Genomic DNA, 141,097 nt, shown 5'->3' with positions numbered 1-141,097 from the left:
AAGGTCAGACGTTGGAACATGTTGGATTGTTTCTACCCAAGCCTGTATTTACACATGGACAACTATACGTTGCATTCTCTAGAATGACAAGCAAAAAAGGATTTAAGATTTTGATTACATATGAAGAAGGGAAATGTCAAAACAAAACCCTTAATGTGGTTTTCAAAGAAGTTTTTGAAAATATATGATTTTTTTTTAAGCATCTAATATCTACTATAACGTTTCATTTCACACATTTGTTATCTGAATCTCAGAGTTTTTTTGTCTTAATTATCTTATCTTTTTCATATTAATATCTAAGTCTTAAGTTTTAAAAAATGAAAACGTGAAAACATCTTCAATATGTTAGCACAAATTTTATGTTGGACATGCAAGGGTGACAAATCTTATATTAAAACTGTATTTTTTTTATATAATATTTAACAATTTAATAGTCAGACCAAATCTGAGACACTAAAACGATTAAGACGCAACGTTAAATTGTGACTCTTTGTATTCTTACAAATCTCAATTCCTTTTCTCTTTTTCGATAACAGAGAAGAAACAAGAAAAAAACTAATTTGAGAAAATCATGAGATTCGATTATATTTCTGATCTTCGTCTCGGAAGAACTAATTGGTGTATCCACGCCAAGGTCTTACATTCTTAGAGAATCAGCGAGTTCTTCACGAAACGAGTTCTGCTTCTTGTGGATGAAAAAGTTATTGATGTTCAATTTCAAAATTTTAACATTTCTTAATTATATATAAGGCTTCTTACACAATTGTATATAACTGTGAAGGATGACACAATCGAAGCTGCTTTTGTACCAAATACACTCGCTAAACTCCAAAAATATATCGACAATGGTGAGTGGTATAATATTCGAAGTTTCAAAGTAATCAATCCAACCCTGAAGTAGAGGAATACTCATCAAATAAAATTCACGGATGATACCACGATGAAGCTGCTCCAACCATTGAGTCCAAAGAATTATTATCGATTCGAGGATTTGGATGATATATATCGTGGAAGAATAAATCTTCCCATCTCTTTCAGCAAGTGTTTCTTGAATAAATTGTATATTGTTATGGTACAATCCGTGAATATAGTTAATTGTATCTTTGTGTTCGGAAATCTTTAATCTTTTTAGGTATTTTGTAACTTTGTGTATTGGTCCCTCCCATATGAAACACTTTGGAAAGTTAAATTCTGTCTTCTTCTCGAATTAGATGTTTGTGGGTGTATAATAGATGTGGAAGACAAAAGAAGACATGAGAGTGCCAATAATAGTAATGAAGTTTTCATCACGATGTTAAATGGCAGGTAAAGGACATTTACTCTATCTTTAAGACACTTACATTTTCAAGTGTTCTCTGTTAAGATTTTAAAAATTTGTTAAACGTGTAGGAATGAAACTTTAAAGTGTCGTGCAAAAGACAACTACGCTTCTCAATTCATGTATTCATGGGAATCAAATGGTTGCCATCTCATATATAAATCAGAACCTGTGTTTTGTGTAATGCGTTTATGAAGATCGAAGAATATGAAGGTATGTAACATAAAATAGTTCTGATATAATCATCAAAAGGTAACCAATATATTCACTTCAAATTGTAAATGTCTATAGGTGCATCATGTATTCAAAACACATTGGCCTCTTCGAAAATCTTTATAAAACCAGAGTTCGAAGGACTGGAGCATCACAAGGCTATGTAAGATGTTATTATGTACATAAAAATCAAGTTGTCTATGATGTTAAAGTAAAATTGTTTATTACACTTAATATATTTACAGGTCTGAATTCGTTGGACGTTATTACATAAATAATGTGATGGAGCATCAAGGTGAAAGTTAAGGAACTCAGATGTAAAGAATGGAGCCTTGAAGATTTTTTTTTTTTTGTATATTTGAATGTCTAAAAAATTCTGAATGTTTGTACTAACCGCTACTTGAAATCCAAATATGGATTACTCTCATTTTTATTTTGTAACTGAGATAACACATTATAATATTGATCTTTTGGAATTTGCTTACGCTTAAGAAAATTTTGAATTTTCTTATCGAATCTTAATATCTATTTACTACAGTTTAATTGTTTATTTATAAGACTTAATTAATATTTTACATTGAGAATATTATGGATCTTTTGAAAGTAAACCCTTCTGTATATGTGCAAATACAAAAGTTCTTGACAATCAAATAAAACATTATAAACTTTTTTCAAAAGATAAAACACTATATTTTAAGATGTCAATTATTACATATTAAATAAAAAAAATAGCATATCCTAAAATATTAAAACCATTTTTTTTTAAGATCTTATTACCGCGTTTACGCGCGGGTATCTCCCTAATGTAAGATATATATATATATATATATATATATAAACAATTTCTACAAGTTTCATTGGAAGAATACAGATCAATAATAGGAAATGTGAACGCAATTTATAAACTGGAGCTCACGTTATAGAATGTAATATTAAAATATAATAATTAGGATAAAGAGTTAAACAACCATCTTGTTTACTCATATCCTGTTTTTATATTTGGAAGCAAAATACACATCATGTAACACCTACAAATCAAATTTCCGGTTTGGATGTCGATAGACACGAAAAAAACGGTGTTGGACATGTTGGGAGGATTGTTGTGGTCTTGAATTCGTTATTGTTGGTCAGAAATTTTTTGTTGGAAAGGTGAGTGCATAACCAAGACTTATCTAAGCTTGTGATTCTCTGATTTTGTGTTATATGAATTGTTTGATTGATTCCCATGAATGTTTGTGTGCTTTTCGTGTCTTTTGTGGCTTGGTTTCATTCCTGGGAATGCATTGGATGCGTGTGAGGTGTTTGGAGGCAGAATGTAACGCCCCGACCGCCACCTCTTAGTGGGCCCGTCCAATTCATGTCCATGGGCCCACCTTCTTTAATGGGCCTCACGTTCTCTCACTAGACCCGTGAGCGTATCTATATCCGACGGCCGGTTTGCTACGTCCGGGAGGCTTTAAAGAATTGTTACCATCCCTACAAATTACCACATGATATTTTCCGGTGTTTTGTCATCACTCGCACAGTTCCGACAGTCACTTCCCGGAAGGTCACCCATCCTGAGATTGCTCAAGCTCAAGCACGCTTAACTCTGGAGTTCTCTCAGAACCCTTGACCGAAAAAATAAGTGCACTTTGGTGACATAGGTGGCCAAATCAATTCTTTTAAACCTCTCCGCATGTCCCTGATACCGGGGTGTCACGATGCACGCCCACTAACAGCTCATAACGTCCTTGTTGCGCACCAAGACCGTCACCCCCGACAGTGTGAGCCCACTCGACTCCACACTTGTCTGGGTTCGGCTCTGCTAGCACTTGTAAATCCCCGACCGCCACCTCTTAGGGGGCCCCATGTCTAATCCCAATCTATGCGCCTACCTTCCTTAATAGGCCTCACGTCCTCTCACTAGGTCCATGAGCCCATCTATATTCGACGGCCGGTTTGCTACATTCGGGAGGCTTTAAAGACTTGTTACCGTCCCTACAAATTACCACATGCTCTTTTCATGTGTTTTGTCCTTACTCGCACAGTTCCGACAGTTACTTCCCGAAAGGTCACCCATCCTGAGACTGCTCCAACACAAGCACACTTAACTCTGGAGTTCTCTTAGGACCCTTGACCAAAAAGATAAGTGCACTTTAGTGAAATAGGTGGCCAAATCAATTCTTTTAAACCCCTCTGCATGTCCCTGAAACCGGGGTGTCACACAGAAATCGGAGGTAGAGATCGAAAGAGATCAATGCGCGGCAACGGTTTTGGTTGACACAAATGCGAGGACGGCACAAGAACTCGAATAAGTGTCAGTCTACACCATGTGGAGGTGTTATTCGACACAAAATAGGGTTTTCCGGAGATGCCAAACAGTTGTCGGTCGACACCATCCTCAATAGGCGGCTTATGTTTTGTTTTCTTTGTGTATTGTCTGGTTGTTGATTGTGACATGTGGATATCTTAATTACTTATGTGTATAGCCCAGTAGATGAGATGATTTTCTCACTAAGTATTTGTGATAATAGTCATGCATATCAATTATTGTTTGTGGTGAAGGAAAAGGCAAAGTGTAATCGTAAAATCAAGGCAATGAAGAGGAGGATGTTCTAGTGGCTCATTTGGTTGATGTCTATCTTCTGTTAAGTTGCTTGAGTTGGATCATTAGAATGCTGGTGATTTGCTTTATGACATTGCCGGTTCATTGTTATTTAATACATTGGTTTATTGGTTATTTAATTTATTGGTTTTGGCTATTGAATAATTTCTGGTTTAATGTTGGTTGTTTCTGCTATTTGAATTGAGTGCTGTTAGGTTGTTAGTGAGTATGAAATTATTAATAAATAAATTATTACGTTAAAAAATGGGTTGGGTCATTTGACATAATCACTGAATATGTTTATAATACTTTTTTAAAATAGGCTGAACGAGTTATATAAAGTGTTTAATGCGCTTAACCTGTTTTGTCTGTTATGATAATTGTGTCTAGACCTCTATAATGACCACACACATTACATAGTTTGAAATCTGATTGGATTTTAGAATAATTACTTATCCGAACAACCAGTTAGTAGCCAGATTTTAAGACCAAACTTTGCTACTTAATAATTGTTTATAGATAGAAAAGAATCTTTTACATTTTAAGGGAATTTTTCTTTATTCGAAAAAGGTTCACACTCCTTACTTAGAACTTAAATAAAAATCTTAAAAAATCTCATTTTTCTTTAAAGATATATAAATATGTCTCTGTTCAAAGTTTTTATTTTATTTTATTTTATTTTAATTATTATGAAGCAAAAGAGAATTAAATTAAATTATTAAATACATACTTTAGAATAATTCATTTTGACAAATACTAATTCTAAATTTTGAGTATGGAAACAAATAAAAATTGAGCAATAGAAAATTTGACCGGATGCAATTCTGAATATAGGAAAAAATAAACTTTACATATTTTGAAGCTTTAAAAAATCTAGTAATCTTAGGAAGGAGGAAACACAAAATTATCTTCAAGTCTAAAAGCTGTTCTACTCTTGATTTTCCTCAACATAGAGGTATGTTTACCTTCATAACATAAGTTACTTTCCTTTGTGCTCATTTGCTCAACTACAATATGTTTTATCGATCTTTCTCTTGTCTAATATGAATATATCTGTTCGTTGGTGGTTTTGGTTTTTCCTGACTACTTTACCACTTTTCCTTTTTTTGGTATATATATTTACAACATTTTTTCAATAAATGAAAATTACACTATTGCAATTTTTGGTTGTTTCAGTGATCAATCTCACTGTTTTGCATGATCTAGTGACACTATTTGGACCCACAAGTGATGCAAATGAGATCAATAGCAGAATGCTTTAAAATAGAAGCTAGAAGAGCAAATATTGATTATTTCTGTTTGGCTCCACCATTTATACATCTTCTTATTCTGTTTTGAGTGGCATTAAATGTAATAATCTCAAACTCTATGTATTTTTTATTAAAAATGCTTTCCTTTTAAATTGATTACGGTTTCGAAAAAGAAACCGTATTATTCTATTTGCCGATATACGCCGATATTCTCTCCATCTAAACATTAAATACTCACGATATTATTCTATTTGACCAACATTTTTTTATCTTGAAAATCCCTTGAAAATAAGAAACACACAGATAGCATTTTCTAATTTTATATTGGATTAAAACAAATCAGAAAAAATTTAGGACTATATGGATTAAGAAAAAGAAAATAAAACAACCATCATAATTCAGAACAAAAAAAATATGAAGTAATCGGATTTGTATAGTATTAAATTTATGGGGAATATTGTGTTATCTATTTTAGGTTATGAGAATTAAATTGTTTGTTATAATTTCATAAAATTTCTGAAATAATAAAATTTAGAAAATATTAAATTGATTACAGTTTCTGAAAAGGAAAACATATATACGCCGATATTCTCTCCATTTAAACATTAAATGCTCACGATTTTATTCTATTTGATCAGGATCCTATATTTTTTTATACAATTTTGATGGCCAAGATGAAAGTGAAACAATGGTCCAGATTAAAGAAGAAGATCCGAAATATTATAAGCGGGTCATTTTAGATCCGCGTCTTTATCCATTTCTGAGAGGGATAAAATTTCGGTTTTATCATTTTTAAAATAGATTAAATTAGTCATAACTCCAATGGCATATCCTTGTAATTTTTTACAAAACAAATGTTATTTTGTTAAATGACTTTTCTTTTTTTTCGGATTCTTTTATGAAGCAAAAAGAGAAATAAATTAAACACATTCTATAAAATGATTAATTTTGAAAATTAAGATTTTTGAGTATGGAAACATATTAAAATGGAGCAGTGGAAACTTTGACTGGATGCATTTGTGAATAAAGCAAAAATAAATTGTATATGTTTTGAAGCTTTATAAAATCTAGTAATCAAAGTAAAGAGGAAAAACAAAGTCGCCTACAAGTCTAAAGTTGTTCTTCTCTTGATTCTTCTCATAGTAGAGGTATGTTCACCTTCATTACCCTATGCTACGCTGAAGCAGTCTTCTTTTTTTTCTCGTCTTTACATAATATGAATATATCTCTTTTTCTTTTCTGGTATCAGATTGATTGAAAATATATCTTTCATTGCTGGTTTTGGTGTGTGTATCTCTCAATTTAATTATGGAAAAACTAAGGTATCGTTCTTCTTAAAAAGTATAAAACTGTTACTTTGCTTTTGATTTTTCTTGTTTTATTCTCATCTACTTCGTTTTGATAAATGTGATTTGGTTTGTGTTTTTCGTGACTAAGTTTCTCTTCACCGGTTTGTAGACTGAGAAGGCATTATCTGGGCTCTGTTTGCAAATTGGTCACCACTGGGGACTTTTTCACGTCATTAGAAGTTATGAACAAGTATGAATTGGTAGAAGAGTGCAAGATTTTGATGAAGGAGGCGTGATGGTTGCAACGCTAGTTTAGGTAAGAGGATTTTAAACTGTATTTCGTTGGCATCCAACTTTTGAGGATATACCCCAAGGACGAAACTGTTAAGGTACTCGTATTAGGGAACTCCTCATTTACTTAGAGGTGAGGAAGGTATGAAGACTCCTAAAGGTTCCTTTGACGTAGTTGCTGGATCAAGCTCCAAGAAACCTTTACGAGCATTCATACCTTCTTCACCTGAAGTAAATGAAAGGACACCTAATGTGAGAATCCTAACAATTCTTTTTTCTGGGTATGTCATCCGAGTTGGATGCATACGGAATACAGGGTAGAATCCTGGGAGTTTAACTAGCAGTGTAAATATCACACTTCCTTCATCAAAATCTCGTAGAACTTCTACCATGTTGTCCTGGTTCATAACTTCAAGTGAAATTGGAAGGTTCCAAGTTGGTGACCTGTTTGCAAACATAGCCCAAATAATGCTTTCTTAGACTGCAAATTGGCAGTCAAGAACCAGAATCTTCTATGAAGCTATCAGTCAAGGACCAGAAGGACATAGACCGGGAGTAGACCACCAAGATCTTTTGTGAAGCATTTTTCTTATGTTGTTTCTTTGATGTTTATTTTCATTCAAGATATCTACTTTTCCTCCAAATTTTCTTAAAACCTGTAGAAGCTCGATAGAGAACTAAACGACTCAAATAAACACTCATTGACTCAATACAATATAAGGAGATTTACTCCGATGTCATACATTTTAGGTAATATTACGAGAACCATACAAATTTTTTTTTATTACTATCATATTTCAGGTATTTTTCTATACCTAGCGTGCCCTTGCTTTATGTTACAGGAAAAAACGTAATTAGAAAGAATGTCATTGCCACGTCAAACGCCACGTTAAAAATCACTAATGAATATTAAATAACTCAGCCGTAACGCATTAAAAGGGTAATAACGGCTGAGTTATGGTATGTTGCGGCTGATTTATGGAAAATGGCTGAGTTATGAAAAAATGGCTGACTTGCGAGCATAACTCAGCCAGTAGTTACGGCTGACTTAATAAAATGTGGCTGAGTTATAAGAAAATGTAATTACGGCTGAGTTTTTATCCGATGGTTGAGTTGTAAAAAAATTTAGCTGAGTTAATACTTCGACACAGCTGAATTAACTTTCTCCGGCTGGCTGAGTTATGAGCAACGACTGAATTATGAGATGTCGTTACAGCTACATTATCTTAATTATAACTCAGCCATCATAAGCTGACTTATCGGACAACTCAGTCATTTTACGGCTGACTTATTAGCAAAAGATTAATTACTAGAATATCATTCAGTTACGGCCGACTTATTAAACGATACGATTGATTTACAGATTTTCAGTTAAGTTATGACATTAAGTGGCTGAGTTTAGCAGCCTTTTTTTAGTTTTTAATTATTGTAATATTATTCATGTTGCGGCTAACTTATAATTTTGTTTGATGGCTGATTTACATGTTTGTTTGGTTTGCCACTTCGGACACATCACCCATGTCATCATCTTCTAAGGAAATACGAAACGTTTTTTTTTCGACTCTTGTTCTTCACCTGGTTCAAAAGTGAAGGATTTACATGTTTTTTAAATTGTTCCTCACCTTGTTCATCACTTCTTAATTTTCCTTATTCTTCTTCATTTTCTTTCATGGATCCAGTTCCGGTAATTGAGTAAAGAAACACAAATATGTATTTAACACCGACGATAGAGGGTGTAGAGTTGTGCAGATAGATGTGGAAACAACATGTTAAGCCATCAGCTAAAGTTGAGCTACAAGTTCTCAAACAAGGCAGTGAAACATATGTCGCATGATACACCATCAATTTACGTCTCCAATAATCGAGAGTTGCAATGTTTTTTTGGAATATGAAAAATCGATCAGCTATGTCTCCGTGTGGAGTTTTTGGCAAAAAGTTCTACCAAAATTAGTGCTAAGGATGGAACGAGAGAAAGGATGAAACATCTAATAAGTTAGCCACAAAAAATTATAACTCAGCCGTCAAACAAATCTACGAAACCTTTTGATTTTCCTTAAAAGTATTATAACTCATCCGTGAAATAATATAGATCAGACGTTCACTTTCAGTTTATTTCTTGTTAAAAGTCTGCTACCAAGCATTATAACTCAGCCGTCATATGAATCTACGAGACATTTCGTTTTCCCTTAAGTATTATAACTCAGTCGTGAAGTAATATAATCAGACGCTCATTGTCAATAATGACGTGGAATCATTTGTTGATGTGTACTTTTTTAAAAAGAGAGAGAACTCTTGGTTATTTGTTGTAAAGGAGAAAGAGAAGGAGATCAAGCTTTTTCCTTAGAGTAAAAATAGAAACAGAACTGTCAGGGATTGGGAGAAGAAGGATCCGACTTCTCAAATCGTTTTGAAAGTTTCGTGGGGCGTTTCTTCTGAGTCACGGATTTAGAACAGCGAGTGTTTTGTGATCGATTACGGATTCATCCGAGATCTGATCGTGCCGAAATTTTGTGGGAAGCTTCTGGACGTCTAGACTTTGCTTTTCACCAGAGGGATTAATGGTTCGTTTTGATTTAGTGGTTTCACTTGTGAGGTTGGTCTTTTCTGTTTTAGCATGGTAGTGTGTTTTCAATGTTTGTTTGTTGTTGTGATTGGTTTTAGGAGAGAGTTTGGTTGTTCTTGGATATTGGAGGGCCTCTGTTTTGGTTGTAGTTATTTTCGTGAATCACTTGAAGGTGAGTGCACGACCATAAGCTTATATGAGCAATTGAGTTGTATGACTTGTTTTGTGTGATTATTTGTAGGTGTGGTGAATGTATTATTGGGTGTTCTGTTTAATGAATGGTTTGTTATATTTTCTTTATGGTTGTACTCTTGATTTGCTTGTGTGTATAGCTCTTAGATGGACGGATCGCCTCATTGAGTATTTCTGGTAATACTCACGCATCTCATTGTGTTTGTGGTGTATGTAAAGACAAAATCTGAGAGTGGGATCATGACAATGAAGAGGAGGATGTTCTAGGGACTTAGTTGTTATGCTTTGGTTTCTGCTAGGTTGTTAGAATTAGAATGTTTAAGTTGCTAGCTTTTGGTCTATGATTCTGATTATTGTTGGTTTATTAGTATTGGTATTATCCGCTGATTATTTTGTGAGTTTCTGGTTATATAAATAAATATTTTGGGTTATTTGTTTATTATTTATTATTCAAAAAAAAAGGTTGGACCGTTTCAGTTTGGTATCAGAGCCCTTACGGTTCTAGGTACGGGTTCATTGCATTTCTGTTGTTGATGTTTAGGATTTGCATGCCTTTTATGTGAACTAGTCGATTGTGTGTGTGGCACGGTACCCAAAACATCCTGTTCAAGCATATAGTGTGATTCCACGGTGTGTTATGTTTCTTTGTGCGGATGTGGTCATGGTCGGGCAGGTTACCGAGGCCAGCGAGTGTGTGGCCTAGAGTTCTACAAGGAGGCACGTAAGAGCGTCGCAAGTGTATCAGGAGGGACGAGAGGGGTGAGCCGGTGAGCTTGGGCATGTTGGGAACCCAGGTGTGGGGTTAAAGTAGGGGGAGCTTGGAGTCGAGATGATCACTTGGCAGATCTGTTGATGTTATTTGTCTGACCTTTCTCTTATCTTTCTTACTGTAGCCCTTGATACTATGTTCGAGTGAGAGAGCAGTTACCGAGAGGGGTACCAATGCAGGCTCTAGTTGTGCTGCATGTTGCGGGTGCAGCCGAGGGCTATGGATATTGAGGAGTTTCCATCATATCTTAGGTGGATGGAACAATATATAGTAGATGATCAATAAGAGATTCTTCACAAGAGTTATCGAGCCTAGAGGGGCGTATTGGTGGTCAAATGCAGTTGGAGCATATATTTCTCTGTTTGGTGGGTGATCCAATTGGATATAGAACTTGATTGGGCATGTATGACATTGCAATGTTATAATCGGACCACGGGAGGTACTTTTAGTCGGGAGATGTTTATAGACGTTAAGGCTTGTTGCTCAAGAAGGGATGGTGAATTACCCTCGATACCGATAGCTGTGGGCCCTGAGAGTGGTAAAGGGGATGGTGTTCCCCCTTGAGATGATGAATAGTTCCTATGATACTGAGATCTCAAGGATCATGGTCCAAGAGTGAGACGGAATGACTCGAAGATGGTGGTCTAAGAGTGAGATCGGTATGGCTCAAAGGTTACGTGGCTTGAGTTGGCGGCTTGCAAACCATTTGACGCGATGAATCAGAGTATGTTAACGTATGGTACTTGTTTGTTTTAGTACGCTCATATGGATGATTTGTTGTGGAGAATTTCCAAGCAGAAAATCTATTTTGGAATAATCTATCTTGTGAAAGTTTCCCTAAGAGGCAAGTTACTAAAGGATCTTGGACGGACAAGAGGTGTTCATATTAAGGTGGCGGTGAGTTGATGTTGGCGTACTTGATTATCAGTCAAATAGAGCTGAAAAAGGAACCCGAAGATTTGATGAGCAATGGATTCATTTGTCTTATCACTTCACCGTTGGGAGCTATAGTGTAGTTGGTAAGAAGAAAGACGAGATTTTTTCTTGTATATTGATTATCGGGATCTGAACTAGGTCAATGTGAAGAACAAGTACCCTCTTCCAAGGATCGATGACTTGTTAGATCAGTTGAGGGTGCTACTTGGTTCTCCAAGATTGATCTGCGTCAGGTTACCATCAGATCCCGATAGATGAGGCAGATGTGAGAAAGATTTCTTTCAGGACGAGGTATGAACAATATGAGTTCGTGGTGATGCTTTTCGGGTTGACAAATGCGCCAACAACATTTATGAGATTAGTGAACAGCGTGTTCCAGGAGTTTCTTGATGTGTATGTCATCATTTTCATCGACGACATCCTGGTATATTCTAAGAGTCTCGAAGCATGCAGTGCATTTGAGAGAGTTTCCGGAGAAGCTGCGGGAGCAATAGTTGTTTGCCAAGTTGAGCAAGTGTAGTTTCTGGCAGCGAGAGATGGGTTTTCTGGATCACATTGTGTCTGCAGGTGGAGTTTCTATAGATCTGGAGAAGATTCAGGCCATCAATGATTGGTCTAGACCGCATAATGCCATGGAGATCAAGAGTTTTCTCGGGTTGGCAGGTTATTACAGGAGGTTTGTGCAGGGGTTTGCGAGCAGGGTATGACCGATGACTAATTTGACAAGGAAGGATGTCCCGTTTGTTTGGTTACATGAGTGCGAGGAGGGTTTCACAAGCCTGAAGGAGATGCTGACTACTACCCTAGTGTTAGCATTGACAGAGCAGGGGGATTCCTATGTGGTTTATACATATGCATCTAGAGTTGGTTTGGGGTGTGTGTTGATGCAGCATGGGAAGGTTATTGCATACACTTTGTGGCAGTTGCAGAAGCATGAGGACAATTATCCTACTCATGATTTGGAGATTTGGAGATCTTATCTTTATGGTGTGAAGGTACAGGTGTTTACATATCATAAGAGCTAGAAATATATATTTACTTAGCATGAGCTGAATTTGAGGCAAGGGCGATGGATAGAGCTGGTGGCAGATTATGATTTGGAGATAGCCTACCACCCAGGTAAGGTTAAATTGGTTGCAGATGCTCTGAGTCAGAAGTGGGCAGCTTCGGCTCAGGAGCAGGACATGGATTCTCTCGTAGGAGAGATCAGTGCATTGAGGTTGTGTGCTATATCTAGGGACCGTTGGGTTTGGAGGCGGCTGATGGAGCAGATCTTCTAACAGAGTGCGAATGGCTCAGGAGAAGGATGTGGTGCAGGTGAATGTCTCTCGAGTTGCTGATTCAGAGTATCTGGTTTCTGCCAATGCTACCATACTTTTGCATAGTCGGATCTGTGTGCCTAAGGATGAGGAACTGAGGCAGGAGATCCTGAGAGAGGCTAATGTGAGCATATTCTCTATTCATACAAGAGCGACCAAGATATATCGTGACCTCAAGCGGTATTATCACTGGGTCGGGATGAAGAAAGATGTAGCTAGTTGGGTCGCGAGGTGCGACGTCTGCCAGCTAGTGAAGGTTGAGCATTAGGTTTCGGGCGGCTTGCTGAAGAGTTTGCTCATCCCGGAGTGGAAGTGGAACATTATCATGATGCACTTTGTTGTAGGTTTGCTAATGTCTCAGACCTATGATTCGATTTGGGTCATTGTGGACAGGTTGACTAAGTCGGCACATTTTCTGGCCATAAAGAAGACCAATGGAGCAACGGTCTTGGCTAAGAAGTATGTGAAAGAGATAGTCATGTTGCAAGGGGTGCCAGCGAATATAGTGTCTGATAAAGATTTCAAGTTTACTTCAGTGTTCTGGAAGGCATTTCAGGCAGAGATAGACACTAAGGTGCATATAAGTACAACCTACCACCCCCACATAGATGGACAGTCATAGAGGACTATCCAGACGTTGGAGGATTTGTTGAAGATGTGTATGTTGGATTGGGGTGGCCATTGGGAAGATCGCCTGAGCTTGGTAAAGTTTGCATACAACAACAATTAACAAGCGATTATCAGGATGTCTGCTTATGAGGCATTGTATTGGAGGCCATGTTGTACACCATTATGCTGGACTCAGGTGGGGGATAGGAGCATGTACGGGACGAGTTTTGTTCAGGAGACCTCAGAGAAGATTCCGGTTCTGAAGCTGAACATGAAAAAAGCTCAGGATCGGTGGAGGAGTTATGCTGATAGGAGGAAGAGATATCTTCAGTTTCAGGTGGGAGATAGAGTGTACCTCAAGATGGCCATGTTGGGGGATCCGAAGAGGTCATTGACAAATACTAAGTTGAGTTCAAGGTACATGGTCCATTCAGAATGATTGAGCGGGTGGGACCGGTAGCATATAGCAGGAGTTGCCTGATGTTATGCGCACTTTCCACAAGGTCTTCCATTTGTCAATGTTATGAAAGCTGTCTCCGCGAGGATGATCAGTTGTTGGCTAAGATTCAAGAAAATATTCATCCCAACATGACTTTGGAGGCAAGACCAGTGAGGGTCCTCGAGAGGAGAGTCAATAAACTTCAGAAGAAGAAGATTCCTATGATTCCTTTGATGAGAGACCTATGGGACTGTGACGGTGTTGAGGAGCAGAGTTGGGAGCCAGAGGCAAGGATGAAGGCAATGTTCAAAAAGTGGTTCGAGAAGCAGGTCGCGACTTGAGCTTGTCTAAACTGGTCCCAGTCATAGTCCATGGCTGGAGCGGGAATTGAATATTTCAGCCCATCTCTCTTGTTACTTGGTCACTTAGGGGTAGTTGGTTGTGTGACTAAGTACCAATATATTTTGGTGTTCGGGATACGAGTTTCTGTGAGGCTAGGTTAAAATAGGAAAGTTTCCTGAAGTGGAAGTTTACAGAAATGGAAGGTACTTAAAATGGAAAGTTTTATTTAAGTTAGAAATTTTCCATTTTCAACGGTTATGAGCCTGGATGGGGCTTGTGTAGCCTTCGTGACAGACTTTTGAATCATTATGTAGCCCATGTGTGGCGGTCTTGTGAGATGTGTGTGGCTTTTGTGGTGGGTTGTTTAGCCAATTGTGTGGCCTTTGTGGCAGGCTGTTTAGCCAATGTTGCTTGTTTAGGCGGTCCTTCAGGATGTATGGTATTCGTGATGGTCTTTCGGGACGTGTGGCTTGTTTAGGCAATCCTTCGGGATGTGTGGTCTTTGTGATGGTCCTTTGGGACAAGTGGTCATTGTGACGGTCCTTCGAGACGAGTGGTCTTCGTGACGGTCCTTTGGGATGTGTGGCCTTGGTGGCGGTCTTTGTTAGGACAATTATTTGACCTTTGTGGCGGTCCTGTTTAGGACATTTGTTGGCCTTAGTGACGACCTTTGTGGCATGTTGATGATCCTTGTGTGGTCATGAGGTATTCCAGAAAGAAAATATGTGGTTGGTAGGATATTTTGATGTTTTACGCGAACCACGGGAGGGAAACCTGGTTAGGGATAAGACTCAGACGTGATCAGAATTGTTTGCTCTAAGGAAAGTTGGTCCTGAATGACTCTTGGGGGACTTTAGTTCTCCTAGTGCCTTCATATTCTAAGACTTTGTGGCTTGTGAGTTTGACCGGTATATCAACTTCGGATGAGGATCCGGGGGCGCACTATAGGATGGCAACCCGAGAGACGAATATTGGAACTCCTTATATAGTATGGCATGTGATCTTAGGTCCGATGAGGAGCCAATAAAACTCAAGGTCAAGACCTATGAGTAAAGAAAAGTCCAAAAGTCGAGAGCAAACGATGCTTGGAACGTGAGTCTATTGGCTATAAGTGACCTTCGTAATTCCGTCAACTACAATTACCTTCCGAATTTTCTTGTAGAACCCTCTTATTGATTGACCAAATGAAATGAATAGATACTTGAATCTACCATCACAATCAATATCATAATTTGTATGCGTACCAGGATTCGCCTCTTTTAGCATATGCAAGTATTTAAGTATCTTAGCAAAACTTTTCTCTGGGATTCCTCTTACTCCGTTAACTACATACTCACGAGATTCCCAAGCTTGGGTATAAGTTAGCTCACATCCATTCTCCATACGCATAATATTAATGATGTCATTGGGTTTAGGTCCCTCCTTGACACCTTCATAATTATGTTTGATGAGATTCCAGATTGTTCTTAATGAAGGTGTTCTACCAAATTTTGTTTTCCTTAAATGAGCACAAGTATGGCTACCCACATACTTGTTGATTTTCCAACACGTAGACCCTTCTAAGCACTCAGCACGAATACGCCAATTGCAAATATTATCAATACAGCGTATACACCATAATCTTGTACCAGATTTAGTAACTCTGTAATCGAAGTTATACTTCATCGTAAAAATTTCTAAACTTGCCTGTAAAGCTTCCTTGCTTTTGAAATATTGCCCCTTCTTTACCATAGAATCAACCATCATAGATCTAGCACCAGCACCAACTTCAGCGTCCTTAGAAGTTATGAAGTTACAATCATTCGGTTTTGCTTTGCTCACAACTTTTTGCTGCTTTTTATGCAGGAGACCGTCAGCGCCTTCCTCACTTGAATCGTTTGGTTCCTTATTCAAATCAATATTGCTTCTATCATTCACCGTAGCTTTAAACGTCACACACAACCGTATGTTATTCTTCATTCTCCAATAAGCAACAAAAATTTTCACTTGGAGATCATTCATCATAACAACTGGAAGAGAATCAACACTGAGATCAAAGGGTAAATAACTGAATTCCACATCAACCATATTTTGTTATATTTCATAGTCTTCCAAAACCATCATCTTTAGCTCTTCAAGAGTTGAATTGGCTTGAAAAGTAAGAAGTATCCCACATTTTTCTTCATCAACAATAAATCTCCATTCATTTTGGCCGATACATCTCCATATACCACATGTTACATAGATTTGCAACATATTGCAAAATGAACTCTTCAATGAAAGAACAAAAAATTTAGGTTGACAAGCGTAGGAAAGTGACAAAAAGAATGAAAATATCTCCCTTAAACCTAAGGTAATCGATTAATAATGTTTTCAGAACATGTTTTCTAAACGTGTTAGAACGTAATATTAAAAATATATATGATTTGCATAATTTCGGGATTACGTAAATATTTTGTTTCCTTTAATTTAGGATTGAGTTTCCTTGTTTAACATAAGTCTAGACTTTGTAGAATATACTTTCTAAATTAGAATATAATATCTTCATAATATATACAGTTAGTAGAAGATGTATTCTAAATGTTGCAGAACAATTTTTTGTCAATATTGAAACACCACATTTTCATCAAAAACATCTTTAGACAACCTCTTTCTCATTTAGTAATTTGTTTTTAGTGAATTTCCCTTTTAAAATTGCTTAAAAGTTAGTTTCATTTTTTTAAAGGATAGTTTAGGCATAATTGATAATTTACGGTATAAAGCATAATGGGACAAACTGAAGAAAAAACGTCCTTTACAAATTTGTTTCAAAACATCATTGTAGTTTGTTGTTTCTCAAACTTACTTTCTCCTATGCATGATTGTGATGGTTCTTCGATTTCCCTCTTAATGTAGTTTCGTTTCTCAAACTTAGGGTTTTTCTTTTCTTTTTGTGAAAGATGGTGAATATCATACGATAAAATCTGTGCAGCAAAACATAAAGATATTTCCAAATCAAGGATAATAAGAAAGTAAACTTCCTATTCTTCTTCATCTTTATTCGGTTTACTGTAAACCTAATTCTATCATTATCTTATACTACAGGTACATTACCAGCTGTTTCATACAAAATCCCCCTTCAAACGGCAGTAGGAAAATTGTAGATTATATAATTTTTATATAATGGTTTTTTAGCTTAATATTTTAGTACAATTGAATTATATAGATTTAAATTTTAATTTAAAAAGTGAATCACTCTATGGTGTCTTTGAAGAAAAACCCTTTCTGACTCTCTTTCTTCCTATTGGAGGTGCCACCTATGTCAAGATATTAACTAATTACGACTTACTTTAGTGACTATGTTTTATTAAAAAATCAAATTAATCTTCTTTCTTACAATTAATAAGTGTTTTATTATTCCATGTATTCAGATAAATAACTCCATCCCGATGATAGATCCTAGTATCCTACACTTCTGTTCTAAATTAAGTCTTGTTTAAGGTTTTGATACTCATACTAAAAAAATGCCTTTTTATTTTGTTTTGTTAATCGTGTGTATGATTGTAAATATTTTCTGGAATATTATCATTTGGACTAATGTAATAATACATAGAATAATGATATACATTTAGTCGCTACAAAATAACGCTTGCGGGTGAAATCCATTGAAAAATATGAATAACGAACATTTCCGTAATAAAACTTATGAACGAAATAGTCGCTACAAAAATCTCAAAATAAACATCTACAGATCCATATAGCTCATGATATTTTCCAATAGAAAAATAATAGAAACCACAAATTTCATACTCATCAACCAAGTATTAAAATGTTAGTATTGGTCAAAATGCATAAATTACTGTATTAAATAGTACTGGCATAGTTATTATAACAATAGAGTATGGATTGGCTAACCAATACTTTTTTTTATTAGAAAAATACATATATAACAAGAAAATAGTTCGTAGAGCTAATTTTTACCTTTCATTTTTATAGAGAAAATATATATATATATATATATATAGTTATATTTCTAATTTCTTTACATATTTCCTTATTCAATAATTAAAAAAAAAAATCCCCTTAATTGGTATACACTTTAAGTAAATATAAATCACTTTCTTTTTATTAGAAGATACATTTGAACAAAATCATAAATGGGTAATGATTACATATCAGTGACAAGTTTCGCTAATTCCCACCCCACCATATCTTGTATACACTTCAGTTTTCCTTTATATATGTGCACCAGCTCCCATCAAAATCTCAACCTTCAAACCAGAAAAACCTTTAAAACTGTGAATATGGAGAACAAAAGTAACCAGCCGCCCCAAGATAACCCGAAGCTAAAACGCTACTGGTTAAATAAGATGGAAGGTGACTTAGATTTCAAGAATCATGAGTTTCCCTTGGCTAAGATAAAGAGAATCGTTAAGTTTGATCCGGATGTGTCTATGCTCGCAGCTGAGGTTGCTGTCGTCTTCTCGAAGGCCAGTGAAATGTTCATCATGGATCTCACCATGCGTGCGTGGAACCATGCCCAGGAGAACAAACACACAACGATCCGCGGACCAGATATAGCCGCCGCAGTTGGTCGAACGTTCAAGATGGATTTTCTTCTTGATGTTGTCCATGAGGAGGAGGAGCCCAAGGCCAAGCCAGATCACGAAGATGGAGAACTGCCACCGGGAATGGTGATAGGAACTCCTGTTGTTGATGGTAGTGGGATATTCGGTGACGTACTGGAGTCGTGGCCGGGAACTTGGACCGTGGCGCCTGGTGAGGGTCCTGTGGGAGAGGATGTGCCTGGGGGAAGTGGAGGAAATGGTGGAAATTAATATTTCGATTTGAGTTTGTATCCGCATTTGGAAGGATTTTAACTTTTTTTTATGGTTGTCGTTGTGAAATGTTATGTTTTATTTATTTATTTTTTTTTTGTGGTTGAATGTTAAATGTTATGTGTAGTCTTTCATGTCAGTCTAATGGTTTATGCATATTTGCTTCATATAAATTTATGCATACAATGTCTTCAATTATTACTCATAGAAACATAACCTTCTAGTGATCCTTCTAATTAATTTATGCATACAAATATAAGCGTATTGGAGACTCTATATATCACTAATTGTCCCTGTTCAGAACTCTGTGTGTTTGCAGTCATTATAAAGGCAACAAGATACCGAGATCTAGCAATGACAAACCTAATTTTGAAACCTTAGATCTGTTTGAAAAAAGTTTCAGCTTGTTTTCATATGGTGAATCCTGCTTAGTTTTCTAACGGAATTTCGTGAGAAAAACGGTTTATTTTGATCTTAATCTTTCAACGAAATTTGGCAAGCTTTAAAGAACTTTAGTTTACAACTTATCTATTCAATTATATTATGATTTTATCACCATTTTACGATTTGGTACTTGGTTCTTATTCACAAGTACTTTTCATATATATGGATTTTAACCAATTTTGGCATTTTTGTGTTATGTTTTATGGCCTTTAATTTGTGTTAGATTAAGTTTTAGGATCTAACCAAAAATATTTTCCAAAACCTAAAGCCGGTTTAATTAGTTTTTCCAGCTTCTTAATTATCAACGGCATTAGTATGCAAATTTATTTGATTTTATTATGCAACTACATTTTGGGTGTCAACTCTATACTGATTCAAACCGTCAATTCGTTGTTACAGGTTTTTTAGATAAAACATAAATGAATTGTATATAGTTATATCTGTTAAACATATTTTTAAAATGAACCCCAAAATCTTAAACATCTATATTAATCACATAATAGAATCATAAAGAGGATTAAAGTAATACATTCACTCATTATAGAAATGATGTTTTCCTGAATGGTTTTTTTTAATGGCTTGAAGACTTGAAAAAAAAATCTTAGAAGATCTTTAGGTGGAAGATGAGGTTTCTCTTCCCTTTCCTCTAAACTTTTTTCTTTATATGTTGTTTTGTTCTTGTGATGATTTATGATGGAACAAACCATCTATTTATAGGAGAGAAGAAGACCTCACTCCTCGTAAGGGTTTTGTCTTCTAATTTAATATCAACCATCCATCATAGTAGAGATGAAGACATTGATGACAAGTGTGAGGACAAGTGTCTAGCATTGCTTCTCAATCTGTGTTCATTGAACATAAACACAACATGCAACTTAACACTTGTCCTCTTATAAGCTTTAGCATGGGGAAAACAGCTAAAATCAATCCCAACTATTTACTAAACGCTTTTTTATACCTAAACTTCAACACCCTGCAAATAACAACCTGAACTGTGTTAAAATTCAAATTTGCTACCTAAACTATATAAAATGTTGTCAATTTCAACCTCTGTTCGAACAATGTTAAATCAGAGTTTAATGATGTTGAGTCAGACGGTCTGTGACTTCAAAGTAGCACTGGGACTAACCAAAACTATGTCGTTTTGGTCATTTTTGGGTATTTTCTAGCAAGAAATGACCAAAAATGAAGTCTCACAACACACCCGAAAACGGACTCCAATACTCTATTTTTTGTCAAACGTTTTGTTTCTTGCCACAACACACCTAAAAATAACCAAAACAACTTAGTTTTGTTCCCAGTGTCATGTGGATGACACAGATCGTCTAACTCAACATCGTTAAACTCTAATTTAACATTGTTCGAACATAGGTTGAAATTGACAACATTTTATATAGTTTAGGTAGAAAATTTGAATTTTAATATAGTTCAGATTGTTATTTGCAGGGTATTGAAGTTTAGGTATAAAAAAGCGTTTGGCAAATAGTTGGGGTTGATTTTGGCCTTTTTTCCTTTTAGCATGACATGTAGCTTAGCACTTGTCTTTATAATCATAAACATGACATATAGCTTAACACTTGTCATTTTGGTTACCAAATGATTATTAAAAACAAAATATAACAAATCCAATTAAATAACCTACTAACTATACGACCACATTCATGGGTAAGAAATAATTATTTTTTTACATTCTCCCACTTTGTCGTTAGTATAATGGTTATATTCGGGAATCATAAGGTCGGCATAATATGTTATATTTTCTTTTGGTCGTTAGTATATGTTATATCTCCATGAAATGGCACCTCCACCAAGGAGATACACACAAGCCGAGAGTACATTGCCTAGAATCTTCATATCCACCAAAATCTGAGTCTGAAAATCCAACCATTTGTGGATGTGTTGATTAGTTTCTTGTTACCTTTAGGTATCTCAAAACTTTCTTCGCATAGCTTTCCAATGAGCAAGTCCTGGGTTACTCTGAAATCTACCCACCATTCTGAAGGGTAGTACAAAGGGTTATCCATCCAAATGGTTGTGATGTTAGTAGATAAGATATGATCAGAACAATGCAAGTCGAGCTAAGCAATGGTGTGGGTTTTTGACTATCAACCTAAGGAAAATAAAAAGCAAATAAAAACAAGAACCACACAACATAAGTACATGATGCAAGCATTCGAGTACCGGATCGAGTGGGTGGTCGGATAACTGAAGAATCAACAACACAAAGATGAACAACTCGAGGGTTTACAAGAGGTTGGTGATCGAGTACCAGTTCGGGTAAAGGATCGAGTTATAGACGAAAGGCTTAAACAATCAAATACGAAAGCTCTAAAGGATAGGGTAATTGACTCATAAGTGTTCCTGATCAATTTGGGATGTCTCACATGTCTCAAGAAAAATATTCCCTAGACAATGAATCTCTAAACCTTGCAAATCCACTCTCGTGGTAAAAACAATCAACCTTAATCATTCCCCTACCTAACTCTCGTTGGAGAAACATGACTAAGCAGGCTTTAAAATCTGATTCATTATTGTCAATAAACTCTTTACACATCTAATCTCTTAGGCTAAGTGAGTAAATCTCTAGTATTGGTTGGTTCAAGCATTTCAACAAACATCTCTCGATGGCAAAACACCCTAGATCTAATCTCAACCTCTCGGTCTGAAACTATCATTAAGCATACCAATCTAGAAAGGAATTTTCATAAAAACAATCAACCTAAGACATCCTAATCGATCAAGAACACATACTCGCCTATCCCATCCTTAGAAACCTTGATTCATTGCTCAGAAACAATATGAAAACAGCAAAGAATATGAATTACATTGAATAAAAAGGAAAACTGAAGTAATGAAAAATACAGAACGCAAATGAAAAAGTAGTTAAAAGAAGTAAAAATAAAATCCTAACAAAGCTTGAAAATAGTAAAATCTCTCTCTCTCTCTCTCTCTCTCTCTCTCTCTCTCTCTCTCTCTCTCTCTCTCTCTCTCTAGATTCGTGAGTGTTTGCGGCTCTCCTTTGGCGAGAAGAAAGAAGGGGGTTTAAATATGGAAACCCCTTTGACCTAATTGTCCAGCTCTGCCCGAAGGTCTGCACGAGGTTTTGATCGGGTAGTTCCTCGTGTAGGGCTTCGGATTGTTCTTCCTGTGCTCGGATCCTCTTTGATCGGGTTACGGTTCGGACTGTTCTTCTCGCACGATGGCTCCATCGGGTACATGTTTGGGTTTTACCTCATTTTTGCCCTTTTTGGGCTCCAAAGCACCTGTTTTCATCCAAAATGCACAAATGCAGCAATGCAGCACCCTAAGTAGCCTAAATGCAAATTCCTAAGGTTAAGAACCTAAAAATGCTAAGGTTAGGGTATAACTCTTAGTCTCATGTAGTAGACAAAGATCATTACTGGTTAATAAGATATCATCAACATACAATACAAAAAATATGAACTTACTCCCACTGATCTTGAGGTATATACATGGATCCACAACATTTTCTTTGAAACCGAATTTCGTGATGGTTTCATCAAACTTTAGATACCATTGTCTCGAAGCTTGTTTCAGTCCATATATTGATTTCTTCAATTTGCAAACCATATCTTCCTGGCCTTCGATTATGAATCCTTTAGGTTGGCACATATAGAATTCTTCTTGCAAGTCTCCATTAAGAAAGGCAGTTTTCACATGCATTTGATGGAACTCGAGATCATACTAAGCTACTAATGTCATGATAATTCTGAGAGAGTCTTTTCTAGACACAGGTGAAAAAGTCTCACTATAATTGATGTCTTCTTTTTGACTAACCCTTTGGCTACAAGTCTGGCTTTATATCGTTCTACATTGCCATTAGAGTCGAGTTTGGTCTTAAAGATCAACTTACACCCGACTGTTTTGTGTCCATCAGGCAACGTAACGATGTCCCAAACTTCATTCTTAACCATCGAGTCTATTTCATCTTTACAGGCATCAATCCATTTATTAGAATTAACATCTTTTATGGCTTTTGAATAAGAAATCAGATCTTTAATGTTTTCTTCTCTAGATTTTATTTGATAAATCACAAAGTCATCAGAAATAGCAGATCTCCTCGTATGAGTTAATCTTCTTAATAAGAAATATGTCCTACGCATTTATGCCACAAGAAATATGAGTCATCATTACATGTTTTATTTTTAAGTCTTTTTTCAGAATACAAGGAGAGATGTGTCTCATAAGGTTGATTAGCCAGTTTTAACATATAAAGACCATCAACTAATATTCCAGAACCAATTCGTTTAGAGTCAGAAATATATTAAAACAACCATCTCCTTGAGTAGATTTAAAACCAGCCAAATCAAGTTTGCTTACAGAAACTAAATTACGGGAATAGATGGAACATAAAGAGTGATATAAATCGAGACAAAATCCACCATCTAAAATGAGACGATAGGTGCCAACAGCTTCAACTGGTGCCTTGTCTTGAATTCCCATCAGTAAGTAGTTTTCACTTGAATTTATGGTTGGATCGTAAGTGATATGTATATATTTTACAATCTTTCATCATGCATTTGTTATTCATTTTGTTCTCTTAACTCATTGTTTTGCATTGTTTTTAGTCTCTTTTGCATAATATGCATATCTAGGTAGTCTTTGCATTGGCCTTGCATACATCTTGCATATTGGAGTTATTTCAGTTGTTTAGGAGATGTCCAGACTATTGGAACCAAATGGAGGTTGAGACATGCGGCTCGACCAAGCATGCCCGGAATAGACGTCATGCGACTCGAGCGACGCTCCCGAAGGAGAAGCAATGTGACTCGACCGACATGCGACTTGGACGCACTACCAGGAAGAAGCACCAGCACCCCACTCGATCCATCATGCCTGGAATGGATGTCATCCCGCTCGACCGACAACGCCAGTTATCCGACTTCATCCACCTCTTTGATCGAGTCGAGTGAAGATATTTCCTTGGGATTCAGCCTTCGATGTCTTCATCAAAGTTGTAGGTAATTGAGTCAGATTTCCAATGGAGTTTATTTCAAGCCAATCAGAGGTATGGTTCAAGAGTTATCATCGTTTTAGTGGATGCGTATACACCCGTCTCACACGCTTCAGGAGATTTCCAAACCGACTCTTTGCCTTGTCGTTTTAAGTTTTAGGAATTTACATGTTTTTACTATAAATAAATTTTGTTAAGTCTTGGCCTGAGACATCTTTTATCTAGTTTTGTTCTTTTCCTTAAGGTTTTACCTAGCCACCTAAAACGTTTGGAGACTTTGTAATCCGACATCTTTGAGTTTATTCAGTTTTTGCATTTGATTTCTTCTACAAATTTGTTCTTCCCATTTTTATCTATTAATGATGTTTGATTCAATTTTTTCTGATTTTGTATCGTTGATGATGATTTCTAGATCCGAGTAGTGTTAGAGTTCTTGAGGATGGGATAGATTAGGTGGAGGATCTTAGGATGTAGGGTGTTTAAGCTTTGATTTGTATGATTCCCTTCTGGACTAGAGTTAGAAATACTAGTTTATCTCTGATCAATTGGAACTAGGGCTTAGACATTTCCACACCCAAAAGGAAATTTCTGACCAACTAGTGCCCGAGACTTACATTCCTAGTCTAAGAGATTAGTTGTCTAGGATGTTCGTTAACGTGAAGGAACTTGTTTGGCATGCCTGCTTGATCATGTTTCTTTAGCGAGAGCTAGGTTTGGAAGTGGTTGAGTTTGAGTAGCTTCTGTCAAGAGATTGGATTAAGCTAAGTAGTGATGTTCATTGTTTAGAGATAGTTTGCTTGTTGCATTTTAAACACTCTATAGACTAGGATACTCCACCGACATCAATTACTCTCATCCTTATGACTTCTTTCTTTCTGATTTTTATTGCATTCCTGAGACTGTTTCGCTTCTTGCTGTTTAGTTCATGTTTAGACTCATTTCTATTTTCATTCATTTTCGCTTCTTGTCATGCATTCTCGTTTCTAGTTGTGTAACTCATTTCCGTTTTGCATTCTAATCATTCTAGGATAGTTAGAGATAAAACCACTCTTTTAATTGGCTTGACTTGTGATTGCTTGATTGCATCTTGATTGCTTGATTGCATCTTGATTGCTAGCAACATCCTATTTGGATTGACACCTTAAGTACTATAACACATAAGGTTAATTGAACCTACTAGAAGACACAAAAATCCTAGTATCAGTAAGGAATCCCTGTACGGAATTTGTTACATGTACATTAGCACCGCTATCAATCCACAAAGTTTTGGAAGAAACATGAGTAAGATTAGATTCAAAAAAGCTTATAGAACCCATAGGATTACCTTTCTTTTCAAACCATTCTCTTATTTTAGGGCAATCTTTCTGAAAATGTCCAACCTTTTTACAAAAGTTCCACCTGTAATCTTTCTTTGCATTTTTCTTTGGATTAACTTGATTGAAATCGTTCATTGTGGGTTGTGTTATTTGATGGCTCTTTTTATGTCTTTTCCCAACTTTAGGTCCAGATCCTTGAACATAATGAGAAACTTTAATGCCTTCCCGACCAAGTCTAGTCTCCTCTTGGATTAGTTTATAAGCAAATTCATTAGATGTCTACCTTTCATCAATTGCATTATAATTGATCTAAAATGATCCATACCGAGGAGGTAGTGAATTTAGGATAAATTGGACAAGAAATGAATCGTCCACACTCATTTCTAAATTCTTTAGTCTAGCCGCAAGGTTGGTCATCTCAATGCAATGTTCATGTATAGACCTTGTCCTATCATACTTAATGGTTGTAAGAACTGCCATAAGTTTCCCTACAAGGGATTTGTCTGCAGTCTTAAAACGCTCTTCTATAGCTGCTAGATAAGCTTTAGATTTATCTGCATCTGAAAGGGAAGTTTTAATATTGCTAGCTATAGTCATTTTTAAAAACATCATGCTTAGTCTGTTCGCTTTCTCCCAAGCTTTATGGAGAGCCTTTTCTTCTTCAGTACTAATTATATAGTTAAGAGATCCGGCTCTTCTTCACGAAATGCCAAATCCATATCTAATACTCCTAATGTGATCTCAACTTTCTCTTTCCATTTTGAGAAGTTGTTCCAGCTAAGATCGGAACAATAGAGACCATAGATGACAAACTAGCAAGAAATGATGTTGCGATTTATAGATATAACAAGCTTTAATTGAGGTTCAAAATTTAAACAACACATTAACAGAAATTATTGAATGCATATGACTTCAAATTATAATGCTCATATGGGTAGTCATTATAACATATGCTAATGTCATAGCTTTCAGAAATTTTTTTCGAATGATGTTTTAGATTAATTGAGCTATCTGTGGATATACTTAATTAACTCACATACAAACATTCTAATAAATTATTGATCATATGTCAATAGTCTACATGTGAATAGCTAATTAATACATTAACATATTAATTTTTAAATATTTTGGTTTTCTATTTGCAAATCATTATAAAGATAAACCCATTATGGTGATATCAATTTCTTAATTATGCACATTAAGAGAAACCAATCTTTTATCACTTAGAATTTTTTTTTAATTTAAACAAAGATTGTAACTTGAAGCTTAAATCAAACAAAAATTCAAGTGTACAAACATCATAACTTAAAGCTTTAATTTTCAGTTCTTTAAACCATAAATCTATTATTCTTAATGGATTAATTAGATGTTCATAACCATAAGCTCTGATACCACATATTTAACATATTTTCAACATAAACCCTAAGATCTTAAACATCTATATTAATCACATAATAGAATCATAAAAAGGATTAAAGTACTAACTCCACTCATTATAGAAATGATGCTTACTTGAATGATTTCTTCTTCTTTAATGGCTTGAAGACTTGAAAATAAACTCTTAGATGATCTTTAGGTGCAAGATAAGGTTTCTCTCCCTTTTTTTATAAACTCTTTTCTCTATGTGTTGTTTTGTTCTTGTGATGATTTGTGATGGAGCAAACTATCTATTTATTGGAGGGAAGAGGACCTCACTCCTCATAAGGGTTTTGTCGTCTAATTTAATCTCAGCCATTCATTATAGTAGAGACTTGAGATGAAGACATTGGTGACAAGTGTGAGGACAAATGTCTAGCATTGCTTCTCAAGCTTGGTTCATTGAACCTAAACAAAATATGCAACTTAAAACTTGTGCTTTTATAAGCTTTAGCATGACATGTAGCTTAACACTTGTCTTTATAAGGATAAGCATCACATATAACTTAACACTTGTTATTTTAGTTACCAAATGATTATTAAAAATAAAATATAACAAACCCAATTAAATAACATGGACAGGAAATAATTATTTTCTTACAATATCATCATATAAGGTTGAAATTGAGATTAAAAGAAATATATTATTTAGAGCTAGGGAAAATATATATGGATCTATAGATTTTAAGCTCACTATTTAACGAATATTACCGAGCAACCCACATTTGAATCACCCAGATTAGTCAAAGAAATAGGAAAACGAAAAACGTAAAGGGAAGTTACAAACTCAAAACCACTGGTTGCAAATGAAATAGTTGCTCAAGAACCATAAGGTAGATCCTAATCACAATATATTTAACTGTAAGAAAAAAACTAAAAGATAACCGTTAAACTGCAGTTATAGATATAATTAAAAACCAAGGATTGTAAACAAATGATGTATGCCTTGTAATTGTTACATAGTGATTGACTGCTACAAATATTATCAATTAGTGTGACAAGACAACAATAATATCTCGTACTTGGCATCAAACTAGACATGTACATTTAATTTAAAAGGATACCCCAGGAAGCAAAAATACAAAAAGAGAAACAAAACCCGGCACAATTAAAAAAAAAAAATGTAGAAAGTGAAATTCAATCCCAAGATCATCTGCCAAATTGAACACTACTAACTTCAAAACGAGGAAAACATCGGCCAACTAGTAGTGGCGGACCAGAAGAAAATTTTAGCGGGGGTCAATAATTGTTTTTAAACAGTTGTGATTGAAAAGAAAGAAAAAAAAGCAACTTGTTGGTGTGATATTGGAGGATCGATCTTAGGTTAGGAGAGTCATACTTAGAAGAAAACCAACATTGCTGCGGATACGTTTATAATTCACATGCAAAATGACTTATTTCAATAATTTACCCAGGTCAATTGACCCACCTATTTCAATTGACCCACCTATCTAAAGTTCCAAATATCATCAACTGTTTTGGTTTAGACTTAAGAGTAGAGATACTCTGGTTACCTTTTTAGATATTATTAAAAAAAACATTCTTTAGTCAAAAGTACATTTTCTTTAAATTAGAAAAGAAATTAAAAAAAAACTTAAATATTAATGATACTATTCTACAAAATGAGATTTTGTTTATGGAAACAATATAAAGTCGAGAAAGGAGTGTTTTGACTGAAGGGGAAAAATGACTAGGCATATCTGATTTGTCAAGGTAGAAAACATTGTAAAATTTACACCATAAATCTCATAATCTCTCATATGCATGCACTAACCCCCATTCATCATCCTATAAATTTGATCTCTCAAAACGTTAAAGAAGAAGAAGAATAGAACAAAATCACCCACAAGTCATATCCTATAAATTTGATCTCTCGAACGAGGTTTTTCTAACTTCAACGTCACAGAATAAGAAGAAGATACGAACAAAATCACCCACAAGTCAGAAGCTGTTCTTCCCATCTCACTCTCAACGCAGAGGTATAGTTTCTTGACCGTGCATATCGTCTTTTGTTCTCTTTAGCTCTTTAGATTAATATGTGCTTTAGATTAATATGTGCTTTGTATCTTGCTCGTTTGTAAATCTCTCTCTCTCTCTCTCTCTCACTCTCTCTCTCTCTCTCTCTCTCTCTCTCTCTCTCTCTCTCTCTCTCTCTCTCTCTCTCTCTCTCTCTCGGTCTAAATTTTTTGGGGATACCAGATTTTAGAAAATGTTGTTTTGGTCTGTCAATTTATTTGATCACTGGTTTATGTTTGTGGTAGAATAAATGAGATCAATCATGGTAAAGCCTTTTAGAACTCTTTGAGTTTGCAGATGTATGTTACATTTAAAAAAAAAAAAAAATCTGTTTTTTCAACGGATCTCACCCCCAAACTCTAACCCTACGTTATTATGGAACAAAATTTCGATCGATTATGTATCTAAGAATTCATAAATAATCTTAAGGGATCTATCTCAAGCTTTATTATATTTAACGAACTTTTGCTCCAAAACAAACTATTTCAACATCTCTTTCCATCACTTATAGTTGCATAGATTTGGTATTGTTAATTATCTATGTTGCCTTTACTGGGTAAAGTTGGTCTAATGGCTTGAAGATTTGATTTACGTTGAATAATGAAACTTGTACTTTGAGAAAAAGCTTTCCCACTTTCTGCTTTTAGCATTATTTAAGTATCGGCACTTACAATGTCTATCTCTTGTATAGGATCTATTTCTACGAAGAGATTCTACAAATGGACGAAGCAAGGATCCAAGAAGAAGCTAGAAGAGCGAAAGCGACAGCTGTGGAGATGTTTAATGCTGGTGCTTTAAATGCGGCCAAAGAGTTTGCGGTCAAGGCAATGACTCTTGATCCTAATCTTCTTGGTGTTGTCCGTCTAAATGCAGTTCTTGACGTGCATATGGCTTATGAGAAGAAGATCAATGGTGAAGTTGATTGGTATGGTATTTTATCAGCAGACCCATCCGAGGATATTGGAACAGTTATTGCACGTTTCATCACATTATCTTCAACCATTTTCTCTGACATTGACGACTCTATTGGTGGCACTGATGAAGCAACGAAAATACTTATGGATGCCTATAGACACATATCTGAAGAAAAGAACACGCAGGTTCGTGAGAGACCCGAAGCTCAACCTTCATCAAGAGTTCGGTTTGAAAATGCTGATTCTCCATCGGGAGTTACTAGTCCTGTAAACCAATCAGGGATGATAAATGGAGGAGAAAGAAAACGAAAGGAGCCTTTATCAACAAATGAGCTTCATGCTCCTCAGTGTAGAAGAATCAGCGAAGACGACGCAGGGATCAGAGGTGATACGCACGTGCTTACTCCAAGTTTGGTTCAAATTGCTTTGGATGCTACGGAGACGAGTCTTGACATGTATGTTCCCGCTTCTCATCAACACATGAATAATGGTGCATCGTCTTCCGGAACAAAAACACTTCAAGAGGAATGGGAAGAAGAGAAAAGAGTAAAGGGTATTAGTGAGGAGGACCTTGATATGGTAGATACGAGTCTCCTAGATACTGAATTTAACAATGTTCCAGCTCATGAATTCTACAATTTTGATGAAGACCTGATGGAAGATTCTCAATGCAACAGCATCGGTGCAGCTGCCGAAACATTTCAAGACTCCAACAATGGTGATGAAGGGGAAGGAGTAGAGATTGTTAAAGAGGAGGAGGACCCTAATGTGGTAGATACGAGTGTTCCAGATCATGACTTCTACAATTTTGATGAAGACCTGATGGAAGGTTCTCAACACAACAACAACGTTAGTGCAGCTGCCGAAACATTTCAAGACTCCAATAATGGTGATGGAGGGGAAAGAGTACAGATTGTTAATGAGGAGGAGGAACCTTATGTGGTAAAAACGAGTGTCTCAGATCCTGACTTGTACAATCTTGATGAAGACCTGATGGAAGATTCTCTATGCAACAACATTGGTGCAGCAGCTGCCGAAACATTTCAAGACTCCAACAATGGTGAAGAAGGGGAAGGTCTAGCGATTTTTAATGAGGAGTACTATGACCCTTATGAGGTAGATATGAGTGTCCCAGATCCAGACTTCTACGACTTCGACCAAGATCGAACCAAAGATTCCTTTCAAGAAAACGAGGTATGGGCTCTTTATGATGAATATGGAATGCCAAGGATTTATGCACTGGTGCATAAGGTTGTCTCTCGGGAACCGTTTAAGCTGCGCATGTCTTGGCTTAACAGCAGGAAAAATGACGAACTGGGTCCAATGAGATGGATCGAATCATGTTATTACAAGACGAGCGGAAACTTCTCAATTGGGAAACGCATCAAGTACGACACGCTGCACTCATTCTCACATAGAGTCGAGTGGCAAAAAGGTGATAAAGCATTGGTGCACATATATCCGAAAAAAGGAAATGTGTGGGCACTGTTTAAAAACTGGTCACCGGCATGGAACCTCTACACTTCACCGGAAGAAATGAACCATTACGATATGGTACAAGTGTTGGAAGATATTGATGACGAAGGAAGTGTGGAAGTTGCACCACTTGTTAAAGTCGCAGGACTCCGCACCGTATTCAAAAAGTATCCATCGTGGAAGATTTACCCTAGAGAAGAACTCTTTAGGTTTTCTCATCAAGTGTCTTTTAAATTAATTACTGGTGAAGAAGGTCCGGATGCACCAGAAGGTTGCTTGGAGCTTGATCCAGCAGCTATGTCACCGGATCTTCTCAAAGTTTTCACTGTGGAGGAGATGAGAGAAGTTGAAAATGCAATGGAAAGGAGAGCAAGCTGATGAGGTAGTGGAAAAATATTAACAATGTTATAGTTGATTATGAAACATATGGAAAGCTTGAAATGGAAAGTAACAACGAGGTTTGTTGTGTGCAGGTGTACAAGGGGATATATAAGAGGAGAATTCCATAGTGGAGATCCACTTTTTTATCTTTTATGTTTTTTTTTTTTGTTGATTTAAGAAACTTAATTGAAGCTGAGTCCAGTATTAGTATGGTACTGATTCAGTGGCTTTACCTTTAAATTTTTATTTTTGTTTCATGAAAGTTGTTGGAATAACTATTGTATCTTGATGCTGGGTTTTCTGATTCGAATGAAACTTTGATTTTATGTTTAATATTCAAAAGAAATTATTGAAGAACAGCAAAATTGTTTAGACCTTAATATTTGTTCCATGAGAATATTTGTTTGTGTCAAGTATAGCGATACTATTTTGACATGTGTGAAAAGAAAATTTATTTAATAATTATAGGAAAATTAAAAAAAATCTTTAAAATAAAAGGATTATAATTAATATTTTTGAACCTAAAATATAAAACCAAAAGTAATCTATTAGGAAAGTTATCTATTAAATTACTAATTTCGATAGGAAAACATGTGCAATTAATAAGGAAAATATTTGCAATTTAATTGCAATTATTATTTATTATAATCATATTGTAAAAATAAATTTATACAGAAAAGTGATTAAAGTATGAAAAGGTTTAATGTGTTAAAATTAGTGATTAACATAATGTAAGAAAAATAAGATAATCAAAATAAGAAATTAATGTAATTTTCTTAAGTTTTTCAATCGGTGAATGATTTGATAGCGTATTCAATATTATGTTATTATATAAACCTTGGTTTTCAAAGTTAGTAACTCATGTGATCGCGACACATGTCAATTTAACAATTAAAGATTTTGTCTTGTGTTATACAAAAACTTTGTTTTAACATATTTTTAAATTATAAGAAATTAAAAATTTTAACAATTTAATAAATATAAAAAGATAGTTCATATATGAGTAAAAAATAAGATAGTTTATATATGTATATAAAAAATAATACTAATTCTAATTTTAAGATGCTAATTCTTTAAGAAAAAAAATTAAGAAAATTATACAATTACTTACTATAATATCATAATTAAATAAATTATACTGTCAATTATTAAGGTCTAAATATTAAGGACTTTGAAAACTAAGGTTTGTTACTTAGTGGGGGTTATTGGTTTGAGATTTGAATAGAGTTTTAAAGATTTTAAAAGTTATGTAGAATATGTTGTTATTAGATTAAGATTTTGTTTAAGTCTGTTAAAGTTTAGTGTTATTAGTTTGTGATTTGTAAAAAGTCATTTAAAATCTTAGCAAATTTGGGTTATTGGATTCAAACTTTTATAAAGTCATTAAAAGTTTTGTGTATTCAATTAAAACAAAATAATCTATGATTGTTAATGAGTTCAATTATTATGTTATCGGTTCATGATTTTAGACACTTTTTTACAAAATAAAGTCATGGAAAGTATCACAAAAATACAAGGATTGTTTGGAAGACTTTACAAGATTTTAGAAAATTTAGAAAATTAATCAACAAAACTCTTTAGCAATCTTTAATAATCTTTCATTTATTCACTTTTAATGATTTTATTAAACTCTTCAAAACTCTTCATAAATTAGAATCCAATACCAGTGAGAATATTTGTTTTTGTCAGTCTCATACTCACATAGTAAGGACTGTGGTATCTCCATCCGTGCAAAACTTTTGAGAGTTCCCATTTTATTCATTTCGTAACTTGTAGAACTGTAGTGAGCTAGCCAAAGACTATGGTATCTCCATCCGTGCTAGAGACCTGCTTAGTAGTGACCTTCGTACCTCTTCTATATTGATTGTTGAGAAAACAATTCTTGCATGGATAGGAAGTGATGAGTTCTCTGAGCGAGCGTTCAGCAAATCCCGTCCTTGCTTTTCTACGACACAGCAATATAATTATAAACGTTCAGGAACAAGAGCATTACACATTCACATCACACCGTAAACATGTTCAAAGTTTTGACGCGTTGTTTGCCAATAAGTATTTTTATCGAGTTGTATTTACTATTATATAATTTAGGCATGTTATTAATTTTGCTAGTGATTTTAATACTGGGTTTTGAAGTATATAAAAAAACAAAAAAAAAGTATTGTTATTTTTTAGTTTTTGTGGGGTTTGAAATATAAGAAATAGAAAATACAATCGATTCTAAAACATATATGGAAATGGGACGCATTATTTATTTATAAAAATGCTTTATAACATCAAAATTAACTTTTGTAGAAATATAAATTGGATTGCTACTCATGTTGATGTTCAGGAAGCAGATGCTAAACATTGATCTCAAACAAACAGTTTGGAAACTACCTATAGCTCCGAAACTAAAACACTTCCTATGGAGATGTTTGTCGGCGGCTCTTGCTACAACAACACGATTGAGAACCAGAAAAAAATCGATTCGTTTAGAGACTATGGAAAACAAAAAAATAGAAGTTGAATTGTCGTATTATTGATCAAAGTCTCGAGCTCAAATACAAGAATTCAAGTAACAACAAATTAATCTATAAACCCTAGCCGCGTTCTAGATTTGAGTCGTGTGTCTTGTGTTCTAGGTTTCTTGCTTTGCTCTCGATCCCCCCTCTCGTGGAGGCCGCTCTCCTTTTTATATAAAGATATTTTTACCCTAATCCCTTAGGATATGTCTTGGGCTTGCCGACTCTATCTGTGAGAGGGTCGGTCATTAGACTCTTGGCTCACTGGTAAAGTCGGTCATTAGACTCTTGGTCCATTAACAGATTCAGTCATGTGACTTCCGGCCCATTGACGAAGCCAGTCGTGAGATTCTCGGCCTATTGACAAAGTCAGTCGCGAGATTCTCGGCCTATAGACAAAGTCAGTCGCGAGATTCTCGGCCTGTAGACAAAATCAGTCATGAGACTCTCGGCCTATTGATAAAGTCAGTCACAAGCTCTTGGCCTAGTGACAACGTCGATCACGTGACTCTCAATCTATTGACGAAGTCAGTCACGTGATTTTTCTCTTAGTAGATTGGCAGACTTGTGTTGACTTTGTCATGTAGAATATAAGTTGACTCTATCCAATATCTTCGCGAATATTCTCTATGCTTCTCCTGATTTACCAAATTTGTCGAACTAACCACGAAATTTATTTATTTAATAGAGAAGATAAAATTATACCCAACACAGCTAATCTGGTTTGTTAACTATGTTGTTATGGGGATGAGACAATTAATCATTTGCTTTTCACTTGTCAGTTTGCAGAAGCAGTATGGCGATGTTCCGCTGTTAACTTGGACAGGCAAATGTTTTTCACTGATGACTTTGAAGCAAATCTGTGTATGTTACTCCAATTCAACAACAGAAGATTGCCCCGCTTAATATACAAAAACTTCCCTTCTGGATGATGTGGCTTATTCGAAAATCTCACAATGATTTTATCTTTGGAAACAACCGTTCTCCACTCTCCGAAGCAAAAAAAAAAAGATACACAAAGCAAATGAATGGTATGAAGCTACGGGTACACCAACAGAGAATATTCCTACAACTAGTTACTCTTTTGACTTGCCAAATAGAAGAATAATGTAACATTGGAATTCCCCTCCCACGGTTGGCTAAAATGTAACTTTGATAGCGGCTTCATACAAGACAGATTTACCAACTCAGGTTGGATAATACGAGACAACAATGGACAGATGATTCTTTCGGGTTGTGTGAAACTACAACAGTCACATTTTTCTCTTCATGCTGAAGCTTTGGGTTTTCTCCATGTTCTTCAAGGGGCGTGGTTTCAAGGATTTCGTTATGTTAACTTTGAAGGCGACAATTTGGAACTTACCAATTTAATCAATACAAGGAAAGATCACCGTAAGATATGTACCCTACTCTATGATATACGGTTTTGGATGTCCAAATTACCATATTCTTCGTTGGGACATGTTCGTCATGAAGAAAATAAGGCTGAAGATAAACTCTCTCATTATGCTTCTTTGATGAACTCTATGTAACAAATCTTTGATGTAAACCCAAGCTGGTTGACTGACAGTTTGCATTACTCTTATTCCAATTAATAAAGATAGATGTTAAAAATATATATATATATATATATATATAAAGTGTGCTCAATACATTTTCGGTGTTTATTTAGATTATTCTTTATATTTCAAAATTATATATATACTCACACGAGTGGTTTATACGAAGATTTTTCCCTTCGTATAAACCACTAGAAAAATATGATCATATAGCTTAAAAATCTTTGTATAAACCACTTGTGTGAGTATATATATAATTTTGAAATATAAAGAATAATCTAAATAAACACCGAAAATGTATTGAGCACACTTTATATATATATATATATATATATATATATATATATATATATTTTAACATCTATCTTTATTAATTGTGTGTATTTGTGCCACAACAATTTGTGTCTCTAAATTTGTAGCAAATTTGCTTCAATTTTTTTCCGTTGCTATTTGTAATTTTTTAGTTACGTTTTGTAACTAATTAGCTACAAAATTTATTATTTAAATTTTCGTCACTAATTTGTAACTATTTGTAATTAATATTTTGCTATTATTTTGAATTAAATCATAGAATACTAAAAAAAATATAATGTAGATTTTGTTTGCCGAAAAATATGTTAAATTCTAAATTTGTATAACTATACAGATAGAAAATTAAATGTACACAAGTTTTGCCAAAAAAAGGTGAATTTTTTTTTACGTTTCACTATGAGAAAATCCTTTTTTTAGTAAAAAAAATTTACTTTTCAATCTTATAGGTTAAGAAACATATACCTTTTAGCTTCTTTTTTTTGTTGTGCAACACATATACCTTTTAGCTTTTCCTTATTATTTCCCTCTTTTTAGAGTATTTCATAGTTAAATTTTTTTGTTTAAAATTACATCTTAATTTGCTTAAGTAAAAAAACAAAATTTCACTTTACTCTTTTTGCCTTTTATAATACCAACCAGTCACACACATAAGACTATTATTAGTACTAAATACTCTAAAGAAAAAATTAAATGTGTCAAGATTTCATTTTGGACAAAATATTGTCTGCTTCGAAGCCCACTGTATCCATCTACGCGTTAGGTTTCCTTTAAATATATGCAAACCCTCTCATCAAAATCCTTCAGACTACAAACAAATCCCTAGAAATTGTAAAGAATGGAGAACAACAACCAGCCACCACCGTCGTACTCGCAGCCGCAGCCGCCGCAGACGGAATCATCCAACCCTCACATACGTGACTACTGGATTGAGCAGATGGAAAACGTCACAGATTTCAAAAACCGTCAACTTCCATTGGCACGAATAAAGAAGATTATGAAGGCCGACCCTGATGTGCACATGGTCTCAGCCGACGCTCCGGTCCTCTTCGCCAAGGCTTGCGAGATGTTCATTATGGATCTCACGAACCGCTCGTGGCGCCATGCCGAGGAGAACAAACGCCACACGCTTCAGAAATCGGATATATCCGCAGCAGTGGCGGGCACTTATACCTACGACTTCCTTCTCGATGTTGTCCCTAAGGACGCTGATCCCGGCTTTGCGCCTATGCCACATCCCGACGGTGTACCGCAGTATTATTATCCACCGGGAATTTATCCGTCGCCGCCGACGCAGGCGTGGCCCGAGGAGGCTGGTGAGGGAGAGGATGAGGCTGAGGGGAGTGGAAGAAACGGCGGTGGAAACTAGGGTTTGAAACCGCCTTTGTGGTGATTTGAAGTTTGGTTAAGTATTTTAGGTTTTTAAATTGGTGGGATATGTTTTTCATGTGAATATGGTTTCGGAATCGTAAACAATGTGGAAGGCAAATAATTTATTTTTAGTTTTTTTTGTTAGACTGGTGAGAATTTATCTTTTGAAGTGTTTTTAGTAATTTATGTGAATATGGATGAGGCCATCATAAACAATTTAGAAGGCCAAATAATCAACAACAAAAAAACCTTGACTTAAGTCTTCAATAATTCCATAACCAATCAACAATAATCTGGTTTGAGCATTATAACACGACTAGTGTCATGGCCCCAGCTATGCGCGGAAAAATAAATTAGAATAATTTTTTTTTGTAATATAATCAAAATAATGCTTTTAACAGATTCTCTAATTCAGACCTTTGTAACACATACTATAACAAATGAATTAGAATAAAATATTGTGTAATATTATCAAAATAATGCTCTTAACAAATTCTCTAATTCAAACCTTTGTAACACATTTACAACAAAAAAAATAGTTATCTATACGAAGAGAATAGCTTACATGTGAATAGGTAATGTAAACTTTGTAATCCATGTTCAGTGCACTAATAATTAATCATATTGGTGTAAGTGCATTAATTTTGTTGCAAAGAAATTAAAGACTCTGGTTAACTCAATAAAACACCAAAAAAAAAAAAAAAAAAAAATTGAAGACGTCCATTTAGCGCCGTAAACCAAGTCATCAAATCGTGCAATGAGAAAAGATCGAAGGGCAATCAATTGAAATTATTTGAAAAGTAAAATGATAAAATTATATGAATCTCTACTATAATTAAAGTTGGTATATTATTCGTGTTGATCCCACGTACGGTAAGAGAGGGATCTTTTGTTTCAAGATAAGTAGATAACCAAAGGAGCTTTGAGCAGGAAGAGTATAGGAGTGCAGATATATAATTGGTGTGTTTTGGTTAGTATAGTTCGTGGTTGTGGTCATGGTGTTGTATTCTTCTTGAGTTTGAAGCTCTGAAGCTAGCTGTATGTTTTGAGTCGTGTCTCTTGCGATCCTGAAACAAAATAGCAATGAAAATAAAAATGGATGAGTTATTATTATAAATCAGTTTTTTTCCAAGAGAACATCACTTGTAAGCAAAACAAAGGAAGAGATTTTCCTTTGCAAAATAAAGTAAAAACAAAGACAAAAGTTATGTTTTAAACAAAGTCTAAATGCAGACAAAAGTTACGTTCTTATTAACGTTTTTCAACCTTCATATTACTACTTGAAACACCACAATTAAAACTTTCCATTTATCTGAACACAACAAAAAAAAACGTCGAGAATAAATATTTATGTTGTTTGTTACTTTGCGAAGTTTCTTAAGTCTTAAAAGCTTTGCATCAGACTAATAGATGGAATGGTAACAGTAAATAGATCTTTATGGAGTTGAACCAACTAATGATTGGTTTGACAGTTAAAGGAAATAGAACTGGATGAAACTATATAGATCATAAATCAAAAAGACGATCTGCTATCTATAAGAACTGGTGTCTTTGGATCATAAATAAGCTTCACATTATTTGCTACTAATTGAGATTAGGTACCTGCAGATAAGAACATCTGTTTGGGGTCACAGATTTCGAATGAAGAGACGACGGCTAATTAGAAACTGGAATCTGAACCTGCAAATCTAAAAGAAAAAAATTTGAGAAATAAAGAATTTGATGATCATTTAAAAACGACTTGTGAATTGCAAAGAAGAAGGTAAGTACATGTGAATCTAAAAGTAGAACATGAAACGACAACTTCATTTTTTTTTACCTGATAGAAGGAAGAGAAGCAGAGGCTTCTTGTAGAAAATCATGTTGCTGTTCTATTGTTAAAGAAAGAAGCGGAGTGGAGCATTTGAGATCGTGGGAAAGAATCAGTTGAAGCACAAACCTATTTTTTACACGATTTTTTGTATTTTTTTTTTGTATTTTTTCTGTTAATTAAAAAAAATCTGATGTGCCTTAATTCTATTGGACAGGTGACTTGTGCTTTATAGTATAAAGGATTCATATTTATGATCCTCTAAGAGGGTAGAAAAAAATATAATACTCATTTCATAAGATAATAGAGTGTATTAGTATTTAGTATTATGATTAAGAGGGAGTTTCTTCATTTTGAAAAAAAAAACTCTATTATGATTTTGTTATATTTACGTTTAGCCCGCAAATTGTTAATTCATATATTGTTGGAGCTTTTCTACATTTGGCATGAGTTGTTTTGTTCATGTTGTAGTTACTGTATTTCTTTCAAGATATGAACATCTAATTAAGGGTTGAAGTTGATATTAACGAAAACATTTCTTTGGAATCTTTGAATCTTTTTATTTGAAGCATGATCGTGAAAACTATCTTACTCAAATATCTCTCTTTTCCACCACTTATGGTATCATAGATTTGGAATATTGTTATCTATATTGAGTTTTGTGGCTTGAAGTTTAGTATATCTTCGATTTTTACCTTTAAATTAAGACATCAGATCTATTATGATGAGTCTGATCACGTTCTATTGCGTCATATGATACGGCATGTTTGCAACTCGGGTATATGTGCATCTTCTTTTACATGATGGGTACCAAAGTGCCACTCTTTCTAAAATGCTTCCAAAAATTTTCCTTCGAGAATGATAGCATGAAAAAACAGGCCAAGCATTCCGGTTTCAAACACTGTATCCATCACATATTTTGCATTCCTCAAAACAAAAACAAAAAAAAAAAAAAAAAAAAAAAAAAAAAAAAAAATCACCTTATATATCTGGATACTGAACATACGTTCGATTGCCTACAGGAAACTTCTCAGCTTCGCTTCTTCCAACTAACCCACCTGTAAGAGATACACATATTAGTAAATATCATACAAAAAAAACTAAGATTAACAAAAGGTGAAGTTTTGATATTTGAGATTTACACATATTAGTAAATATCATACAGAAAAAAACTAAGATTAACAAAAGTGAATTTTTATATTTAAAAAAAATATTGGGCTGCTTTCGTAGCCCACTGAACTGATGAATTTCCCAACTATGCTTTACTCCTTTAAATACGAAACCCTAGTCTCCTAGACAGTGAGTGAACCCAAAAAAAACACTAAAAGTTAAAAGATAAGATGGAAAACAACGCGGACCATCACCAGCGGCCGTTGCTACCGCGGCCATCATTCTCAAACCCGCTGCTGTCGTCGTTTTACCCACGGCCGCTACCTTACCCATTACAGATACGCAATTTTTGTATTGAGCAGATTGGAAACGCCTCTAATACCCGAAACCATGAGCTTCCACCAGCGAGAATCAAGAAAATCATGAAGTCGGACCCCAACGTCAACATGGTCGCCGGGGAGGCTCCGATACTCTTGTCGAAGGCCTGTGAGATGCTAATTGTTGATCTCACGATGCGATCGTGGCTTAATACCGTGGAGGGGACAAAAAAAGATCAAGAGATCCGACATCTCCGTCGCAGTGACTCGTGGTTTGAGTTTTACCTTTCTTGTTGACATTGTTCCAAGAGACGAGTCCGTCAAGGTTGATGATCACCGTTTTGTGGACATTCTAATTCCCCGCAGTGAAGACCTGCCGCCGGGAATGGTGATCGGACATCCGGTGGTAGGTTGTAATGGTATGTATTTTATGCCGCCGCAGATGCAGGAGTTGCCGGCCGCGCCTGGTGATGGGGAGGAGGAGGAGGCGCCTGGTGACCTAGAGGAGGCGCCTGGTGACCTAGAGGAGGCGGCGGCTGGGGACCTAGAGGAGGCGACGCCTGATGACCTAGAGGAGGCGGCTGGGGAGGTTGGAGAAAGCAGCGGAAATTGAAAAGTTTTTGTTAGGGTTGTAATGCTTTTTGTGAGGATATATATGTCTCTCTGTCGAGTTATGTTTTTCTTTGTTGTTTATGTTTTGTATTTTTGATTGTTAATGTTATGTATTTTGCTGTTGTTAATGTTATCGTTGGTCTTTCATGTGAATATTGATGAAAACAATGTCGAAGACAAACGGATTTAGTTAAAAATCATACTCCTAAACGGATCTAGCAAAATATCATTTTGAAACCTAAATCTGATTTTCTTAAAGATTCACAGCATTTTTGGTTTTAAGAGATAATGCAGTTTTCTGAAGAAAATCAAAGGCCAAGTAGAACACATCTTATTCCCCTATTTTTTATTTCTCAAAATCAAAATGTCATCACTTAATAATCTGACTTTTAGAGTGTTTGATATATTATTTTGTCCGGTAAGCTAATTATGTTAAGTGATCATATAGTTTAACTTCACCCCTTGACTATAGTTGTTGATAAGATAAAGTATGAAACATGATTGGTTCTTAGAACAATTACGTATCCTAATAACCAATTAGGAGACAGATTTCAAAACCAAATGTGACCACTTAAAAAAAAATATAGATAGAAAAATATCTTAGAGTATTTACTTTTAAGAAGCAATAAATCTTTCTTCATATAAAAAGGGTCTACCAAATCTTACACTTGGTTTTATTTTATATTTCTCTTTAAATGACTACATTACATGGTATGTGAGTAACCGAAAAACATAAATAAAATTTCCTCAACATAATTACTCCAATTACTGTTTGGAGATTAAACAATTTTTTTTAAAAATTGTTCAAATTTCAAAGTATTTTTTTTATTAGTTTTTTTTTGTTAAACACTCAGTAGAAACGACGACTAAAACTAAGTGTGAAGTTTGTAACCACTTATGATTTTTGTTTTTCAAGTTATGGATTTTTGTAAATGTTATGATTTTTATTGTGAAAATAGAGAGAAAGATGTCAAGTTATTAGATATAGTTTAATCATGGTTCACGTCCAAAAATTATTTTCAAATTAAAGATTAAAATATTTAGACAAGACAATATATAGACCTATAAATTTATTATATTGTCAACAACATAATCCCCCGTTCCTATTAGTGGACTGATAGTAAGGATCATTGCTTGGATGACATGAACTGAATCTCACCATTTATATTATTAGTAATAATCAAGCAAAAAGAAGTTATTCTGAGTGGGTTCAATGGAAAATAGAAATGATATAGTTTTGAATGTTTAAAACATCTAGATTTTTAGAAATAAAAGAGCGTGCGAACTTTTTGTACGTCATATACCTACTTTTTAAAAAACATTTTTGGTTGTTTTGGTAGACAAAAAAAAGAGAATTGTCAAACTCAACGTCCCGTTTACAAGTGCAGAAATTGAAATCTTGATAAATATATAAATTATTTTATTGTTATTAGTTTATAAATTGTATATGTAGGTATTCAACATAATATTTTAAGAGATTTTTGAGTATTCTTAAAATCACATGTTATTCAATTGAGAATTTTTTTTAAAAAAAGAAAAATTGAAATGATTAAACTTTAAACTAATGTAAAATCATCTAAAACAGTTCACAATCTTTTGTTATTCCATTTATAATTTGTAAATCTGACATCAAATCCAGTGCTATTTAAAATATCAGAATTTTTCTATTAAAAAAACTATTGAAGCTGATTTTAGAAAATTTCCTTTACTTTTAAGTTGAAAATATGACTAACCAAATCACACTCCTAGATGGTATTTTGGAGGATTTCGAAAATATATATATATATATATCAAAGGAAAAAGTATCAGTCATCAACAGAGAGGTAGTGGTAATCTCAATCACAGAAAAAAAAATATATATATATATATATATATATGCCAAAATCCTTGGTTCTTTGATTTCTGATGAAATCTTTCATTAATTATGAATTATATAATCCTCGGCCCATACATTTTTTAACAAGAAAACTACATAATGGATCTGGATGTGCGAGCAATGGATCTGGGCCTATATATTGATTACGAGCCCATTACAATGCTGATGTGGTAAACTGATCCTACGTGTCATCAACGCTCGCTTTGTGATTGGCCGTTGTGACGAAAGTAACCCAAACAAAATTAAGAGAGAGAAATTGTGAAGAGATTTTCAATTTTGAGATCGATCGATCATTCGAAAGGAAAATACGAAATCGCCATGGACGCCATTGATTCCGTCGTTGATCCTCTCAGAGACTTCGCTAAAGATAGCATTCGTCTCGTTAAGCGTTGTCACAAGCCAGATCGCAAAGGTAATCTAATTTATATATCTCCTTCGATTAGGTGGATCTCTTGTTCCGATTTGGCAAGATAGATGTGTTGTGTGTTGATTTGGTTTGATTTTTCTTTCGTTTCTGTTTGTTAGAATTCACGAAAGTGGCTGTTCGTACTGCGATTGGGTTTGTAGTGATGGGATTCGTTGGCTTCTTTGTGAAACTCATCTTTATTCCAATCAACAACATCATCGTCGGTGCTACTTAGGTAAACTAATCTTCGATTTTTTGTTTGTGAGTGATAATGATGATGATGATTTGTGCATTGATCATACTTGGTGTAGATGTCATTGTTTATGTAAGATGATATAAATTCAAGATCTTGAGTCTGAAGCATTCCAAGTTGCGGACGTGTATATGATGATTCTAGAATCCGATCATGTTAGAGATTTGTGCGTACCATAAGATTTGCTTACTTCTACTACATGATGTGCTTAGTACTTTGGGGAACTACTCTTCTAAGCCTTTGTTTGGTGTGTGTTTGCAGAAAGCAAAGGACACGAGTCTGGTTCTATGTTTTGAGGGAAGAAGATTAGAGGTTTTTCTTGATCCGAGAGAAGAAGGCACATGTCAGTTCTGTGTTTTGTGTAATCGGATTCCTTTTGTTTTAGTGTTCATTTTTGTTCATTTTATTTTTCTTTTGGGTTCACAATTGAGAAAAACAAAAAAAAAATTAGACTTGTTTTGAATGTAGAGCAAACTATTTTAGTAAGCTATGGTTGAGGACCTCAAGAGTCCAATGGCTCTGCCACTTGGCCCCTCTCTCTTTTGCTACCAAAGCTCTGCCTTGGTCTCCCCAAAGTTGGGTTAAAAAAAACAATGTGATAGTGGATTTGGTTGTTTTGAAAGTTTAACTATGCACATGAACATTGAACACAATGCAGATATTTAGAGCACAAAGCTACAAACATTGGATTCCCTTGGTTAGTCTATATTATAGATCACGATAGAGGGCGACATAGAATCTTAGATGTCTAAGTTCCCAACTGCAAAGAAAGAGTAGAGACCACCATAAACAGCTAGAGAACATTTTCCAGTTGAGACCATTTAGAGTCTAGTGTAGCAATTTACTTAATCCGTAACACCCCTTTAGTCTTTAGTTCACTGTAGACTCAGGGCTAGCTAGCTTGTGGTAATTATGCTATCGCGTATTATTTTCCAAACTTTTCCTCAATCTTTTACTTCATCATTGTAGACTCAGGGCTAGCTAACTTGTGGTTGCAGAGAAGATGTTAGTAATTTCCGGATCTGGTAGATCCACGGTGCGACTCGAAGACTAATGTTTCTTCCTTGCTTGATCCTTCCCTTGTGTAGTTACCGTTCATGTTCATCTCATCGTCTTGAAGCCGTCAGTTTTGTTTGGCTGTGTTTGCGTTACCCGCCCAGCTTTTGCCTTTCCTCTCACCCTTGGTCTACTCTCCCAGCCTTTGTTTCCCAAATGGTTCGTTCCCTTTCTAAGCATGGGCTTCGTTTTGATGGAAGATTTGCTAGTCTTCTAAGTTTGCAGTTGGCTCTTCTCATGTTTTGTTGCTCATTGTGGATGATAGCTATCTCGACAATTCTTTGTTCTCTTTAGAGTTCAGTTTATTCGAGAGATTAGGCTTCGCTCCTTGTCTCTGCTTTGCAGATCTGGATAGATCTGATCGCGTTTTGAAGTCTTCTACCTAGACGTAAAAGGACGCAGTGGTTGTCGACGTCGCATCCGGAAGTGTGTTCGTGTCTTCGCTTGCCGGATTATGAAGATTTAGGTTCTGGTTTCGAGAGATTGGCTCTCATAATGATAGGAGGAGATTTTTGTTATCTTCGGGTTGGCCGTGGGCACCCTTCATAAATCTGTTTTGCTTGTGCTTCAGAGAAGAGGTTTTCTTGCACCTTAAGACTAGTATTTTGTAAGGTTTAAGCCTAGTAGCCTATGCTTTTAGTTTACGGGTTCGTCCTCTTTCGTTTTAGGTTTGAGTTTTTCGGCTTTGTTTTAAGTATTTTTTTTTCTTGGATAAGATTTAGATTCCGGGGAATTCTCGTTTTCCGTCGGCTTAGACTCCGGGTACATTTATATCGTCCGCCGGTTTAAGTTTCCCTCTTTTAGGATTTGTATTTCACTTTGGTACCAAAACTAGTTCATCAATAAAATTTGAGATGATAAAAAAAAAAAGAATTCAGCGAGTAGATTTAAAGTAAAAGGATGTTTGAGCTTGTGGAAACTATGCTATCGCATATAACTTTCTATTTTCCCCCTAACTCTATGTGTTATAGGAATGTTCATTGTTCTTCTGAATCTTGAGGCTCATAGCATTTAAACTAAAGCATGATTTTGTGATAAGAAGACAAACACATAATATATTAAATGTTTGTAAAGTAAAAAAAAACAAATTTCCTTCATGCCTCTCTGATTTTATTACAAGGCCCATGAGTACGTTCTACATGTTTTTTTGTGTCGTTTTCCTTTTCAAACATTTGTTATGCAAGTTCAAATTTGAACAACAACACAAGTACACAAAACAATAACAAGAACATAAATAATTAGACTATATGTTATGTAGTATGTATTGTTTTCTTTGCAAACTTTATAACTCATCATAGTTTTTTCTTCTTTAAAAATATATGTTATAGTTGATCATATATTCGAATTGTGTCAATCAATTATCACGTTTAATAATGTATATTATCTTTGTAGAGACTGAGAATATTTTGTGGTATTATAGCTTTAAATTGAGCTTTTGAATGGGATTTCGTCTTTCAAAAAACTCTCTTTTTTCTTAGGAACACAAAAAATTCTATCTTATATTCATAAATATCATTTTAAATATCATTTACAGGTCATTATAAAGGAGGGAAAAAAAAAATTATGCCTAGGGATTCCAAAACTGTGAGTCACGGCCGCAGTGAGCTATTCACATCAGGTATGATCTCATACTCATATATAGACTCTCAACATATACATTGCGTGTGTTTGGGGAGCCCAAACTAACATATATTTTGGTACAAAATAAAATCACACACAACGAAACACATGAACGGTTTGCCTAAAGGAGGCCAAGCATTTTCCCCTAACATGCTTCTTCTTTTTTCTATATTATTAAGTTGGTCTCTTTTTGAAAAATGGTCTTTATTGGTAAATCTTGAACATGCAGCAATTCTCCCTTCAATTAATTTTATTGACTCCTTTTGGTGAAACTCCCCAAATTCATGATGAAGCATGTGGCCACTTAGCTTTGGAATCTCATCATGTCATCCTATAATTTCTCAGTTGCTCCAACATCTTCTCTCTTTATTTTCTTTTGTCATGGAACTTTTTCGTTTGTTTTTTTTGAGACTTTTTTTTAGCCGGTCCATGATTTTAACTCGACGACATAGAAGCCTCTATCTAGTTTAGCATCTCATTAAGTTAAAGAAAAATATCTAAGATCCAATATTTAATTGCTACAAGAAAACTATATGACGAGAAATCATGTCTAGGGGGTTTAGACAAGCTGATAAGCTGGTTGGCTTAGAATTGATGATTAATTGGAAGGAGTCTTATATATCCTCCTCGCTATAAAATAACAATAAAAAGTAATATATACCAATAAATCATTGGCATATATAATAAAATCTATTTAAATAAAAGATCGTTATTTCGTGCGCCGTTGGACATTGTTCATATGTGACTCGTCTTGCATTTCTTAACGGTGTTTAATGGAAGTGATCAAAAGAAACTTCTCTGCCATTTTGACCTCCTCTTTATATTCTCTCCCTCTCTATCTATGAATTTATAAATATTATACGATTTGCATTATTGTATCTCGAAACCAATGATTTAGAATCTCGTCAAATTGGTAGTTTGGTCTCCAAGTTAGCAAAGAGAGACTACACGTATCAAGAACCCACTCCACGTCAAAGTTTATATTGGACTTCAACAAATATTTAAAGCATGAAGCAATTGATTCAGTATAGTTAGTTGTGGTTTTGAGTTGAAAAACTCAAAAAAAAAATCACTTGAAGAGATTACACTAAAACTATGAATATAGATTTGTTTATGCCATTTAGAGAATTCTTATCATTGTTTATTTGTATTTAAGTTGCATTTACGTTTCTGAGGTGCTCTAAACATATGAAAACAAAAAGAAACAAACACAATAATAATTATACAAACTTGCGGCCAAAATAATAACTCAAAATGCCATTTATTGAACCAAATCTTTTGTTTTTGCCATTTGTCTCAATGATTTTCAGTTTTGCCATTTTTAAATATGAAATATTTCAGAGTTCTTTTTTCATAAAACACATATTTCATAACAAAAACTATACCCTAAGAAAAAGTACTGAAACCTAATAAACCCAAACATTATATGTAAATTTATGTTCTTAGATATAAAAAAGTAGCATTTTTGCAAGTTTTTTGGACAAATGGCAAAACCTATAAACACCCCTCAAATAATCTATCTAGTAATTAACTCATATATATATATGTCTCATACTAATTCAAATATGTAAGTCCCGACATTTTGAGGTATGGTTCGACTCTAATTCAATTACATTATTGTGGGCGCTGATCTACCAAACTCCTGAAAGATTTTTCACTATTAAAAATAAATAAAGATATATGTGTCGTTTCAAGAACTTAAGTTTGCTTGTGTACATGGCGAATGTCTCCAAATAGCGTCATGATTATAAATAACAATATATAATACCTAAAATACCTATACTTTCAAAACTTGGGAGTTAAAATAACACATGTTGGTCTGTGACAGACGTACAAAATACAAAGCGATGCCATGACATTATTGTTATGTTATGATTTGAACTCCAAGAAAATAAAATGGAACTGTTATGTTATGATCGTCACGTTTTGGTTGAACTGCGTTGCATTTAAAACTATTACATTCCTTTCTACTTTAATTATTATTGTTTATATAAATAAAGTTAATATGTAATGTTCGTCTATCTACGTAATGCTTAGATATTTTATATCGACAGATCGATAGACACTCATATTGACGCTTGGTGGTGACCCGGAGACAGGAGAAAACTGTGTGCGGAATCATGTGTATACCTTAGGAGTGTATAATTGAAATTATGCAAACGTCAATCACAAATTATCCTAGTTAATTCAAGTTACGTATTTTTTTGTTTTTCCGTCAAGTTACGTATTGTTGTTTCTAATCAGAAAATTTTGAATTTTTGTTCCATGCACACGAGATTTAGAAATGAACAATTAATATTTTGTAACATCAAAATTTTTCAAAATTTTAAAGAGCTTTACACTTATAAAGATCGCTTTGCTAATTTTTTTATTAGTTTTGTATCCTAGGAAAGCAGTAATACTTCTGTTAGCTAGTACAAAACATTATCAGCCATATGTGATAAACATTATCACAGCTACAACATAACTATTCACATTTTCTTAGTTTGGTTTTCATCAAAAATTTTATGAATACTTCTTGTTCTCCTACAACAGCGGTGACTCATCCATACTATATATGTCTTCATTTACAAAGATAATATTGATATTAAAATTAAAACCATGTTTAAAGGACGTCGTATATTCTAGGTTTGGAAGTATTTAGAAGCATGACTAGCTAGTATTCTATGTGTCAAACGTATGTACGTGCTTGACATCATCTCGGAATGTTGTTTGCTTGGAGGAGCTGATTTTCCTACTAAACAAAATGTAACTATGGGTTTCGCACATAGAGACAAGTGATAATTTTACTAGGTGCACGGTGACGTATCATCATTGGTAGGCTATTCGCTATCTCTAAGGATGAGGGAAAAGACTCTTGCTAAGTTCGACATTCGATCTTTTGGTCCGCTTTATGATATTTGGACTAAGCCGCTTGTCTTTTAACACGTCAGTTTTGTCTTCCTACATTATATCATGCTATACTAACTTGCTTAGTGACTATCTTACATGTCATGATAAACAAAGAATCAAAATCACTAATTCCCTATATCTCATTCTTATACTGAACTTCAATAGATGGCCATGGCTGCTACATAAAGTGAACTCAAGTTGGCTAAATTAAGGCATAGCTTGAAATTAGCTTGGTTCAGATTGAGTTATAGTGTTTTTTCATTACGAAAATAAAATTTTATTTAGCTTGGCTCAGTAAAACAGACAAAAAATTTTACGCGCGAGGATGTTAAAGAAATGTATGCTGACCAGACAAAATAAGAAATAAATACAAGGATAAGTACGGTACGTAAATAGTTAAAAGTGATATAAAGAATTCTGAAAGAATATAAATAACTGTTTAGTCATTTTCTTAAAGAATTAAGCGTATGTTGATACGCGAACTAAACTGAAGTAGATCCCACATTGATTAAATTAATTATGTTCATTGCAATTCTTGCAAGCAAACCTTATTCTATGTATAATTTTAATTGATTCTGCTAAAAAATAAAGTTAAAGAGTTTGAACTAAAGATGATGATGGGCATGCAAATGGTACAGTTGTGGGAACAAAATGCGACACTCATTATCAACCAAACTCGTCGACCCCCCCCCCCCCCCCCAAATTAAATAAAGAGGAGTAATATTCATCGTTATTTATTTATCAAAAGTAAAATCATTTTAATTATTTATTTATTTTGTTTTGGTTATTGTATTTAAGTTTTTAGTTTTGGGTTTGTCTGGTTTCTGGTGGTGGTGAAAAGGATGAGTGTTCCACCAACTCCAATCTTCATCCTTCGAAATCTTATCCACATGCAATCCATAAACCTGCTCTTTCCTTCTATTTTCATATCAATCAATAAGATAAATATCTTCTTTTTTTTTTCTTTGTCAAATAGATATCTTCTTTATGATTCTTAATTATTATTATTATTCCTATTACTGAAGTTAGAACATGAATATATTGTAATCGTTTGTTGTGTTATCAATGGCCCTACAAAATTTTTAAAGTATCTTACTTAGATGATTGGTAACTTGTATTGCAAAACTCTTTTTCCCCCTTCTTGTCTCACAACTTGGACTATGCGTGTTCTTATTGGGGATGCATGCTTGGTGCATCTAGATAAGGATGATGTTCCAATAAATACACACCAAACAAATTATATCTAAATTTTGACATTTATCGATATTATTAGTAAATGTTTGTTCCGGACTTAGAAATAAACACAACCAAAAAAGTGTAATGGTTATTTTTCTTCTTCCTAAGTGTATTAAAATCGTGATATATTTGAGAGTCAAAATCAATTTATATAATTAAGGTTTAGCTAATATGCTATATTTAGCTTTTCTAAACTTGATGTCCTAATCCATCGAATTAAGTAAGCAACCGACTATTTGCACCTTTTAATTCTGACTAAAGATATGTTGATCAAGAAAAAACAAAACTTTGACTAATCTATTATTCACAGGTTTTAAGATATTTCTATTATATTTCCATATTCTTATCTGAAGAGATAACCTTATACAAGTGAAAGGTTATATTGTTTTTCTTAGTCTACACCCATATGTAATGATTAGGGTGCAAGTTCACTCCAAAAAAATATCAAAGGAAAACGTGTTTAGTAACTTTGCTTACAATTAAACGATGGCCAACTATATGTGTTCATATGTGACGGCCACATGATTTTGTGTGTGTCTTCCGTACTAATGTGTCCCTCTTCTTCACCTTTGCTTATTGATATGTCTTTCCAAAGCCATGTAAGATTTTGACCAAAGTCAATCACAATTCACATGTAACACTCTAACTTTTTTTTCTAGTAAACCGTTATTTGAGAAAATGGTCGCATCCACACTGATCATCGTTTAAGGTTCTTGATCGTGGTTGCATAACGGTTAATGATAGTTTCTTGATCGTGGCTTTGCGATTTGATAGTGTGATAAGATGAACTTAATCGTGGTTGTTTAATTGTTATATTAGCTTGTTATTAAATTCTATTTATATATCTATTCTTTGTAAATTCTTTAAAATGCATCTTTCAACGAACTAGCAATAGTGGTCTTTAACTTCTTCTTCTTCTTTTTTGTAATTTTCTTCAATTTTTATACTATGCTAACATAAAATTACATATTACACTTTCACAGGAATTATATATTAGTATCTTGTTCATCTCGTAGTTGCTGGTTCAATGATAAGTTAACGATTAGAGACTCAAGATTTTAAACGTACAATTATCAACCAGCGATCTTGCACTAGAGCTACAACTACAAGTCTACAACCCATAACTATGAAACAAATAAATTGATCGCTAAACCTATTTATTATCATTATTAAAAAAAATGAACTAGTTTTACTCTAAAAGTAAATAAAAAACTGAAAAATATATCAATAAACATTCAAAAGAAATAATAAAGAAAATATATATATAAAATAAATATTCAAATATAGAGTATTGTTTTATATGAAAAATGAAAAACGAGTTGCCTTCCAAATCAAAAGTTATTTTAAAAAATTCAAACCTGTAGTTTATGTTAATCTCTTTAATTAGAATCTGTTTTTAAATATTAATAGTTAATAATATTTAAAATGTTTAGTAAATATAAAGTTATCATTTTTAAAAAGAAAAAAGAAAAAGTTCAATTTTCTACAACATTTTGTAGGGATAAGATGTTATTAAAAGAATTTTATAGTTCAATATACTTTTACTAATATCCTTTTAGCAAACAAATTGTTAAATTATCATTTTTCACATTTTTTTATCGTATTTATTTATTGTAATACGTTTGTCATTATTCTATTAATTGTTAGTCAATGTATCAAAATTTATCTTAATCACCATGATTATTGGCTATAATATCTCTGCTTTAAAACTTAAACGATGGTGAAAATCTATTTGGTCATTTGATTGGCAATTTGTTGCAAATCTTAGTTTGCCAACGTTATGTTTTTTTTTTTTTTGGTCAAATGCCAACGTTATGTTTTAGTTTTCGAATTTTATATACAAAATATATATGGTAGTTTCGTAACGTGTGTTACCGGTTAAAAGAGCTAAATTTTTTAGCCTTGGAGCCTCTCTTGTCTTATTGTTTACCTGTTAAAGTAACTGACGCTAAAAAAATACATTTCCCACTTATTTTAGTTATTTATATACATATATGATATATCATTGCAAAAAAAAAAAAAGGTATATATATTGATTTTTGATATATAGACTTCTGCCGTTAAACTATACATTATGTTCAAAAATTGAAATCAAATAAAAGCGAATTCAACAAAATATATTGCAAGATCTATTAATGTTATTAGTCTTAAGGTAAAAATACATAGTTACTTTGTTACCCCTTTTGAGGCCATTGACCATAATAAATTTTCACTGATTTGTATTATAAAAAAAGGGAAGGAGAAAGAAAGAGCCACGAGAGCCTTTATATTTTATTAAAAAAAAAAAAAAGCCAAAGCCAAAGCGAAATCAGTTTCTTAATCACGACTTGTATACATGTAAACAAAATAACCTGTGTGCCTGCCTATAAATGTACACTACTTCCTTTTTGTGATTCCTCTCCTCCACTCTCCTCTCAAATCTTTTAACCACAACCCCAACAAATCAAAAACTCAAAATCTTTCTTCCATGACGACGCATCTCAACAAAAAACCAAGAAGGTTAGAGAACAACAACACACTAGTCAACCATTTCGACCACTTACCTGACGATCTCATCATCTCTATCCTCCGTAAACTCTCTTCCTCCGCTTCTTCTCCTTCCGATTTCCTCACCGTTCTCCCCACGTTAGTCTCTCTCTCTCTCTCTCCCACCCACGACTCCATCTCCATCTCCTCCTTCCATTTTTTTTTTTTTGACGCAGTCTCTTTTTTTTTTTTTTTTTTTTTTTTTTTGTCGTTACACAGATGCAAGAGATTGAATCGGTTAGCGCTGCATCCTCTGGTTTTATCTAAAGCCGGTACTCAAACCTTAGCCGTCACGGCGGAGAAATGGTCCGACTCTGCTCACGCTTTCCTCAAACTCTGCGCTAATGCCGGAAACGCCGACGCTTGCTACGCTCTCGGAATGGTTCGTTCTCGTGATCACTCCTTCGAAATCTCCGTTTTATGAAATCTAAATTTTGATTTTGTTTTCTCTTCAGATCCGATTTTACTGTCTTCAAAACCATGGGAGCGGCGCGTCGTTTATGGCTAAAGCGGCGATTCAATCTCACGCGCCGGCGCTTTATGCTTTAGCGGTGATTCAGTTCAACGGAAGCGGCGGTTCAAAAACCGATAAAAATCTACGCGCCGGGGTAGCTCTCTGCGCTCGTTCCGCTTACGTAGGCTACGTCGATGCGCTTCGTGAGCTCGGTCACTGTCTCCAAGACGGTTACGGCGTCCCTCGTAACGTCTCTGAAGGTCGCAGGTTTTTGATTCAAGCCAACGCGCGTGAGTTCGCGTGTTCTCTACGCTCTTACATCTCTCTCAAATCCGACGAGGAAGAAGACGAGGAGATGTTGTTGACCGATCTGAGCGCGGTTCCGGTTCATGAGATTCATCCGGTTAACCGGTTTTTGAAAGATTGGTTTGGTCCGGGTCGTGTTGGTTTAGCGGAAGGGTTGAGGATGTGTTCGCATGACGGTTGCGGGAGGCCCGAGACTCGTGCTCATGAGTTTAGGAGGTGCTCTGTTTGCGGGAAGGTTAATTATTGTTCGCGTGGATGTCAAGCGTTGGATTGGAGAGTTAAGCATAAGATGGAATGTACGCCGTTGGATCTTTGGGTTGCGGCGGCGGCGGCTGTGGCGATGGATGAGATTGGTGGCGACGGTGAAGCGGTGGTCATTGGTGATGATGCTGATGATAATCATGCGGAGCGGTAACAGTCTCTCTTTGACCGTTGAGTTTTTTTTTTTCTTTTTTTGGGAATCCTTTTAAGCTTTTTTTTTTTTTCTGTTTTTAGTTTTTTCTCTTTTATTAACTAAATTAGTTTGGACTAATGGCGTTTCTGAATTCCCTAATACTGACATGACATGTTACTTTTAACAATATGGTATATTTTAATTTGCATATTCCGATATAAACAACTAAACAAGAGAGCATAATGAGCATATAGGCGTAAAAAAATAACTAAAATCTTCAAATTCGACATAGATACCCCCAATGCCAAAATAATGCAATTTGATATTTTCATTTAACCCAGAAAGTAACAATAAGACAAGAGGCTCCAAGACTTTTAAACTACGGACTCTTTGTAAGAATAGCACGAGAAAGCAATGAAGAGCAAAAGTTTAACATGAGCGGGCATTTGAACCAAACCAAATTGGCGGAATCGTAAAAACCTAAACAAAGATTGGCCAATTCGATTTGGTTTCGGTTTTGAGCTTAACAAAGCCAATCTTTAAGAGGAAGCATAGAAATCTGGTAACCGGTTCAGTTCGGAACCACCAAACCGAACTTACTATAATATGGTGGAATAAAATAAAAAAAGAACCCACCACAAGACATCATTGTTCAATGAACTACTAGGGGCCTCACGAACAGAGTTGTCCTCAGGTTCGCATGGTCCTTCAGAGACGTTAAACCATTCGTCCTGCTCACAGAGGATGTCACAATGAGGGGGATATCTCACAATCTCCAAAACTGAAGAGTTTGATTATGTGATCATATGGTATGTTGCTGTATAGGACGACCTTTTCTTTTACAAGACTGAGTAAGAGGATGATGAAACTGTTTTTTCACAACCTGATTTTGGATTGCCTGCTCCTGAATATGAAGGAGACCATTGGATCGCTACTCAAATCCTTGATGTTGATTGGGGTGTGCCATGTGAAGCCCATCACTTAACTACTCCTACTCTGCAAGTAGTAAGTCTGGACAAATTTCTTCAAACCCTACTACTTTGTTTGTGAATCTGATCTCGATGGTTAATGTTTTGATAATTAATTTGTTGTGGGTCTGTTTCGTAGTATTGTGGCTCCATCAAGCGGCACACAACCGTGCCACCTCAAGCTGCTGCTCCTGCCTTTTTTTTTCTGGCTGTGACTAAAATTACTGACCATAACTCCCCTTGTAGCATGTTTTTGTTTCTGTTGAAACCCTACCTATATATCTCTTCTCTTGCGTCATTTGTGATCTTTCTACTAAATTTATATACATTCCAACATAATTACTCAGTTTCTACTAATCTTACACACACATTACTTGTTTTAGAAGATACCTCATGGTTGCTATGACTACCAAACTCTGCTTCCATTTCCAGTATTGCTATAATTTGTCTGCCAAGATTGTAAGTTTGTCTCACTTTTCAACTTTAAAGAGAGTTTGAGAAAAAGTAACAGCAACACCAGAGACTCTGGTCCAGAGTATCCACGCAATGAAACTATTAAAGATTGTATAATATATATCCTCAGACGCAACACAAAGTATCCGCAAACAAATTCTTCTTGGAACATAAGGAAAAAAACAAAAGTGAGAAATCAAATTACCAGTTAACAAACCCGCGAACAATTTTAGATACTTAAATGTATAAGGGAGAGATCGATCAAGTATCTTTTAGACTTCTCCGTTATTCTCAAACAATTTTGCAAATGAAAAGAGCTAGCTACATGTTTGTTTCCATGCTGTAATCTATAGTTTTCTGAAAGTTTGTATAAAAAAAAAACGTCCATCAAAGTTTTCATAAATTCTTTGTTTGATCGGTATGCAAATTCGCTATTCTTGCATTGATTAAGCTGGTATCTTCTTGAACAAGAGAAGGTAGGATACCCGTAATTGGCCACTCTATTGTTCCACGAAAGCTATTTGTTTGATAGATACTTTTGTTATAACTTCACTTATTTGGAATTAATCGTAGGATATCATTACTTTGTTGCAGTTATGTCAACTGAAATTATCAGAACGAATGAAAATGGGACGAAGCAAGAACAAAAACCTTGCATATATAGTTGAAGCCCTTCCCAGGCTAGATCTATTCTTACAAGTTGGCTTATAAAAATTCCCAACAAGTTCTTGAAGATTTCGCAGATAAAAAACTAATTAAAAGCAAGTAATTATTCTGTATGTACATGACGATCTTTTACAATTCTACAAAATCCAATAAACACTCCTTAGAGGTCTAAACAATGAGCCTGGACTCATTAAAACAGTGTCAAAGTAAGACATTTTTAGAAGAGTACTAGTATCAAACTCTACATTGAAGCATTCACAAACAAGTGCAGGCAATACTATTTCTACAACCAAAAAAGAAAAAAGAAAAAACCAAAAGATCTAAGTAAAACAAAAAACAACAATTTGAGAAGAATCTATGGTTCTCTTGATGTGATCTGATGTTTCCTACTTGGACCTCTCCTGGTACAGATATACACAATCTTGATGTAAAAAAATTACCTCAAAAACAATTTTGTGTAGAGATTGAAATATTTTGATTGCGTAGGTGTTTCACTTACTTGTTTTGTATTGGGCTGTATCGACTCCTTGGGATTTTTCGTAAGCTACCTCCAAGAGACTTCTCCTTCATCTCCTTGCTTATCTGCAAATCTCTCAAATCTCGGAGTCCCTCTGTGTGAAACTTGCTGCTAAAGAAAGCTAATAAAACCAGAAACAGAGCTACTGAGATCGATCTTGATGGATGTAATCTCTTCATTTGTGAATTATTATTCTTTGTTTCTTGAAAAAACTTTTGTGTAGAGAGATGTGTTGATGAGTTAAAAGAGAAAGGAGATAGAGAGAAAGACAAGTTGTAAAGCTTGTTTGCTTTGTATGATATGTATTGGTTCTACGACTTTTTGAGATCTGATCACGTGAACTTAGTTTTTTTTGTTTCGTTTTTCTTCCGAATCATTTATTTCAGATGGTGAGATATTTTTTTTAAATCTTAAATCAACTAATTTGTGGAACATTCACTGATATTGAGTGTCCTCACTTTCACACAAGCACATGTATACACGTTAATGTATGTGTTTACCGTAAGTCCAACTTCATGAGATCGCAAAAGTTTGTAGTTAAAACATGAACAGCTGTGTTTTGTCTCTATGCTAATGCTACGACATCAACATTACTTTATTTCATTTTTTGGTTCTATTACCAAAGCTTTGCAGAGAGAAAAAAGACAGTCAAATATATTGGAACTTAGTAATTTGCATGGGAAAATTGCAAAACAAAATATCATTTATATATAAGAGTTTGATCAAATGTAAAATCTAGTTTTTGATCTAACATTTTGACAATATAACTTTTGAAGCATTATCGCTATTAAATCCGAAAATTGATATAAAATAGTAGTACAACAATTCTTCTTACAATAGTTAGTCAGATGATTATATTTTAAAATATTAATAATAATGTTATAAATCTCTTGTTATTAATTATAGAATCGAATGGAGATTACATATATATAGGGATACTACAAAACTGACTAGACATAGGAATTAGGTAATGGGCCTCGGCCATGGGTCATCCACTCTAGTACATGTAACGGGCCGGTTATGGAAGATCCACTCCAAGTGTTTTACAACACTCCCCCTTGGATGACATAACCGTGTTGATGCTAAGGGATCAGTGCAATACGCTTGGGGGTGCTGCCTCATTAAAACCTTACCAGGAAAACCCAATGGGACAAAACCATGGTGAAGGAAAAAAAGTACAGCACGCATTGCTCCCCCTGTTCTAAGCATCCCTAAAGTCCTTAAGCCTTCGCATTCCAATCTGGTGCATGAACTTCTTGAATGTAGTTGTCGGTAATGCCTTAGTGAAGAGATCGGCTGAGTTGTCACATGATTGAACTTGCACCACTTGAACTTCTCCGGCCTTTTGTAGTTCATGTGTGAAGAAGAACTTGGGTAGGATGTGCTTCGTCCGATCTCCCTTGATGTATCCTTCCTTGAGCTGTGCGATGCAGGCCGTATTGTCTTCGTATATGACCGTTGCTTCCTTATCGTCGATCATACCACAATCTGTCCTAATATGTTGAGTCATTGACCTCAACCAAACACACTCATGTTCGGCTTCATGAATTGCTAGGATCTCCGCATGGTTAGACAAAGTGGCCACAATACTTTGCTTCATAGAACGCCATGAGATCGCCGTACCACCGTGAGTAAAAACATAACCGGTATGGGACCTTGAGTTGTGCGGATCCGATAAGTAACCTGCATCAGCAAAACCAACTAAACCTTCCTTGTTATAGTTAGTATAAAACAAACCAAAGTCTGTCGTCCCTTGTAGGTAACGCAAAACATGTTTAACACCATTTCAGTGCCTTTTAGTCGGACAAGAACTAAATCTTGCTAGGAGGTTCATGGCAAAACATATGTCTGGTCTAGTGTGGCTAGCCAAGAACATTAACGCTCCTATAGCACTGAGGTATGGCACTTCAGGACCGAGAACTTCTTCATCGGCCTTCTTTGGACCAAATGGATCTTGATCCAAGTCAAGGCTCCTCACAACCATTGGGCTGGTCAATGGGTGAGCTTGGTCCATATTAAACCTCTTGAGTACCTTTTCTGTATACCACAATCTGTCCTAATATGTTGAGTCATTGACCTCAACCAAACACACTCATGTCCGGCTTCATGAATTGCTAGGATCTCCGCATGGTTAGACGAAGTGGCCACAATACTTTGCTTCATAGAACGCCATGAGATCGCTGTCCCACCGTGAGTAAAAACATAACCGGTCTGGGACCTTGAGTTGTGCGGATCCGATAAGTAATCTGCATCAGCAAAACCAACTAAACCTTCCTTGTTATAGTTAGTATAAAACAAACCAAAGTCTGTCGTCCCTTGTAGGTAACGCAAAACATGTTTAACACCATTCCAGTGCCTTTTAGTCGGACAAGAACTAAATCTTGCTAGGAGGTTCACGGCAAAACATATATCTGGTCTAGTGTGGCTAGCCAAGAACATTAACGCTCCTATAACACTGAGGTATGGCACTTCAGGACCGAGAACTTCTTCATCGGCCTTCTTTGGACCAAATGGATCTTTATCCAAGTCAAGGCTCCTCACAACCATTGGGCTGGTCAATGGGTGAGCTTGGTCCATATTAAACCTCTTGAGTACCTTTTCTGTATATGCAATTTGATGCACAAGGATTCCATTATCAATGTACTCAAGCTGCAATCCCAAACAGAACTTAGTTTTACCTAAGTCTTTCATTTCAAATTCTTTCTTGAGATATTCTACTGTTTGGACAATTTCACCAGAGGTTCCAAGGATGTTTAAATCATCCACATACACTGCTATTATTACAAACCCTTTGTTTGCAAACTTCTTTATAAAAATACATGGACTGATTGGGTCATTCTTATAGCCCTCTTTGGCTAGGTACTCACTTAGTCTATTGTACCACATTCGACCACTTTGTTTCAGCCCATAAAGGGATTTGTTCAGCCTTATGCAGTATTGTTCTCGAGAACCACTTTTATCTTTAAGCTCAAAACCCTCTGGTAATCTCATATAAATCTCATTATCCAGTGGACCATATAAGTATGCAATTACAACATCCATTAACCGCAAATCCAGTTTTTTTCTTATAGCGAGACTTATTAGATATCTAAAAGTCGTTGCATCCATCACATGAGAGTATGTCTCCTCATAATCTATTCCTGGTCTTTGAGAGAATCCTTGTGCTACAAGTCGTGCCTTATATCTCACAATTTCATTACTCTCATTTCTCTTCCTTACAAAGACCGACTTATGTCCTACTGGTTTTATATTGAATGGTGTCCTTAAAATAGGACCAAACACATTCCTCATCTTTAAAGAGATTAGAGATTAACTCCACGTCAATGGCCTCTTTCCATTTTAGCCAATCTTTACTTTGAGTGCACTCTAATATAGACGTGGGTTCATGATCCTCATTTATCTCAAGTGCTACCTTATATGCAAATACTTCATCAATGTCAACATTCTTACGGTTCCATTGAATTCCAGACATGATATAATTGATTGAGATCTCATTATTATCAATACCTTCAGGACCTTGAGGTTCAGCGTCCCAAACCTCATTTGGTACCTTAGGATTTGACGCAGCCATGTCTATAATTTCCTTAACCTCGGTTTGATTTGCACCTTTCTTAGATTTCTGAGGGTTCTTATCTTTGGAACCTAATGGTCTACTTCGTTTTAAACGTGGCTTAGACTCTATAGCAACTTGATTGTGTTCCTTTTGAACATCAATACGTATTGGTGCATTACAAGCTGGTATGTACGATTTTGTTACTCTCTTTGGGTCAGTAAAGGAATCTGGCAATTGATTAGCTAGCTTCTGTAAATTAATAATCTTTTGAACCTCTGCATCACATGCTAGAGTTCGAGGATCTTGCCAATTTAAGGATGTTTGATTCCATGTTAGTTCTTTAACCAGCTTGCTTGTCTCTCCACCCAACATAGGAAATTTGGATTCTGTAAATTGACAGTCCGTGTATCTAGCCTTAAATAAATCTCCTGTAGTTGGCTCAAGATACTTAATAATGGTGGGAGACTCATATCCAACATATATTCCCATCCTCCTTTGAGGTCCCATCTTAGTTCTCTGTGGTGGAGCAATCGGTACATAAACGGCACACCCGAATGTTTTGAGATGGGATATGTCTGGCTCATGACTCGTTAATAGTTGGGATGGTGAATACTTATGTTCACTAGATGGCCTAATGCGTATAAGCTCTGCTGCATGTAATACTGCGTGTCCCCAAGCCGACATAGGAAGCTTCAACCTCATTAGCAATGGCCGAGCAATCAATTGAATACGTTTAATGAAGGATTCAGCTAATCCGTTCTGTGTATGGACATGTGCCACAGGATGTTCCACACTCACCCCCATGGACATACAGTATTCATTAAACGCTTGAGATGTAAATTCACCAGCATTGTCCAGATGTATAGTCTTAAGTGGAAAATCTGGAAAGTGTGCTCTTAGTCTTATAACTTGAGCCAACAGCCTAGAAAATGCTAGGTTCCTTGTGGATAGCAAACAAATATGCGACCATCTGGTCGATGCATCAATAAGGACCATAAAGTACCTAAACGTCCCACAAGGTGGGTGTATAGGTCCACATATGTCCCCTTGTATCCTTTCCAGAAAATGCAAAGTTTCTTTAGTTACTTTGACTGGTGATGGCCTAACAATAAGTTTCCCTTGTGCATATGCTGCACACGTGAGATTCTTAGGGATAACTTTTCTCTCTTTAAGAGTGTGCCCATTTGAATTCATAATAAGCTTACGCATCATGTTAGAACCCGGATGGCCAAGCCGGTCATGCCATAGAGTGAACTGTTCATTAAACATTTTATTCTTTGCCAAGTTAGATTATATCATGTTAATCTTAGCATGGTAAAGACCAGTGGCTAGTGCAGGTATAATCTCTAGGACTTTCTTATGTCCTTGTACAATTTCAGTAATGTATAGAAATTCTTTATCTCCTTCACCCTTTGTTTCAACATGGTAACCATTCAATCGAATGTCCTTAAAGCTCAATAAGCTTCTCTTAGAGCTGGGTGAATACAAGGCATCACTTAGTTCAAGATGTGTGCCATTAGATAATAATATATGAGCCTGGCCGTAGCCCTCTATAAGGCTTGCTATACCTGCAATTGTACTAACATTGGCATTTTTCATTATGAGATTAATAAAGTATCTCTTATCCTTCAAGATTGTGTGGCTGGATCCACTATCCACCACAAGTTCACTTTTGTCCTCAGCCATTTCTATAATGACAATAATTTTTGATTTAAACAATATATTGAAGGAAATGAAATAACTTTGAATTTAAACCAAATAATCATTCAACAAAATAATCCAATCAAATGCAAAAACATAAAGCATAAAAATTAAAACAAAACAACATTTTGAGTTCACATATCCTCTCTTAAACAATTGGAGGTCTCATGATCAAATAGATCGTCCTTCCCATGGTCAAAATCATCTTCACCATCGAGATGAACCAGGTTGGCCTCTGGATTTTTCTTCAAGCTCTCTTGATAGAGATCAACAAAATGCTTAGGAGTTCTGCAATTCTTAAACCAATGGTTCTCTAAACCACATCTATGGCAAGTGGACTTGGTCTTTAGTTGCGGCTTGAATCCCCCACGACCTCTACCCCGACCATGGCCGAAACCGGATCGGTTACCACGGCCCTGACTACCGGACTTATGTCCTTGGTAAGTGCCACGACCAAAGCCACCACGTCCTCCACGGCCACGGCCACTCTTGTCCCTATGGACATAGTTAGACTCCTTGGTCTCTTTTGGCTCTTTAGGCTCTTGAGGATTTTCCTTTGCTAAATCAACCTTGTGAGCTTCTGGTAATGGGGTTGTACCAGAAGGTCTCAATGCACTATTCATCATCAATAGCTCATTGTTCTGCTCAGCTAGCAGCAAACACGAGATTAGGTCTGCATAGGTTTTAAACCCCTTTTCACGGTACTGTTGCTGAAGCAGTATGTTGTTAGTGTGAAAAGTAGAGAATGTCTTCTCTAGCAGCTCCTTCTCGGTCACCTCAGTACCACACAACCTAAGGATTGAGACAATCTTAAAATGCTCTGAGTTATACTCATCCACGGATTTGTAGTCCTGGATCCTTAGGTTTTTCCAATCAAATTGAGCCTTTGGTAGGAGCACCGTCTTTTGGTGTCCATATCTGCTTTTCAGCTCTGTCCAAAGGTCAAGTGGATCCTCTATGGTGAGGTACTGATTCTTGAGACTCTCAGCAAGGTGATGGCGCATATGCATAATGGCCTTGTACTTTTGCTTATCAGATGGTTCATAACCTTCCTCAATGCACTCAAATAAATCCTTCGATTTCAGCATGATCTTAGTGTCCAATGCCCATTGCAAGTAATTGTCTCCAGAAGCATTCAAGGCAACATAGTCTAGATTGTTAAGCCTTGCCATCTGTATAATACAGAAATAGACAATCATTCTTTAGCATGCGGTATTATGAGACCGATCCATGCAATCAATATTAGGTCATGCGGTATTATGAGACCGAACCATGCCAAAACACTTAGGGTCATGCGGTAGTGAGACCGAACCATGCCCAAGACTTTCACTCAAATTTCGTGGTTTAATCATGCATGCAAGACAACAAACCTAGATAGATAATAGCATGCAACAATTTTCTTTTTCTTAAATAGTTTTGAGTTTTAGAAATTTTCCTTTTTACTAGATTGGATTTCCTTTTTCTTAAGATTAGATAACAACAAAGTTTTTAGGAAATATTTCTTAAACCTTTAAGATAATGATTATAATAATTTTAGAAGTTATCCAAATTTCTTTTATGCAAACATATAAACCGATTTTAATTTCTTAGTTTTAGAGTTTGAATTTCTCAAACACCTAAATCGGATTTAATCCTTAGAACAATTAGATTAAATTTTCTTCTATGAATTTCGGATTTAATAGTTTAGTTCTAGGGTTCTTATGCAACAAACAAACAATCAAACAACCCTAAACTTTTAATCATAAGGAATTCGGATTTTAGATTTTGGTTCTAAGGTTTCAAGCAATCAAACAATCAACAGGATTTTAATCTTGATATAGTTGTGTATGGTTCAATTCACAATCAATCTATCAACCCTAAACATCTGATTTTAAAGTTTTACAGTGTAGGGATTTGAAAGCTTATGAACTTGTTTGTTTGATTGTGTACTTATAAGTTTTAGGGTTCCAATAGATTTAAAGATCAAGTTCGATTATGGGTTCTAAGAGGGTTTGATCTTATTTACCTTCCACCGTTTTGGAGGTTGCCTGGATATGAACCGGGAGCTAAAGACCTCGGTTTTACTTCTTCTTGATCACGAACCTCGGACAAGGTAGGAGGAAGAAACCGATCGAACTTGAGCTGCTACTTCGAAAAGGAACGGATCTCTCTAACAGAACTCACCCCGGACAAGAACAGACCACGAACTAGGGTGTATCACGAACAGGAACCGGTCGCCGAGGGTATCCACGAACAAGGGAAGAAGGCGGCGGCGGTTTAGGGTTTTTAGGGTTTACTCAGTTAGACGTTAGAGCAAATCGTGCTGATAACGTGTTATGAAACTAGAGAATTCGAAGGTGTAAATCTCTTGTTATTAATCATAGAATCGAATGGAGGTTACATATTTATAGGGATAGTACAAAACCGACTAGACATAGGAATTAGGTAATGGGCCTCGGCCATAGACCATACACTCTAGTACATGTAACGGACCGGTTATAGAAGATCCACTCCAAATGTTTTACAACAAATAAAACCTCAAAAATATCAAAATGCACTCTACATATTCAAAGTTTGAAGGCAATGTCATATACATTGATTTATATTTAAAAAAATGCCATATATTTATATATAATAAGAAACTTTCTTTTAAAAATAGAAATTGTGAAACGTAATCATTTAACTACAACTATTTTTTCTTAGACTTTTGTGATTTAATACCTTTAACTTTGGAGAACTACATTTTGATACGTCAAAGCCACCTATATGGCTACAGAACTATTTGTATGAAACTCCTTTGCATTAATAAAAAAAACTATATTTTTGTGGTAAATTTCAAGATATACCTCTACAAAAAAAATGAAGCTTAAATTACAATTACAATGAAGATTAGATGTTAAAAACAGAAAAAGGTAAAACTTGGATTTGTTCCTTGCAAAAATTCTCCATTGGTATTCATATCTTTCTTTACAACTGGAGTTTGATAAAGTGATAACTATAAAGGTTTTTTTTATATCACTTTTAAGAGTTATGATATAAACAAAAAATAGACACACTTAAAGAAATCTTATTGAAGCTAAATCTTGGTGGAGTAATTAATTTATTCAATATAGTAAAATCTATATAACCTAGAGTAACGCATATATCCTAAAATAAATTTAAATCACAAATTATTATTATACATGGACAGTTTGTCTAGTCAAATCTTTGACCATGATGGCCAAAGGGTCCAAATCCAATCCAACCAACTTCATAATTAACTAAACCAGGATCGACACAGACCCGACCAAAGGCCCCGTCCAATTTGGTTCGGTTTAAGTAAAGCGGTACCTCTCTATGTTCTGCGCGTCGAAACCACCAGAGATAAATCTCTCCAGTTGCTGTGATCTATTCCAACAATTTCCATAATTTGTTCATTGGATCTGGTCTTACATAGTCACGAATCGCTCTGCCTTGATTCATTTCTTCATCTAAATCGAAACAGTAAATCGCAATTCTCGCCTCCATCGAACTGGTACGCGGATGAGTTTCTTTAGCTTTTCTTAAGATTTACCTCATTGCGAGCCTCTTGAATTTTTTAGTTTCTTCATTCGTTGATTGAATTTAATTAATTTTTCGAGTGGATGAACCATTTCTTATGGAATATTTTTTAGGGTTTTTGATCGTATTTGCTGGTTCGGTGTCGACTGATTTGTCTGGGTTTGTAATTTTGATTGTGCAAGGAGAAGATCTGTGGTTTCTTTGGTCTCTTTGTTGTGGTGGTTACTGATATAATGGCGTCTGGGACAATGGGAGGGTTGTCTGAGGTATATAGTAGTGCGAAAAGGATTCTACTGAGGGCTCGCGACGGTATCGATAGGTTGGAAAGGTTCGACTCTGATCCTACCGATCTGGCTTCCTCTGTGAAACGAGATATCACTGAGGTTCAATCTCTCTGCTCCAATATGAACGGTCTCTGGCGCTCAATCCCTGTTAAATCCCAGCGTGATCTTTGGAGAAGGTGAGGAATCCATTCTTGAATCCAAGTTTCACACACGTTATTATAGTATAGATCAACAAATCCACCAACTATGTATTTTTGCAGGAAGAGTGAACAAGTTGGGGAAGAGGCTGAGTATTTGAACCAAAGTCTGGAAAAATATATGTGGAGGAATCAGAGGAAGATGTTGGAAGCTAAAGAGAGAGCAGATTTGTTAGGCAGAAGGAGCGGAGAAGGAGCTCACATTTTGCAAATATTTGATGACGAGGCTCAAGCAATGAGCTCTGTCAAGAACTCAAAGAGAATGCTCGAAGAGTCGTATTCAAGTGGAGTTGCTATCCTCTCCAAATACGCTGAACAACGGGATCGTTTGAAGGTACTAAACTCACTCTAAACCTCCTCAAGCTTAATAAAATAATCTGCATTTTTATTGGCACAAAGTCAATGGGAAAATAATGTTTTGTCCAACATTGTTTTTTTTTTCGAATTATCAGAGGGCACAGCGTAAGGCTTTGGATGTTCTCAACACTGTAGGGCTCTCCAATTCTGTGTTGAGGCTAATCGAGAGGCGCAATCGTGTTGACACCTGGATTAAATACGCCGGTATGATCGCGACTGTTGTCATATTGTATTTCTTCGTAAGATGGACGCGTTAAACCTTACAGAGCTGAATACACATATTGTAGTATGTAGAGAGTTAATGTGACGTGATCTTAGGATCATTTGCCTTTTTATTTTATTTTTGTTTATGCATCTTACAACACATTTACGGTATCAAGCTTGAAATTGTCAGTATAGTACACGTATTCTTGATTTCCTTTGTGTTGAATATATATGCTCTTTGCCTGTGCAAGTCGGCCATGGTTTCCTTTTTTTTTTTTTGTTCGGGAAAGATAAGTAAAATGTTTGGAAGTTTTGTCATTTTCATTGCGTTCTGTTTCTCAATAACTGGGCCAGATCGTGATCGTTGCATTGGAATTGTGTGTACTGTTGTATTGGATAAACATGTTCCTTTTTTTTTTTATTAATCTAAACATCGTTTAGTAACTTTAGTTTACATAATCGGTCAGCCTCTACTATATAAGTCTCTAAAGCCAGATTGCAATAGAAGAACTAAACCATGAATTTAAAACCTCATGGTGTTAAAACGAACACATGGATCATCGGTCGGGAGCAACTTTATCACCGGTTTGATTGCATTCTCTTGGCTTCAATTCTAATCACAAAGCTTCTAAAATCCAAAGTTCCATAGCCAAGGAGAAAGAAGTATGCACTGCGAGAGAGATCATGACACCGCATATTTCATATTTCAGATTTCAGAATGTATCTAAAAAAAAAAAAAAAAAAAAAAAACTGAATATAAATGACACCGCATTTTGCTATTCACTTTACGAATCGAAAATATAAAATAAAATCCAGTTTTTATATATTAAAACGAACTAACTCAATAACTTTGACTAAAATCATGGTCAAAATACCGAAGAAAGAGCAAAAAACCGAACCGGGATAGGATAATTAATTAAAGAGTTATTTGGCAAAATAGACAGTTTTGAAAACAAAATTGTAAAAGTAGTATCATTACTATTTACAATTAGCAAATTCCATATTTCTTATTGTTTCTACTATTTACAAGACCTTTTAACCCTCATCAACATTTCATATTTACAACACATGTCATTGGTTTTCTAAAATTTTAAAGATGTATAAAAATCTATATTTTTTCTTTATAATTTGATATGCATTTTGTTAGATGATTTTATTTAATAACGTTAAATATGTTTTACAAATTTTGTATCCGTACGCATAATTAAGTGTATAGATGCTCGTACACATTATTAAATGTACAGATGTTCGTACACATTATTAAGTGTACAAATATAATTTGTTTAATTCTTAGAGTTTTAGATATCTGTATCACAATGGTATAGTTAATATTGTATGTCTGTATATTTAATTAAGTGTATAGACATTTGTAAACTAAATAAGGTATACGGATACAAAAAATGTATATAATATATTTAAAAATTATTAAATAAAATTCATATCAAATTGTAAAGAAAAAATATAGATTTTATTTTTTTTGTATCCAAAAAAATTTCTAAAAAAAAATATATTAACAATTATTTGTATAATTTTGATTGAAGGAAAAAAACTTTATTTTCACCCATATACATACCCATTTTGGTAATCTTCTCATCTAAGCCTATGTCCCACAAGATCTTCTATTTTACCCATTCTCTATTACACAACATCTATTTTTCCAATTTTAAATAATAAATGTATTAGTTTACCGATTAAGTTTCAAAAATGTACTAATACACAAACAAACCCTTAATTAAATTAAAGAAAGAACCGACTCAATTGGATATTTTTTTGGGTTGCTTCGGTTAAAGTAAAACCAATCTCCTTCTTTGTTATTTCCTCTCTCTGTGCCGCGTCGAAAAAAGAAAGAAACGAAACGAAACGAAACGAATGATTATTATCAACGAGAAACCCCACAGAGAGAGAAACTCCTACAGGTGTTGATCATTCATCATCGATTCCGATTTTATCTTCCTTGGATCTGCCTTAGTCACGAATCACTTCGCTTGTTCGTCATCCCTAACCCCAGCCTTTGATCACACACACAATTTCACGCCTCCACTCCATCGAATTGGTACGCGCACGCAGATGAGTTTAATTTTTTTTTTTTTTTGCTTTTTCTTAAATTTCGCTTTGAATTTGATGGTTTCTTCAATTTTATCCACTCGATTGAATTTGAATCAAATGAATGATATGGCGGAGTTGCGGTATTATTATTTTCTTAGGGATCTTTTAGGAATATTCTTTGAATTTTTTTTGGGAAGTTGATCAAATTTCTGTTTTTTTTTTTCGGTTTTGAGTGATTTGTGTGTTCTTTTCATAATTTCTTGGGTTTATGCAAGTTTTATTTTGTTGAAAGATGCTTGTGATTCAAGTTTTACTTGATCTTTTCCTTTCTTTTTTTTTTTTTTTTGGAATCAATTGGTCAAGTTGTGCTTTCTCTGTATGTGTCTTGAGATGGTAGAGTTAGCTTAAATTATACGGTTTGCATGTAAAGACTATACAGTTTTGGAATTGTAATTTCGTATTACAACCTTAAATTGGTTGGACTTGACTTAAAGATCAAGCTCTTGATATAATCTTGTTTAGTTATTATGAGTTCCATTTTCGTGTAATTACGCCACCTGCATTGGAATATACAAGTTGACATGTATAATTCAGACAAAAACAAAAAAAGGTTAGACATTTTCTGGTCTGTGATTCTGTGTTTTATTTCCCCCATGTGATATTTTCTTGTCTTTGCTTGTTCATGTCATGTTGCCAAATGTATGACTTACGCCAGAATGGTTTCCTTGATGTGGACTTTATCTTACTGTTGTACCTCTGTAGTTTTACAATTCGATGTTTTTGATTAACAGGAAGTATACTTTAAATCGGAACTCTTTCAAGCATTTAAGATGGCAGAAAAAGCTTGTATAAAGCGACTTCAAAAGGAATACAGAGCACTTTGCAAGGTATTGTTTCTTCTTCTTATTCTGTTCTAGTGTTTCTGTCGACCCTTATCACTCTGTCCATCAATTTTAGATAAATATTATCAAATGTGGTCCCTTTGCTTGTGCAATTCGTCATGATTTTTGTTCAGGATATGTTTTATCTTGAATGTGTTACTCTGTGAGTAATATTGACTTGTTATGTTCTGGATTGCTAGGAACCAGTCTCGCATGTTGTTGCTCGTCCTTCCCCAAATGACATTCTTGAGTGGCGTAAGTCATATCTAGCTTTCAAAGTCTCTTTTTTTTCCTCTCGTGATATTTGCTTCTAGTTATTCTATTAAAGTTTGGCAATAGGGATGCTTACCTTGCATTAGGTAAATATATTTGCGGGGTAGTGGGTATAAATGTTTCTTCCGTTGGGCATATAGAATAAATTACGAAATAGGGCGTTGCTATGGTGAGTTGGTGACGGAGATAGTATTGATATCATATTTCATGATAAGTAGTAATATTTAATGGTGAAGAAGACTTGTTTTCGTTATAAAAATCTAATGAAAAACCCCCAGAATTTTCTTTCTTATTGCCTAACTGAGAAGGCTCATGCTAGCATTTAGGGTAATTTAATATTAATTGAGTTTTACCCTACAGATTATGTTCTGGAAGGCAGTGAGGGAACACCTTTTGCAGGTTCAAATCTTCATTGTTAATATACATGCTAAATGCGTATTTTTACATTCCAATGCAGTATATGATTCTGATCTTCGAATTCTCTTTGATAGGAGGATTTTACTATGGGAAGATCAAGTTCCCTCCAGAATATCCTTACAAGCCACCTGGAATCACGTGCGCTCTTTATTCCTTTAGAATTCCTTCTTAATATTGTCTCCCTCCAATGTTTTAGTCCGGGTTTCTAATAAACCAAGGTTCTGTGGCTGCAGAATGACAACACCAAATGGTCGATTTGTGACACAAAAGAAAATCTGCTTGTCTATGAGTGACTGTAAGCACAGTCTTCTTTTTCATTATTTGTAAGTTAATTTCAGTGAACTTGTCTGTTATCTAATTATCTTCACCCTGGCATGTACAGTTCATCCAGAAAGCTGGAATCCAATGTGGTCAGTGTCAAGGTATAAGATTTGATGTATATTTTAAATGTTTTCAAGTTATTCGAATAAATCCTTATTTGACTAATTCGATTTCCTGAATGCAGCATACTTACTGGACTTCTCTCATTTATGGTAAGTTCATTGTAGGTCTAGAACTTTTCTTCTTGCATAACCTCTTAGTTTATCTATTGTTGTACCGTTAGATCTTTATTGATTTAACATAGCAATGTCCTTTGTTACTGTGCACCCTCCGTTCATTAAATATTTTTCTGCATACAGATGGATAACAGCCCTACAACAGGAAGTGTAAACACTAGTGTAGCCGATAAACAACAGTTGGCAAAGTCATCTCTTGCTTTTAATTGTAAAAAGTAAGTTTCACTCTCACCAAAAACTGTAACTGTTTTGAGTTTAGGATAATCTCTGAAATTGACTAGAGAACGGTAGAGCTTTACATGTTATTCACTTTTTCAACTGTTGTGGCAGTGCAACGTTCCGAAAACTATTCCCCGAGTATGTAGAGAAGTACAGCCAGCAACAAGTAGCTGAAGAGGAAGCAGCCACTCAGCAGAAAACTCCCGAGGATTCTCCTGAGAGTGAAAATCCGAAAGTCGAATCAGAGAAAAGTGTTGCTATTAAAAAGGAAGGCGTTCAAGAAGTGGGATTGAAAGAGAGGAGAAGGAACAAGAAAGAAGCGTTACCGGGTTGGATAGTATTGTTGCTAGTATCGATCGTCGGGGTTGTAATGGCTTTGCCTCTGCTTCAAATGTGATTAGATGCAATGCAACGCAACCATGACTGCAAGTCAATATGGTAAAGTCTGTTTTATCATGCTCTCTCACTCTCTCAGTACTAAGTAGTAGTGTCTTTTGTTCTCTCCCCTCTCTTAAAAAACAAAACAGATACATCGAGTTTGGTATGGCTTTTGAAATTACGTATAAATATAAAGGTAGCTTAATTTGAATTTACTACTCCGTAAAGCAGCACGAGGCATATTAGTAAATGATGGCTTCATATTACAGTGTTAGAGGAACAAGTTATTAATTCCCCCCTTTGTATTTGCATCTTGATATGTACCATTGTAATTTGTGTGAACCTGACTACCTTGAGTACAACTAATTGAAAATAGTAAGTTAAAAAAGTCTAGTTCTAGTAGCCAAAACACGTCAATAAACCTAACCGGCTACATTAAACCGATCATTTTAATTTTAATTAAATTTTTGAAACCCGGTATGACCCGTACCGAATCATTCTCCTCAACCAACACACTGTCACCATCTCACTAGTCGGGTAGTTACAGAAGAAGAAATCATTAATCTTCGTCTTCACGCTCCATCTCCATACTTTTATCATTTCTTCTTCTTCAATGTTGTTAAGATTTCCCAGAATTTTCTTTGAATCCTCCATCGAATTGTTCATGCGGAGCTTAAGATTCTAAGAAATTTGAGTAGAATCATATTATTATTAGGTTTCGCGAGATGGAGCGTCACTCTTCCGACGACGAAGAAGACCACCAGCATTTGATTCCTCAAAACGACACTCGAAACCGTCACCGTGAAGATCCAATTTCCTCCACCGCCGCAACAAGTCCGAGATCATCGACGTTTCAGATCGAGGACATTATGCAGCGAGTACAACAACACCGTTGGAAGATCTCGCTCAACAAGCGCTACGTCATCGTCGCCGTCTCTCTAATTGTCTCAATCGGTCTTCTCTTCTTACTCACTGATCCTCGTGAACTGTTCTCGGCGAATCTCTCGAGTTTTAAGCTGGATCCATTGGCGAATCGCGTCAAGGAATCTGAGCTCCGTGCTCTGTATCTTCTACGGCAACAACAGCTCGAGCTTCTCTCTCTTTGGAATGGTACGTTGGTGAATCCTTCTCTTAATCAATCAGCGAATGCTTCTAGTTTGGGATCGTCTGTGTTGTTTGAGGATGTGAAATCTGCTGTTTCGAAGCAGATTTCGTTGAATAAAGAGATCCAAGAGGTGCTTCTGTCACCACACAGGACTGCAAATTACTCCGGCGGCGGCGGCACCGGAGTTGATTCGGTGAATTTCTTATACGATAGATGTAGAAAAGTGGATCAGAACTTGTCAGATCGGAGAACTGTAGAGTGGAAGCCGAGATCTGACAAGTTCCTTTTCGCTATATGTCTCTCAGGTCAAATGAGCAACCATTTGATTTGCTTAGAGAAACATATGTTCTTCGCTGCATTGCTAGATCGAGTTTTGGTGATTCCAAGTCCTAAGTTTGATTACCAGTATGATAGAGTGATAGATATAGACCGGATTAACACTTGCTTGGGAAGAAACGTTGTTGTTTCTTTTGATCAGTTTAAGGAAAAGGCCAAAAAGAATCATTTCCGCATTGACAGGTTCATATGTTACTTCTCGTCACCACAGCTTTGTTATGTCGATGAGGAGCATATTAAGAAGCTGAAAGGTTTAGGGATTTCCATTGATGGAAAGCTTGAGGCTCCTTGGAGTGAAGATATAAAGAAGCCGAGCAAGAGAACTGTGCAAGACGTACAGACAAAGTTCAAGTCTGATGATGATATGATCGCCATCGGGGATGTCTTCTATGCTGATATGGAGCAAGATTGGGTGATGCAGCCTGGTGGACCTATCAACCACAAGTGCAAGACACTGATCGAACCTAGTAAGCTTATTTTGTTGACCGCACAGAGATTCATCCAGACCTTCTTGGGAAAGAATTTCATCGCGCTTCATTTCCGTAGACATGGGTTCCTCAAATTCTGGTATGTCTTTTTCATCTTGCTTTCTAGCGTACATTACCCTGAAGTTCAAAGTGTAGCTCCTACTTCATGGATTATGATTATCAAAGCAACATTCTGTTTTTGGTTGTTAGTCTCCCCGTTAGTATATGACATTCATTCACATCACGTAGGCACTGCGCTGTAGTGGTAAGATACATGATATTGTACTGAGATTGATGTTTTAAAGACTACTAGACTAGGTACCAGTTAGACTTGTAGTTTTCTGAAGATGGGGATTATTTTTTTCATGCCAGTAACGCAAAATCTCCAAGTTGTTTCTATCCGATTCCACAAGCTGCAGAGTGCATCGCTCGGATAGTGGAAAGATCCAATGGCGCAGTCATCTATCTTTCAACAGATGCTGCAGAAAGTGAAACAAGTCTGCTTCAGTCACTTGTTGTGGTAGATGGAAAAATTGTGCCTCTTGTCAAACGCCCACCGCGTAATTCAGCTGAAAAATGGGATGCATTGTTATATCGGCATGGTATAGAGGATGACTCCCAGGTAAGAATCTCACTCCTCCTCATTGAGCCTTTTTTCAGTTTGTTAATAATTGAAACCAAGCATAGAATCTCCTGAAAACCTGTTTGCTTTTCCTTGGCTCTGTGCGGTTTGCATTTTGTTGTTCGTCAACAGACACGTGAATTTATGAATCTTGTAGCAGAATAGGAAATCCTAATTGCATTTTGAATTACTTTTAATCTTCATGCAATGTGCAGGTGGATGCAATGCTTGATAAAACGATATGCGCCATGTCAAGCGTATTCATTGGAGCCTCTGGATCGACTTTCACAGAGGATATCTTAAGGCTAAGGAAAGATTGGGGAACATCCTCTATGTGCGACGAGTACCTCTGCCGAGGGGAAGAGCCAAACTTCATAGCAGAAGATGAATAAGTAAGCACATTTTTCATACAAAATCGAGTTGTTCTCTTCTTATAGATGTTGAATTGTGTATAGTGTAATTATAGAAATCCAATTTTGGATACTTCTCCAATTCATTTATTTGTGACACTCATGCACGCTAATGGACATACCGACATAAGAGTGTGAATATCACTACAAGAGCTTCAGTTTCTGGCAACAAAGTAGAGTCTGTAGATTTGTTCCCCAAAGATTGCGGATTGCTGTACTTGGAGATTGTTTCTTCTTTCATTGTTATTTAGAAATTGGTGTACTTGTTATCCTACAAACTCATTATAAATCTTGCTTTATTCATTGCACTTTTAATATAGAAAGTACATTTTTCATTGTTAATATCAGTTAATGTACACTACAATAAAAAGTAGAGAAACAACTAATAATAATAATGACGTGTAAATTAAATCAGAAAGAATAAGTAGAAGACGTTTAAGACAAAAAGCGATAAACTTCAATTAATTACAAATTTTGTAAAAGTCGATTGTTTTGTAAGTGAAAAAGAGGAAAGATTAACTGAAGTACTTTATTTAAAGATTTAACATTTTTTCAACCCGACCACTGTGCTGTGTGAAGTGAAACCACAAACAAGGAAAAAAAAAAAAAAAATGTCGAATTCGAGTGACGAAACCCTAGAACATGAAAAGGGGCAGCAGCAATTTGAATCGGATGACAAAATCTCAAACGCGAACCAGAGAGCAGAGCCATCTCAGGAATGGGAGACAATGGCCAGAGCTTGGGTCTCAGCTTTCCCCGACGCTAAAGCCGTCGTAAGCGCCGGCGAAGTCGAGACTTGGATCGGCACAAACTTAGATTCTTTACCAGCAGATCTCCGTCACATGCCTCGCTCCGAGCTCGTAGATCGTCTCCTCTCAATCCAACATTACATGAGACCAACACCATCGTCAGATCAGAACGAGGTGATTAACCAACAACAGTCACTTCATTTTTTTGATGATTGCGACTCTTTCGATTTTGTTTTTGTGGATTTGATTTTTTGAATGATATATTACAGCAAAATGTGGAAACGGATCAACAACACCCAGCTCGATTTCAGAGGACTGATCAGTGGTTACCTGTGTATTCATGGTTAGAGTCTTTGGATAATGGAGAGTTGGTGAAATCTAAGGATATTTCTGAATGGCTTGATGCTAATCCTGAGGTTAAACAAGAGCTTTCTTCTAGGCATTCTCGTTATCACTTGACTCATTATGTCAAGAAATGTCATCTCAAGATTCTTAAAAGAAAGGAGAAGAAGGTTTTAGCTTGCTTTTGCTCTCTTTCTCGAGTTTGGTTTGCAATGTCAAATCCAGTTTAGGTTGATATTAACTTATTTTCTGGTATTTCGATTAGGGACTAATCCGACTGAGCAGAGCAACTGCAATGGAAGTTCACAAAGAATTTGGCGAGAAACACCTTGCTATGCTTTCAGGTAACGCTATTTCCTGCTCGAAACTAATGTTGTTGATTGGTGTTCATTTGATAGCTTAATTGAACATTTAGTGATAATTCTTTAGATACAAGATATTTATCTAAGTGGAACCGTGAAGTTAGATGACACTAATGTGTCCTATTATTTCCTCTATGATTGTCTACAACTCTACATGTAAATGGATATGTTAGTGATGTAATGTCGTTTTTAATCTTGTGTGCAAATTTGTGTAGCTGATCCGTTGAGCAACATACCAAAAGACAGTGATCTTTACCGCACAAAACAGAAAGAAGCTAAACGCAGATATGAGATGTAAGTGTCTGAATTTTCCCAATACTCACCTATGAGATAGCAGAGCAGAAACTAATGATAAAAAAAAATTGTCATTAAGCATGTTTCTTTTACATGGTTTTCCAGCTTGGTAGAGCTCGAGAAGAGACTGGCTCCGCATTTTTCAAAGCCTCGGATAGCAAACAGATGAACAATCAGGTTATCTACAAGATGCTGGTGGCCTTTGGATTAGCTTTGTAAGTATGTTCTCTGTTTCGGTGCTGTAGAACTGTTTGTGAAATTGTACGATCATGTAGCTGTATCCAAATATAGATGGAGTCTAGTTTGGTGATGTCTTATGTAAGTTGTAATCTTTTTGCAATGTGAACAATAAAGAAACCAGATCCAGTATTATGTAGACTGTAGAGTGAGAGAGGGATACAGGATACTCTTCATGAGAAGTAAAAATAATGTTTGTCTTCCTTCGCACGATATTCAGTAGACAGATTAAGAATCAGAATTATTATTATCATATTTAGTGGCTGTGTTTTTTTTCCTAGATATACATAGAATATTACACACAGCCTAAGAATATTCTTTTATGAAGGAAATGAGAAAAATATGCTAAAAAAAATGAAAATCAATTTTTCCTTCTTGGTTTGTAAAAAAAAGAAAAAAAAAGAGACATCCCCTTCAAAACTTCACTGTATTCCACAAAGTTAAATGAAATAAAACTAAAATCATCCTATTAATATCATCTTTGGTATTTTTTTCGAAATAATAAAATTTGATAATGACAAATGTTACGACATTATGTGCTCACCTCAATGACAATTATTTTGCAAGTAAAAAGACAGACAACTTCTGGTTCTGTCTTCCTAAAAAAAAAGAAAAGTTTTTGTTCTCTCTGTCTTCTCCTCCTTAACGCCTCGATGGAGGGAGAAGATAAATAAATATTTGATTAAAAACCCAGAATCTTGAAAAATCGTAGATTATATACGATTACAAAGATTTAATCTTGAACAAAACCAAAGAAGAGAAGGATGAAACTCGCAACGATGATGGTTAGGGATTTGTTGGCGATTCTGTGTTTCATCGTACATGTGGCTTCGAGCTTGACCTCAAGTTACGAAAGTGGACGTGGAGATCAAGCACTGTCTCAAATTGATATTTACAGCATTAATTTTGCTCTGCATCACTCTGCTTCCATTAACGTTTCCCCTCGTGTTCTTGGTTCCCAGGTAAACAACTTAATTTCAGACCAAACTGATAATCATGTTATGTTCCTTGGCCTTTCCTGTGAACCGTTTGTAATACCAAATTTGATGATGGTTGCTGCTACAGGGTGAGGACACTGAATGGGTAAATGTTGATATTTCAAACCCAGAGCCTTCTTCAGACGATTGGGTTGGAGTCTTCTCACCAGCAAAATTCGAGTATTTTCATATTCATCAACCTCTCTTTATGAAATATATATGTCGGATTGTGCTTGATGTGTTAATAAACATATATGTCTTTGTCTTTCTCTTCTTTTAGCTCATCTTCTTGTGCTCCAACTGATGGCAAAGAGTTAGATCCTTTTATTTGCTCAGCTCCAATCAAGGTCCTATATCACATTCTGACTGTTGATTTCTCAACTTTGACAAGGCTAATTCATTTCATTTCATCTCATTCAGTTTCCTAATTTGTATAGTATATGTATGCCAAGTCCAATCCCGACTACATGAAGACCGGGAGTGCGGTTTTGAAGTTCATGCTTATTAACCAGAGAGCTGATTTCTCCTTTGCACTCTTCACCGGGGGGCTTTCAAATGTCTGTTGAGTACACAACCGTTCAATCTCCTATTCCATTTTGCAAATACCAAATGAGACTCTCTAATTCATCTGTTTCATTGCTCTGCAGCCAACACTTGTTGCGGTTTCGAATCATGTATCATTTATCAATCCTAAAGCTCCTGTTTATCCGCGTCTTGCTTTAGGAAAGAAGTGGGACGAAGTAAGTTTTCCATAGCCTGAGTCAACTATGACATTTCTTAGAAAACCTGTTTAATCAAAGCTTTACAGCATTCAAAAACTCTCAAAAATACTATGATTTTGATAGATGACTGTAACATGGACGAGCGGATACAACATAGATGAGGCTGTTCCGTTTGTGGAATGGAGTCGGAAGGGAACTCAAAGTAGAAGATCGCCAGCTGGTACCTTGACTTTTACCAGAAACAGCATGTGTGGTATGTTACACTTTGAGAATATGATACAACAAAATCTATACACCCTCATCTTTATTTTTGGATTCTTATTACGCGGTTTGACGCAGGTGCTCCTGCTCGTACTGTTGGTTGGCGCGATCCGGGTTTCATTCACACTGCTTTCTTGAAAGATCTTTGGCCAAACCTCAGGTATGTCCACTATTTAGAACTTAGAAGTATATGGGGTAACGGTTTTTGTAATGATTTTGGATCATCTACTACCTCAAGGTACACATACATGATGGGTCATGAGTTGATGAATGGTTCGATAATTTGGAGCAAGAATTTCACGTTCAAGTCTTCTCCTTATCCTGGACAAGACTCGTTACAACATATCATAATCTTTGGCGACATGGGGAAGGTATTTGCTAACTGTTTGAGTGTTTTCTATGCAAAAACATAACCTTGTCTAAATCTTTACTCTCAGGACTTATGTTTTGTATTTTAAGGGAGAGCGGGATGGGTCAAATGAGTACAATGATTATCAGCCTGGTGCACTCAACACGACTGACCAACTCATCAAGGACTTGAACAACATTGACATTGTTTTCCACATCGGAGATATCACTTACGCGAATGGTTACATTTCGCAGTGGGATCAGTTCACAGCTCAAGTTGAACCTATCGCTTCTACTGTTCCATACATGATTGCAAGGTTAGCCTGCCCGGGCCATTTCAGTCTTTGCCATAACGGTTTTGTGGATTCTTGTCCTTAACTTGTGTTACTCTTCAGTGGCAACCATGAGCGGGATTGGCCAGACTCTGGATCTTTCTATGGCGGTAAAGACTCTGGAGGGGAATGTGGGGTTCCTGCTGAAACCATGTACTACTTTCCTGCTGAGAACAAAGCTAAGTTCTGGTACTCTGCGGATTATGGAATGTTTCGGTTCTGTGTAGCGGATACTGAACATGATTGGAGAGAAGGGTCAGAACAGTACCGGTTCATAGAGCGTTGTCTTGCCTCTGTTGATAGAAAGACTCAGCCATGGTTGATCTTTATTGCTCATCGTGTCCTTGGTTATTCGACAAATGATTGGTATGGTCAAGAAGGTTCCTTTGAAGAGCCTATGGGAAGAGAGAGCTTGCAGAAGCTGTGGCAGAAGTACAAAGTAGACATTGCGTTCTACGGCCATGTCCATAACTATGAGAGAACCTGCCCCATTTACCAGAACCAATGTATGGACAATGAGAAGACTCACTACTCAGGAGTCTTTAAAGGAACTATACACGTGGTTGTTGGTGGTGCAGGAAGTCACTTGTCTTCCTTCAGCTCGCTGAAACCCAACTGGAGTATCTTAAGAGACTATGATTACGGGTTTGTGAAGTTGACGGCTTTCGATCACTCCTCGCTTCTCTTTGAGTACAAGAAGAGCAGCAATGGAGTTGTCCATGACTCCTTCACCGTCTCTAGAGATTACAGAGATGTCTTGGCTTGTGTTCGGGATAGCTGCGAGCCAACCACATTAGCTTCTTGATGTAAAGTCTCGTCTTCGTGAAGAATCAGTCTGGTTTAGATTCCTTAGACTTGACGTAATGTTTTAATGTAATTTGGTTATGTTTGTTCATGTATATTTGGAAACATGTAAGACCTCTAAAGAAACTCATATTGATGATGAAAATAAAAAAGATACAATCAAAGAAGATGAGGTTTCTTGCTCATCATTTCAACTAAATAGCATAGATACATAGAATGAATAAAAGCGACTACGGAACATAACACAAAGAATAAACTCAAGTAAAGAGCTAAACCGGGGAAAATAGAGTAGAAAAGGAATGCGAGGTAAACAAGACCGTAGATGCTACTTAAACATCCAAATATGTTATTTGCAACTATGATCTTGTAGGGAAATAGATCGTCCCCATGAGTTGTGCCGTATATCAGGCTGCGACCCACACCGCGACAATGCTATATTGGCTGAAGATGAGATAGTCATACACGGAAGATTCGGCGAGTATCGTGCTTATAGGAATCTTGTGGCGTTAGAATTTATGAGATTCGACAAATAAATAAAGGTTTTCAGATGATTGATATCGAGTCTCACCATGATGAAGGTTCTGTCTGAGATTCATTGACACAAGCAGGCTTATCAGTAACACCCATGGCTCCAAAATCTTAACTAATATTGATGTTGAAGACTATGCAATCGCGAGCTCAGCACTTTAGTAACCCTAATGTTTTGTATATATACTAGAAAAAGGTAAAATAAATGTAATGAAATATGCAATATTTTGGAACTAATATATATTATAATATATATATATATATATTTATTTAAAGATACTTCAATGTTAATTACCATAAATATTAAAAGTAAGATATATTAATTTTAAACTGAAATTTTATCAGGTTTAAAATTAATTTTTATATTAAAATTTTATCAACTTGATCAAAAGAAAAAAAAAATACAATATTAATATACAATATGAACCTTGTGTTTTATTTAAATTTTTGAAAATCATATGCAACATTTCTTTGACTGTTAGATTTCAAACTTGAAATTGTATATATATTATATTGGTTATATTATGTGTGTAAATTGTATAATTTTCAGTACATTCAAACTTATCAAATTGAGAATTTTGTGATTAATTAGTGAGATTAACATATATGAATGAGCTTTTTTTTAAGAACATACAATGATGCGAAGTCACATACATATATATTTCGTACACCTTCTTCTCACTCTTATCATAGCTATTTAGCACATAAAAGTACATAAATGTTTTATCTTGATTTGCAAAGATTAAATATTTATAAACTTTACCAAAAAAAAAAAAACAAATGTGTATATATATGAGCAATTATGTTTGTGTATTAAAATTTTAAACTAAATGAAAACAATAAAATGAAGTAACCACACATTAAAATAAAAAGTTAATATGATATTAAGCAGTACCAACATGGAAAGAGCTTGTGTAGCTAATGAAAATTTGGTTGTTTATGTTCATCATTTGGTTGAATACTCACTTTCGGTTCTTTTGACTAGAAAGTAAATTATTTTTAAAAACTGAAACGACCATACCCATTTTTTTATAATAATAAATACTCTAAATTAGTGGTCTCATATCCACTAGCCACCTAACCACAACCAAACCAAACAGTGAAAAATAACCAATTTCAATATCCAATAATTATCCAATAATATATAACCATTATTTAAATCATAATAAATATCCAATATCCAAACAACATGCAACAAGGAACCAGAAACCTAGCAATGTTCTATTGACTCAACTCTAGCAACCTAACAGAAGCCAGACAACAACCAATCGAGTCCCTAGAACATTCTATTCTTCATTGCCTTGATTCCACGATCACACTTTGCCTTTACCTGCACCACAAACACAAATTGAGATGCATGAGTATTTGATAAACACTCAATGAGGCAATCCTCCCATCTATTGGACTTTATACACAAGCAATAAGATCTATATATGCCACAAACAACAAACAATAAAAATAAACCAAGCAATATACAAAGCATCACATCAACTGTCGTAAATGAAGAAGGGTGTCGACTGACACCAGATGGTGTCGATTGACACTGACACATGCTCGACATTCTCAAAACCCTCGTTGGTGTCGACTGACACCTCTACATGGTGTCGATCGACACTCACTAAAGTTATCGAATCGTCCTCGCGTTGGTGTCGACCGACACCCCAACTGGTGTCGATCGACACTGATGCCGAGCATCGATTTCCTTCGATCAGAAACTCTGAATCTCGCCTCCAAGCTCTTCCAATCCGCTCCATGCATCCCCAGAAGCAAAACCCAGCCATATCAGCCACGAAATACCATAGAGAACTCAAAGGAAACAATCACATAAACACCAAATCACTGAAAGTTAGAGATCTTAGCTTAGATAAGCCATGGTCATGCACTCACCTCTTTGCAGGAAAATTCTGACCAACAGCAACAAATCCAACCCTCCTAGCAAGCTTCTAGCACCTTCCTAGTTTCAGATCTCTCAAGAACAGCCAAGAAATCTAACCAATTCTCCCAAAAACTCAAGAACGCTTCTTTTCTCTCTTTTTCTCTCAAAACAATAAACGGCGACAAACAAAACTTGCCAAAACCCTTTTTTCGTCGATTCCCACTTAAGTATCTCGGTTCAATGGTTTTTCTCAAACCAAACCGATCCAAATCGACAATTAAATCAATCGGGTCGAACCAGAAATTATTGGTATCCCCAAAACGCAGTTTTGGTTCGCGGATGTTATAAAAACTAAAATGATTTTTAGCAACTTAGCATAACAGACATGCTAAACAACATATGATGTTTGATGAATAAATTTACTTGATATTTATAGAGAATTTTTTTCAATAATACTTCATTAGTATCATGAAAGGTTTCAGTTTTTTTTTGTTGTCAAACATCATGGGTTTTATATATTGTTACATTTCTATAATAAATATAAATTGTGTGGGAATTAATACATTAAAGTATATTAACATGATGACTCCTTTTTTTTTTGTTAAACATCATGGGATTTACATTCTAAAGAATTAATATGCAAGAAATTGTCACTATGATTATTATTAAATTTTGAATTTATTTTTAAATACAAAAAATATCTTTTAGCAAAAAAGTTTGAAATATCATATTTTTAATATCTTGGAATTGATTTGTTTTATATATTGAATTCAGATTAGACTGAAAGACTTGATCTTTTGGTGCAAGAATTAAGAAATTTCATATTTTATATCTTTAAATTATTTAAAACAAAATGAATTGATATTTTGACATAAAAAGTTGTGATATTTTAACAACAAATTAATTCTAATATTTTTATATTCTTATATTTTGATATTACTTTAGAATGAAATTAATTAATCTTTTGAATATTAATATTGTATTCTTTAATTCCTGACATTTTTAATTTTATGGTAATTATATAACTACTAAAAAGACATTGAAAAATAATAAAATATTTTTTAGTATAAATTATATTTAAATTTAGTGAATATAAAAAATAGTATATGTAAATTTGAAATTAATGACACATGTCAAAAGAAAACAACATCACTTGTCAGCCGCTTAGAGCAAGAGCTTCAAAAAAAATTACTTTATTATATAAGAAGACTAGGGAGCTGCACACATTGAATTTGAGGTCAATGTTTTCTAAAAACTATAGTTAATTATCTTATTTCAATCTTTTACAACTACTATAAATCATTTTACCACCATATATATGGAGGCTAGACAGAGAAAACCGCAGTTCAGTTCCTTGAGGCAACAAGCTTGAAACTAGAAGACGTCATTATCTCTTTTGTCATCGCTAGGAGAAACCCTCAACATCAACCTCAGTACTATCAAGAAGAAAAAATCCCTCTTGTAGCTCCTTCAATTAAGGATACTCTCTAAGATTCTTTCAAGTCTCTTAAATATGTAACTAACAAATATTCTAATTTTTAAATATGTGTATTTTTCCAAAAAAAAATTATCTTTAACTTCCAATTAAAAATTATATAATCTATCACTACTATTATAGTTTTTTTTATTGCAAATAACTTTTTCATATATTCTTATATTTTTCACAAATATTCAATAATGACAGTCTAGTGTCTCTCTATGTTTATTTTTGCTGGTAACCACCAGAACTGTGGTTAATATTACTTGTCTTAAAAACTGAAGGAAATAAATTGGGGATTAATGAAAAACAAATTATGGAGGGGAAGGTGTTATTAGGACTCCCACCTAATGTGGATTTATCTGTTAATAAAATTGTGGGTCTTTTTAATATGTTGGGCAAAGTTGGGGGATGATTTGATGTTGTTGAAATTGAAAATTATAAGTGATGATATGACGGAATGAGAAGAGAGAAAATTCAACTTTATAGATATAAATAGGTTTGTTATTATAACGAATTATTGAAATTATTTAAACAATATGTTACTATAGTAATAGGACCATTAGTAACAGCAAAGCCAATTGAATTTGGTCATTTCATTAAATAGTTAAAATAAATTAAATTTATTTATATTTTTAGTTTTTGGGAAAAAATCTTGGTAAGTAGTCTAGAAAGAAAAGTGTAAGACCTTACTTAATTACTTTGATAGATAATTTTATGTTGTCCTATATATTAATTTTACTGTTATCATCTCAAAATAATAGTTAACAAAATAATTTTATATATATATGATAAGCCAATTTGAAAATAATTTAATAAAATGAAATCACAAAAAAGATCTTATACTATAAGTTTAACTACTCCCTCCGTTTCAAAATATATGATGTTTTAACTAAAGCACGCAGATTAATAAGTCTTTACTTTTAATAAGTTCAACCAATCAGAAACAATACTGCATAATATAAAATACTAAACTAATTTAAAAGTTGCATAGAAACTTGAAAACATCCTATATTATGAAACAAAAAACTTCTCTAAAACATCTTATATTTTGAAACGGAGGGAGTATATTTTATAAAACTTCACTGAAAGAAAAGTGTGTCACACTTAATATTTTGTATTTTCTATAAATTATCTCTATTTCTAATCATTATAGAATAAAAAGCATATATTTTTGTGTACTTTGGTATTGGTTTGAGATTTATGAAGATTTTTGAAGAGTTCAACAAAATCATTAAAAGTGAATAAGTGAAAGATTGTTAAAGATTGCTAGAGAGTTTTGTTGATTAGTTTTTTAAAATCTTGTAAAGTACTTCAAACAATTCCTGTATTTTTATGATACTTTCTATGACTTTATTTTGTAAAGAAAGTGTCTAAAATCATGAACCAATAACATAATAATTGAACTCATTAACAATCCTAGATTCTTTTGTTTTAATTGAATAACACAAAAATTTTAATGACTTTATAAAAGTCTGAATCCAATAACCCAGATTTGGTAAGATTTTAAATGATTTTTTACAAATCACAAACTATAACACTAAACTTTAACAGAGTTTAACAAAATATTGATCTAATAACAACAGATTCTACATAACATTTTAAATCTTTAAAACTCTATTCAAATCTTAAACCAATAACCCTCAATAACCACTTATTGTTTTCTGTTATGTCATGGGGTGATAAAGCAATTATGTTAGGATACCATTATGTTTATTTATTTTCTTTGATTACATATGTTTCAAAGACAAAACAAACTATATCTTATAGAATACTATTAAATACAGATTCAAATTTATTTGAGTTGTGTCTTTAATACACTACATATGATTATGGAATATAATATGACTTTTTCATCTATTAAAAAATCTTCTATATTTTAAATTAGTCTATCATAAATTAATTTTGTTTCAGTTTTTATTTCAAATAGTATGAAACCATTTTTTATTTTTAATTGGTATAAAATAATTTGGTTTTAATTTTTTTTAAGTTGGGTTAATCAATGTTTTTAATTTTTAGGTTATATGGTGTATGATTTCATTATGAAATATATTAGATGTTAAAACTAAAAAATGGAAAAATATTTTTCGTAAAAATGTTAACACAAATTTCAAAGAGCAAACTATACAACAACATATCTTTTTTTAAGAAATTATGCACCATATAAGATACAAAAAAAAAAAATAGAATGTAAAATTTAAAATTAATGAGAAGAACAAAAATAGAGCGTCAAATGTCGCATTGTTAGGCAAAGTTAGAAAAAACTTTGTCATATTATATAAGATAGAGCGTTTAGTTTCTGGCCTTTAATCTTAAATAATCTATTGGTGGGATATTTTATGTTAGTAATTTGATAATTGCTTACTCATTTATTCCCCATTAGATCTTACCAATTCATTATCCATAAAATTAGAATTCAATCCTTAATTACTCTCTTTTTGAAACAATTTTTCAGTCATTAGTATATCATTTCAGTCATAGGTTCCTAAGAGGAATTATATTATTTTTATATATCTTTCCAAATTTCAATAGGTATTCTTGAATAATTTTTATATTATTTTCATGTTATCATGTTTGTTGTTCGTGTTAATTCTATATAGAAAAATAAATTATGTGAGAATGTTTGACAAATTAATTTATTCATTAGAGTGTTTATGTATATCTTTCCTGAGATATACATGATGAAAAACTTGCATGCTTGGCTTGGTGGATGGTCAAAGAAGGTCATGTTCTCAACTTGGAAAACAGCTAGCAGTGTTGGTGAAGGACACTTCTGGGTTTGAACAAGGATGAGCAGATACAGATGGAATTTATTTACCTTTTTAGAAACAATATCTTATCTCTTTCAGTTTTTCTTGGTGTGAGTCTTCATATATATATCTAAACTAGAAGTCATCTCGTGCTACGCACAGATTTAGCTTACATTGTTTTTGAATTTTAGTAATTTGAAGATTATTAATTTTTATTTATTTACTCATTAATGGTTATTTTTGGGATTTTAAAAATATACTGATCATTTTAATTTTATTGGGTTCTTTTGTTTGGTTTTACTTGAGTTTTACTTTTAAATATAGTATTAGAATATTTCAACATATGGAGAACTTTTTGATTGTACAATAGAGTGTTTATGGTTTATTCTCACTTTAGATTTTCAAGATATATTAAACATTCACCATCTTTTTCTTTTGTTGCTTGCGTTGCACAATTTCTATTACCACTTCGACATCTACAAAAACATGTAATTTTGGAATATAACTTACATGAATTCAATGTAAATATGAAATTAAGGTAAATAAAAATAAACTTAATAAATTTTTTTTACCAGTTAATTTTTGGTGAGGTAAAAAATGTAATCACATTGCTCTCTCATCATATAATATTTTATTTATACATTCTAATACAAATTAAAATATTTTTTTACAAAATTTCAATAATGAAAATGAATCCAAGTAAATAAAGTTGTAGAAAACTACTCTAAGTTTTGGATGAGAGAATTTTTTTTTTTTTTGATGAGTATAAAAATGCAAAGTTTTATTACATCATCATCATAAATGCACTTTAATAAAACTAATAATCATTTTATTGTAGCTACTTAGAAGACAAACAGTAGAATATTACAATGTCAAATGTCATAATAATAAAGTTTGTTAGAAGGTAAACTATTATATACGTGAAAGTGGAAAATGTTATGGGAATTTTTGTTGTTTTTTAATTTTTAAGATGGTTAAATCTAAAACTATTTGATAATAAGATTCCTAAATAAATATGATACCAATATACAATTAGCATATACTACTCAAAACTATAGACGTCAAATTAATCAGATATAGTATAGAAAAATGCAACTCATATCATACCATGATATAAAAAGACATCACAAGCTCAACAACATGATTTTTAAACATATGATAGTAACATACAATTTTCCTTTTTTTATAATAGTTTGAAATACGTTTTTTCTTAAAGATGAAAACTAATAAGAAACTAAATTTACAATGGAGAGACTCATATGTATTGTCCAATAAGAAGAAGTTTTAGCCTGCTTTACCACATCAATGCTCAAAAGAGAAGAAAATAGAAAGATTCTAAAATATAAGAAAAGAACAAAACTGAACATGTTCAACATATTGAATCATGATAGTTCATTCTTTTAATGATGTAGTAGTATTAACACAGTCAACAAACACGACAATCGTGAAGTAAAAATAAAACATGGTTGAAGACTCAGCTCATATATGTCAAGCAAGTGAAGCCAAGGATTAGGGCACCAAAAGTTTTGGGGCCTATTATTTTAAATTAAAAGTTTTAGGTCTTTTATGTAAAAAAAATAAAAAGTTCAGTTGTTGATATATCCAATTTAGGGATGGAGTTTTATTAGGTTTATGTAAAAAACTATCTCATCTTTTTAATTGTTGGTGAATGAGCATTAGATTAATTTTAATTAAACTTGTTTTTAGTGAGTTTTAAAGTAAAATTTAATTTAGAAAACAAAATTTGAAACTCTAATAAAAAAAGTTCCAATATTTGAAGAGGTTTAAAACAATAATCAATGATTAGGCATTATAATATTTATTTTCATATATAATATGAGAAGGTTTTTCCTAGCTTTTTCTAACAATGTGAGTGTTCTCATTACTTTTAAATTTAACATTATTCTTTTTTGTTTGATTTTATTTTATTTGTATCTTATATGATGTATAGCTTGTAAAAAAAAATGTTGTATAGTTGACACAAAATTTTAAAAAATAGAATGTAAAATTTAAAATTTAAAACCTTGTCATTTTATTTATTTATTTTAGTTAGGTTGATCAATGTTTTTTATTTTTAGGTTATATGGTGTATGATTTCATTAAGAAATATATTAGATGTTAAAATAATGGAAGAAATATTTTTTGTAACAACGTTTAAACAAATTTCAAAGAGCAAACTGTACAACATAACTATACACCATATAATATACAAATAAACTGAAATTTTAAAAATAGAATGTAAAATTTAAAATTAATGAGAAGGACATATGTTATGTTGGAATTAAATAGAATGGTAACCTAATTCTATTCTAATTGGAATTGGAATTATTCTGATAAAACAAATTATAAAATTATCTTGAATACTATTCCAAACTCGAATGGGATTATTTGATACACAAATTGTAAAATTAAATTAAATACTATTCCAAATCTAAATTCCAAACTCGAACGGATTTAAATCTCCAGATTCGAAAACCTGAGCACCTATCCGATCCAAACTCCAACCCGAACAAATATTTGAACATATTCATAATATAAATACATAATATATTAGTAATATTTATACTTTGTATCCATATCCGAATATAATACAGGGTATCCGAGAAAAACGGATATCCGTTATCCGTTTTGAATTTTAGCACTATTCGTATTCGTATTTGTATTCGTTTTATCCGATATTTCACTATCTGTATTCGTATCTGTTTGTCCGGATCTCCGTTTTTTTCGGAATGGATTCAGATACAAATACGGATATCCGCGGATAGCAAATAATAATCTCAGGCCTAGTAGTAACCTAATTAAGTGCCTAAAATAGTTGGATATTTGGATTTTTTTAGGTATTTAAATTAGTTATTGAGTAAATTTAGGTAAAAACAGCAAAAATTGTTAGATAATTTGAGTATTTACAAGTATTTTGGATGAAGCTATACCCGTATCCGAACTCGAAAACGACGTAGTTTCTTCATTACTACCTGCTTCTCTCCTCAAAAGTCTTAACCATCTTCCAACTGCCATCAGCGGAGGTCCCAATGCTTTGATGCTCTTCTCTCTATTTTTCAAAATCTCTAATTTTTTTTCTTTCGACATTGCGTAGCATCAACGAAACAAATCCATCTTTCTACGGAGCTATCTCGGGCGGTTCCGATCAGTATGGTCTGGATCCTCTGTTTTCTCCCATTCTTTTATTGATCTCATTACCTTTCCAATCATGGAGATTCCACTCTCGTTTTACCAGAGCATAAGTTTAGACGAGAGTCGAGACTCTTATTCCAATCACAAGGTTTTCAATTTCCCACGAAATTTTCTCTTTTCTGGATACGATTTTTCGCTCCGGGGAAGAAGATGGAAGAACCCATTTGGGAGGATCACGTGTTCCTCTGTAGTTCAAGGTCTTAAGCCAAAGCCAAAGCTGAAACCAGAGAAGATCAAAGTCGATGTTGATGAGTCGAAAGATCAGGTTTTGATAGATACCCAGATCAGGAAATCTGGAGTGAGGATTTGTAGTCAGATTGAGAAGTTGGTTTTGTGTAATAGGTTCAGGGAAGCGTTTGAGTTGTTCGAGATTTTGGAGATTCAAGGTAGTTTTAAAGTAGGTGTTAGTACGTATGATGCTTTGGTTGAAGCTTGTATTCGTTTGAGATCGATTCGTTGTGTTAAAAGGGTTTATGGGTTTATGATGAGCAATGGGTTTGAGCCGGAGCAGTACATGATGAACAGAATCTTGCTCATGCATGTGAAATGCGGGATGATTATAGATGCACGTAGGTTGTTTGAGGAAATGCCTGAGAGGAACTTGTTATCTTATTACTCGATTATCTCTGGGTTTGTCAACTTTGGTAATTATGTTGAAGCTTTTGAGCTGTTTAAGATGATGTGGGAGGAGCTTTCTGATTGTGAGACTCATACGTTTGCGGTGATGCTTCGTGCGTCTGCTGGGTTAGGATCTATTTATGTAGGGAAACAGTTACACGTTTGTGCGTTGAAACTAGGAGTTGTTGATAACATTTTTGTGTCGTGTGGGTTGATAGATATGTATAGCAAGTGCGGGGACGTTGAAGATGCTCGTTGCGCTTTTGAGAGTATGCCTGAGAAAACTACTGTTGCTTGGAACAACATCATAGCAGGTTACGCGCTCCATGGTTACAGCGAGGAAGCTTTGTGTTTGTTGTATGAGATGCGAGACTCAGGTGCTTCTTTTGATCAGTTCACACTTTCCATAATGATAAGAATTTCGACAAGACTTGCAAAGCTTGAGCTTACAAAGCAGGCGCATGCTAGTTTAATTAGAAACGGTTTTGAATCAGAAATTGTCGCCAACACGGCTCTTGTGGACTTCTATAGCAAATGGGGTAGAGTAGATACTGCTAGATATGTTTTTGATACATTGCCGAGGAAAAATATAATCTCATGGAACGCTTTGATGGGCGGGTATGCAAATCATGGTAGAGGAACCGATGCTGTTAAGTTGTTTGAGAAAATGATTGCTGCACAAGTCGCTCCAAATCATGTCACATTCCTTGCAGTTCTATCAGCGTGTTCATATTCAGGTTTATCTGAACAAGGTTGGGAGATATTTCTATCGATGAGTGAGGTTCATGGGATCAAACCAAGGGCAATGCACTATGCCTGCATGATTGAGCTGTTGGGTAGGGATGGTTTATTAGATGAAGCCATTGCTTTTATCAGAAGAGCACCTTTGAAACCGACGGTTAATATGTGGGCGGCGCTCTTGAATGCTTGTAGGATGCACGAAAACTTAGAGCTCGGAAGAGTGGTTGCTGAAAAACTCTACGGAATGGGACCAGAGAAGCTTGGAAACTACGTTGTGCTGTATAATATGTACAACAGTATGGGAAATACTGCAGAAGCTGCAGGAGTTTTGGAGACATTGGAGAGCAAAGGATTAAGCATGATGCCGGCTTGTACTTGGGTCGAGGTTGGAGATCAGAGTCACAGTTTTCTTTCAGGAGACAAGTGTGATTCTTACGATGAGACAGTGAAAAGGTAACTAATCTGACAGCAGTACAATCTTTCTTTACCTTTTATTTCTCTCTCATTACCTAAAAAGATGATGTAATGAAACAGGGAAATATACCAGAAAGTCGATGAATTGATGGAAGAAATTTACGAGTATGGGTATGTAGCGGAGGAGAAAAACATTCTACCAGACGTGGATGAGAAGGAAGAAGAACGAGTAGGGAGATATCACAGCGAGAAGCTTGCGATAGCATATGGATTGGTGAATACGCCGGAATGGAATGCTCTGCAGATAACTCAGAACCATAGAATATGCAAAGACTGCCACAAGGTGGTTGAGTTCATAACATTGGTTACAGGAAGAGAGATGGTAGTGAGAGACGCGAGCCGGTTCCATCATTTCAAAGAAGGGAAGTGTTCTTGTGGAGGTTATTGGTGAATCACAAGTAGAATTAGACTCCATTTTTATTTGTTATTTGTTCCTTTTACGCTAAAGATAAATGTATAACAAAGGGAAATGAAATAGTGTGTGATCATGTAACGATTTCTATTATTCTTTTTAGCATTGTTATCAATAAAAGGTAAAAAGTTTTGTTATCATTCTCTGCTTATAATACAAAAGGACCGATGATCATGGAACCCATAATGAAGAAGAAATGCGTTTTTTAGTATGAATTGGGGCTAAAAACAGCGGGTTAATCCTAATTGAAAACTCAAATTTTAATTTTTTTTTAATAAAATAAATAAACCGTAAAACAGGAAAAAAAACCAAACCAATTAGTCCATCTTTTTATTTATTTTCCGGGGTCGCAGTGGCTATTTTTCATCAATTTCAAATCATTTAGGAAAAAAAAGAAAATTAAAATACGTTTCAAACAATTCTTTTGTTTATTTGATTTTAATCATTATACATATATATATATATATATATATTTATTTTATAACCTTTAATTAACTCCAAAATTTTAATCAAGTCCCTAAATTTTTTCCGCGTCTCTCTCGCTCTCCACCAAAAAAAAAATAATCTTGAAATCAAAACTATCCTCGGTAATTATGGGGAAGGATCATCGTCCTATTTGTATACATTATTTCCGCAGCCGTGGAATCTGTTTGAAAGGAGACAACAGCGAGTTTAATCATTCAAAAACCTTGCAATCTGTTAGTAGGGGTGAATTGTGACACCCCGGTTTCAGAGACTTGCAGAGAGGTTTAAAAGAATTGATTTGGCCACCTATGTCACCAAAGTGCACTTATCTTTTCGGTCAAGGGGCCTGAGAGAACTCCAGAGTTAAGCGTGCGTGAGCTGGAGTAGTCTCAGGATGAGTGACTTTTCGGGAAGTGACTATCGAAACTGTGCGAGTGAGGACAAAACACAGGAAAAGATCATGTGGTGATTTGTAGAGATGATAACAAGTCTTTAAAACCTCTGTGACATAGCAAACCGGCTGTCGAATATTGATGGGCTCATAGGCCTAGTGAGAAAACGTGAGATCCATTAAAAAAGGTGGGCCCATGAACTGGGATTGGACATGTGATCCACTAAAAGGTGGTGGTTGGAACGTTACATTCAGGAAGACAGAATTCTCACTATGATCTTGACTTCAAGGAAACATAGTATTTTCTTAACATTATTAGTTTTTTCATGAATGAATTGTCATGGTGATATTCTAAGCTGTAAACATTAAAATAAATCAAACCAAATGTATGTTCTCGTATAATCAGATTATTTTATGTGATTTGTTTACTGGATGATATATTTTTTTAAAGTAATGAGTTTTCTATATAACAACTTAACAGAAATAAAAAAGTTATTATATGAGAAACAAACCAATATTTTAGAAAAATATCAATTAAATATAATTTGAAGCCGTCTAAAATAAAAATTTCATAGTGAACGAACAAAAAACAAATCTTCTTGGTAGTGAAACTTGAAACAGTCTAAAACACCTTGGATACAATTGGAATTAGCCTAATCCAAAATCACTCCAAATAATAAATAGAAATTAAGTTGAAACACATGTACAGAATTAGTTAATTTACCTTGCATAAAAAATAAAAATAAATAAAGGAGTAAACCGGTAGATACCAAGAGGAGTAAACCGGAATTAGCCGGTACCAAAAAAAAAAAAAAAAAACATTTCGGTCAACGAAGACGTTTTTGACTCTCTTTTTTTTTCATTGGAAAGACCAAAAAAAAAAAGTCACCTTTGTCTTCCATTTCGCTGTCTTTGTTCCACTCAAACCCTAGGAAAAAAAAGAAGTTATACTCCATTTCTTCAATTCAATCTCCCACAAGTTTGATCCCCTAAATCCCACAACACGATCCATGTCCTCATCTTCTTGATTCAGTCCCCCCCCTCTCAATTTTGTTTTCTCCTTTTCCGATTTCTCTAATTCATGGCCGCAACAACAACCACGGCGGCTAGTATCAACGCCGGAGCCGGTGGTGGAGGTGGTGGTGTTGGTGGAGCTGAAGACCGTGTTCTCGCCACGGCGCAACAGATCGTGAATAGCCTCAACACACCTAAAGAGGTTCGTGAAGATATGTTACTTATCTTCTCCAGCTTTGATAACCGTTTATCGAATATCAAAACTGCGATGACGAACCAGGAGGAGGATCAAAACGACGCTCTCACGGCGCGTTTAGAAGCTGCGGAATCGGTTATTCATCGTTGGGACGGCGGTAACGATTCTTCTCGTCACTCGTCTTCGTCTTCTGGTAACTATCGTTCCTCCTCGTTTTCTCTTTCGTTCGATGAATCTCCTGAGGAAGCTACGGAGTTTCTCTCAGCTGTTGATGAGGTTATCTCTTTGCTTGAGGATCTTTCGTCGAAGAATAAGGCCGATATGGTAGATAGAGCTGATAGTGCTTTGCAGATGGCTATGTCTCAGCTTGAAGATGAATTTAGACGGATTTTGATTCGTAACACTGTTCCTTTAGATGCGGAGCGGCTCTATGGCTCGATGCGACGTGTTTCTCTGTCGTTTGCTGATGGTGATGTGGTTGAGGATTTTGAGAATTTTGGATTGGTTGCTGATGGAGATGGTAGTGGGAGTGGGAGTGGGAGTAGGAGGAGGTTGTTTCATGAGAGGGGAGGGAGTATTGGGTGTGATCTTTGGGTTGATTTGATTAATCCGACTGCTGTTGAAGATTTGAAGGAGATTGCGGAGCGGATGATTCGTGCTGGTTATGAGATGGAGTGTGTTCAGGTTTATAGCACGGTGAGGCGTGATGCTTTGGATGAATGTTTGATGATTCTCGGTGTTGAGAAGCTGAGTATAGAAGAAGTTCAGAAGATTGATTGGAAGTCTATGGATGAGAAGATGAAGAAGTGGATTCAAGCTGTGAAGATCACTGTTAGGGTTCTTCTGGCTGGTGAGAAGAAGATATGTGATGAGATCTTTAGCGGTTCCGAGTCGAGTAAAGAGGTCTGCTTTAACGAGACGACTAAAAGTTGTGTGATGCAGTTGTTGAATTTTGGAGAGGCTGTGGCGATTGGTAGAAGATCATCAGAGAAGCTGTTTAGGATTCTGGATATGTATGACGCGCTGGCTAATGTGTTGCAGACGTTAGAGGTGATGGTCACTGACTGTTTCGTGTGTAACGAGACCAAGGGGGTGTTGGAAGCACTGGGTGATGCTGCGAGGGGGACTTTTGTTGAGTTTGAGAATAATGTTCGGAATGAGACATCTAAGAGACCGACGACAAATGGTGAGGTTCATCCGATGATACGTTATGTGATGAATTACATGAAACTGATTGTGGATTATGCGGTTACCCTTAATTCTCTTCTGGAGAATGATGTGTTAGATGGCTTATCTGGGGATGATAGTACAGAGGAGATGTCTCCTCTTGCGAAACGAATATTGAGGTTGATTACGTCCTTAGAGTCAAATCTGGAAGAGAAATCAAAGTTGTATGAAGATGGTGGGCTACAATATGTGTTCATGATGAATAACATTTATTACATAGTTCAGAAGGTGAAGGATTCTGAGCTGGGTAATCTCTTGGGTGATGATTGGGTTAGAAAGCGAAGAGGGCAGATACGTCAATATGCTACCGGTTACCTCAGGGCTTCCTGGAGCAGGGTGCTATCTGCTTTGAGGGACGAAAGCATGGGTGGAAGCTCAAGCGGTAGCCCGAGTTATGGGCAAAGAAGCAACAATTCGTCCAAGATGGCGTTAAAGGAGAGATTCAGAGGTTTTAATGCCAGTTTTGAAGAGTTATACAGGCTTCAAACGGCTTGGAAGGTCCCGGATCCTCAACTTCGTGAAGAATTGAGGATATCTATATCAGAGAAAGTAATTCCGGCTTACCGGGCTTTCTTTGGAAGGAATAAGAGTCAACTAGAAGGTGGTAGGCATGCTGGAAAGTACATAAAATACACACCAGATGACCTGGAGAGTTACTTACCAGACCTATTTGAAGGAACGCAACTGGTTATTCACCACCCAAAAAGGAAAAGTTAAGTTCTCTTGCTGGATGATGACGACGACTCTCTAGCTGGAAGGACAGTCTTGTCTGTTTGAAAGATGACAGTGGCCAGGTAATTTATAAGTCAGGGGTTTAAGTTATATATGTGAAAGTCGGACTTAGACCCTTTTATAGACTGTGTCAAAATTCTTATGTACATGTCTTAATACTTATCATGTTATGACCATGGGTTTTATATAATGACTGTGCTCTTGTTACAAATGGTCTTTGCTCTGTTGGTTTGTCACAGTTGGTTTTGAGATTATAGAGCACAAACTGTTGTTAGATAGTTGATTGGTAATATTACTTTCTTGTTGTAACTTGAGTGTCTGTACTTACTACTTAAGTTTCATAGTAAAGTGTGTATGTTACATACAAACGAGATTAGAAAATTTCAATTATTAATAATGGGGATTATGTGTGGCCTAGTGAGGAAGTTTAACATGGCTGTATGGGGGCAGTAGGCAAAACTCTTTTAGACTTGAATGTTATGTCTTGTGGGGTTTGCACTAGTGGTTGATTGTTGTGTTCATTGTCATCAATATCATGACGATTAATAATCAAGGATCCTTTTTGTGTGATGTTAACAAATTATTGGATGCTAAGAATTAAGAAATCTTCAAAAAGGTTGAGTAGCACTCATCATGTGGAAGTTGAAGCAAATCAACATTGGTACTATGGTTGAATCCTCCTCTTGTGGCTCTCTGTGTGGTAATTGGACATGGAGCAAGTCGCTTCAAAAAGTGAGGCTTTGTATGGTAGGTGGATCTCGAAAAATCTTTATAGAATCTCTGAGGCCCCTAACTTCTTTTATAACCCATCAAAGAAACCGCTATTTTTGTCTAGAATTTGTCCCTCCAAGGTGTAAGGGAAGACTTGTGAAATACTGAAATTTGTTATTAAGGTGCCATCGCCATTCTTTCGAAAAGGTCTCTTGGCATTTTCTTTTAATAGTATCAGTTGGGCATGGGCATGGGCATGGGCAAAGTATCCAAACTCGAGGACCCACCCGATCCGAAAGACTCAATCCTATCTTTGAACTTGAAATTTTAAAATATCTGAACATGTTTTAAATCTCAAAACCCGAAAATCTGATCCCAAATTTGACCCGAACTTGAACTCGAACAGGTACCTGAATATAAGTAGATAGTAGTAAGGGAATTTAGCCAAAAATACCACTTTGTCTCAAAATCTTAGCTTGAATGTCACATTTGCTAAACCTTTTCAGAAAGTGGCAGAGTGCCATAAAAGAACTTTTGGCATGTGTAAAAAAGACAGAAATGCGCTCGATGTAGGAAAATGAACCCATTTTAGAAGGTCTGTCGTGGGATTTGACGTTTAGCGGCTTGGAGTGAGAACGGGAGCATTAAGAGATGCATAGTTCTTAAGTTAACTTGGTGGGTAAATCTAAACGAATTAATAATAGGTAAGAAAAACTGAGAAAAAACAAGAAAGAAAAGAAAGTCGAAGAAAGAAGCGTTATTGTCTACAAAGTAAGCGTTTCAGTAGACAAGTTGAAAGCGATTGTGTCTTCGGACAAAGAATGGTGAATCAGTTCGATCCATAATGAACACAGATGGAACATGTTTAATGAGATGCGTCTTCTGCTATAAGAGCATCAAACATTCTTACACTTTCAAGAGTTTGTCCCAAACCTCGCGTCTTTGCTTTTTCCCAGCCAAGCAATCCACGTTCTCCATGTATACACAAGGCTCGTCAATTTGCAAAAATGGTCATATGCACCAGATTCATGGGATTTATAATACAACAAGTGTGTGTTTTCAACATCTTGCTTTATTTATTTTTCTTACTGATAAATTGATAATCATCATCACTGCGTTGTCACCACTTGAATTCACCTTCCTTTGTACTTCTCTTGCAGTATATAAAGCCTATTGTCAGAAACTCAAATCATCCTTTAAAAGGAGATCTTCTATATGCTATTGAAAGAGTGTTGAAGCTTTCAGTTCCAACTTTATACCTGTGGCTTTGCATGTTCTAGTACTGCTTCTTCCACCTTTGCTTTGGTATGTTGCGTTCCCTTCTCTTTCGGGATATTTTCCAAAGAAGAACAACAGAAAAAACTACATCTCATCAAGAAATTGACAATTGTAGTCTCTCCTAGTCTTTGATGTGATTTATTTAACATTTGTTATTTTCTTTATTTCCACTCTATAAAGCTTTCACAATCTTTGTTCAATTTGTTCTTTTAAAAAGTTAAAACTAAACTCTATTTTGGAGGGCTGTATGAAGCAAGCCCTCTATGCTATATGTATTCAACCATGTACTTTTATCATCTGCCCAATTCACCATGTATTAGCTATACATAAACTTTTAACCAAATTGAATTGATTTTTTTAACTACGACTTAAAATTCTATTTATGGTACGGTTTCACGATTAGAGTAATTTACCCCCAAATCTATTATGGTTTTGATTTCCTCAAAACCTCTATGTCAAAGAAAGGGTTGCAATTAAGTTTTTAAGCAATGTTTTTAAACCGGGATCGGACCGGTCCAACCATGATCCGGTGGACATTCCGGTTCGGGTTACTTCTAAAACCCAGAAAACACCAAAACTGGTGGTTGAACCGGCGGGTCCAACCGGTGGTTGAACCAGCGGTGGGTCGATCTCAAATTAAAACATTTAATTTTTATCACAGTTCAAACTCAAACCAAATTAAAAATAAATGTTGTTATATTTATAAAAGAATCACTTAGTTATTTTATCTCATCATTTAAAATTTTAATTTTAGTTATTTAGTACTTAATTATGTGTGTCTTGTACATACAGTAAAACCTCTATAAATTAATAAACACTATAAATTAATAAATTTTGTTAGTCCCAAGTCGGGTCAATGTAAAAAATAACAAAATTCGATAAGATAATCAGAGAATATTTTTTTGAAATCCCTATGTAAAATGTAGTCCCAATAATATCATAAGTTAATAATCATGTAAATTTACATATATATATAATATGTGGGAAAAAATATACTGATATAATAAAGTGTGTTCTCCTAAACCTCATATTTATATTAAAATTGTTATGTTGTATCTTCAAACTATAATGATATAAAATATTCTATAACATTTCATAAAAATAGCTAAAATGTTTTAATGTTTTCAATTTCTAAATATGCATCATTTACATTTTGATAGTTTGATAGGGTATTAAAATACGACAATTGATATTCTTATTCATAAATTTGAGTTTATGTATGTCATGTGTATAAGTGAATTTGTCTATAGTATTTGTAACTTATTTTCAATAATTTTTTCTAAATATTTCAAATTCAATTCCAATACCATAAAAACTACAATATCCGAAATTCTAATCTTATTTTGCTAAAATTGTCTCAATTCATAATTTTTTAAAAAATAAACAATTAAAAATATATCTATAAATTAATAATTATTAATTTACATTATAAAATAATAATTATTAATTTATATATAAATTAATATCACTATAAATTAATAAAATATCTTGGTCCCAACATTATTAATTTATAGAAGTTTTACTGTATATTTATAGAAAGTGTATTTTATAATCATAAAATATAAAAAATAACTATAAACTAATTGACTCGTGGTTCAACCGGTCCGACCGGTTGACCTAGTGATCCAAAAGATTTTCGGTTCACTTTCCGGTCCGGTTTTAAAACCATTGTTTTTAAGATTTGGGTTCAAGTCAACAATTTACATTCGAGGTTAGTCTAATCGCAAAAATGTTAACTTAACGATTTTAAATCATAATTTAAGGAATTAATTAAATTTGTTTAACTGGAGAGAAATTTATAGATTGGGTGGAAATTCCACCGTGGAATATGAAGTTTACAAATAGCACATGGTGAAATAGATAAGAGGCTAAAAGTATAATATGAAGTTGTGAACCGAGTAAAACGTCCGTAGTACATGAGGATTGCTAGAGGCGGTTCTATTTTAGGAAGTGTTCACTCCTATAAGTTTAAAATACTACGTTTATTTTTCTGGTAAATGTTTCAAGTACCGAACCAAATTAATATATCTCATACAAATTAACTCTTATGGTCTTATAAGGTCTTATAAGAAAATGTCTAATTCAATTAGCTATTGGTAGAATTAATATAAAATAAAAAGGGAAAACAATATCTAAAAGTTGAGTACTAAAACACAAACACAAAATTATACTTAGCATGGGACACATACCCTAAATATGTAGTAATAATACAATACATTTATTTTGTAGAAGTAATATATAACATAGTATTTATTAGTGTGTATATATATATATAGTTGAATAGTAAATCAGTATATATAAATTATTAAAAATTAAACTGATAGGAACTAAATTCTAGAAACCTTTTAAATTTTTATCAATCACTGATATTAATAACTAAAGAAAATATCTTTCAAAAATATACACGCGGCGTCTGTTGACATAGTAACTTTAAAAAGAACACGCACGTGTCTTAATCTAGTAACTTCAAAAGAACACGCGCCATAGCAGGCGCGTCTCTTGACCTAGTAATTCTTCAAAAGAGAAACATATTCCAAAGCAATACATCATTACCATTTTTTAAAAAAAAATAGTCTTTGTTCAAACTTCAAAGTATTGTATTCTTGAAAGAAAGATGAGTGAAATAGATAGCATACCTAAATATACAGATTTATTTACACAATCAATCAATGTGGAAATGATTTGAAATTAAAACTTTGACTGAAAAAGTAGTGAATTTAGGTAAATAGTACATTACTGGCAATGCAAAACATGGTGAAACCATAAAAAGTCACATGCACCAAACCATTGCCCTATATATATGTTCATCGTTCTATGGTTTTGAGGTTGTTTTACTTTCACCTTGAATACAAAAAGAAGTAATCTGACCAAACCAAAGCACTCACAAAGTCTGAAACTGTTCTTCTTCAATCGCAACGCAAAGGTATCATTATCTTCATTACCTACGTTACGTTGCATTAGTCTTCTTTTTCTTTGTTCTCACTTGGTTTTGTTCTTATTAGCAACTTGTGTACTTTGATTTTGATTTCGATTTGTCTTGTTTTACACTTTTCTCCTTCGTGTTGATAAATGGTTTTGCGTGATTCCATATTACTTATTTCTTTGAACAAGTTTGATATTTAATGAACTTTAAAGTTGGCGCAAAAACCATTTATTCAAATATCTTTTTCCACATGTGTGCTTGGGGCAAAAGCTATCCCACTTTACTCTGTTTCAAATTTTAGGGTTGTTTCATTTGCTGATCAATCTCTCTATCTTGTAGGATCTTGTGGCACTACTTTGACGAAGAAAATGTTGCAAATGGACAGAAGAATTGGTGAAAACATTCGAGAAGAAGCTAGAAGAGCGAAAGCGATTGCTGTGGAGATGTACAGAGCCGGTGATCTCTGTGGAGCCAAAGAGTTTGCTGTCAGGGCACATAGGCTTAACCCTTCACTCTGTGGTCTTCTCCGTCTAAATGCGGTTCTTGACGTGCACATGGGTCTCGCCAAGCAAATCAACGGTGAAATTGACTGGTATGCTGTGTTATCGGTTGACCCGACCGCGGATCTTGAAACAATCCAGCAACGTTACCAGAAGCTATCTCTGGACATCATCCTTGATGACTGTGACAACACTGTTTGTAGCGTGGATGAAGCCAATATGTTTCTGACTGGTTCCTGGAATCATCTGTGCAATGAAGAGAGCAAGCAAGTTTATGACATGAGGCGTCAAGAACAGCTACAACTTCAGAATCTGAGAAGAGCCTCGGAGGCGTTTTCTAATTCCGTGGATAATAGCACTTTCTGGACATTATGCCGCTCTTGTAACATGAAGTATGAGTATCCAGGTAGATGCAAAGATCGCAGGGTGATGTCTGTTCATTGTTGCAAGCCATTTGATGCTTTTGAGTGTCCTGGACCATCGATGAATCGTGTTACTCCATGGACTTACGATCAGCAGCAGCTCAGGAGAGCGGTAACGAGTCAGGTTCCGAGCTTCACTAACAATCCGGTGGTTCTGTCAGCAGTGCCTGAACCTGTCTTGACATCTCAAAGAACTTTTGATCAAGTAAACAGAGTTGGTCAAGAAACAGTTGAAGCTAGGTTTGAACAACCTCCACCGAGAGTTTCTGGTCCTGTGAACCAGTTAAGGAGAGCTAGTGGAGGAGATAACAAACGAAAGGGACCTCTACTAACAAATGTTCCTCAGTTCAGAAGAATCAGTGAAGACGCAGGGCTCAGAGATATGATTGAAAAGGGTAAGAGTTTGATCGAACAGACTCTTGAAAGGTTAGTTTCTGCTTCTCAACAAAACAATGTTGCTTCTGCTTCTGCTTCTGCAGCAACAAACATACCTCAAGGCTCCAAGAACTGCATAGCAGCGGAAGGAGTAAAGTGTGAAAGCAAGAACACTAATGTTGTGGTTAAAAAGGAGGAACCTGATGCAGTGTTTGTGATTGTTCCAGATACTGATTTCCACAACTTTGACAATGACCGAACCAAAGCTTCGTTTCGAGAAGGAAACCAGGTATGGGCAGTTTATGATGATAAGGGAATGCCTCGTTTGTATGCAATGGTCCATGGTCTTGTCACTCAAGAACCGTTCAAGATGTGTTATTCTTTGCTGTATAGCAAGAATAATGAGGAACTAGGTCCAATGAAGTGGATTGAATCAGGTTTTTACAAGACCACTGGAAGCTTCTCAATCGGTAAGCAAGAATACTGCGATTTTTTCGACTCATTCTCACATAGAGTCAAGTGGGAAAAAGGTGCCAACGGGTTTGTGCACATCTATCCGAAGAAAGGTGATGTTTGGGCTCTCTATACAAACTGGTCACCATCTTGGAACAGTTCAACTCCTGAAGAAGTTGTGAACAAGTATCAATTAGTTGAAGTGCTTCATGATTTCGAGGAAGGAGTAGGTGTACCGGTTGTGCCGCTATTCAAAGTCCCTGGATACAAAGTTGTGTTTCGTCGCCATCCATATCAGTGGACAATCCCAAAGTGTGAACTGTTTAGGCTATCCCATCAGGTGGATTCTCATTTTCTTACAAGTGAAGATGGTGAGAATGTTCCTGTAGGTTTCTTGGAACTTGATCCTGCACATTTGACACCAGAGCTTCTCAATGTTGTCACTAAGGAGGAGATGAGAGGATTGGAGAATGTGGCTTTCAAGAAACCAAAGGAGGAGGCTGATGGGGGCGAAGCAAAAAAGAAGCTTGGAATGATGAGAAAACTGGAGACTGTGGTCAAGAAACCAAAGGAGGAAGTTGATGATGGTGTGGGGAGTTCGAGCAATGTTGCAAATGATGGGGAAAATTCAAAAGTGAAGCTTGAATTGGAATGCGACAAAGAGGAGAAGCTTTAGATGCAAGAGATCAATTTTCTCAAGAAAACCCTGTTTTGTTTTTCTAGCTTTGTTTCATTAAAACTACAATAAATCTGAGTTAGTATCAGTATGATGCTGATTCAGTGAATTTTATTTTTACTTTTTGTTTTTATATTTGAAAGTTGTATCTTGAAACAGGGTTATCTGATTGGAATGAGACTTTGATCTTTTATTATATCATTTTAAGACTTTTATTATATTTGAAAGTTTTCATGTGATTTGCAATGAGTCTTTGGACATTTACGGATTCCTCCCAGATTTGTTCTTAGATGTAAAGATTATAAAAACAGAGAGCAGTCTTGTTCTATCTCCCATTATTAAACTGAGAACGGTCTACAGAGAAAGAGCAGAGAACATGTAATTGTTCAAGGAATCATTGATGGCTTCAGATACGCACAGGACCAGGTAATGTTGATCCTGGAATGATGATGGGTTCTATTGAAACCAAAAACCAGACGGTCAAAAGAGATTAACGTTTTGATTATGTAGCAGGTATGTACCAGTGTCCCATATGAGTCAGTGACCATAAGGGTACTTCAACAATGGAAAAAACGATATGAGGAAGTAGGTTTCAGAAGTATGAAAGCCCTTAGATACTTCATGTGATGAGATTTAACCATTTAATGTGAAGTTTTGGTTCATTCAAATGGTGTTGTGACCTTTACGTTTTATCAAACTTAAGAGGACAAACCAATACATCGATTTCAGTTCCACAGCAAAAAGTTTTCATTCTGTTCTGTAAATGATAACTTGAAAGATTTCATTGCCAAGTCCATAAGGAGAAACTGAAAAATAACAACACAGCAGTCATCTGGGAGAAGAAAAACCTCAGAAACATGTCCAAAATCGAAATAAGTGCTTGCCGATTCCGTTGAGTGTTCACGGACACTCTTGCGTAGGTTTCTCTTTTCAGTCCAATGCTATTCCCTGAATTGGTGGAAGCAGCCCATCTTTCAATTGTTAACTGGAGAACCATGGTAATCCAGACTCTAGGCATTTTTGTCCCTCTGGTAAGGGAACTATAGGTCCCAAGACGAGACGCCATAAATCAAGAATGATTGTTACCAACATAGCAGCACCCAAAGCATCAACAGCCACTCGGGATAAATCCCATTCGTTACTTGATTTCTCATCCATCCTGCAAACCCCAACCAATTAATATGATGCATAGGAAAACATAAAGACATATAAGAAAGAAAAATGATGAAACTTAGGAAGGCAATATATAACATTAAAGATCATGAAAGGCCAAGAAGTCGAGAGATGCAAACATATCACAGAGATGGCAAAATGGTTCAAAAAATTTCTCAAGGCACTTAAGAAAGACCTGGAGGGTCATGGTTCTCCATAAAAGTCACTAATTCCTTTATAACACCCTCTAGATAATGCAATCAATTAATGCCTCAGTTTAAATATGCAACAGTCATGATGCTGAAAAGATTCACCGCTTCTATTAGATCAGAAAACTCATAATCAAGAAAACTATGGCTTGAGGCTGTTCTTTACCTGAAGAACATTGGGAAGCTCACAAGGAAGTAAATGGCATAGAACAAACATCCAACTCTGTACATGGCACTTCGGTCCACGAACTCGTAATAAGGAAACTGCACACGTTCAAACAAACAAAACATATGAACGGTTATTGTGAAGTTTTGCTTCCAAACAAGATTCTAGAAAGTAACGTAGCCTTTAAGCAAATTAACAAGTAAGCCAAAAAAAAAAAAAAACAGATTACAAAAGAAATTTATACCATTTGATAAAGCACGAAGTAAGATACCTTCTGAAATTTTATAGGAACTATCATAGAAATGAAGAAATCGAAACATACATTTGCAATAGCAATAGTCTCCAAGTATGCAATGAAATAAGAAAGCGCCAGTATCCATGCAGCCTCAAAACACCATTTCAGAGAATCTGGTAAATCAGCAATGGAATGTCGTAGCCTTCTAAGAGTCATGTTGGATGCAACGTGGTAAAAGAGGAAGCAAACATGTGTTAGGAAGAATGTTGTGTGAGGAACCTGTTCAACACACACACACACACAAAGTAAAAACCCTGTAATGAGCCCATGGAAACAAGAAAGATACTCAACAGAACACAGTAATCCACTTAATATTGTTGTGCTTACATTATTCATTTTCCATGACGGAAACGTATAGGACGCTCCAAGAACTTTAAAGAAATAGTGCGTCCAAAAGTAATTTCCCACATAGCTGAAAACAATAATCCAGAGATTTGCCTGTGGTAGTGGAATTAAGTTCCAATCAATACAACTATAAGATGAGAAACATGAGAACGAAAACTCTCACCACTAACCTTTGACCAAATTAAAAATCAAAAGTTATCATCTCAAACTTAAATTTAAATCCACAAAGAGTATGAAACTACATTGCACATAGGAGAAAGAAAAAAGAAAAAAAAAAGCTTGCCTTAACCCAATAGCGGTCCTTCCAACATAAACTTCTGTCAGCCTGAGAAGAAAAAAAATGCATATATATTGAGTGAAGAGGAACAGAGGTATGCATTCAATGGAACGCAAGATAGATAGTTATGGCCATAGACAAACAAGTGAAAGCAACGCTCAGAGTGAAAGCAAAATTTCTCAACAAGTAACGAAGTCAAGCTAAAAATATAAGATCTCTGCAATTTTTAATCAAGCAAGTACAATAACACTGTTCTGGTATCTTCTTCAACCTACACTGGCAAAAGTAGCATCAACACTAGTCCAAGGTGAAATGGTGACAGAGGTGTTTAAGTTGAGAAACCTTTCCAATGAGTAACATGGGAATGAGGAAAGCAGGAACAGCTGAAACCAAGGCCAGAAGCAGATACTCCAACTCCGTGAATGTCTATACACAAAGCAATCAAAATCGTCAGATCTCTTTATCAAAAAAAAACAAAGAAAGATTACAAAGTAAAGAAGAGAGACCTCGTAAAGCTTGTAAGGAACAACGATGCCTAAACAGAGAGTGAGCCAGAAGGGAGTATAGAAGAGGAAGAAGAGCTCCCCCCATCTCTTACTTGGATTCGCTGCCAGCCACAAGCTCGGCGGCGGTGATGAACTGCCTATATCAATAAATAAATCAGGGGAAAAAGGTGACCAGAGAGATTCGAATCAGAAGAAGAGAAGAGAGAGACATCGTCGGCGTTAGATTTTTCTGTTTTGTTACCTGATGATGACATAATCGTTCTCGCTGGCTGGCTGGCTGGCTGGCTCCGATGTTGACTTGAGTGTGTGTGAGAGAGAGAGATTGATGGGGTACTACGAGCGGAGCGACCCACCAAAAGATCTGAATCAAGGGGTCACGTGGCAGCTGCACGCTTTTGTGATCCCTTCGTATATTTTAACGTTAATTTATGACAGCACCGGCTTTATCTCATACTCCGTAAGCCAAATCCAGTTTTTTTTCAAATGATGATAGTTTATAGTTTTTTTTCTTTTTTTTGGTATATATATGTTTTAAAAAATAGATGAATTTTGGTAAATACAAGAGACTTATTTGCAAAAAGAAAAAAAAAAAAGTTGTTGTGAAATCGTAAAATAAGTGGAGTATCTATTTATAACCAATATCGTGGTATCATGTAAAATAATGTTGTTATGAGATAAAATAATATATTATATTTGCTTCAAACACATACAAATTCAATTATATACTAATACTACTATGTACACTAAACTAATATCATTCATTTATATACGATTTTAAAATTTTGTTTATTTTCTGATTAAATAAAGGGAAATCTGCACTATAACACACTTTATAACGGATTTTAACCCATGGTATATTAATTTATTTTTTAAATATTTAACCCAAATGACACAACTTATGTTTTATTTGATTATCAAAATTATGAACTTTTTTTTTGTAATGTAGAAGGAAAAATCAGTTTCATTTTCTTAAATATAATATTTTGATGCCGACATTTTAATTTAAATCTGAAATAAAATTTGTAGAATATTAGATTTTTTCTTTATTTTTCTTAGAAAAAATTGAGATATTTTAATTTTGAAGAAAAACATAAATTTATTGTAGATATATTTTAGGAATGCTATGTTAAATGTAAAGATTATATAAATATAAACCAAAATTAATTTAGGTAAATAGGAATCAATTAATAGAGATATTTTATGAACTGATTTTATTTGTGATTTTATAGCCATATTTTAGTTATATTTTGTAAAATTTTCTAGAGATTAACTTTGTAATTTATTATAGCTAAAAGAGTAGATTGTGAAATGTATTTCAAAATATTAAAATATAGATATAACCGGCTATATTTTGAATTTGTAAATGTAACTTTTTGTAATGTTCAAATGTAATTTTCAACGAAGGTTCAAAGTTGGAATGTGTAAATGTAATTTTGAATTTCTGTGAGTAAAATGTAAATATATGAAAAGTTGAAAATGATTTTAGGAAAAAAAAAAGGTTGAAAATGATATCCTACAATTGTACAAGTCTGGACAAAAACCCTAGTGGCAAAACGTCAACATCAGAACCCCACCAACCACTGTGCGTCTGTGACATTCTCTAAACATCATTTTGCACTCAGAAAAGAGACAAAAGAGTAATTTAATTTCATGGCTCAAATCACTGTGACCTCTCTTCTTCCTCAGCCTTCTTCCTCCTCTGCTCTCCCTTTCCGTATTCCCCACTATGCCTATGGTCTCTCTCTCTCTCTCTCTGCTCTCAAACATTTATTCTTGATTTATAGACTTTGTGTAATACCATTCTAGAATTTCAAACCATCAGTTTGTGATTGATAAATTAATATTTGATTTGTTTATCGCAGCCTCAGGTCCCTTAAGATGTCAGAATCTAGCTTTCTTGAGAACCACTTCACTAGCTCCAGAGGTACGTACCCTCTTTACCTATGGCGTCTGAAAATTCCTCTTTTGCTAATTCTGAAATTGTGTGTTAAAAATGGCTCATTTTTGGTAACTGCAGCTTAACCGCAATGTCGTTGTTAGCAATCAAGTCACCGCTTCCCGCAGTTGCAAGAATCAAGGTGAGTTTAGTTCCTACTCTATTAGAAACACTTTTAGCAAATTAGTATTATTGTCTCTCTGTGTGACTTTCGAATCATCAAAAAGATTATCTTGTATCTACATAGTTGCCACTAAGACATGTAACAGGAAGTTTTATTTTGATTTGTAGCTATTCGAGCTGTTCTATCTGGTGATGGAAATGGTGTGGTGGCTACTTATGCAAAGGGTGTTGGGCTTCGTGGGAAACTCAAGAAAGTTGTTCTTGCCTACAGTGGAGGTTTAGACACTTCTGTCATTGTGCCTTGGCTAAAGTATGCTTCTTTTCTTTTCTTTTCTTTTTTTGTTTCTGGACCTCTTACACTTAATTACTTACAATAAAATTATAAGACTTTGCTATAGTTTGTAAGTTGTACTAGTCAAGTAATAAAGATAGAGATCTGAAACCTTGTATCAGTAGCTAGCTCTAGGCTCTGGATTTCCCTGTTTTTAGATGCTTTGAGCGATGATTTTTGTTTCATGATGTTTACATATCCGTTAACATCTGTGGGCTTACTTTGGACTCTTTGCGTTTCCCATGTTTTTAGGGAGAATTATGGCTGTGAAGTTGTGTGCTTTACTGCAGATGTTGGTCAGGTACCTCACAAACTCTGCCAATTATTTGACTCTTGAAAATTTTGTCCTTTTTCTCTTGTACTGTAGTATAGTATCTTCTTTACCTGTCCTAAATGTTTTTTTATCTGCAGGGCTTAAAAGAGTTGGAGGGTTTAGAACAAAAGGCCAAGGCCAGTGGTGCTTCTCAGTTGGTCGTTAAGGATCTAACTGAAGAGTTTGTGAAAGATTACATATTCCCTTGTCTTCGAGCTGGTGCCATCTATGAGCGAAAATACTTGCTTGGTACCTCCATGGCGCGTCCTGTCATTGCTAAGGTACCACTTTTGAGAAATAATCCCTGCAGATGATGGAATCTCATAGTTAAGCCTCCGAGATCTTTAGTGTTCTTAATGAATAACAAAGCTTCTATATGATATAGGCTATGGTTGATGTAGCAGCAGAAGTTGGAGCTGATGCGGTTGCACATGGGTGTACTGGCAAAGGCAATGACCAGGTAAACTGCGGAAATGTTGTGCTAAAAGCGTTTACATATTGTTAAGGCTTCTTATATTGGTTTTAATGTATAATTCAGGTTCGCTTTGAACTCACCTTCTTCTCACTAAACCCTGAACTTAAAGTTGTGGCACCATGGAGAGAATGGGAAATCCAAGGCAGAGAAGATGCTATCGAGTATGCGAAGAAGCATAACGTTCCTGTTCCCGTGACAAAGAAATCTATTTACAGCCGAGACAGGAACCTGTGGCACCTCAGTCATGAGGTAACAACACTAATCAGGTTTTTACATTTTTCAATTCATAACAAAGTTGTGTCCTGCTTTCTGAAATCCGATATCTTCTTGATTGAAAGGGAGATATATTGGAAGATCCTGCAAATGAGCCAAAGCAAGATATGTACATGATAAGTGCAGACCCTGAAGATGCTCCTGATGAGCCTGAGTACATCGAGATAGGGATAGAATCAGGGATCCCGGTCTCACTCAACGGGAAGACTCTCTCTCCAGCGACACTTCTCTCCGAACTTAACAAAATCGGCGGGAAACACGGAATAGGCCGCATTGACATGGTAGAGAACCGTCTAGTTGGAATGAAATCTCGTGGAGTGTATGAAACACCAGGAGGCACAGTTCTATTCAAAGCTTGCCAAGAACTAGAATCACTTACCTTGGACAGAGAGACCATACAGGTTAAAGACTCGTTAGCTCTCAAATACGCAGAGATGGTTTACGCGGGAAGATGGTTTGATCCACTGAGGGAATCAATGGACGCCTTCATGGAGAAGATAACGGAGAAGACAACAGGGTCGGTTAGATTGAAGCTGTACAAAGGGAGTGTGAATGTGACGGCGCGACAGAGTCCGTTTAGTCTGTATAGACAGGACATATCATCGTTTGAAGGGAGTGAGATTTACAACCAAGCGGATGCAGCTGGATTCATTCGGTTATATGGTCTTCCTATGAGAGTTAGAGCCATGCTCGACAAGGGAATCTAAATGTGTTCCATAGTCTCTGTCTTGTTGATGATTTGAGGGTCGCTCTTGACAATGTTTTTTGGTCTGAAATCATTTCTATACAAGAATCCTTTAGCTTATTGGTTTCTTCTGTTATTGGTTAACTTATTGGTTTCCTTTGTTATTGGTAAAAGTATTGATTTTTATGTAATTGTATGAAAAATGTGCGATATAGATGTAAGAAGAAAGACTCGTTTTCAAAGTAAGGTGTATCACACCATTCACCAACCCCAGTGGTTGGTCGAGGGGCAGGGCGCTGTAGTTGTTGGCACAGTGAAGGGTACTATCGTAAAAAGAGGAGACTAAACATTGGAAGCATCGAATCCTCTATACACGCACTTCAAAAAGGGAAGAGAACCCACCACCGGACCAAATCTAATTCCTCTGTAAGAGACGGAACGAACGAACGAACTATGGCGACGAGTAGCGCGGCTTCTTCTGTAGATATGGAAGACATTCAGACCGTTGATCTCATGTCTGAGCTTCTTCGCCGTATGAAATGTGCTTCTAAGCCTGACAAACGTCTCGTCTTCATCGGTAAATCGATCTCTGAATTTTTCACTCAATTGTCACTTCGGTGGTGTGATCTTTGTGAATTGTGTAGTGAAAGTTCCGATTTTTATCTGCTTCAGTATGTAAAAAATTGCATTTTTCACTGCTACCGCTAATCCTTGATCTGATGATCATAGTGATATTAGCTCAGATTCTTGTTTAACCCTAAGATAGATGTCCTCATAGTTGAAGAAAGCATGTGAATTTACCTGTTACATGTTTGTGCTCTAGGCTTATCTATGGTTTGCATTGGCAGGTCCACCTGGTTCAGGAAAAGGTACACAGTCTCCGGTCATAAAGGATGAGTTTTGCTTGTGCCATTTGTCTACCGGTGACATGCTTCGAGCTGCTGTTGCTGCTAAGTCCCCTCTTGGTGTTAAGGCGAAGGAGGCAATGGACAAGGTAACAAAAAAAAACACTTGGTTTGTCTCTGTTAAGCTTTCATGTGTTTAATTTTGAATCGTTAACTTTTTGTCCAGGGAGAGCTTGTTTCTGATGACTTGGTTGTTGGTATCATGGATGAAGCAATGAACAGACCTAAATGTCAGAAAGGTTTCATTCTTGATGGGTTCCCTAGGACCGTGACCCAAGCTCAGAAGGTTTCTGATTCTTTTCTGTGCTTCGTCCTTTGTGTATCTGCTCTGGTTAATGTTCTTCTGACCTTGTTTTATGAAATCATGTAGCTTGATGAGATGCTTAATAGAAGGGGAGCTCAGATTGATAAGGTGCTTAATTTTGCGATTGATGATTCTGTTCTGGAAGAAAGAATTACTGGAAGGTGGATTCACCCTTCAAGTGGAAGAAGCTATCATACTAAATTCGCACCTCCTAAAGTTCCCGGAGTTGATGATGTAAGGAAACTATCTCATTCCTAATATTGGACTAGCAAATCAGATCTGTGACGATTGATCTCTGTATCCACTTGATTCTTGTTAGGTGACTGGAGAGCCATTGATTCAACGTAAAGATGACAATGCGGATGTTCTTAGGTCAAGGCTAGATGCATTCCATAAGCAGACACAACCGGTAAGTTTCCCCTTAAAGCATTTGAGCTTGAGTGAGGAGTATTGGAGATTTTGATTGTTGTTGTTGTTGTTGTTGTTGTTGTTGTTGCAGGTAATTGACTACTACGCGAAGAAGGGTAATCTGGTGAACATACCAGCAGAGAAGGCTCCGGAAGAGGTTACGAAAGTGGTGAAGAAGGTTGTGTCTACATGAAAACTGAAATGAGTTTGAGAATTGAGATCTCTCTTTTTTTCTTTCTCTTAAATAACTCTCCCGAGGTTTTTGTTCCCCATCCGGAATGTCTTTTGTCTTAAGAGCAACATCTGCTGCAGTTTTGTGCAGTGTTTCACTAAGGTTTATTGTTTGCGACTGGCAATGTCAGGTGAATAAAGAAAAAGAAAAAAATGACAGATATGTTGGAACATTGAAAACATTAGAATGTGATATGAACTTAATGATATGGTATTAATACTAAAACTTTGAATAAATTTCAGTTATTCTACTAAACACCTAGTAGCGCAGGAACCATTATGCAGCCTCACAATACATAGTTGCAGTTTTTATTTTTCTAAAACCCTGGCCCATAAAGTATTGTGATGTGTGTTTTCTACTTACATTTTACTAAGACCACACAGAAGACCAAAACCATTTTACTAAGTTTTCTTGCAATTTTATGTATAGAATTATGTTGAATTACAATTATGAATCTTATTATATGTCGGCTTTGAAACATAAATGGTATAAATTTAAAGATTCATTTATAATAACTGTTTTAGTATGACATTTCAAATTGTATGAAGTTGATATAAACTATGCAGTTTAGTAAAAGCGGATTGGATAAAGCAATGCGATTTAAGTGTGGTTTTTCTTACAAGCGGTGTGAAACAATTTTAGATGGTAGAAAAAACAGTATTCGGTACATGATTAAACTTGTAAAACACACAATAAATATATCTTTTGTGGGGCATAAATATTTTTTATAAATTTAAATTGATTAATGATAATATTAATGATATTTTATAATATTTGTTAGTGTTATTTTAAAAACTAAAGTTAATTTAAATACTTATTAAAATAAATTATCTGGTGCTAATTATGTTAGTCATTGTTACATAAAAATGAAAATATGGATATAATAATTATAAAAATTTAACTTATATTTATTATATTTCGAATTGGCCAAAACTTGTCTTCTCCTATAGAATTATAGTGGGTGATATCAATTTTTTTTATCTCTTAAGATTTTTTATAAAATGTTTAGAATTAAAACAAATAGGTTAATATTAATATTAACTAACTAGAAGCTCGTGTGATAGTAGGATCAGTGTATCTTAATCTATCTGGAGGTGCGCTAATAACACAAAAACATGCAACCTTAATGCACTTCATATGAATGAACTTTATAACATTCAAGAGAAGTAGATAATTTCATGTATTTTGGACGAGATAACTTTGTTAATGAATTTTTGCTGGCCCTTTTGACACTTATACTTTTGGAAAAAAAAAAAAAAAACATAGATGTGTGTTTGAAACAACATTAATCAGTGCAAAGGTCATGTGGATGTTGCGTGGTTGCCGTAAATCTCAACTATCATGAAACAGGTCACATAGCATCTAATGTGCCAAGCCATCCGGAGCATAGGGAAGAATACTTAATGTGTAGAAAAAAATTAATATGCATTAGTGCAAAATAAATAGTGCGAAGCAAAGTTTAGATGGTCAAAAAAATAAAGTATATAAATTAATTATTTAAAAACAATACTTATATTGTTGAAATTGAAATTGATTAATGATATTATTATTATACAATATGTAATATTTTATGAATAATTTATAGAGATATTCTCTGATATTTATCAGTGAATTTGTTTTAAAATTTAAATATAGTGTTAAAAGTATGAAAATGTATATAATTATCTAGTGCTACTATTAATTAATCACTGTTCAGTATTAAAGAGTCATAAAATTAAATTTAAACTGTATATTAGTATGAATTACAGAGTTATGATTGCAAAACTATAGTAAAATTTACAAACTTTAAAGTTAATCTTTATAATATATAAAGACGTAAAATTGAAAATGTAGATATAATAATTATTAGAATTTAAGTAATAATTATTATATATGGGTTGGCCAAAACTTGTCTTCTCCTATCATGGATGATAAAAAAAAAATTATCTCTTATGAATTATGCATGTAATCTTATAAGAATATACTCAAACTAATATATATATCTATATATATATAATTATATATACCATTGTAAATATCTTTTTTAAACATTAGAAAACTTTATAAATATTTAAATCGAGTCTATAAGTAATCGTTACTATCTATAAGTATCTTATAAATTTTAAAACTTTAAATAATATTTTTAAAAGATAGATAGATGAAAAGGAAATTTTTTGAAAAAAATACAATAAAAGGGATATTTCTGTTTTGTTATTTAGCCACAACATATTCGATGCGTTTATATGAGTATGACACATACGGTTCATTATTCCTCATTTCCTCTATTACATTTTAATAATTATTATATCCATATTTCCAACTTTAATAAACAGATAATTAAAAAAATACAACCACCATAACATTTAAAATTCTAAATTTTAATTAACATATAATTAAAAATACATAAATTGAATAGAAAGTTTAAACGTGGTAATAAGTAATAACAGTTTCCGTTTACCCTACGTCGTATATTTCATTGACGGCCATACTTAAATACGGAAAATATAACTTGCATGTGGGTTCTATAGTTTTGTAACTTAGCGAAATCACGAACGTTGAAGATTTAGTAGATATTTTCTAATGCGCTATAATACTAAAAAAAATATTCATTCCACCAATTATATGCATACTAAAAGTAAAAGTATCTTCTTCTGGAAATAAATGTCACGATCCACATCCAAAGGAGATTCGTGTCACCACCTTACTCTCCACGCGTCATCATCGTCCCCATCCTACATGCTAATAATAGAAACCAAACTTAAAAATAAAAAATAAAATAAAAACGTACAAAAAAAAAAGAGCAAACAAGGTTACGCCATGTGTCCTGCCATCTTTAAAACCAAAACCCTCGCGTTCAGTTACACGTAACTCCAAAGTCGCAGACTTATGTGTCTAACTTTAATCGCACCGCACCTTAAAGCCCCCCACTCCTCGCTCTCCCATTGGTCCGCCACTCCCCCCTCGTACCGGGAGTCTCATGTCGGACCCAAACATCACGCCACGTCTCTACTCTTTCGTCCAATCACGTCGTTGCGCTGTTCATCGTTTGGTCTCGCACGTGGCAGAGTTTTCTCCGAACGTGTCGAACGTAAAAGTTTCGTTTCTTTATATACCAAACACCAACACGCTTCATCTTTCTCCAACAAAACCAAAACTAAACTGGTTTGATAGAATATATATAAAACAGTACTATGAATTCCCGGGGAGGTTGTTGTATCGCGAGGTACGGTGGTGGTGGTGGTGGATATGATATGTCGAAGGTTGATCGGATTATGCTCCGGTACCGTCCGATTGCACCGAGACCTGATTCCGGTGGATCTCCGTCTTCACCGACGGATAAAAACGGATCGGCGTTAACGAACGTTTCGTCTAAATCACGGCGAGGTAAGAGAAAATATTCAAAGGAGAATAACACTAGCAGTAGCGGTAGCGGATCTGTTAACAGTAACGGTAACAGCAAGAGACGGAGAAACGAAGAGACGAAGAGCGGATCTGGTGGTTTCGGTCGTGAGATCGTGACGCTGCCTCTTCTTTCGGAGGCTCCTGAGAAGAAAGACTTTTCTCCGTCGCAGACTAAGGCGGCACCGGAGTTAGGTGCGGCAGCGTTGCGGCTGAGTTTTAATGACGGAGGTAACTCTATCAGACGTTATCAGACGGAGTTAACGACGGAGACGGTTGTGTACTCGTCGTTGCTGACGGTGGAGGGTGTAACGGAGAGATGGGTGGTGAAGGAGGGAGAGTATGATGAGTTAGGGTGTACGGACGAGGAGAGGAGGATGAAACTAGAGAGAGACACGTGTCCGGGTTTTATATCTGACGGTTCAGGGAGAGTCATTTGGACTAACGGGTCGTACAAGGATTTGGTTGTTGGGAAAGATCAGGAGGAGAAGCAGTGTGGTAGTAAGATGAGTGTGTGGCTTGTGATGAAGGAGAAGCCTTTGGTAACGTACCGTACGTTCACATGTAGGATGAGATTGCAGTACACGTGTCGTGATAAGGAGGTGAGTTCGATCACTTCGTTCTGTGATGTTTGGAGGATGAGTGACGGTGGTTTTGCGTGGCGGCTTGATGTTGATGCTGCACTGTGCCTCGGACGGTGAGGGGTTGGAAGAGTTTTTGGCCGTTGGATGTTAGATTGATGACATGAGGATACTAGTACTTAATATGTAGCGACATGCAAGTTTAGAGATCTTTGGAACTTTCAACTTTAGGATTGTACACATTTCGCAGTTTTGTAGCTTTTGACATCTTGATCTTATTTTCTGTTTTGCAGTGTTTCGCTTTTTTTCTTTTTTGGGTTTGTATAAATTCTTGGTTACTCCACTTGGGTACATCTTTTTATTGGCTCCTGCTTAGGCTTATCGGACTAGTACTTATGTGAGTAGTCTATATATGTTTACTCACACAAAATGCAACCGAGAATGGCTGGAGATTCTAAAAAAAAAAGAATAATAATACTTTAATCATACAATAAGCAACGTTGTTTCAATGAAAATTGAACCAATGAAAATTGTCTATAGTCGATAAACAGTAGAGAAATGTTGTTTCACTAAACAATTCAAGAAACGTTTCTTTTTTTTAGTGGGCCAGTTTTTGAATTTTTGAATTAAAATTTGGCCCTACAAAAACAAAAACATGAACAACCCTAACTACTTCCCACTGGACTTGGTCTAAGAAATAACAATTCCGCCGGACGGGCGGGCCTCTCCTTAGTTATTTAGATAATAGAGATAATAGAGTGAACAGTCTTCAAGACTTGGAACCATTTGTTACATCAAATTGGTATTGGATTGGACCTTTGGAACGAACCACATTTTATAACCGAAGGATATTATTTACCTTTCTATTTAGTGTTTTTTATAATGGGATATTCACTCTTAGATGATTGGCTCCTCTACGTAACCATATTAGCAAACAAAATTGTTAATTCTAAGCCATTAGCGTAACGGTGTGGAAAAATTAAAGACTATTAACAAGACAACTTTGACACTCAATTAATTAATACGTACATGTTGTGGCCTTGTGGGATGTTTACTCCTCAAACGTAACTGCGAATTGTAAAAATTAAACTACTATAAGCGATAAATAAATTTGTTGAGCTAACACTACTCTTTATTTTTGAGCTAAATAGTCTTGCAAAAGAATTGCAACCAACATGAAAAACAGACTTTTCCAAAATGAAAAAAAATGAAATTTTTTTTTATATAAACTAACAAAGAGAAATCACAAAGGGAAAGAAGAGAAGAGGCGGGGATTTGCTTCTCTCTCTTTTCTCTCCCTAAAATCTTTCAAAGAGAGAGAAAGCTTCAATGATTTCGACGGTGGCTTCCGGCATCGACTAGCTTTCGCAGCAGTGTTGGCCGGCTCTTTTTCTGGCATCGGCGGCTTCCATAGCGTCGTTGGCCGGTTTTGACTCCGGCATCGGCGACTTCCATAGCGCCGTTGGCTGGCTTTGTTTTTGATCGATGAAAACCTTTATCTTTCTTCTCTCGCTAGATCCTTCAGAGAGTGAACGGTTTTTATTGTGTTTTTCCTCTCCGGCAACGGCCACCTTCCTTGGTGGCGTTAGCTAGCTTTTGACCAGCACCGTTGAATACCTTATCAAGGGTGGCTGGTTTCTCTCCCGACATGCGTTTGTCTCCATGGCAGCAGTTTTTTAGTTTTCTCTTTTTATGTTGTTTTTTTTTCTGGGTTGGGTAGATCTACTTTTTTGAAGATTGAAAGCTTTTTTATTGAAGAAGAAGATTAAGAATTTTGCATTTGGTGGAGTCTTTTTCTCAGCAAATTAGAACTCGCCTTTTCCTGTGGGTGCAGATCGAGATTCCTCTGTTGTTCGCCGGCGTTTTCGGCCGGATTTGACGTTTTCCGGCGATACTTTCCGATGTCGGTGACCGGAGACCTGTGGACTTCAGCCTCTTCGACTTCGCACGTGTCTTCTCTACGTTTCCTTTGTGCCACGTGTTTTGTGATTCACAGAATCAATCTTCAAGGAAGGGTTTCTACCTTGGGCTTGGGCTTGGGCCTTTATGTTTGGTTTCTTTATTTTGATTTGTGCATTTTACTTGTTTGTTGGGTTTTGGTGGATTGTATTATTATTGGCATGGCCTGTTGCTTTTGGCTTTATATTATAAATAAAAACAGTTGTGAAAAAAAATAAAAAAACAAAGAGAAATCACAAAAGAATCTGTAATTTCTACAATTTCGTTTTCTGATTTGCGTTATTGAAAATGATTAGTGATTAACTACAGTAAAATCATCACTAAAGCTAAGCCGAAGTTGTATGATATAACCCAGAGTGAATCATATATATATAACTAAATTAAACAATATGTTATGATGAAGCTAAAATGACTAAAAAATGTTGACCCATAAAATCGAAAAAATAAAGAATATTATATATCTGTTGGTTCTCTACCTCTAAATTTCTTACCAAACTTTACAAAACCTATTCAAATGTATATGTAAAAATAAAAGTTAAATCGAAAATATATATGGGTTCAAATAAATCGGTAAAGATATCCAAATAAATTTGGTAAGAATTGAGATTTTTTTTTTTTTGGTTCCTTTTGTTAATCAGGGATCTTAAGGCAGTAAATGGTCAGTAATTTTGGATTACGCCCAAATATCCCGCATTTAAATTGATATAATTTAAAAAAAAAAAAAATCGAATTACTATGTTTTATTTAAAAATTGAAAGGATTTAAGTAAACAAATGAATTAATTGGGGGGGACAAATCACATAATGCAATTGATTCCTCAAACAGCTCAACAATTCAAAATGTCGAACCATCCGCTCCTCCTCCTCCTCCTTCTCCAGTAGAGCGGAAGCTGTCTCCTTCAGGTTTCAATTCAACGATGAAGCGAACGACGTCGTCACTAGTCAAATCCTCTGAGAGCGGCGACGACGACTCTTCTTACTCTACACGAAGGTCGTCTGCTTCAAGGAGACACCGGAGCTTGAGCCGTTTCTCTCACCGCATGCTGGATCCTGAAATCGAAGTGACTCCGATGAGAAAGGGGAAGTTTGTGAACACCGTGAGAGGTTCTGGATTCGGTGAAATTAGTCTCGATGATTTAGCCGTTGAGTTTTTTGAATCGTTTTCCGGTGAGAGCGAGATTAGTAGTGGAGAAAGAGGAAGATCTGGTTTAAGAAAGTCCGGCGGAGGAGAGGAGACGAATTCGCAGAGGAGGGGACGGTCTGTTTCTAGGGGTGCTGGTTCTGGTGGTGGTTTACGGAGGTTGGATGCGGATACTGAAAGCTCGAGACGGCGGAGGTCGTTGTCTAGACAGCCGGCGAGTAATCGTGGTGGTTCAGTTAGGGTAGATCCGGTGAGTAGCAATTCGAGCCGGCGAAGGTCGGTTTCTAGACAACCGAGGGAGAGGCAGGTTAACGGCGACAACGGCGGTAGTTCAATTGGGGGAGTTAGTGATAACGCGAATTCGCGGCGGCGACGGTCGCTTTCTGTTGTCCGTCATCGGATTGAGAATTCTGAGGTATAACAATTGACATACTTTGTTGCTTGATGATGATATCTCTTCTTCTTATTCTATAGTTTTCTATGGGCCCTTCTTGTTTGATTGTGATATGATGCAATATCTATTAGGAACTTTTTACCTTTTTAGTTACAAATAGGAAGATATAATTACCAATTTTAGCTGTAATTATGAGATAACTTTGTAGCAACAGGACCATGATTGATTTGGTTTTAAGGTGGGGTTTTTCATTTCTTACCCTTTCTGATTTTGATATCTTCAATTTAATTAAACATATTTTATGAGTCCTAGAAATAGTTGCAAAGAGAATGGCTTGATTGTTCTTGAATCAGTAGGAGCAGCGTATAAGAATTTTAACTTTGAGATTTGTTTGTTACATTTGCAGAGTGATGTAGATCAAGCTCAGTATTTAAGCAGTTCAAGGGATGTGAAGAGCTACATGGGTGGAAAGAGTCAAAACAGTGGGTCTCAGAAATCTGCTGCTTCAGATAATAGACAAGGTCTTAGGAGGTCTTGTAGCCAAAATCCAATCAAATACCATGATGGCTACTCTGTAAGTCTAACTATACTTTGGTCTTTTGAAATTTAGAAATTCTATCTTTATTATTGGGATGAATGCTTCTTTATAGAGGCTAATTTTTTGTGTATGGTACATGTATATATCTGGTCTAACTTCATATGCTGAACATATTATATGTTTTTTCGTTAGTAACGAGGATAAATTTGTTTGGATGGTGTGCAGAGCCATTCCTCTGCAGTCACAGATGATGAAGGAAAAGATTCCAGGTCAAGCAAGCATGGAACTGAGAGGATAATTCGAACAGTATATGCCCAAAATAAGGTTTGTGGGGGTGTTCACCCAACACTATATATATATTTTTCATTCTCTGCTTGAAACCAATCCAGTTCTCTAAAAGGGCTGATCTTTCTGGATGTTGCTTAAAACTGAGAGAATATGACTGAATATGAATTTAGAATGACTTATCACTAATTAGAGAAGATGAAATTGAACATTATCCTACTACTGTTAATTGATGTACTGCCTACTTCCCTTAGAAACATGCATTTCCTATCTTAATGAACAATGTTTATACAGGCAACACCAAAGAAAAGATCATCTTTGGGGAACTCTGATTATGGTTCCCAGCAGAAACCCCATGAGGATCACCGTACAATTTCCACATTTAAGAAAGGTTATGCAACAAAACTGCAAGAGGTACAACTTCTTTGTGCATATGTTTGGTAGTTTATTCAATTAAGGAATTGGTGATCAAACATAGAATGTTTCATTTTCCCTTTGAATTCGCAGTCTGAGGAGCGAAAACGGGATTTGCTGGCTGAGATTATGCTGGAGGAGCAGCGTGGTAGAGAGCTTTCTATGAACTTGAATGAATTACTCACAGAAAATAGTTCTGAAGCTGAGGAAAAGCCGTTGCGGACGCGAAAGGTGAGTATTACAACCCTCACAACAGCATATGTTTCCTCTTCAGAATTGTTCTTTTCATAAAAAGATTAAAAATCCATCCTATTTTTTTTCTTACAGAGGAGCAAGGATCGGAGCAGGAGGACGTCCATGTGTTTGACAGATGAAGCAGAGCAATTCATCCACGAATTCATATCAAACATAGAAGACACAGACTTTTCATCGCTGGAGGATGAGAGGAGCGAAAGTAGTTCAAGTTTTGGGATGATAAAATCACAAAGCTCTCAAAGTGCCACTGTTTTGAAGAGTGTCCCTGTTGAAATGGATGGTGTTATGCTTCCTTGGTTGCAATGGGAAGCTCCAGACGACACTTCTGCAGCATTGGCATGCCTAAATAAGTCCCCACACACACCAAACACAAAAAGTCTCGTCTGGGAGTCGGATCCAACTCAGGTAATACCTTACCGTATACCACTAACGTGTCTAAAACTATCGCCGGTTAGAGATTCTGGTTTGTATATTCTCTGACATGATTATGTGCTAATAGGATGCATCAAGTGGGCAAGGGACGAGCATTGGTACCATAAGTAGCAGAGGAAGCTGGAGCCCATGTTACTCATCCACGAAGCCTGTGAATCCCATAAGAAGACCAAAGATCGATGTAGCTGAGTATCTGAAACGACCTAACAGCTCCGATATTCTAAATGAGGCGTGGAAGCTAAGGCACAGAATCAGTTCGGGAAGCCTTGTGCTATGTAGCCGCTCATTGATCTAAGGCTTTGTGACCCCAAAAGCAGTTGTAGGTTTTTATTTTCTTAATCGTCCTTTGGACCACAACTGAGTCAAAAACATGTCTCTGTACAGTTAACTTTATGGTGTCTTTATTCAGTCAGGTCTGAGTCGTCCGACTAGTTAAGCAACGGCAAGTAGGCACAGATTTATTACAATATTTTATTTTGAATCACAATTTCTATTTCCTAATCATATCCCTTGTCTGATTCTAATTAGTTCAATTATAACAAAAATAGTTGATCGATTCTATTTTAGTTTAAGAAAAAAAAAAACTATAACTTCAATATCATTGGCTCACAACTGCAAAAAAATTCAGATATGTAGAGAAGGTGGCGACCCTGGCGGGTTAAGTCTTAGACACTCAGCCTCGCATACTTTTATGTTCTTTCAACAATACTTATACTTCCCTCTGCAGCAATGACAATACTATTTTGCTTGCCTCAAGATCCTCCTCCACGTTTTCACCTCCAAAAAAATAGTAATCATTTAAAAAAAAAAATAATGGTAAATCTGTTTATGTTCAGGGGCGGACGCAGGGCTATGAGGGGTGTGGCACGTGCCCCACACTTTTTTTTTTTTCCTTTATATTATATGTGTTACTGTATTTATAGATCTGTCTTATTGAATATTTTTGAAAGGTGCCACACCCTCCTTGAAAATCAAATATATGCCTTAACGGCTTAACCCAATCAGTCGCATTAAAAACGTAAAGAAAGTTATTTCAGTTCAAAATAATTAACAAGAACGACCCACATAACTTTGCTAACAAAAGTCTGGGATAATTTTTTTTTTCTGGTGCAATAGAAGTTTCCTATAGTTATTTTTTAAAAATACCATAAGAGAATTAGAACATAAGTGATCTAGTTTTCTGTCTCCGTCAACTAAAACTTGAATTATCATAACTTTTTTAGTTTTCTTCCTAGTTCTAAATACATCAAACATGTTTATCATAAGTAATTATTTTGTGATTAATTTATAATGTGAAAAATTATTCTAGTTAATTTTTTCTAGGTTTATAATATGATTTATTTTTCATAAAACTTGTAAATCATGTTATTTTATCAGGTAATAGATAATTCGTTCAAATACCAATTTTTAATGTAACCTATAATTAATGGTTTTTAAACAATAGTCTATTTTTTAAAAATAAAAACATTTAATAAAGTGGCAAATGAAATAGCGATGAAACATATATTTCTTTCATTTATAGTTTTAAATTTATTACAGAACATTTTTATGTTTATATATAATTTTTAAAAAAATTTAGTGTGCGGTGTGCCCCATACTAAAAAGTATCCTGGATCGGCCACTGTTTATGTTTAACGATAGTCTATGTGTATACATAACACACATTGATGAAGAACAAAAAAGAAAACGAGGATGATGCAAAAGATAGTCAAATATGATGATGACATCGTAGTGTGATTCTTCTCTCAAAGGAATAAGGAATGTTGTGTTAACATTGTTTGATTTGATAAGGCATGACTATATATATTTAGTTTGTAAATTGATCATATCTCGTATTAGTATTGTCTCACAAAAAGCTGTTAAATTTGTTTGGATATCAATTAGCCAAAAGTAGAGTAAATTTAAGGATGTATCCTACTAATAAAGAAAACAAAATGACAAAACGAAATTTTGATATACATTTTTATTTTTTTTTATTAGACCTTCTGCATGTGTCATTTTAATAAATGTAAATTATGTAATAAATCTTTTACTTTGAAATAACAATTTAGTATATTTGTTAACATACAACATACATTATATTTTACACTATATATCTTTATATAGCATTTTACTTAACAAAATACTGTTAATTTAGATATTAGATAGTTGTATAGAGACTTGGAACATTGTTCTTGAAAGCTGATTAGTATACTACGTAATAATAGTATACTTGAAAGATGTATGTTTAAAATGGATGCGTTTGGTTCTAGCATGTGAACCTGAATTGACCACTCATGGCTCGGTGCCATGATTCTAGCATGTTAACCTGAATTGACCACTCATACTTCTCCTTACTTAATTCACAAATTAAAATCTCAAGGAATTAGGGAGATAGCTCACTAGATTTGAACGAATATTTTGTCAAAATATGGTGTCCGACAAAAGTAATTTTTTTGTCTAATGAGTTTACAGATGAGATCAAAGTGACTTTGGTTGGTGTGGTTCGTTAATCAATTGTTTTAAGTATGGGGCTAATTGAAATTACAACAATGTGAAGTTAAATGGAGGAACAATCTATTCCAATTCAAACGCATTTATTATATAATCTCCTATTTATTAAAAGAGAAACATTTTGTAGAAAAAGCTGATGTGTCGTCGCCATAGAGTAGAACTGTCAAAATGGGCGGACTGTCCATGGTCTGCCCATGTCCAATTCATTATGGACTGGTCATGGACAAGCCCATATTTTAAACGGGCTTAAATGGGCTTGGTCCGCTTTTGCCCACGGACAAAACTGGACAGACAGCATGGACATTGGACGGCCCATTGGTCTGAAAATTCTAGGTTAAAATCGATTTGGGGAAAACACAAATCGATTTCTTATTTTCTTCGAAGCTCTTCTTCTCCTAAATATAAATCGATTTCTTCAGTTCTTCTCCTCGATTTCTTCAGTTCTTCTCTTTGAAATCTTCATTTTTCTCCTCAAAGCTCTTCTTTAGTTCTTCTCCTCAAAGCTCCGTCTCAAAATTTCCTTTTTTCTTCGCTCTCTTTCCGATCGAGTTGCAAAGCGTTCTTGCCCTAATCGAAGATATCTCCAGATTCTACTCAGGTTTGCTTCTATTTCGACTACGCTTTCTCCACGATTATGATGATGTCTTCTTCGTGCTTTCACTTTGGGTTGGGTTTTGATACTTCGAAATCATCGAAGCCTGTCGATTTTGTTCGTGATGATTTTCCTACTGCTATTGGAAACTCGGATGATCGATCGTTCTTCGACTATGGCTTGTTTGGAATTGTGGAGATCTTTCGTTTTTAGTGGTATTTAGGTTTAGAGTTCTAAATGGTGATTGAAATTAGAGATTTAGTTGGTTTTCTGTGGACGTGGTGCTCTATGATACCTGGATTGAATTTGGGGTTACAGTCAGAGGATTGGTGCTTTTGATTCTCTTCTTACTTCCAACGAGTGGGGAATTCAAAGACTCCTTGCTTCTGGACTTGTTACCCTTCTGAAATTTTATGTATGGATCATCATGGATGAAGCAACAGTGCTCGACTCTCTGGTTCAGTCTTCTAAAGTTGGTATTTTCTCAATGTTTAGTATGAATTACGAGGCACCTAGGAGATACTCACAGGGAAGGAATTTTGGAGTCAAGCGATTGAAACGCTTTGAATTCGATTGAAACTGGGTTTGTTTGAATTTGATTGAAACTGGGTTTGCTTTACTTAGATTGAAACTGGGTTTGCTTCTCTTTCGATTTTGGGAGAGACCCATTTGAGATTTATGTTTCTTCTCTTTCGATTTGTTGAATTGTAGAATAGCTTCCTTATAGATTATTGTTTGTGCTCTTGACATAGATAACACTTGCTTTTTAAACCTTTTTCATGTTGTTAGTTTGATTCTTTTTCTCTAATTGGTCTTTGGTTTTGGTTATTTCAGATGGGTGATACACTAAACCTTGAAGATGATTATATGAGTGGAGATGATTATATGCTTGAGCATGATATGAATCCGGATGAAGAAGAACGTGTAGGAGAGGAACGTGTAGAAGCAGATTCAGTAGCTAGTACGGCTGATAAGAGGACATGCAAGTCTACAGGTAAACGTAAAAGGTCAAGGTGTTGGAAAACTTTTGAAATTGTTGGAGATAAGTTGGATGATGGTAGGAATAATCTTAGATGCACCCGTTGTGAGCATACTTATTGCCTTGATCTTCGTAGAAGTGGCACCAATACTCTCTTGCGTCACATGGAATCATGCTCAAAGACTCCAGGAAGCCCTCCTTCATGTGGAAACAGAAAGTTAGATATGATGGTGTTTAGGGAGATGATAGGATTGGCAATCATAGAACATGATTTGCCTTACTCTTTCATTGAGTACAGAAGAATTAGAGAGGCTTTTCAGTATGCAAATTCCAACATCGAGTTTTGGTCAAGAAATACTGCGGCTGCTGATTGCTTAAAGATCTACGAGAAAGAGAAACTGAAGCTTAGAAAGATGTTGGATGAAGTTCCGGGTAGGTTTTGTTTAACAACAGATTTGTGGAGGGCAATCACAATAGAGGGATACATGTGTTTGACTGCACACTATATCGATAGTGGATGGAATTTGAAGACAAAAATTTTGTCATTTTGTGCATTTTCTCCTCCACATACGGGTGTTGGAATAGCTACAAAGGTGTTGGCATTGCTAAAAGATTGGGGAATGGAAAAGAGAGTGTTCACAATTACTGTTGATAATGCTTCCTCAAATGACAACATGCAAGGAATTCTCAAGAGGCAGCTTAGGAAAAATTTGGTGTGTGGTGGAGAGTTCTTTCATGTGAGATGTGCTGCACACATCTTGAATCTGATTGTGCAAAACGGATTGGATGTGATTGATGGTGCTCTAGAGAAAATCAGAAATAGTGTTAAGTTTGTGAGGGTGAATGAGACTAGAAAACAATCCTTTCAAACATGTGTGGAAACAATGGGAATTGAAGCTAAGGGTAAACTACTTTCAGATGTTTCAACTAGGTGGAACTCAACTCACCTTATGCTCTCAAGAGCAATCATCTATAAGGAAGCCCTTCGGCATCTTGCAGAGATTGATACAAGTTATCAATCTTTCCCTTCTGATGTTGAGTGGACAAGAGCAGAGTTGATCTATGAGCTGTTGACCCCATTTGCAGAGATGACGAATTTGATCTCTGGTTCATCTTATCCAACTGCCAATTTGTATTTCAATCAGGTATGATTGACATAATAACGATGTGATTTGACTTTGATTTAGGTATTCGACATATTAACTTTGATTTGTCCTTGGTTTAGGTATGGAAAATTGAAACTTGGCTGAAAGCTCAAGAGTACTCTTATGATGATGTGATTTGTGAGATGGTGAAAGGTATGAAGGAGAAATTTGACAAGTATTGGGAGGATTATAGTGACATACTTGCTCTAGCTGTGGTCTTTGATCCTAGATTGAAGTTTAACTATATAGAGTATTGCTTCAATACCCTTGATGCGTCAACTAGTAAAGCAAGGGTGGATCACTTGCGTAAGAAGCTGAAGAAGCTTTTTGATGTTTACAAGAAGAATCCAACAAAAACAGCAGCAGGAAGTTCAAAGTCAAACAATATGGAGCAAAACATTCTTCCTGGATATGGTGTAAGTGTTTTGTTTAAACTACTTTGTTTTTGTATCGATTTTGTTTCTGCTACTTAAGTGTTTTGTTTCTGCTACTTAAGTGTTTTGAGCTGCTGCATATTTGTGTTTGAACTGTTTCAGGACTTTTATGCTTTCATCTCCCAAACAGTTGGTGCTAATGGCAAGTCAGCATTAGACAAGTACTTAGATGAACCGGTTTTGGACATGATGGCATTTAAGAGCTTGGATGTTTTGAAATATTGGAAGGATAATGCAAACCGTTTTCAAGAACTGTCTTCTATGGCTTGTGACATCCTTAGCATCCCTATTACGACTGTAGCTTCAGAATCTTTGTTTAGCATTGGAAGACGGGTGTTAAGCAAGTATCGGAGTTCACTCCTTCCTTCTAATGTCCAAGCTTTAATCTGCGCAAGAAATTGGCTTAAAGGTTTTGAAGAGATTGTTGATCCATTCGAAGAAGGCAAAGAAGGGGAAAGAGAAGGAGAAGGAGTTTGAAATATGCGTGTCATTATGTTTAAAATATTCTAGATGTTCATGTTTGCTTTATTGCTTTTGGATGTTGATCATTGTGTTTGGATGTTGATCATTGTGTTTGGATCTTTTATGTTTTATGTGATTGGCAGCACAAAAGGATCACTTATGTTTTATGTTCTAAGCTAATTACACCATTAATCTCATTTTACAAAATTTGTTATATGTTGTCCAATGGACACCCATGTACAGCCCATAAAAATATGGGCATAAGTGGGCATGGTCGTTAATGGACCGGACGTTAATGGACACGGACAACTATTTGTCCAAAATCAAATTGGACAATGTTGGACGGGTCAAAATGGACGTGGACAGCCCATTTTGACAGCTCTACCATAGAGCTCCGTAGTCAATTTATTATTCACCCTTAGTATTTCATAAAATTACATAAACTGCCACCGCTATATATATATATATTTTGTCAACTACCACTGATATTCAATTTATTTATATACACAATATTTTATTCCTATAAATTGGTAAATATTATTCAAAAATTGATAAAATTATCCCCTACATATTTTCAAAATTAAATTAATTATTTTTGTATTGTAATATAATAATATAACTATATTATAAGATGTGAAAAATATATATTTAAAATCATATTTTCAAAAATATAAATAATTTTATAAAGCTCTAATGTTGAAAGAATCGAAGATCATTCAATATATAGGGGATTTACATTAAATTATCATTAGTATAACTTAGGAATATTTCATTCAATAATTGAAGGAAATCTATACTATTAATTGGAGAATACACTTAAGGGTTAAAAAAATCATATAAAATATCCATGCTGCCAAAATGACCCGATTTACATATTAAGAAGATGATTAAATAACATATTTATTATATTTTAGGAAATCGTTCAAATTAGTTCCATAATAATCAGGTTATGAGAATTTTGTGTGGGTATATTCATGTATGGCAAAATACGGGACGAGAATTTGAGAACAAGAATTCAAGCAGAACATATGCGGACATACTATTTACTCATGTGAATTATGAGGAATGGGTTTTTTTTCAGGTACAAAAAGAAACTAAACGTTGCAATCAGACATATTAGACGAGTTTGATCGCTTGACAATTATATTTAGGTCATCTGGAAATTCTATGATATGCAATGGGATGGGTATGGACAAGTAGGCATGAACACATGTAAGATTACGGTTTATTAACTATCGGTTATGGTTAAATTCAAAACAAGACGAGTATCTCATATAGAGAACAAGACGAGTATCTCAGTAGTAACAACATTTAGTGATTTCATATATTTAACAAGACAGTTTCAGTTAAATTCAATTTTAATATATTTAGCGTGATGTATACAGAACAAGACGAGTATCTCATTCCAAAATATATACATCTAGGTTAAATACGTGAAATAAATGAAACTGAAACCAAATCCAAATTTGATTTAACACCCTTAAACAAACAGTTGGAAATGTTTGGATTACATTTAGAATAATATACATGTAATATCACTTTTCTAAATTATATCTTAATTTTTTCTTATACTCCCTCCGTTTCAAAATATAAAATGTTTTAGCTAAAACACGCATATTATAAAAAAGGGAAATTGGAAATAAAGGATAAATATTTGAGTTATTGTCCATTTATGCATTCTATAACTATATGTTAACTATTCCTAAATTACCCTTTGCAATTGATTTAGCCAATTTTGTTTTGAAAAAATTATACATTCTGTAAGAAAATTGATGAAAAAGACATTAAAGTCCTTATAATGTCAAAAATATGTCGTTTTTGTTGCCGTTTTTAATGGATAAAATATGATCTATAAAGTTTAGAATACACATTCTAAATTTAGAATGTGTATTGTATACATTGTACATGTTCTACGAAATTTAGATAAAGTCTTCTACACACTTTACATTTTCTACGAAATTTAGAATTTATTTATGTTTTACGGATATTAGAATACTAATTTCTAAGAAATTTAGAATACATATTCTATAGTTTTCTCTTTATCTATAAACATTAGAATATGTTTTCTAACATTTACTCATGTTCTAAAATGGTTAGAAAGCATTTTCTTTTAATTTTCTATATATTCTACAAAAAATAGAAAACAAATTCTATGTAACTTAATATTATATAACAGTTATAAAAGAAGAATATAAAACAAATAGATTGAAGAATAATGTAAAAAAATATTTGATTTAAACTTATTAAGAGGATAGAACAATTATATGAAAACTCATGTTTTGTAGGCAAGAGAATCGAAAAAATTGTTTTATTTTTTCCAAACTATAATATTGTAGTATACTCTATAACATGTCATAAAAATAACCAAATTTTTTTAAGATTTCCAATTCTAAAAAAAATCATTTTGAAAGTCTTATAGATTGTTAAAATACGACAATTGAAGTCACTAAATCATGTATATAAGTGAATTTATCTATTGTATTTGTAATTTTTGGTCAATAATTTTTTTCTTCTAAATATTAAAACTTCAGTTCCAAAACTAAAAAATTTAGAACAGACAAACACTAATCTTATGGTTTAGAATTTTTTTTTCAATTCATATATTTCAAGAATTTTAGCAATTACAAAATACTTTTATAAATTAATATCTTTTGAACAAAAAAAAAGATAAATTAATATTACTATAAATTTAAAAAATACCATGATCCCAACATTATTAATTTATAGAGGTTTTACTAAAATGTGTATTTTTTTGGCCTTATATATTTTCCAAAATGTTTTTCAAAATAAATGAATTTTTTTATTTAAAATTTTATAGTTGCTCAAGATTTTTTAAAATATGAGGATATAATAGGGTTTAAATGATATTAAAGCATATATGACCAAACATAAATATAGAATGCATAGATGGACAATAATTCAATTATTTATCCTTTATTTCCAAATTTCCCTTATAAAAATAACTACTTTTAAAAAGTTTAACCAATCATAAATAAGACTACATATTATAAAATATGAAATCAATCTAAAATTTGCATAGAAAATTGAAAATATCATATATTATGAAAAAAAAATACTTCTCTAAACATCCTATATTATGAAACGGAGAGAGTATATATCATTTATGCAAATATGAGTAGAGGTTTACATGAAAATTTTCTAATTTTTTTAAAAAAATTATGCAAAAATAACCCTGCACATACGTGCGGGTCCAAATCTAGTTCGTATTAGAGCCCACAAGAAAAGACAAACCCAAACCCAATGAAATGTTATGTAACTAGGGTTCTTAGCAAGATGAAATTTATATATATAGTCATGTAATGTGAACTTTGAGTGTTGTCATTCTTCATCCTGATAAATTATTAATCAGAATCTTTTAATTTTTGGTGACAATCTAAAGTTCTTTCCCTGTCCTTTTACATTCTTGCACAATAAAGCTTTGCATAAACTATACAATTTTAAGAACGTAATTTTTCTTGCTTTAGAAATGCTTTCAATGTTATCATGACGAATTATGGAAAATATAAATGCACTTTGGAAACATAAGTCAATTCTTTTAAGTTTCTTTACATTCACCACGGGTTTTCTAAAACTTGAGGTATTTTTATAGATGGTTATATAAAACAAAATTCAATGTGATGCTGAAGATCTCGTGGTCTAGTGGCTCTTGTGAACTCAACGGCGGACCCAAGTAGAAGCTAGGGGGGGTCAACTGACCTGGTTTAAATCTTAAAATGCATTGTTTTGCATGTACATTAATGAAGTTTTAGTAGCTCAGTTGGTTTTTTCAATGTGCTGACACCTCCAAACCCAAGTTCAATACTCCCTTTCTACACCAATAATCTCTTTTTCCTATTTTAAATATTGAACTGTGTAAAAAGGTAAAATTTTCCCCTGGGTCCGCCAGTGATTGCACTTGGGAGTTCTGGATTCTAGTATCTGTTAGAGAAAATAATTTGAAAGTAACTTCATAACCCATTTAGGCCTTTAGGGTGGTGAACGAGCGAAAAAAAATTGACAATCTAGAACTAGATCTAAAGATATGTAAACTCGCATAGCCTTTTGATCAATTTCCACATGAAGTTGAGAGCGCTACTTCCAGTGTAGCCGTGTAGGAGGTCGTAGCCTCGTAGGCTTATCGATGGAAATTCGTATACTTTTTTGGTAAAAGGATGAAATCGTATGTTGTGAAGTCCTTTGCTTTCAAAATTTACAATGAACTACAAAATAAAACCACCAATTTGTGATAGGATAAGACGATAGAAACAAAAAAAGCCCTATCAAAGTCATCTTCATCTTGGATAGTGACAAAGATGAAACTTGAAGATTCAGAGTTTCACGTGATATATAAGAAGAAGTCATGTGATAAGGAGGAAATTAACGTTCAATTAATGAAACATATGCAAAACAAGTTATCTTTTCTGGTTGATAAAAAAAAAAGAAAAAAAAAACAAGTTATCTTTTCTATGTGCAAAAGGATCTAGAGATTTTGGTTTTGCTTAACAATGGATTTTTAGAAATATTATTATATTTAACATTGTAGTTTATTCAAACTTTAAGAAGTTTTACCAACTTTGTGATCATCAATAAAAAAAATAGGTTTCCCACATTGAACACTATTACATTTTATTGCCACATACTTCCAACAAAAAAAGGCTTTTAAGCTTGACCAAAAAGAAAAGGCTTTTGAAACATACAAAAATGAAATTGTTAGGAACCGGTATCAAGAAAGCTATTAGACACAATACATGCGTAAGTAGTTACACACATTAATTTCTGAAATATTAATACTCAGATATGAATACAACTAAAGACTCAATTTTTATTTTTATTAATAGCACATAAATTTTGGTTACTTATGAATGTTGTTATTAACGGTGATGATCGATCACAAGTCACAACATAACTTATGACATTATTTTCGCACAATTAATTGTGTTCATTTTTTAATAGAGTGAATTTAGAATCTTAGTAAATTAAGACAACTTAAATTAATAAATACTATCAAATGAAGAGTATAAATTTGTATTTTCGGGTATACACTCGTATTAAATAAATGTAAAAAAAAAAAGCCTTCTCTATCTCCATCTTCTGCGTGTCTATACAACTTTTTTTTCCCTTTTTGTGCATAAAGCGAGACCAAAGAGAAAATACGTCAAAGAAGACAGAGCGAGAAACTTTTTTTCACTTTATCTGCATCCCTCGCAGATCAGCTTATTCCTCACTTAAGTCAGAAAAACAAAAATGTCACAAAATACACTAGTAGTATTCGTCCCTCTAAATTAGTGTCGGCTAAATCTACAAATGCTATTTCACAAAATACTTCTTCTAGTTTCTGTAACGAGCTTTCTTTAAAAAAAGTTTTGTTAATATCCAATTAAATGATTAATGGTTTTTGCTTCATACCAAGCTGTTAAGGGTATTTCTCTTATTTTAATGTTTTTAACACCCCACTGCGTTAATTTTGATGTTTTCCTTTATCTTTTTCACCCTCTTTTGATGTTTTAATTCTAAATATCAAATTTGTGGTTTCCATCTAACGCAAATGAATCATAATTGCCTGTCATATCTAGTGTCTACATATTCAGAGGAGTTTCATAATAATATAATACAAGATCTGCCAATTCAATTGAAAGTCAATTTTCAATTTTGAGAACTATATATATGTAGAACATTGCAAGTTTGTTTTTCTTATATTAAAAGGTTAGAACATTGCAAGTTAATTATCAGTGCATATAACTGGACATTACTTTTCAAAAGTTCGTAGGAAAAGATTTGGTATTGTGCACTATCCATGTTATATATATATTTCATGTGGATCAACTGTCTCCTTTCTCTTCTTCTTTTTGTCTCTCCCTCTCCTCTCTTTGACCCTTTTTGGACGTGAGATCTTAATTTGTTTGCTTAATATTTTGTTTTTTTGGTTAAATGACTGTAAATTTTATTCAACTTTAAAAAAATTTGTCTGCGTTATAGGCAACTTGTAACCAAAGCCAATGAAACACTAGAATACCACAACAATTCGAAAAAGAAAGAAAGCAGAACTTAGTTTTATAGTACATGTGTTTATTGTTTTTGAAACATAAGGGTTCGTCTCTCTCTCTCTCTCTCTCTCTCTCTCTCTCTCTCTCTCTCTCTCTCTCTCTCTATTATATATATATATATATATTTATCTTTTTCCCCCATTTTGTAGTACCTATATCACAAAAAGTTCATATTTCTTTTAACATATTTTTGTTAATATAACGAGATAATATACATAATCAGCATGTATAAACATTAAATTTATCAGTGTAGCAAAAACTTATAATCTAATTTTGTAATTAATTCTATCTAATTAAGATATTCTAAATGATGTTAAACCCCACTTTTAATCATTTTTTTCTTCTTAATTATTCCATGGAAACTTATAATGGTGATCATTATATATATATATATATATATATATATATAGAGTTGTAGACTAAACGAAGTTAAGTAATTTAGTGTACGATATATGTTTAGGTCACACTTTTACCTTTTTTAAACAGATAATTCAGTCGATTAAAGAAAATTAATCTCAAATAAATCTGGACTAATGTAGTATATAGGCGATAAGTTTCTAAATATTGTACAAAAGGAATTTGCGGACATAAAATCATAAGTCTCACAAAAATATGAAGTAAAATAGTCCACATTTACAACAATATATATAAAAAAGGAAAAAACACTCAATCGGCTAAGAACATAAGTATACAAACAAAAAAATTTGGGATCAAGTTTTGAGATTGATCTCAAATAACCTAATCATGACAATATGATTCTTTGTGGCTAATTTTGTACAAGAATTTTGTATGTACTGTATAATATTGAATTTCCCGTATATGTATGATTGGAAATAAAGACATTACAAATGCATATATGACTTTTTTTTTTCTTTTTTTTTGGCTAAAGGGTATGATAGATGTATAACTCTTTTTACCAAACAAGATATGTAAACTACAACAAAAGAGAATTTATCTTGCAATCTCGTTGGCAATCGTCTAATATGTAAAGATACTCTGCAATTTGGTTAATGAAAGAAGAATAAATAACTTTATCTTCGGGGGTGTGATGTGTCATTGAATCTTTATTTTAAGTAGAGTTTTGATCACTTTAAAAATTATAGATTTTGGTGGATTTAGAAAGAGTTAAGAAAAGAGTTTGATTTTTTTGTCAAATAGTTTGCATATTCTCCTAGATTATTAGATGCTATAACCAGAAGTATCTTACTACACGATTGGAAAGGAAAAAACATAAATTGAAAACTGATTTGAACTTTAGTACGTTTCAATCTGTAAAAACATATTATTGCAATTGTGCACGTAGTAAATTTATATGTTTTCTGTTGATAACCAAATTTACACACGAGAGTTACTTGCATTGGAGTGAGGGTCACAAAAAGATAAAGGGTCACTCGACTTCGTTCATGTTAGAACCAAGTCTAACAAATTTTCTTATTCGACAATTTAACAAATATCATACTAAAAAGAAACTTAATATATGTAAAAACTGACTTCGAGTTTATTTCCAAAATATATACATATTTAAAATTGTTGCAAGTATATGTACGCGATGCGTTAAATATTGTATATTTTCTAGTATATGAACCATATATAGAAAAGATGTGAAGTGATGAGGGTCAGGACATTTCTAAATATCGTACTTTATTAAGTCGGTCCTAGTAACAACACTCAACATGACTATTGGCACAAAGAATGAAGTAATGGATTCAAGGCACAGGCGCACAGCTAAAACCACGCAACATTAGCCTCCTCAATCAACGCAAGACAAATTAAACAAACCTTCGAAGTGTATAAGATTACGGCTATATGGGATATTGCAAGTATCAGCTTTAGGTCAATCATGAAGATTACTTTCTGAAAAATTAATTAAAGATTAACTTAAAAATCACTTCGAAAAGAATGCTACGAAAATATTAAGCTTCTTTCACCCCTTATATAAGTGCCACCATTTGGCCTTGAAATATATCCTCATCTTCTTCCAATTCTAATTTACACCACGTAAAAACTTCTTAGAAGAAACATGTCTCGTCTCACCTTCTTTAACCTAATCTATGTAACCACGAGCCTCAAGATCTACCTGGTGAACTTACTGCTTCTCTTCTTTTTTTCGTCAAATCATATTATAAACATTTGAAAACATATAGTTTTTGTGTTGAGTTTAACAGTTTTTTATGTATTTATATGGCATGAAAAAAGGCTTGGCGAGGATGGAATCTGACCACCTCTGGCACATCATATCACCTGTGGAAAAGTTAAACGGGGAATTTCAACTAACAAAGAGAACGTCCAAGACAGGTAACTGGACCATCACCGGAAGAGAAACTTATTTGTACGACGTTAATGGTGAAACCATTGACTTCAAGAGATATCTTGATTTCATGTTAAAAGGAGTCAAATCTTCCTCATCAAGGCGTACACCAAAAATAAAGTCTGATTGGATAATTCACGAGTACAACTCCCTGATTCAGCATCCTAAAAAGGTATGCATGCGTAGGTCATATATATATACACACCAATGGGGTTATTCATATATATCGAGAATTTAATCATTAATGAATCTAATGTATAGGAAGCTTTTGTGCTTTGCAAACTTATGAAGAGGGTTCCCAAGAAAAAACAACTTGAGAAAAGGGTGATACCAATAAAAAAAAAACTTATGAAAAGGGCAAGAGCTCCACGGAGTAGTGCTACCCGAGAGAACTCCCGGCGTGTAGCAGACCCGGATATCTCTCTTAATCCTGTGCCAGAGGCTTCTCCGGTGCTGGAAGTGGCTCCGGCGATGGTGGTGACTGATCCAGCTATCGCTCCTAATTTTCCGGTGCCGGAAGTGGATGATCTTATATATAACGACAACGACTATTGGAGAAACTTTGCCCAGGAATTCTATCTTAATACTGTGCCAGAGGCTTCTCCGGTGCTGGAAGTGGCTCCGGCGATGGTGGTGACTGATCCGGCTATCGCTCCTAATTCTCCGGTGCCTGAAGTGGCTCCGGCGATGGCGGTGACTGATCCGGCTACCCCTCCTAATCCTGTAAGGATAAACAAAAAAACACATAAACTATTTTTAATTTACGCTAGACCTGCTATTACCATATCTGGAGACTTGCATGAACATGTCGTTAAGAAATAGTTTCTATTCAACACGTGAGAACAGAATCAAACTAGTTGCTCTGTTTTTTTTTCTCTGTTTTTGCCTCTTTGATTTTAACTCATACGCCATCTCTTTTCTAACAATCTGAAGTAATTATATCCTACGATGCAATAATATTAAAGATGACTTTTTTTTTTGTTTCTTGTCTTTTGTCTTAGATCCTGAACATGTATGTGGATGATTTTGAGTATAACCACGAATCTTGGGGGAAGCTTGAAGATATTTACCCAGGATTTATAATATGAATGGAATAATTGAGGTAGTGCATGGAAGCTCTGGACTTGATGCAAACGGCCTCATTGCGATATCAAGTTTTTTTCTTTTGTTTCCTCTTTCTTTATTTGGACCACTTCTCAAGTTTTTTTTTTGGCTGTGTCTTTGTTTGTTTGTTTGTTTGAAAAGAGATATCTGATGTTTGCGCTTTTCACTTTACCTCCTTCTTAGTCTTTGACTCCCGAATTTAAACAATCGCCATCATATATGTGCCATGCAACCGCCTTTGTGTTAGCACTGTTCTTTAGTCGAAGTTATAATATATCTTGATATACCTTAAAAACAGACTTCAAATCCAGCTTTCAAATTAAGCTCTTTTCGGATGACCAAAAACACAATCCAATTCTTGTAGTGGAGCCGACTGAGCACTATAACTATTTAAATAGCTATTCAAATATTTGGCATGGTTTCTGAAAAAGTAAATTGCAATTTTCAAGTAGTTTTATTGCGTGACAATATATATTCCTAAATTTGTTTGTTGTTTTCTTTTCTTTTCTCACTTGCTTTATCCTATTATCCCTAAACTCCAAGAATTTAATAGGCTACCTAGAGATTAAAATAAATAAATTACATGACACTTTCATATATTAATAAAACATACGAAATAAATATAAGATTAAAGAAAATAATGGTAAAATGTGTAAATGTGGTATGGCTCTTTTCTATAAACATAGAATATGTAACTAATTATTATCTCTCTCAATATCTAGCACATGAGCGTGCTGCGTGTGCATATATACATTAATTTGGAAATTATAATAAATTTTAAACATATACTGTACATGGCTCATTACGTAAATAGAATATGCTGAACTTTCTGTAAATCGAAGAAAAGTTTGCTTTTCTAATATTATCAAATAGTAGATTAAAAAGATTATTTTTCGACTTAAAAACATATACTCTAGGTTCCATTTTGTTTCTACCAATCCCAATGCACGAAAAGGGAAAGTGAATCGACGAAAAGAAAAAAGCAAAAGTGAAGATTTGGTTTCAACCAAAGAAAATAGGAAAAAAGATTGCTAGATACTTGATGTATGCGAAAACGCATGCCAAGTATACTATTGTATTTTCAACTACACAAAGTACATGTATTGCATGACTATATGCATGAACTCATGTGGTTAAAACCATAAACATATAATTTCGGTATACCGGTTAACTGACTCCGGCGTTGACCAATATTTTTTATGCATACTATTAAAAACCAAAAACATAAATTGCTATATCAAATAGCTTCTATAATTTTTTTAAATTAAAATATATTTTATATTATATAACTAAATATTTTGTTTACATCTTTAATGTATTCATTCTTATAATTAGTAATTTTAATTTTGAAGCTAAAATAATAGTTAAATAAAAATTATTTTGAGTTCATATTAATTATATATATATATATATTAATTTTTCTACAGTCAAATATATTGTTTTGCAAACTCAATTTTTGGATCTTCTTTCTTCTATATATTAAAAATAAATATTGTGTGTTTTTGTTGTTTATAATCAAATATATTTCTTTTATTAAATAACAAAAAACATTGTATTTAAATAAATCAAATAATAAGTTGATGTTTTTAATTGCAATAGAAAAAAACTAACTATTATAAGACTGGATGAATTAACAGATATATAATATATTTTTATATTTCAAAACTTAATAAAAGTGAAATGAAAAACCATTAATAATTTTTTTCAGATATTACAATTTTTATTTTACCATGAGTATATAACATATTTCAATAATTCTAATGATTTTGATATGTATTGGGTTTGGTTTTAAATATTTTTGTTGTAGAAATATTTTTTGTGGTTGAAAATATTAAATAATATTAATTTTATATTTAGATAAATTAAGTAAGAAGTTGATGTTTTTGAATTAATAAAGTTAAAATAAATAGTTTTCTTATTTGATTAATTATAACAAGATTATCTTGTTTGAATTTAAGTTTTAATATCTTATGAATGATTTTTATTTCAATTTTAGTTAAGTTTTGAAATTAAAAAAGATAACTATTATAAGACTAAATTAATGGAATATATATACAATATATCTTTATTTTAGATCCATATATGTTTTAAATTATATAACACTATAAATGATTCCTAAATAATTCATTTTTTTTTGTTTTTTTGGGTTTCTAATATTAAAAAAAAATTGCATATTTTTATTGGTCAACATCGGTCAATACTGGTCAACACCGGTCAATACTGGTCAATACCGGCAGTATACCAGAATAAGATGGTTGTGATGGTAAATACATGTGATCATATAATTGGTATATTTGACCACACAACACATATACTTCGTGTAGCTAGCAGTACATTTTTTAAGTTGGGATGTATGACCATGTATTGAATAATACTTTCATGTAGCTGAGTATTTTTTTCCAAGAAAATATATAACACGAGAGGGAAAAAATGTGGTCCTTAGATTTCATTCGCACCATCCTCTTGTTTCTTTGCCTTTCTTTTTTTTTTTTCCACTTTTACTTTTTAATTATACTAGTTTATATCTCATATGTTTAGTGGTTTTTAGAACCATGTTTACACCTCTTTTCCATCGGTTTAGCCTTATATTTAGGTTTGTACAAGCATGGTTTAATATGCATCCAATCATGAAAGTGACAGGTTCTCGGAGACATTTAAACTAAAATGAAGTTAAAAAAATATCTAAAAGAGGTGAAGGAAAGATCAAGGGAGAGTTAAAGAACAAATGAGAAACCAGAATTGAAGCTGTAACGGCTAACCAAATTTTTGGCTGCCACTTCTACTTTCAGAAATTTCTCCATAATTATGTCTAACACTTCTACTTCAATTTTTTTTTTTTTCCCATTGTTCTTAAAAAGTTTCAAAATCTTCTGTCAAGTTCTTTTTTTGTTATTCTTCACAATCATGTCTACTTAGTCAGAGTTCACTCTATTTAATTGACTTATCTTTTTTCTCTCACAATGCCTTGCATAGGTTACTTGTTGTATTCATCTCGCTTTTTGACTATGTCGGATGTCGCATATTGTCATTCTAGTCTGTAGATAAGTTTATCTATCCCAACCTTTATGATTATGAGAGACTAATCATAAAGTTTATCTAATCAACCTTTAGATAAGTTTATCTATCCCATTCCATCTCTCTCATCACTTTAACATACCTCACAGTCACCGGCCAACTCCACAATCCACATATATATATAGACCATTGTTATCTCTCAATCTTCTCAACTACGTCAATATAAAAAATGTTACTAAACTAACGGTCTCCAACTTTCTCATGTGAAATCGTCAAGTTCACGCATTACGCAGTAGTACGATCTAGCCCGGCTATATAGACGGATTTATTGTAGTTCCGGGCGCCTGAGACCAATCCTACCAAGGGTGTGGTCATTATCAATCATTAGTACACTATGGTGCTAATTTATTTTACTATTCGGCCACTTGTGCAAAAAGAACATCGACTCAAATCTAGGAGACACTCTCCTCCACCAACGCAAAGCCGAGTCGTGGTCACATAAGGAAGTCGAGACAACAAATCAAATCATGAATAAAAGGTATCAATAAGTCAGCCCATCAACGAATACTCCCAGGGACTTGCAACTTCTAGGCAAAACCATTGAGCATGAACATCAAATTGAATGATAACCGACAACTTTATGAGACGGTTTTGCTTCATTCTTGGCATGAGCAACCAAAGTGTGATAAGCAGGTCAATTAGAATGTATGCAGAAGTTAGAGGAGTTTAATATTATAGGAGTCGTCCTATATTAATCACAGC

At 34.7% G+C, this 141,097-nt stretch overlaps 16 protein-coding genes, 1 long non-coding RNA gene and 4 pseudogenes across 29 annotated transcripts; 18 read left to right on the top strand and 3 right to left on the bottom strand.

Annotated features, from left to right (window-relative positions):
- Nucleotides 1-18,348: 18,348 nt before the first annotated feature.
- On the top strand, nt 18,349-19,086 carry LOC104725566 (nuclear transcription factor Y subunit C-8 pseudogene; annotated as a pseudogene). Its single transcript, XR_015573209.1, has one exon. The product of XR_015573209.1 is annotated as a nuclear transcription factor Y subunit C-8 pseudogene (transcript).
- A 9,655-nt stretch (nt 19,087-28,741) lies between these two features.
- On the top strand, nt 28,742-31,870 carry LOC104728770 (uncharacterized; annotated as a pseudogene). The gene is made up of 2 exons (XR_015573092.1): nt 28,742-29,043; nt 29,772-31,870. The product of XR_015573092.1 is annotated as an uncharacterized LOC104728770 (transcript).
- Nucleotides 31,871-37,012: 5,142 nt separating this feature from the next.
- Nucleotides 37,013-37,735, top strand: LOC104725565 (nuclear transcription factor Y subunit C-6 pseudogene; annotated as a pseudogene). The gene has a single exon (XR_015572815.1). The product of XR_015572815.1 is annotated as a nuclear transcription factor Y subunit C-6 pseudogene (transcript).
- Nucleotides 37,736-40,722: 2,987 nt separating this feature from the next.
- On the top strand, nt 40,723-41,590 carry LOC104728768 (nuclear transcription factor Y subunit C-7 pseudogene; annotated as a pseudogene).
- A 1,941-nt stretch (nt 41,591-43,531) lies between these two features.
- Nucleotides 43,532-44,509, top strand: LOC104725564 (protein transport protein Sec61 subunit gamma-1). Of its 2 annotated transcripts, XR_002034107.2 has the most exons (4): nt 43,532-43,728; nt 43,842-43,957; nt 44,034-44,141; nt 44,237-44,509. It is a non-coding gene; the product is annotated as a protein transport protein Sec61 subunit gamma-1 (long non-coding RNA). The 2 variants fall into 2 exon arrangements; XR_015573117.1 differs by lacking the exon at nt 44,034-44,141.
- Nucleotides 44,510-53,033: 8,524 nt separating this feature from the next.
- Nucleotides 53,034-54,597, top strand: LOC104725562 (F-box protein At5g50450). Its single transcript, XM_087476479.1, has 3 exons — nt 53,034-53,404; nt 53,525-53,687; nt 53,761-54,597. Exons 1-3 carry the CDS (start codon nt 53,247-53,249, stop codon nt 54,478-54,480), a joined length of 1,041 nt encoding a protein of 346 aa, XP_087332605.1. The 5' UTR covers nt 53,034-53,246; the 3' UTR covers nt 54,481-54,597.
- Nucleotides 54,598-56,615: 2,018 nt separating this feature from the next.
- On the bottom strand, nt 56,616-57,422 carry LOC109127502 (uncharacterized). Its single transcript, XM_019232381.2, has 2 exons — nt 57,046-57,422; nt 56,616-56,947 (listed from the first exon to the last, which is right to left on the bottom strand). Exons 1-2 carry the CDS (start codon nt 57,240-57,242, stop codon nt 56,902-56,904), a joined length of 243 nt encoding a protein of 80 aa, XP_019087926.1. The 5' UTR covers nt 57,243-57,422; the 3' UTR covers nt 56,616-56,901.
- A 5,029-nt stretch (nt 57,423-62,451) lies between these two features.
- On the bottom strand, nt 62,452-63,489 carry LOC147935223 (uncharacterized). The gene has a single exon (XM_087472909.1). It carries the CDS (start codon nt 63,487-63,489, stop codon nt 62,452-62,454), a length of 1,038 nt encoding a protein of 345 aa, XP_087329035.1.
- A 2,016-nt stretch (nt 63,490-65,505) lies between these two features.
- Nucleotides 65,506-67,128, top strand: LOC104725561 (membrin-12). 4 transcript variants are annotated; one of them, XM_010444233.3, is made up of 4 exons: nt 65,506-65,810; nt 66,025-66,296; nt 66,381-66,651; nt 66,770-67,128. In XM_010444233.3, the coding sequence occupies exons 2-4, from the start codon at nt 66,070-66,072 to the stop codon at nt 66,929-66,931; spliced, it is 660 nt and encodes a 219-aa protein (XP_010442535.1). In that variant the 5' UTR covers nt 65,506-65,810; nt 66,025-66,069; the 3' UTR covers nt 66,932-67,128. The 4 variants fall into 4 exon arrangements, with proteins under 4 accessions (XP_010442535.1, XP_010442533.1, XP_010442536.1 ...); XM_010444231.3 differs by having other exon boundaries at nt 65,528-65,810; nt 66,019-66,296; XM_010444234.3 differs by having other exon boundaries at nt 65,581-65,810; nt 66,022-66,296.
- A 1,419-nt stretch (nt 67,129-68,547) lies between these two features.
- On the top strand, nt 68,548-71,860 carry LOC104725560 (putative ubiquitin-conjugating enzyme E2 33). Its single transcript, XM_010444230.3, has 10 exons — nt 68,548-68,931; nt 69,716-69,811; nt 70,006-70,060; nt 70,439-70,477; nt 70,570-70,633; nt 70,729-70,790; nt 70,878-70,917; nt 71,001-71,028; nt 71,176-71,267; nt 71,383-71,860. Exons 2-10 carry the CDS (start codon nt 69,755-69,757, stop codon nt 71,666-71,668), a joined length of 723 nt encoding a protein of 240 aa, XP_010442532.2. The 5' UTR covers nt 68,548-68,931; nt 69,716-69,754; the 3' UTR covers nt 71,669-71,860.
- A 320-nt stretch (nt 71,861-72,180) lies between these two features.
- On the top strand, nt 72,181-74,931 carry LOC104725559 (O-fucosyltransferase 36). 5 transcript variants are annotated; one of them, XR_015573115.1, is made up of 4 exons: nt 72,185-73,657; nt 73,768-73,822; nt 73,930-74,179; nt 74,395-74,931. XR_015573115.1 is itself a non-coding variant. In XM_087476478.1 (4 exons), exons 1-4 carry the CDS (start codon nt 72,757-72,759, stop codon nt 74,569-74,571), a joined length of 1,230 nt encoding a protein of 409 aa, XP_087332604.1. In that variant the 5' UTR covers nt 72,239-72,756; the 3' UTR covers nt 74,572-74,931. The 5 variants fall into 5 exon arrangements, 2 of the variants coding, with proteins under 2 accessions (XP_087332603.1, XP_087332604.1); XR_015573116.1 differs by having other exon boundaries at nt 72,224-72,759; nt 72,858-73,822; XM_087476478.1 differs by lacking the exon at nt 73,768-73,822 and having other exon boundaries at nt 72,239-72,759; nt 72,858-73,657.
- Nucleotides 74,932-74,985: 54 nt separating this feature from the next.
- LOC104725558 (uncharacterized) lies at nt 74,986-76,776 on the top strand. Its single transcript, XM_010444227.3, has 5 exons — nt 74,986-75,512; nt 75,608-75,850; nt 75,946-76,024; nt 76,258-76,336; nt 76,442-76,776. The coding sequence occupies exons 1-5, from the start codon at nt 75,201-75,203 to the stop codon at nt 76,503-76,505; spliced, it is 777 nt and encodes a 258-aa protein (XP_010442529.2). The 5' UTR covers nt 74,986-75,200; the 3' UTR covers nt 76,506-76,776.
- Nucleotides 76,777-77,104: 328 nt separating this feature from the next.
- On the top strand, nt 77,105-80,216 carry LOC104725557 (putative inactive purple acid phosphatase 27). Of its 2 annotated transcripts, none has more exons than XM_010444226.3 (10): nt 77,105-77,535; nt 77,639-77,730; nt 77,831-77,897; nt 77,988-78,107; nt 78,198-78,290; nt 78,396-78,525; nt 78,612-78,693; nt 78,772-78,904; nt 78,993-79,198; nt 79,277-80,216. In XM_010444226.3, the coding sequence occupies exons 1-10, from the start codon at nt 77,338-77,340 to the stop codon at nt 80,016-80,018; spliced, it is 1,863 nt and encodes a 620-aa protein (XP_010442528.2). In that variant the 5' UTR covers nt 77,105-77,337; the 3' UTR covers nt 80,019-80,216. The 2 variants fall into 2 exon arrangements, 1 of the variants encoding a protein (XP_010442528.2); XR_015573113.1 differs by having other exon boundaries at nt 77,124-77,535; nt 78,971-79,198.
- Nucleotides 80,217-89,580: 9,364 nt separating this feature from the next.
- LOC104725555 (pentatricopeptide repeat-containing protein At5g50390, chloroplastic) lies at nt 89,581-92,225 on the top strand. Its single transcript, XM_087470912.1, has 2 exons — nt 89,581-91,652; nt 91,734-92,225. The coding sequence occupies exons 1-2, from the start codon at nt 89,857-89,859 to the stop codon at nt 92,062-92,064; spliced, it is 2,127 nt and encodes a 708-aa protein (XP_087327038.1). The 5' UTR covers nt 89,581-89,856; the 3' UTR covers nt 92,065-92,225.
- A 1,558-nt stretch (nt 92,226-93,783) lies between these two features.
- Nucleotides 93,784-96,321, top strand: LOC104725554 (exocyst complex component EXO70B1). Its single transcript, XM_010444222.3, has one exon. It carries the CDS (start codon nt 94,023-94,025, stop codon nt 96,093-96,095), a length of 2,073 nt encoding a protein of 690 aa, XP_010442524.2. The 5' UTR covers nt 93,784-94,022; the 3' UTR covers nt 96,096-96,321.
- Nucleotides 96,322-100,850: 4,529 nt separating this feature from the next.
- LOC104728767 (uncharacterized) lies at nt 100,851-103,649 on the top strand. Its single transcript, XM_087476475.1, has 2 exons — nt 100,851-101,022; nt 101,362-103,649. Exon 2 carries the CDS (start codon nt 101,391-101,393, stop codon nt 103,446-103,448), a length of 2,058 nt encoding a protein of 685 aa, XP_087332601.1. The 5' UTR covers nt 100,851-101,022; nt 101,362-101,390; the 3' UTR covers nt 103,449-103,649.
- Nucleotides 103,650-104,171: 522 nt separating this feature from the next.
- Nucleotides 104,172-106,894, bottom strand: LOC104725553 (cycloeucalenol cycloisomerase). The gene is made up of 8 exons (XM_010444221.3): nt 106,640-106,894; nt 106,399-106,535; nt 106,235-106,318; nt 105,899-105,940; nt 105,598-105,708; nt 105,298-105,489; nt 104,976-105,073; nt 104,172-104,607 (listed from the first exon to the last, which is right to left on the bottom strand). Exons 1-8 carry the CDS (start codon nt 106,650-106,652, stop codon nt 104,430-104,432), a joined length of 855 nt encoding a protein of 284 aa, XP_010442523.1. The 5' UTR covers nt 106,653-106,894; the 3' UTR covers nt 104,172-104,429.
- A 1,048-nt stretch (nt 106,895-107,942) lies between these two features.
- LOC104725551 (argininosuccinate synthase, chloroplastic) lies at nt 107,943-110,725 on the top strand. The gene is made up of 9 exons (XM_010444219.3): nt 107,943-108,133; nt 108,261-108,322; nt 108,416-108,476; nt 108,626-108,767; nt 109,041-109,089; nt 109,200-109,382; nt 109,487-109,561; nt 109,640-109,825; nt 109,915-110,725. The coding sequence occupies exons 1-9, from the start codon at nt 108,049-108,051 to the stop codon at nt 110,554-110,556; spliced, it is 1,485 nt and encodes a 494-aa protein (XP_010442521.2). The 5' UTR covers nt 107,943-108,048; the 3' UTR covers nt 110,557-110,725.
- A 31-nt stretch (nt 110,726-110,756) lies between these two features.
- Nucleotides 110,757-112,619, top strand: LOC104725550 (adenylate kinase 3). Its single transcript, XM_010444218.3, has 6 exons — nt 110,757-111,111; nt 111,383-111,528; nt 111,606-111,725; nt 111,810-111,977; nt 112,063-112,152; nt 112,243-112,619. The coding sequence occupies exons 1-6, from the start codon at nt 110,988-110,990 to the stop codon at nt 112,342-112,344; spliced, it is 750 nt and encodes a 249-aa protein (XP_010442520.1). The 5' UTR covers nt 110,757-110,987; the 3' UTR covers nt 112,345-112,619.
- A 2,513-nt stretch (nt 112,620-115,132) lies between these two features.
- LOC104725549 (uncharacterized) lies at nt 115,133-118,528 on the top strand. Its single transcript, XM_010444217.3, has one exon. It carries the CDS (start codon nt 115,554-115,556, stop codon nt 116,460-116,462), a length of 909 nt encoding a protein of 302 aa, XP_010442519.2. The 5' UTR covers nt 115,133-115,553; the 3' UTR covers nt 116,463-118,528.
- A 503-nt stretch (nt 118,529-119,031) lies between these two features.
- LOC104725548 (uncharacterized) lies at nt 119,032-122,263 on the top strand. Its single transcript, XM_010444216.3, has 7 exons — nt 119,032-119,856; nt 120,242-120,409; nt 120,599-120,697; nt 120,953-121,072; nt 121,166-121,303; nt 121,400-121,732; nt 121,827-122,263. The coding sequence occupies exons 1-7, from the start codon at nt 119,218-119,220 to the stop codon at nt 122,052-122,054; spliced, it is 1,725 nt and encodes a 574-aa protein (XP_010442518.3). The 5' UTR covers nt 119,032-119,217; the 3' UTR covers nt 122,055-122,263.
- Nucleotides 122,264-141,097: the final 18,834 nt, after the last annotated feature.

Source organism: Camelina sativa, chromosome 11 (genome assembly GCF_030686135.1).
Source record: "Camelina sativa cultivar CO46 ecotype springtype chromosome 11, ASM3068613v1".
In the NCBI taxonomy this organism is placed as follows: Eukaryota; Viridiplantae; Streptophyta; class Magnoliopsida; order Brassicales; family Brassicaceae; genus Camelina; species Camelina sativa.
This window is presented reverse-complemented; position numbering and strand designations above follow the sequence as displayed.

Bases quoted from the DNA above. Each gene is read 5' to 3' on its own strand.
- LOC104725562 (XM_087476479.1), top strand. From the start codon at position 53,247: ATGACGACGCATCTCAACAAAAAACCAAGAAGGTTAGAGAACAACAAC. The intron at 53,405-53,524 runs GTTAGTCTCTCT...GTCGTTACACAG, and splicing joins TTCCTCACCGTTCTCCCCAC to ATGCAAGAGATTGAATCGGT. The intron at 53,688-53,760 runs GTTCGTTCTCGT...TTTTCTCTTCAG, and splicing joins CTTGCTACGCTCTCGGAATG to ATCCGATTTTACTGTCTTCA.
- LOC109127502 (XM_019232381.2), bottom strand. From the start codon at position 57,242: ATGAAGAGATTACATCCATCAAGATCGATCTCAGTAGCTCTGTTTCTG. The intron at 56,948-57,045 runs GTAAGTGAAACA...TATCTGTACCAG, and splicing joins TACAGCCCAATACAAAACAA to GAGAGGTCCAAGTAGGAAAC.
- LOC147935223 (XM_087472909.1), bottom strand. From the start codon at position 63,489: ATGGCAAGGCTTAACAATCTAGACTATGTTGCCTTGAATGCTTCTGGA.
- LOC104725561 (XM_010444233.3), top strand. From the start codon at position 66,070: ATGGCGTCTGGGACAATGGGAGGGTTGTCTGAGGTATATAGTAGTGCG. The intron at 66,297-66,380 runs GTGAGGAATCCA...GTATTTTTGCAG, and splicing joins CAGCGTGATCTTTGGAGAAG to GAAGAGTGAACAAGTTGGGG. The intron at 66,652-66,769 runs GTACTAAACTCA...TCGAATTATCAG, and splicing joins AACAACGGGATCGTTTGAAG to AGGGCACAGCGTAAGGCTTT.
- LOC104725560 (XM_010444230.3), top strand. From the start codon at position 69,755: ATGGCAGAAAAAGCTTGTATAAAGCGACTTCAAAAGGAATACAGAGCA. The intron at 69,812-70,005 runs GTATTGTTTCTT...CTGGATTGCTAG, and splicing joins AATACAGAGCACTTTGCAAG to GAACCAGTCTCGCATGTTGT. The intron at 70,634-70,728 runs GTGCGCTCTTTA...CTGTGGCTGCAG, and splicing joins TACAAGCCACCTGGAATCAC to AATGACAACACCAAATGGTC.
- LOC104725559 (XM_087476477.1), top strand. From the start codon at position 72,375: ATGGAGCGTCACTCTTCCGACGACGAAGAAGACCACCAGCATTTGATT. The intron at 73,658-73,929 runs GTATGTCTTTTT...TTTTCATGCCAG, and splicing joins CATGGGTTCCTCAAATTCTG to TAACGCAAAATCTCCAAGTT. The intron at 74,180-74,394 runs GTAAGAATCTCA...TGCAATGTGCAG, and splicing joins GTATAGAGGATGACTCCCAG to GTGGATGCAATGCTTGATAA.
- LOC104725558 (XM_010444227.3), top strand. From the start codon at position 75,201: ATGTCGAATTCGAGTGACGAAACCCTAGAACATGAAAAGGGGCAGCAG. The intron at 75,851-75,945 runs GTTTTAGCTTGC...TATTTCGATTAG, and splicing joins TTAAAAGAAAGGAGAAGAAG to GGACTAATCCGACTGAGCAG. The intron at 76,025-76,257 runs GTAACGCTATTT...AAATTTGTGTAG, and splicing joins ACACCTTGCTATGCTTTCAG to CTGATCCGTTGAGCAACATA.
- LOC104725557 (XM_010444226.3), top strand. From the start codon at position 77,338: ATGAAACTCGCAACGATGATGGTTAGGGATTTGTTGGCGATTCTGTGT. The intron at 77,898-77,987 runs GTCCTATATCAC...TAATTTGTATAG, and splicing joins TTTGCTCAGCTCCAATCAAG to TATATGTATGCCAAGTCCAA. The intron at 78,108-78,197 runs GTCTGTTGAGTA...ATTGCTCTGCAG, and splicing joins TCACCGGGGGGCTTTCAAAT to CCAACACTTGTTGCGGTTTC.
- LOC104725555 (XM_087470912.1), top strand. From the start codon at position 89,857: ATGGAGATTCCACTCTCGTTTTACCAGAGCATAAGTTTAGACGAGAGT. The intron at 91,653-91,733 runs GTAACTAATCTG...GTAATGAAACAG, and splicing joins TACGATGAGACAGTGAAAAG to GGAAATATACCAGAAAGTCG.
- LOC104725554 (XM_010444222.3), top strand. From the start codon at position 94,023: ATGGCCGCAACAACAACCACGGCGGCTAGTATCAACGCCGGAGCCGGT.
- LOC104728767 (XM_087476475.1), top strand. From the start codon at position 101,391: ATGTTGCAAATGGACAGAAGAATTGGTGAAAACATTCGAGAAGAAGCT.
- LOC104725553 (XM_010444221.3), bottom strand. The intron at 105,941-106,234 runs GTTTCTCAACTT...TTTTCTTCTCAG, and splicing joins CCATGTTACTCATTGGAAAG to GCTGACAGAAGTTTATGTTG. The intron at 105,709-105,898 runs GCAAGCTTTTTT...CCACTACCACAG, and splicing joins AGGACCGCTATTGGGTTAAG to GCAAATCTCTGGATTATTGT.
- LOC104725551 (XM_010444219.3), top strand. From the start codon at position 108,049: ATGGCTCAAATCACTGTGACCTCTCTTCTTCCTCAGCCTTCTTCCTCC. The intron at 109,562-109,639 runs GTAAACTGCGGA...TGTATAATTCAG, and splicing joins CTGGCAAAGGCAATGACCAG to GTTCGCTTTGAACTCACCTT. The intron at 109,826-109,914 runs GTAACAACACTA...CTTGATTGAAAG, and splicing joins TGTGGCACCTCAGTCATGAG to GGAGATATATTGGAAGATCC.
- LOC104725550 (XM_010444218.3), top strand. From the start codon at position 110,988: ATGGCGACGAGTAGCGCGGCTTCTTCTGTAGATATGGAAGACATTCAG. The intron at 111,112-111,382 runs GTAAATCGATCT...TTGCATTGGCAG, and splicing joins CAAACGTCTCGTCTTCATCG to GTCCACCTGGTTCAGGAAAA. The intron at 111,978-112,062 runs GTAAGGAAACTA...GATTCTTGTTAG, and splicing joins AAGTTCCCGGAGTTGATGAT to GTGACTGGAGAGCCATTGAT.
- LOC104725549 (XM_010444217.3), top strand. From the start codon at position 115,554: ATGAATTCCCGGGGAGGTTGTTGTATCGCGAGGTACGGTGGTGGTGGT.
- LOC104725548 (XM_010444216.3), top strand. From the start codon at position 119,218: ATGAAGCGAACGACGTCGTCACTAGTCAAATCCTCTGAGAGCGGCGAC. The intron at 119,857-120,241 runs GTATAACAATTG...TTACATTTGCAG, and splicing joins ATCGGATTGAGAATTCTGAG to AGTGATGTAGATCAAGCTCA. The intron at 120,410-120,598 runs GTAAGTCTAACT...GATGGTGTGCAG, and splicing joins AATACCATGATGGCTACTCT to AGCCATTCCTCTGCAGTCAC.